Here is a 144,179-nt window from a genome sequence, read left to right on the forward strand (position 1 = left end):
TTGATTATGCAAGGCAACTCTATGAGAAAGAATCTGAGGCGGAGTCCCCCCATAGGATCAACACAAATTCAAAGCTCTTCACATTACAGGAGATGGAGAATGGAATTAAGAAGCTGAAAACAGGAAAGGCAAAGGACTTGGTTGGACTTCAAGCAGAGTATCTAAAATGGGGAATGAATGCTCTTGCACCGCACATCATGAAAATATTCAACAACATCATTCAGCAAGGATTCCCAAGAGATTGGACAACTAACCTAGCAATACCTCTTTTTAAAAGTGGAGACATTAATAATCCATCCAACTATAGAACAATTATGATCAATCATTTGTTTGCAAAGCTTTTCGGCAGCATGGTAGAAGACAGAATTAGCAAGTGGGCAGAAGTAAAAGAAAAGTAGGCAAGAGGACAAGCGGGTTTTAGGCCGAAACATTCTACAGTGGATCATGGCATCACGTTGAGACACATTGTTGAAAAGGTTTGGGAGGACAAAGAAGAAGTATTTTGCTACTTTGTTGACTTCAAGAAAGCATTTGACACAGTCCCTAGGGATAAGTTGTGTCATAGAATGGAAGAACTTGAAATTCCTGTGCATTATAGAGCCGCTGTCCATATACTTTATGAAGAAGTGAAAGTCAGAATTAGAACCTCAGCAAGTATTTCAGAAAGCTTTAGAAGTGACATTGGAGTCAAGCAAGGTTGCTCTCTATCCCCCACTCTTTTTGGTCTATATATTGATAAATTGGAAGAGTGGCTAAATCTGCAAGGTGGAGATGGTGTTCGGTTGGGGGAGTTTGTGATAAAGCTTCTTTTATATGCTGATGATATTGTATTGATTTCTAAATCGGCCCATGGATTTGCAAATGCACTTATATGCCCTTGAGCATTTTTGTAGCGCGGTGGGGATGCAAGTCAATACTGCAAGACCAAAATAATGATTTTTTCTAATAAAAGGAAGTAGAGCCAGCATACTTTCTTCTTTGAAGACAACATTCTTGAGGAAGTAAAGGAGTACAAGTAATTTGGGATTGATTTCAACAACAAACTCAATTGGGAAGACTGCAGAAAGAAGAGAATTTTAGGAGGGTGGAAAGCATTATATGCTCTTCAAAACAGATGTAGAGAGGTAGATTTATGGGATTATAAAATGATTAAAGTGTTTTTTGGACTCCTAGTTTGTCCAATGATGCTATATGGGTGTGAATTGTGGGCTAGCAGCACTCCCATCTCAAAATGGAAACAAATTGAGAAAAACCAAAAACGCTTGATCATGAGCAAGTTCAAAATAAAAAGTTCGGTACCTTATGAGATAATGTTGAGTGAAACAGGAGCAACTTCCATTGAAGCAATTGCTATGGTGCGGCTCATAAGATACCTAAAAAGAATGAAGGGAACAAAGTTCTTTCTAAAAATTAATTACTCCAGAAAACTTGGAATATAATGATATCCATGAGAATACAAATATTATATATTAAATGTGTGAATAAGAATAAGAATGTGAATGAATGATTTACAAATAAGAACGAGAGGCTTGCTTACATATCAGGCAAGTGTCTCTTCATAAAGAGTCATGTCTCATTTAGACATGCCTCTTCAACATAATTACTACTTAACTAATTATTATTTATGATTATTATCATATACATTATATTTATATTATTTATATATTTTATTCATTACATTGCCTCCTTCCTCAAAAATCTTTGTCCTCAAAGCTTGTCGATGAAAAAGGCTTGATTTATTTTTCAGCTTCGAAAGTCTTTCTGTTTCGGAATAGTCATCCTTATCAATACAAGTTGATATGATCTTCTTAGTGACAAACAAAATTGTCGCACTGAGAAGGGATCAGACCATCCCAGATTAATCTTCTGTATAATATTCTGATCACTGGAATTTTGTAACGACTTGTTAGCATAAGACTGGATTGAGGTTACATCACTATTATTTGGAACATCAATTTGTTGTTTCTAGTTTGAATGGTACCGATACGTAGCATGATTGATTGGTCTACTCTCGTGATTCAGATGTCGATATGGAGTTTTTAGATTTTCTTCTAGCGAAGATGTTGTTGAATTGGTTATGGAACATTCACTTGAGATGTCCATTATCTGAACTGCAACATCTAAGTGTGTTGTTTCTTCAATTGACTTGTCTTCTTGAGTTGTCATATTCACTAGATCGATATTCGTTCCCTTATTTTCAACTTGGACTACTACCACTGGAGATTCCAATGCTCCTCCTTGAGTGAATTGTTCCAACTTATCTTTTAATGCTTTCTTATCATCCTTAAGCTTCTTAATTTGAGTGAGTAGAATTTGATTACGGTTTTTCAGTCATAAAAGTTCTTTGATTTCTGATTTATCAACCTTATTTTCAGTGTTTTGAATTTTAAGATTTTCATCTTTTAGATCTTTGATTTGTTCTCATAAATTTTTATTAAGGTTTTTTAAACGCAAAATTTCCTCTTCTTGTTCTGATAAGTGCTTCTTGAGTTCTTTCTTTGTGACCTTAGTCTTCTTCACTTGCGCAAATAATCTTTCGACGTGGTCCTTGAGACGAGAATTTTCTTCGTCATTTTCCATTATTTCTTTGTAATGCATATCCACAAATTCAGCGTATTGTCGCTTAAGTATTGTGATTTCTTGTTTTACCTCTCTTTGGAATTGTTTTTGTTCATTACTTAGAAATTCCATTTTTTTTTATTGATTTAATAATCCTTTTAAGTATATATAAAATTTATATTAAATTAATATATATACTATATACCTCACCTCTTTTGACTTGAATGTGGCACTTCCCGACTTTTGAATTTGGACTTTGTATATTAATTTTTTTTATTTTTTTTTATTATACATTTTTATGATGTCACCACACTTAATATAAACTTTTATGATGTCACCACACTTAATAAATATAAAGGTCACGTCTTTTCATATGACAAGGTCACGATGTTCACCAAACTTTTTAAGTAAAAAGTAAAACTTACTTTTCATGTAAAGAGATTTTGTATTCCTTTCGTTTTCTTTTACTTTTAAAATACCATGGGCAATTACTATGGGTTGTTTCTAAAACCACGGGCTTCTACCAGGTAATTTTAATTTATTTATTTTTAATTTGATTTTTTTATATTCTTTTATTTTTTATTTTTTACTTTTTCTTCTTCTTTTTTTTTAAATCTATTTACTTATATTTTTTTTATGGCCAAAGGTCAACTAGCAAATTGGAGACCCTCATATTTTAAGGATGTTCATATTCTTCCATTCCCATAGCCGAGAATGAGCCTTGTGGGACGGAATGCATTTCACTTTGTGGAGGATGGCAAGGAGTTGTAGGACAGTGCATGGAATTAAACAAAACAAAAAGATCTTATGAGGGGTGCAGAAATGGGTCTCACCGTGGTTCGAACATGGGCCTTTAATGATGGTGGATAGAATGCTCCTCAACAGTTACCTGGAATTTCCAATAAGAGGGTTTTCCAGGCCTTAGATTTTGTTATTATGGAAGCATCCAATTTACAAAACCCTCTTCGCCCTCTCGAATTTGATGACATTTATTATCCATATACATCCCTTGTTATGGAAGAAGTCGAATTGGGTAGCCAAATTCTCAAGTTTGTCAATTGAGTCAACATTCCAACAAAAATCATGCAAAAAGTGACAAGTATCACCATTTTGCTTGGTCAATGCTGCAGCAATGGAACCTCTTGTGAGGACACTACAAGAGAGCGAGTGGTATATATCGGAAGAAGTTACGAATTTTACAGAGGTTCGAAATTACTATCCAACACCGATTGGAGTTAATCCCCTGGCTACAAAATGCCCTTTTTGGAACATAAGTTTACCCCAGCTCTGCGAATCACAGTGAATTCTGGCAAGAATTTTACTTATCTAGGCTAAAGGCCAAGCTGAAAGCCAAATTTTATGAATATGGATAATGGAGATTCATATCCATTTTTATGAATATGGATGATGGAGATTCATATCCATTCTCGGATGCATTGTCATGATTATCATAAAATGTTTTTATTTGATCCTATTGAAGAAATAGTTCACGATATCCCTGTTGTTTAATTTTATCAGAACACAACAAGTGAGAACCCAAGTTTGTTCTAACCAAATAGTGAAAAAGTTTGCTAGGACTTTAGAGCTATATTTTGTTGATAATGTAGAATCCATGCAAAGGGCATAATCTATTGCATGGGCAAGCCTATTATCGACTTCTTGAATACCTTGGGTCATTAGAATCCATTCACTAATCGGTGAAAGTGACGAGAGAGATGTTGAAAAATGTAACTAGTGTCAGTCTTCATAATTGTATTTCTCATAAAAAAAAAAAAAAAAAATTATTGTAAAAGAAAATTGACTTATTAAAACATAGGTTTCATGCTTGGGTCATTGGTCAATAGGTCAAAGCATCCATTGTGTACTCTAGGATTTTTGTATTAAGTCAAATTCAAAGTCATAATACCCTTCATGGGATCCTTATATCAAAGAAGAAAAAATTGGTGTCAAAATAGTCTCCTCTACCAAGTTAGCTCCATCTCCTTCAAGTCGGCCTACCTTTCATCAAGTCAGCTTCGTAAAGGATGTCACAACCACTATAAATTGCAATGTAACTTGGCCTATTGAAGGATGATCATAAAGATTTTGATCTGAAGTTGAAGAAGACAGAAAAGGAGTACGGCATCCCTAGAAAAGAAGAAAAACTCAGAAAAGATGAAGGATACCCTATTCTATCTCTCACGTGTAAAGAAGGACGAAAATTATAATTTGTTGAAGGATCGAAAAAGTTGCAAACCTGTAGTTGAGGGCCGAAAACCAGAAAGAGAAAAGTTTGACATTCATTGAAGAGCTGACTTGGTGGTTGGAAGAAGTCCTATGTTTTGGTCAATGTTCCTGGCAGTCTCAGTTTGAATTGAATCTACTAGTGGAAGAGTTTCACTGGGTTTTCCCCTTCATAGGGGTTTTACCCTGGCTAAGTGCCTCCATCTTGTGTTCTCATGTTGACTTTGTGATCTTCTTGATTGGCATCTATCTTGATAATTGAAAACTAATATAATCACAAGAACTGTCGTATAAGAGAAATCAAGTTAAGGAAAATCAAACTATATTCTGCCCTAGATTTCTCAACAAGATATTGTCCTCTCATACACTTCGCATGAAAATATCAATACATCGGTTGACATAAAGTCATATGGATTACGGGTGTGAGATTTTTGTTGGTGTATTTACAAAATTATTAGAGAAGGTTCATAATCATTCACCATTGTACCAGCCCATTTTATGATGTAAATACTATGATCAATCATCTTTGTCGAAGTAAGGGTAGCCCGATGGGTTAAGACAGGATGTTAACTCCCTCTCCACCCAAGTTCGATTCCCCGAAATGACAAGTTATGCCTGTTGTGATGAGACTAGAGGAATAGGCAGTCCCAAGGAATCACTCTATTCGTAGTCAATACGGGGCGTCTCGGTTCTTACTAAGTCATATATTCCTGGTATATTCGGCTTGCAGGCTGCTGGATATATTCTTCCTGTTATAGTGGCAGCTGGAAGGTTTGATCCTCAGCCTTGCCCAGATTACTCGAGCAAGTTACCGATTCACCACGGTTTAAAAAAAATTCTTCGCTTAAATAGCAGCATGTTGATGGAAATATTTTAACATTAAGTTACGATGGATGCCCATGATAACATTCAAGTGTATATGATCCGGAGGAGAAAAGTATGGTGAAGAGAACAAAAATTCTGACTGAATGTATATTCGCAGCTACTTCATCTCCTGATAAATAATTATTTCCATCCATTCTTTTTAACAATGCAATACTAGCAACTACAGCATAGCAATCATAAACAATACAACAAAAACTACATGAGTAATGAAGAAGGCAATTTACAGTATTCCTATAATCACATCACAATTCAACATTACATAGAAAAACGTGCACTGGAACATTTCTTGAACGGCATTGCTCATGGGTGAGCAAAGCTGCAACATTTTGATAGAAGATGAATGGCCACAACGTCACTGCTTTTGAATGAGTAGCTCAAAAAGAGGAACTAGGCTTGGTTACAGATGACAAGCAGCTCTCCCAGCTAAATTTAGAGAGACCTGGGCCAAAAAATAAGATTGCCCTCCAATTGGGCAAATACATCCAGAATTTTCTTTCCCATCAATTTCACGTATGATCAATCTGACATAAGTAATAACGATGTATTAAAACTGTTGTGGAAGGGTCACACACTTGGTTTCCTCGTTCACTGAATCTCAAGCAATCAAACTCTCTCTGAAACTACGCTTTTCCATATAACAAGATCTGCATTACAGATGGCATACCTGCAGAATAAATGAATAAATAAATGATTAAGACATGTATACTGATATACGGAAGAAAAAAAAGTACTGGATGATAAACTAGTAGTTAGTATTTAGGGATGAACAGTTCACTTCTCAACATAGAGGTGAACCATTCATAGCAATGAAAACATTGGAGCAATTTTTGCCAATCGGTTCACCCAACCTGGAATGGAGTTCCAACTTCCAAATCAGTTTCAAGTAAATGTAGTTACAACCAACCTGGTATGGAGTTCCGAGTCAATTTCAAGCAATTGTTGTTACAGAAGTGATTATAGTTCTTAGCAATAAGGTGTTAAGTTTCTCTGTTGTAATTTCCTGTGAGCTGCTTTAAGAACTCACTAAGCTGAGGAGGACTAAGAATTGTAAAACCAATCATGTGCCCTAAATGCATACTCTGCACCTTGAACTGCACCCAAACGGTTTCAGATCCCTTTCACATCCACTCTACAAAACATGATTTTACCAACAAAGTATCCACACTAGGACACTGTAAATGGACATTAGACCATAATTATCTAGTGTAAGAACAGAATTTGTAGAAATGCACTATTCACAGACATAGTTATCCAGTGTACAAACATAACTTGTATGCTAAATCATTTGACAAGTCTGGTATACCTTTCCGATTTCAAGACCAAATTCTATCCTTTATCAACTGGCCCAACAATCGCGTATGTTTGGACATTTACCAGATTATCAGATTTCTGGTTTGAATACATTTATCAGATCACTGATATGAGGCCAGCACCAGCACCAGCACCTTTGGCTTCTCAATCATGGCGAATCAGGTACCATGGATTATGTGCAGTTGGTAATGTGCTTATTCTTCCATGAGTATTTCAATTTTCAGTTAATACCATTGAGTTGGAAGATAAATGAACAAAAATGAAAAAACCCCAAATCTTTTAATTAAATTCATGCACATGTGGTAATCCAGTGAACATTCCCCATTTAGGTTGCCATATAACCTGGAATGCCTTTAGGTCATTAGATTGTTTGGGTCAAACAGAAGCTCACTTGTAAATGTTGCATGTTCGACTCGAAGTAAGGTCATCAAGAATGTAACCAAGGTAGAACTACACCTAAATTCTAAGAGTGAAGCAGTTATGTGAAGAGATGGTTTGATATCTAGACTTAGAGTCATGATCTTGTAAATTTAGTCTTTCCACGTACTTGCCCAACATAAATACAGATATAATTGAGTTGTGGCATTTGTAACTAATTTTTTATACAATCTTACGAGGACCAAAAGGCTGATCACACAGTTGAAAACTGAGATATTGAAAGTTTTGAATCTGGAAGATCAATGCATATGACAATAACTGCGTTAAGGGATGTGAAAAGTCAAGTTGAATGTTAATTTGCTGCACACTAAAATTCGTTGCAAGCAGTTAATTAGCTATACTCTATGTTTCATATTTTAAATTGTTAGTTTAGTTGTATCTACATAATGGCACCTGGTGTTGATGTTTGTAGCCCGGGCAGGTACTTCTGCACAGGCCTAAGTGTCTAGACGTGCAAAAATCCCCCAAGATCTCCCTAGACACTTACTCTACTGTGAGCAAAGTATTCTTATAACTTAGCTTAAGTTAGAATTAAGAAAAAAACATAAATATTATGTTGGCTTATTGAGCTAAAGTAAACTTAGGAAAAGTAAATTATTTACTTTAGTGATTATGTTTTAATCTCAGCCCTTGATCTCAAGTGAAACAAGATCTAATCTCGACCGTCAATCACTTTGGATATTAGGGTTAGGGATTTAGCTCAATGTAAAGTTATGTTATGTAAAAAATTAGTTAGATTAGGTTATTATTTAATTTTCAGTTAAATTAGATGAAAGGGCACGATCATAAGATCATGCCCTTTCCCCAAAGGGTGTCCATGGCGGTATATAAGCCAGGCATCCGCAATTGTAAGAATCATCATCTGTCTATTCATTTATTAATAAAGTATTTATTTATATATTCTGCGTATCATTAGTTTTTCTGTTTCATCTGGTATCAGAGCAGGTCGATTCTCTGCCTTCAAAACACAGATTCTCATTGACGCCAACAATCATCGACCTCATCTCTCGCTGTTACCATAACCCTGTTGGCCGTCAGCCGAACCCAGACCTCCGCTCTGCTTGTTTCGCAAATCCCACATAGTCATTACCGTTCCGCCACTGCCGCTGCCCGGCGCTGCACAACCATTACCCGACGTGCCTCAGTCCTTCCACTACATGAAACTGTGACTGCACCGTTTTCGAAACCATCCCACCGGAATCTTTACTGCACACCGAAGATCGCACGCTAAGAAGGACCGATACGCTGTGACCAGGCGACGACGTAATAACTGATACCATCAATACGGTGCAACGATTAGTGACACGTCAGGGTTTGTATTAACGAAATTTAATTATTAATAGTATAACCATCAATCAATAAGGGGATACGGTTCAGAAAGCCCTGTATTTTGTTTGAGGTGATAACGTTGAAGTTCCGGCGTCCCTTTTTTTTATCTGCCGTATTATTCTGTGCGGTTATATTCCCGTCCACTGCTATCCGGTCGCTGCAAGTAGTCTGCCACTCGCTTCCGCCTTCCGAAATTGTTACAGCCGCCACTGTCCGCTATTCATCATCGCTCTGTTTCTTTATTACTGCCCACGTCTGTTTCAATTACTGCCCACGTCTGTTTCAAACCGTCGTGTCGCTCCAAGTTAAAGTCGATAGGAGTTTTATTATATATATGCATAATATATATAATTAAATTATATTAAAAATTATATATTATATAATATATATAACTATATTATATTAAAAATTATATATTATATATAATTTTATATACATATAGTTAGTGAACCGTGGTTATATATATTTATAATATATATATAGTTATATTATATATTATACACAATATAAATAATTTAATTAATTAAATTTATTTTAATTAATTAAAAATTATATATATAAAAAAGTTAATTTAATTAATTAAATTTATTTTAATTAATTAAAAGTTATATATATATATATATTAATTTAATTAATTAAATTTATTTAATTAATTAAAAATTTATATGTATAAAAATTATTTTAGCTAATAAAAAAAAAAAGGAAGGAAAAATATTTTAGCTAGCAAATAAATACACGCCTCCTCAAACCCGCTCAATGTCGACAATGACAATGGCGGATTTTCAAAAAAGGTTGTTGGATGCAGAGCAAAAGATAAATAACAACCACGACGAGGTCAGTAAAAGATTAAATGAAGTCGAGAGCAAGCTTGGGGAGCAAGCGGACAAAATCAAAAATCTTGAAGATACGACAAATCGAATAGAGATAAAGATGGAAAGTCAACATGTCCAAACAGGAGTAAACTTCAGAGAAGTCTTATCAATGCTGAAAAGTCTGTGTAAAAGGTCGAATTGTACACCCGAACAACTACTAAAAGAAGGTGAAGAGAATCAAGAACACATCTCGTCAGATTCAACTAAGTCCACAGACTCTCATGACAAAGTTGAATCCCCAAAAAAATCAGCGACACCCCACCAAGAAGCGAGTAACACAGCCTTTACAAACAAACAACTCTGGGATAACTTTACCAATCAACACCCTTTTTTCGCTCAACCAGTAGCAACATAGCAGCGACAGGCAAAAGTCGAGATGCCTAAATTCGATGGAAATGAAAAAAACAATGTTGCATGGATAAATAAAGCAGAAGAATACTTTGAGATATATGACATCACTGACGATGACGAAAAGCTCAGACATGCATCCATGAAAATGGAGGGAGAAGCATATAACTGGTATATGTGGTGGAAAAAGACAACACATGTCATTAGCTGGAGGAAATTTAAAGATGCATTCTTCAAAAGATTCCAAGGTGTAAAGGAAGAAGAGTTCTTTTCAAAACTCATCAAACTACGACAAAAAGGAAGTGTCGATGAATACACTCAAGAATGGGAGACCTTAGTAACACGAGTACCTGGGTTATCAGAATCTCGTCTAATTCAGTCATACATCTCGGGACTCAAAACCCATTTACAAGCAGAACTTGAGATGCATGATATTACATCTATAGAAGAAGCAAGGCGAAAAGCAAAAACAGCTGAAAAGAAATCCAAACCAATATTTTGGTCAACAGCGGAAAAAGCTTATGCAAGACGAAGGATACCCCAGTATGTGGACTCAAATAATACAAGACATGTTCCACCACATCGTCGTGACGATGAAAAATCTAATGTGGAAATGCAAAGGATAAAAGAGGGTAAATGTAAACGCTGTGGTGAGAAGTGGGACCCCAAACATAGATGTGCTAAAGGAAAAGAACCAAAGAACCTATATAATTGTGAAGCAACCAATGACTCAAACAGTGAAGATTATGACATAGAAGACATAGAAGACGCCCCAGAATTCTCACCAGAATTAGATGACGGAAGTATTCTGCAAGTGTCATTATCAGCTATGACAGGTATATCACAACCTCAGACTTTAAAGTTAAAAGGACACATAAAGAAGAACAACGTAGTGGTTCTCATCGACTCTGGAAGCACACACAATTTTTTAGATGCAACCTGTTAGGATATTCCGACACATAGGAAATAGTTAAGTTCAACTTGGTCTAGTATAGAGTTAGGTATAGAGTTAGGTAAAGTGTGTTTCTTTACCGTTGTACATTTTGTAACTTACAATCCGACGGTCACGATATGTAGTGATCCGACGATTCATTCTCTCCTCGGTATTACCGACACTTGATCCGTGGCTTGACACCCGATTGGTCCATGAGTTCTATTTAAAGCGCATGGAGGGTCATTGTTCGGGTAATCCGTGCATGAGAGAAGCTTATGTAAATTTTCATTCTTTGATTAATAAATTCCCTGTAGTACCCACGTTGGGACAGGTCGTGGACTGTTTCCCTCTTTGAGGGTTTTAACCACATCAAAAATACTGGTGTATTGATCTGTGATCTGGTTGTGAGCGGTGTCCTTTTGGTATTCTTTCTGAGGAACTTACCCTGTAAATTCCTACACAACCGTGGCAAAGAGACTCAATATCTTTTCATTTCCCTTACCAAACATGAAAGTGATGATAGCTAATGGTAAGAAGATTGAAAAGGTAGGGAAATGCCATAAGGTCAATTTGCAGATTCAAGACTTTAATCTAGAGTCTCCATTCTTCACGGTACCGTTAGGAGGAGTAGATGTAGTCTTAGGTGTCCAGTGGTTACGAACCTTAGGTACTTATGCCGCTAACCACCAAGTACAATTTATAAAATTCAAATGGGGAGGTCAGAAGTACAAACTACATGGATTCCAAGCACCCGAAATCAAGTTGTATCATCATCTCAAATGATGAAGCTGAGTCGAAGAAGAGCACCTGCTTATGCAGTACAATGTCACCAGTTAGAAATGTTATCTGCAAATATGACCAGAGAAGAGTCACCAGAGATACAAGATTTGATTCGGAAGCATGAAAAAGTATTTGAAGACCTACCTATGAAGATGCTGCCTAATAGGGAAATTGAGCATACAATAGAAGTCAAGGCAGGGTCAGACCCTGTCAACATCAAGTCATACCGATATCCACATCACCAAAAAACAGAACTTGAGAGATTAATCCAAGACCTTTTAAAGTGTGCGACCTTGATCATCTTAGAATATCTGATCAAGTGGAAGTACTTACCCGAAGAAAACGCCTTCTGGGAGAATGAATCATTCTTCAACAACATCTGTCGTTACTTATGCTTTGAGGACAAAGCATTCTTTCAAGAGGAAGGCAATGTTATGTAAAAAATTAGTTAGATTAGGTTATTATTTAATTTTCAGTTAAATTAGATGAAAGGGCACGATCATAAGATCATGCCCTTTCCCCAAAGGGTGTCCATGGCGGTATATAAGCCAGGCATCCGCAATCGTAAGAATCATCATCTGTCTATTCATTTATTAATAAAGTATTTATTTATATATTCTGCGTATCATAAGTTTTTCTGTTTCAAGTTACAAAAGCAAAGCTAGGAAGAGGGAGAAGATAAAATACAACAGCACAAGATTGAGAGAGGCTTCTCAATAAGTGTGTTAGGTTTGAGGAAGGGGCAGCAAGGAGATCTAGATCAGCCAATGAGGATTGATCAGCTGGATCAGATCTATTGTTGTATGTAATTCCTTAGTTGGGCCATTTTCCTAGAAAGGGATCCCAAGTAAGTTCAGAAGCTTAATGAAGTACTCAGATTGGGCAGAATCTGTGTCATTTATACGATTGAGATTGGTACTTTTGCTTTCCGCTGCATTTTTTTTTGTGTTAGAAACCTAGTTGGGCATTTAAATCAGTAGATCAATTTCTCTGCTATAATTTAAGTGTTGGGTGCTAGGTTTGCAGAAACCTAACATGGTATCCGAGCAGAAACTCTGAAGACCAATTTTGAAATCACATGTGCCAAGTTCGTATTGGATCATCGGGGCCAAGTTTGACCGCAATTGTATGAGCGAAATTTTTTTAGGGGGTCGAAGTAAATCAATCAAATGACTCTATACATGAAGTGAAATTTTTTTAGAGCCGAAAATCTTTTTTGGTTGAGTTGGAGAAAGACAAAAAAAAATCATGGGAGGCCAATTTTTTTTGAAGGAATGAATTTATTTAATAAAAAAAAGGAGGCGGTTGGACAAGGAAACAGCCACCTAGCTATCAGAGCAGCTGGAAGCCACCAAGGACTGCAAGTCGGGGCACAGGGACAGCCACCAACCAAGACAATGGCCACATATCGCAGGGGCCAAGCTGATAAGAGCAACACATGGGAGCAGGCAAAGGCAACTGTAAGAAAAGATCAATCGCCAGAGAAAATGCACGATGCCAGTCGAGAGGGTGGCACAGGCTCGACGGTGGCAGAGTCATGTTGACTGTTTGCGTGAGGAGAAGACAATGGTTCGGTGGCATGATAGGTTAGAACGGGGCACGAGGTCAAGCAACCAATGACAATAGGTTGAGGGCCCAACCACAACTAGCAGCAGGCTATAGTTCGAAGTGGTCGAGCAGGAGCTGCCGCTACCAAAAGACAAAATGCGGATAGGGTCGGCGATGTGCAGATGGAGATACCACCGCAGGAGGGGGACAGGTTGCCAAACTGTAGGCCGACAACAAAGGTTGTCAAAGTCCACTAGCGGATCGACCAACACAACAACGTAGTGTAAGCCCACAGAAGGGGGAAGGCTTGCGAGTAAGGAAGCAACACAACCAAACTAGCTACAACCAAAAACTAGTAGAGGTCGTCTGTCATGTAGATAAGTGCAACAAGGGACAATGTGAGGCCCAAGAGTGGCTCCAGCAACAAGAAAAAGTCAGCTGGTGTAGGAGCAAAGAAAGAGTAGCTAGTTGCAAGCCAACAAGGCGCACAAGCTGCCAGGTGTAAGGGGTAGACAAAAAGAATAAAATTTGATTTTTGCAATATGTACAACCAACTCAGACAATAAACCACACTTGTCAGGGTTGAGTAGTCCAGCTGAAGTAGCAGAGAAATAAAGCCATGCCACCAGCGGCCAGAGAAAAGGCAGCAGGGCAAAAAGGCATTGTGATTGGCGAAGGTCAACCCTTAAAGGGAGAGAGGGAGACCGTACCAATCAAGATGTGGTATAAATTTTTCATTGATTTTCTAATGGCATCAATTGATCTAAGGTACGAGGATAGGTTAGATGGGGCCTCTAACTTCAGTCCGTGGAAGGAGAGGATAATGCTAGTTCTCAAGGAGAACAACCTATGGGAGCTTGCAACCACTAAGATTACAACTCCTTCAGATGCTACATCTCTGGTAGCTCACGAGTTGAAAGACATGAAGGCCAAACGTATCATCATGGATGGTGTGAAGGATCACATAATGAAGAAGGATAGTCCCTTTGAGATGTGGACTGCTCTGATGAACTTATATCACAGCGACAACCAAAATAAATAAAAAAAGGTGTTGAGGGAGAAGCTCATGAACATCAAGATAATTGAATCAGACATCGTGGCATCATACCTCACAAGGGTTTAGAAAGTTCAAGATAAGCTTGGAGTTGTTGGGGTAGTCTTGCCAGATGATGAACTTATAAGGACAACCTTGAGTGACTTCTCAAAAATCTTAGGATCCCTTTGTAACAGGCATTCTATCAAGAGAAAATCTACCAGATTGGAATAGACTGTGGGATGACTTCACCCGAAAGAGGCTCTGGGAGAAATCCTTGTTTGAAGGACAGTAAAAGAGTGGAGATGATGGGAACTTTGCTCTTGCTAGTTACGTAATGAGGAGAAAAGATTCGAACAACAAGAGTGAGGAGTCAATCTCACAGCAGAAGAAGAAGGACTTGACCAAGGTAAAGTGTTTCGCTTGTCATAAGACGCAACACTATGCTTCACAGTGTCCATAGAGGAAGAAAGGGGGAAAGGGCACGCAACCAGCTATAGCTGCATTGGCAAAAGCTCAGGAGGAGTTTGGCAAGAAGTTCGAGATGAAATTTGTAATTGTTTCCTACCTTACCTCGAGCACATTACTAGTGAGTGTCTAGCTTTCAGATAACAGAGCCACAAGGCATATGACAAGAACACGGGATAAATTTGACAACTTGACCGAGTGGAGTTTAGTGATGATGCCAAACATGCAGTTAAAGGAGTTGGAACAATGATATTCCAACTCGAGTCAAGCGGTAGGATGGAAGTGAAGGACGTGTTGTGGGTGTTGAAACTTAGGAAGAGTTTGTTCTTAGTCCCCATGATGGAGAAGAAGGGGTTTTGTGCTGCTTCCTGAAATGGAAAGGTATTAATCAAACCCAGAATATCTAGCTCTAATAAGGGACATGTCTTCGGAGTTAGAGAGAGCGACATGTATAGGTTGAAGGGCCAACCTATTCGAGCAAAGGCACGAAGCAAAGTAGTGACAGAAAACAAGGAGCAGGCAACTCCGAAGGTTGAGCAGCTTAGAGGGAATCATCCTTTAGGTTCAGGAGGGGAGGAGCAGTCGACAGCCTCCCCCAAATCCGTTAAGGTCTCTTGGTACAAGATGACCTTACAAGATGTTCAAGAGCAAGAGGCTTCTAGGGACCAGGCCAAGGACAATCAGATTTTGAGGATGTTTTCAGACCAGAGGGTAGGAAAGGCTTCCAGTTCAAAGGGAGTAGCCAAAGCAATGGATGCAGGAGCAAAGTTAGTTTTAGGTGGCAAAAGTACCTCCCTCGCTAAGAGGAAGCGTTGATGTTTGTAGCTCGGGTATGTACTTCTGCACAGGCCCAAGGGTCTAGGCATGTAGAAGTCACCTAATATCTCCCTCGGCACTTGCTCTAGAGTAAGCAAGGTGTTACTTGAAACTTAACCTAAGTTAGACTTACGAAAAACACATAATTATTATGTTGGCTTATTGAGCTAAAGTAAACTTGGGAAAAATAAATTATTTACTTTAGCGATTATGTTTTAATTTCAAGCATCAATCTCAAGTGAGGTGAGATTTAATCTTGGTTGTCAATCACTTTGGAGATTAGGGTTAGGGATTTAGCTCAATGTAAAGTTATAAAAGCAAAGCTAGCAAGAGAGAGAAGACACAACACAACAACACAAGATTAAGAGAGGCTTCTCAATGAGTGTGTTGGGTCATAGGAAGGGGTAGCAAGGAGATCCAAATCAGCCAAGGAGGGTTGATTAGTTGGATCAGATCCAATGTTGTATGTAATTCCTCAGTTGGGCCATTTTCCCCGAAAGGGAGCCCAAGTAAGTTCAAAAGATTAATGAAGAACTCGAATTGAGCATAATTTGTGTCATTTATGCAATTGACATTAGTATTGTTTACATTCCACTGCTTTTTTTGTGTGTTAGGAACCTAGTTGTGCATTTAAATCAGTAGATCAATTTTTCTACTAGGAATTTAAGTGTCGAGTGCTAGGCTTGCAGAAATCTAATGCTTGGATTGTTGCAGGTGCCATTGCTTATGTCCAATTGTAGAGCAATTATTTTCACTAGAATATGCATCACAACATCAATAACCTCTATTGGTATAATTTTCACACTCACCAGTACATTTCCATGCAAGTATAGATAAAATCATCAAACCTATAGGTTACTGGGGAATAATTGAGAGGCTTGGTTTATGATACCTAGTTCTTTTATGTGTGTTCCAATAGATCTCTCACACAAGTTGCCATCAGAAATTCACTTACATCTACCATGGCTAGTACATATTCAACTATGATTTACCTTTCGAATCCTTGTTTCCCTGTTATTTTCCCAATGATCTGATTAAAGATTGTCCATTGATGCAACCTGCTACGCCAAATAAGCCACAGGGTTTCCATAACAACAACGCACATAGTTCACAACTGAAAAATTCTCTATTTAGCTCCAGCCTTAACATGGTCAGCATAGGGATGATGGGTGGACCATGCAATGGGGTTACTGTGATTGACACCTGAAAGCCAGATAAAGTATGGTCTTTGGCTCCAACACCAAACCCACAACCCACATGACAAAGTTTATCTTTCTCCCTATAAACATGGTAGGTCAACAGACTTAAATGATCTTCTCCCACAATGGAACTTGAACATGCAATCCTGCATACACTTTTGTAACTACATGACCTTTTGCAACAACATATGTGTATTTGCAATCTATTCACATTTCATCCATTTCCTCCCCTAACATGGTATTTATGTGGGACTTGTGTTAAGAATTAACATGGGCAAGACGAGACAAGCAAATTGGCAGAAAAGGCCTAAAGTCTTTGTGTTTTCTTCTATTGATCTCAAAATATGAATTTATAATACATCAATGGACCTTCTAGATCTTCTAGATCTAGATCACACTGACAACTCATCAATGGATCATCATGACACCTCATCAAGATAAGAATTAGAATTGTATTTTCGGACTTTGTGATTGTCTAGGGACTCACTCACACATTCCCCCCCAATCACAAGTCTAAATAATTGTACAACACATTCACTAATAAATTTTGTCATCTTCAATCTGAAATTGATGAATTGAGTTTTGATGAAGATATGTCTGAAAACCTGCCAACATCTAAATGTCTGGAAGTGATCAACTACTATGTTTGAACATATCTGTTGAAATGATTGTTGAAGAGACCATTTGCTATGATGAAATTCTCTATTGTTAAATGAATGTTGATTGATTTGACTGATTTGACTTTCAATAGTTGATTCTTGAAAGGATCCAAGCTAGAGTTTTGAACTCTTTAAGTGGTGGTTTTTCTAGTTGACCTTTGAAATATGTCGTGGTTTATGGATGACCACTTATGATACTGCTTTGATTTGAATAATGTGGTGGTTTATGGGTTACCACTAACCATCTTCAATCCATCAATTTACTCCCCCCTAAAAGTGTAGGAGAGTTTTTTTTATCATAGTGTTCCCCACCCTTAAGGTGTGAAGAGTACCATCTTTCTTTGGAATTACTAGTTGAAAACTTTTTTCTTTGTTCATTTCTTCAGGCAACTTTATCCTTACCTCTGCCTTGACCAGAATATAGGACTTATGCAACTTTTTTACTTCTTGATTCCATTTCCAATGGTTTATCCATTTGTAATTCACTGTTTTCTTAACTTTCTTTTGCTTTCGACATCTTTCTGATAGATGACTTGTCTTCCCACAATGAAGATAAGGATCGAAATCGAAACACTAACTCTCCATTGTTGCAGAAAGTGTAACTGGGTTTGGTCTTCATAAATGTAATTTTGATATTTGTATTTATACAAGAAAAGAAATATTATTTTTGTTATATTTATCAATGAGTTTCTTGCTAATTGAAATAGGTCTAGCAAATTTCAAAGTGTTATAGGTAAGTCAAAGAGTCAAAAGAAAATGTTGAGACCCTTAAGGGCATGTTACACCATGTATATATTTGTATAAGAGTCAAAATAATACCTCCAAGCAAAGTCACAAGTCCTCCATGCAACGACATCACCAAAAGAAGCAATTCCGAAGAAGAAAAGTCAAGTCAGCCTACAGTCTCCTAGTCGGCCTCAAGTTGGCCTAAAGGAGGGACAAACCTCTATATATAGAGGTTGTCCACTCCTCCAACGACAAGCAATCATACCTCTGAAATCAGCGAGCAAGAGAAGCCGAGTAAAGGGTGAAGAAAGACAAGTATAAGGAGCCTCTAGTGCAGCGAAGAAGGAGGAGACATAACCGAAGTTTAAAGGACTATTTTTAGGGTGAATTGCAGTCACACGTGCGAGGAAAGGAGGGTTGTTTGCGGTCACTACAGCAGCAACATCACAGTTGCTCATCTCTCATTGTTTGGGCTAGAAACTTAGGCCTATAAGGCCTCCTACTCAAGCGAAGAAGAGGCTCTCTCAAGCGAAGGAGAAAAGAGTCAAATACACAAGGAAACCTCTCACACGTGCGAGAAACTAGGGCTGCAATACTGTCACATCAAGTCTGCAACCTCACATCAAGAAGGAGCTCGGTTGGTCAAGAGAAGGAAGGTATCCTCATTAGTGAAGGACCTCACTAAGGATCAAAGATAAAGTATCTCTTCTAAGAGCTAACATAACAAGGACTATCATCAGTTGCCGAAAGAAGGGAGACGAAGTGTTGGGAAATGAAGTGCAAGAAGAAGGAAGGATTTGACTTGTGCTTGGAGGATATTCTTGTTAAGGGTCTAGGGTTTGGCATTGATCAATAGAAGCTTCAATAAGAGAAATTTACGAAAGGGTTTTCCTCTCTAAGAGAAAGAGCTTTTGCCCTGGGAGAGAGCCAACATCTTGTGTTCTTGTTTCTTGTGTTTTGGTAGCAATTTAATGAAGTAAACACACATACATTAATAAGAAGAGAAGAAGATTAAGCTGACAAGATAAATTGTAAAAGTGCTTCACAAATTGTTATCAAGTCTAGAAGAATCCTACTATATCCAATTGCCTTAGATTCTTGAACATGGTATCAGAGCTAAGGTGACACATCAAGGAAGCACTTCTCAAGAACAACTACAAGGTTGAAGCATCAAGCCAAGAAGTCTCAAACACATCAAGGACAAGAAGGTCTACCATCTACTATTCATCAAGGAAGACTACTAAAGAGAAGCCTTTCATATAAAGGCACCTTCAAGAAGATCAAGTCAAAAAGGGACCTACATCAAGCTACACCATCTTCAAGGGAAGAAGAACTACAAGACAAGTCATCACTCTCCAAGCAAATCTCATCATCAAGCAAGTCTATTTGAAGAAAGAAATTTGAAGAGCATCAAGATCCAAGAAGGCAAGCCATCAAGTCTTCAAGAAGAAAGCAAGTCCACTACATCTCAAACTCTATCAAGTAAGTATATATGTCCCCTCCTAAACATACATCAATGTCTTTTTGCAAGGAAAGCAACAAATTGGTTGGGACCACTAACTTCCTTACATGGAAGAAGAGGACTGATTTACTTCTCAAAGAGAATGAACTTCTAGACCTCATCAAAGGGAATACCACTATCCCTGCTAAGGAACAAACTCAAGCCTTAGCCAAGTACAATAAGGATGATACAAGAGCTCAAAGGATTCTAATAGAACCTATCAAAGACTCTCTCATTCCTTATGTCTCCAAATTTGAAACATCAAAAGAAATCTATGATAAACTAATTGAGCCATTCTCGGTAAGCACGGCTGGAGAAGTGATATCTCTACGAAATGATTTGTACAAGATGAAGATATCAAAGGAAGGAATAGCTCCCTACTTCATGAAGATCTCTGAGATGAGAGATCAACTTCAAGAACTAGGAGAAGTCATGTCTGACAGAGAAATGACAATTGTAGTACTCAATGCTCTACCTGAGGATTGGAGCAACTTGCCAACTTCACATCAAGCATATATGCCAAGAAGGAAGCTACCCCACAAAGTGAACTATGGTCTCTATGCAAGATAGAGGAAACTAGACTCAAAGCCAAGGATGATGTGGGATTAAAGGAGAAAGCATTTGCTACCATGGCCAAGAGAAAGGGAAAAATTGGCAAATTTGGTCCACAAAGAACAAGCAATAGAGATATGTCCAAAGTCCAATGCTTTGGATGTCAAGAATATGGACACTACAAAAGGGATTGTCCCAAACTTAAGAAGGACAACAACAACAAGAGAAAAAGAGAAGAAGCTCACATAACTCAAGAAGTGAAAGAAGAAGACAAGAAGCAGAAGAAGGAAGATCCTCCAGATCTCTACTATGACTAAGTCAACCTCTTTACTTAAGTCTTCTTTCAAAGTTTTGAGTAGCATAGGAGCATATAGAGATAGGATAGAATGCATGGTTAAGTAGCATCTTCTAGAATATAGGAGCATGGTGTAGATATAGCTCAAGATATTCATGTAGAAGGAGCATACCTATTATAGGACCTCATCCACAATGAAAGAATAATTGATCATGATTAAAATCTTAGAAGGCCTCTATCATCAAAAGGAAGAAACATTTGCAGGATAAGGGTCTTCAAGATCCTCTGATAGAATCTTCAAAAGAAGGTTCATAAATAAGAGTAGATGTTTCATTGGGAGTCCCATTCATGGGATTCAAGAAAGAATGATATGCAGGCAAGAAAAGATGAAGCAAGAAAGGCTACACCAATCAAGAAGAACCATCAAATGAAGCCAAGATGATCAAAGCATAATCAAGATGAGGTATGTATGCATCAAAGTTTAAGTCATGTCATCATATATATTATTGGGTCATGGGAATAGTTCTAAAGCATGATCAAGTATAAAAGGATCTCTTTCACCAATGACATGCTCGAAGGCATGTACTACAATGCAATGAAGGTCAACATGAAGAAGTGCTCCCATAAGGAGTATAAGGTGGTTGACTAATCAATCCAAAAAGAAGCAAATGAAGAAAGAGATCAAGCATGTGAAGAACACCATGGTCACAAAGAATCACTATCTAACAAGATCCATTAAAGACATCTCCCGAAAGAAGGCATGACAACTCTGACAAAGAAAGAAAAAGAGCAAAGGACCCTTGACACCTATAAAGGCCTTGGAGATATTAAGGTACAAATAATTGATTCGACTCTACAAAGATGTCATGATGAAGAAGCCATCCAGCAAAAGCATTATTCGATGTTGAAGCAATATCAGGATAAAGTCATGAAGGGCTACTAAATCGAAGTATGGGAACAAGCAAGTACAACTAAGCATCTATGTGATAAATATTTCGAGGCATAGTCAGATGACAAAGGAGTAGCCAAATGACGAAAGACCCTGACATATATCAAGAAGGCCACTTTCCACAAAGGAAGGAATGACATGAAAAAGTCAAGAAGGAAAGTGATCGATGGTCGGTGCCCTACCAAGAAGAAGTTCAAACAAAGACTTCGTGGCATCAAAAGAAAGGAGGTCAAGCAGCGGAAGGACCCACGAAGAAGAAGTTGTTGATGAATGGACAAGTCCCTAGCTAAGAGGGAGTTCTAACAAGTTACTAATTACAAAGGAGCTTGGGCAAGTTCCTTGACAGACGAAACTTGGGCATGTCTTCCTCAATTAAGAGGAAGAGATGGACACAACATTCTTGTCTTCACTTGGGAAGAAAGAATGGAAGGATTGGGTAATCATCTGGCATCCGATACTCTTTGAGGATGTGTAGGGCATCCAAGACAATAATAGGCAAGACGACTGATATTCTTTAATAGTTGGAAACCCAAGACAAGAATAGTCCTAGAAGTTCATACTCAGTGAGCACCCGGGTGGGTATGTACCTTGAGAGACAATCACTAAGGTGTTTATAAGTCATTGGTCTCGCCAACATTGTGCTCTGATCTTATTAGAGATAGAGATGTTAATCAAAGCCTTGCTATGAACAACGTTGGTTGCTATGATTCTATAACATATGGATTGCCAATCCGGTTTCTCTTATGTGAATTCTTCAAGATTGAAAAATAGCCAAACAGCTTGTAATGATCTATGAATACCTCCCTAGTTAAGAGGGAGTGTTGAAGAAAGTGTAACTAGGTATGGTCTTCATAAATGTAATTTTGATATTTGTATTTATACAAGAAAAGAAATATTATTTTTTTATATTTATCAATGAGTTTGCTGCTCATTGAAATAGGTCTAGCACATGTCAAAGTGTTATAGGTAAGTCAAAGAGTCAAAAGAAAATGTTGAAGACCCTTAAGGGCATGTTACACCATGTATATATTTGTATAAGAGTCAAAAGAATACCTCCAAGCAAAGTCACAAGTCCTCCATGCAACGACATCACCAAATGAAGCAATTCCAAAGAAAAAAAGTCAAGTCAGCCTACAGTCTCCTAGTCGGCCTCAAGTCAGCGTAAAGGAGGGACAGACCTCTATATGTAAAGGATGTCCACTCCTCCAACGAAAAGAAATCATACCTCTGAAATCAGGGAGCAAGAGAAGCTGAGTAAAGGGTGAAGAAAGACAAGTATAAGGAGCCTCTAGTGCAGCGAAGAAGGAAGAGACATAATCGAAGTTTTAAGCATTGTTTTTAGGGTGAACTGCAGTCACACGTGCAAGGAAAGGAGGTTTGTCTGCAGTCACTACAACAGCAACATCACAGTTGCGCATCTCTTATTGTTTGGGCTAGAAACTTAGGCCCATAAGGCCTCCTACTCAAGCAAAGAAGAGGCTCTCTCAAGCGAAGGAGAAAAGAGTCAAATACACGAGGAAACCCCTCACACGTGCGAGAAACTAGGGTTGCAATACTATCACATCAAGTTTGCAGCCTCACATCAAGAAGGAGCTCGGTTGGTCAAGAGAAGAAAGGTATCCTCATTAGTGAAGGACCTCACTAAGGATCAAAGATAAATTATCTCTTCTAAGAGCTAACATAACAAGGACTATCATCAGTTGTCGGAAGAAGAACGAAGTGCCAAAAGAAGGGAGACGAAGTGTCGGGAAACAAAGTGCAAGAAGAAGGAAGGATTTGACTTGTGCTTGGAGGATATTCTTGTCAAGGGTCTAGGGTTTGGCATTGATCAATAGAAGCTTCAATAAGAGAAATTTACGAAAGGGTTTTCCTCTCTAAGAGAGAGAGGTTTTGCCCTGGCAGAGAGCCAACATCTTGTGTTCTTGTTTCTTGTGTTTTGGTAGCAGTTTGATGAAGTAAACACACATACATTAATAAGAAGAGAAGAAGATTAAGCTAACAAGATAAATTGTAAAAGTGCTTCACAAATTGTTATCAAGTCTAGAAGAATCCTACTATATCCAATTGCCCTAGATTCTTCAACATCCATGAGACCATTTCTCTGACAATGCTAGTACTTTTTATCAATACTCTTAACTTCATCAAGAAATCATGCACTCAGAAACTAAATTGGTTTAGAGTAATTTGGAATATGAAAAATGTTGTCTTTCGTGTATCCCAATTTGTGCCGACTTTTGTTGAATGGTATTTCTTCCCAAGGTCTAATAACCATCTTGGAAAGACCATATTCTTGTTATTCTTCTTCTTCACAATTTTATTGCTACTCATATTATGTGCTTGATTCATTGATTCCATTAAGTCATTTGTATCACCCTGTGCATCAGTCACTTGTATTAATTCTTGGGTATCATAAGTAACATCAACTTTTTCCATTATTTCACTTGTATCACATGTTGCATCAAACTTTTGGATTTAGTTTTCAGTACATCTTGTTGCATCAATTGTATCTAGTAGCTCCACTGTGTCACAATTTCATCAACCTATTGGAGTTCACCTGTTTCACAAATTGCATTCACTATTTGGATGAGCTTATGTGTTACATATTGCATCTATATTTGGTGTACATATTTCATCAGTCATATCATCAAGTAGATATTGCTTTTGACTCAATTTTATCTGGATTGCATCACTCAATTGTTCTTTCAGATCCATTTCATTTTCAAGATATTTTGTCGCTGCTAATGTCAACAATTTGATTAATTATTGTTTGATTTTGTTGTAGTTTACACTCCGGGATTTTAATTTTATTATGCAATTCATGATTGCACTCTTGCAATTCTTTAATTTCTTGAAATGCATTTTGTAGACGTTTTCTACCCTTAAACATTTTTTAGTTGACACGCTCACTTGCACTCTTTCCCTTGATCACGCTCGCTTGATTTTTATATTACTTTAGGGTGTCAAGTACTATCGATGATGCACCATTACAATCTTGAATTTGATGAGTTACTTGCTCAGTTGACCCCCTTATTCAATTTTAGGCAAGTCTTGTTACAACATCATTGGTCTTGAATCTTAAAAGGATTTGATACTTTACCCCTTGCAATGCTCCAATCAATTTGATTTTGATGTCACAATCACTCATCTAAACTTGTACATAATGACAAATGTCCTTAGACTCCCCTATTCAATGTCTAGACAAGTTTAGGACAAGAACCACCACGAAAAAGACATCTTTCATTTTACTTCCACAAAAAGACATATTTTAGCTTTTTCAAAAAACTTATGCTTCTCCTTTCAACATTTTCAATTTTTTTTTATTTTTTTTCAAGACTTCGTTGACAAAGTCACCAATTAGCCCCAAGGGTTAGCTCAATTCGTCGATTTCTCGTCATTAAAGCACCTTGCTAATGGGAGGTCAAGGGGCCAATTCTCCTCTACACTCTTGGGGTTAGCCTTCACTAATGAGCCAGCGGGATGTGATCCCTACAAGTGGATTTGCCCAAATTATTAAAAAAAAACAATGTCACCAATCCCTTTTTTTAATAATCACAATATCACAATAACCTAACTAATATATGTGTACTTCTCAATTTATAAAGGTGCCTCCTGTTGAATTTTGTAGCTATGGTGGGTCTTCATAATTATTTTAGTTATTGATGTATTTGTCAAGCACGTTCTTCATGCTATGTGTCAAAGTTGTTCGACCTGATTATGGTATTTGTTTGATGCTACCGATGTACCATGTGGCACAATTGTTGGCCCAATTATGGTAACTTATTTTACCAGGTGTCACAATTGTTGACCCAATTATGGTACTTGGATTTGTTATAACCTTTCTTAGAGAAATATGTCAACATGAGAACATCTGGATAATCATTATTAATACCTCCCTAGCTAAGAGGAGTGTTCAATTTTGTAGTTATGGTCAGTCTTCATAATTATTTTAGTTGTTGATGTATTTGTAAAGCATGTTCTTCATGCTATTGTGAAAAGAGAAAAATATTTGACACGCTCTTCATGTCAGTTTTTAAAGGAAGAAAAATTGAAATTTGAAATTGAATTTTTGGCTCCAAAGAAGCCAGGTTGGCCTCCTCCCAGTCAAGTCAGCCTCAACCTAAGAGACACCCATTTGGCCCAGCAAAAGACTATATATATGTGCCATTTGTCCCCCCTCCAAGCAAGCAATTCGGATCTGTCTGAGGCAAGTCAACTTGGTCTATCTAAGGTACATCTTGTTGGAAAATGTAACTAGGTTAGATCCATAGTTTTCAAAACCGGCCTTGCTAACCGGTTACCGGTCTAACCGGCCGGTCAGCAAGCCCACCAGTCGAAACCGGCCAAAAAACCCAGTCAGAGGGGTCACTTCGCCAGATTTTGCAAAAAACTGGTCCTAACCGGCCGGTTTGTATCGAACCGGCCAGTTCCATCCTAAACCGACCGATTAGGAGGCATGCCCACCGTGAACCCAAAAAGCGACTTTTTGACACAGTTTTAGAGGTTTTGGAGGGAAACTAAGGGTGCTTTCCCTCCAAATACACCCTCTCCAAGCCTTTAAGAGGCCCTTCTCCCTCTCATTTGTCTCACACATCTCATTTGGAGTGTTTGTGAATTTGCTTGGGAGCTTGGAGAGTGTTGAGTTTTTGTTGGAGTAGTGGAACAACAGAGTTTAAGCTAAGTAGTAGTCATCATGCCTCCAAAAGCCTGAGATACTGCATGGGCTCATTGTGATATGATTGATGGCAAAATGATCTGCAAATATTGCCAAAAATCCATTGTAGGAGGGGGTATTAACAGGTTCAAGCAACACTTGGCTAGTATAGGAGGCCAATTAAAGCCATGTGGAGCACCAAATGAAATAATAGGGCATATTAGGGCAGAATACGTTCAGAAGTTTGAGACTCAAGTCACTGAACCAATAGAGAAGTTTGTGACTGCAAAGTTTGGGAGTCGAGACTCAACCAACTGAGTTTGATCATGATGACTCATGAGAAGTTTCAAGTGATAATGTTGATCACTATTATCATATATGTAGACTTGAGTCTTGTAGTAGGCCACTGGCCCCATAGTTTGTAGGCTTTGTTTTTGCACTCTAGAGGCCACTTAGAGCCTCATTGCTTATGTATGTTGTCGATGATATGTATTGCACTCGGTGCCATTTTGATATATTCACCTTTACATGGTATATAAATGAGCAATATTTGCATATTTTGTCTCTATTGGCTTGGAATCATGGTTTTAAATCTTAAAAATAGTGTTTTTCATTAAAAAATAATTATTTAATGTATTTTTCTAAAACTGGTTCGTTTAGACCAAACCAGTCTCGGTTAGACCGGTTTCAGTCAGTAAATCGGTTCATTAGGTGGATCGGTCCAGTCACCAGTTCCGGTTTTAAAAACATTGGTTCGATCTTCATAATATTTTATGTACTCATGATTTTATGTATTTGAGAAAGAAAAAAATTATTATTATTTTATTAGCATTGGTTTCATGCTCTAGTTCAATTTATTTTTAGGTCAAAGCACCCATTGTGTGCTTCTAGGTTTTGTCAAAGAGTCAAGAAGTCAAGAAGTCAAAAGAGTCATTATTATATGCAATAAACCCCATTGGGCATCTTATATCAAGTCAAAAGAATTTATTTAGAGTCAAAATGTGTCATAGTACCCCTCCAAGATCAAGTCGGCCTACAGAGAAGAAGTCAACCTCATTAAGGGCAATTCAAGCCTCATGGAAAGGTATATATAAGTGCATTCAACTTCATTTGAAAGAATGCATCCAAGGAAGTTCGATGACAAGAAGGAAGAAGTCTAAAGGCAAGAGCGAAGAACAAAGAGAAGAAGAAAAGAAGCTAGAATAAGAAAAGTCAAAATTTTGGGCCTCCCTCTCACACATGCGAAGTTGAGGCTAGGTTTTCTGCAGTGACAAGATCACATTAATGTTCTCCATCAAGAAGTCAAAATACTATTGTTAAAATATCAAGTCTTAAGGTCAAATATCTATGGAAAGAAGATCAAACAAAGCGAAGGAGCAGGGTTATGTTGGAAATACTGAGAGGGGGGGTGAATCAGTATTTCTTTTTCCCACTATTGTTTTACCAGTTAAAACATATATATTCAGAACACAATATAAACAGCAAGAATAAATGCTTTTATTAATATAACTGTGCAGTAAAATAAATACAATATATAGATGGTCACAATCGGTTGCCAAGCTCCAACTTGGACTTTGGTGAGGCTCCAACCTCCAGAGCACCAACTCTATTTTCCCAAGACACCAATCTTGGACTTAAGAGCACCAACTCCCAAGGACTTCAATCCTTCCTGCTTTTGAGGCACTAACCCCAAGGACTCCAATCCAATCTCACTTCTGAGGCACCAGCCTCAAGGACTCCCATCCTTCTCACTTTTAAGGCTCCAACCCCAAAGGACTCCAATCCTTCTGCTCTCAGAACTCTTCTCTGCTGAGTTCTGTCTATTTACAGCTTCACTGTAGTCTCCAAACTACAGTATCAATGACAACCATGTCTTCTTATGGATGAGTCTTCACAGCTCTGCACACTGCCTACGCATAGTCTCCAATAGCCTTTTCTGCTGTTGTTGCCTCTATAACCTCCGCTGCTTCTGCAGCCTCTGCTGCTTTTACTACCTCACACTCTGGTTCTTCACCCCCACAGCAGCTCCAACAGTGTTCAACAGCCGCAGCAGTGTTCACTAGCAAATTCAAACAATGCTCCACCACCTCTGCTGCTTTTGCTACCTCACATTCTAGTTTGTTTGCAACAACCATCGCACCTCATGTAGTCCTCTGTTTACTGTTTTATGCATACATGTCTTTGTCCATTCGTTTCCTCTTTCTTGCTGGCTCTTCGGCTTCCTTCTCGCCTGCTTCAGCTTCCTCACTTGTTGGCTTGTTTGTCGCTGTAGCTTCCTCTGTCCATTCGTTTTCACAGGACACGTTGAATCAATGAGCAAGGATCGAGTCATCCGTAGAGAACACAAGTTCAAAAACTTGTAACAGCGCTGCTTTGCCAATGATTGTGGGCATACACAGGGATGGCATTTTTTAACGGACAGCCACGTCCTTATCATAATCATAATAGCCATGATTTGGTTTCTCAAGCTATCGGGACTGTTTCTTACAGTATTTTTGCCTCCATACTTAAGAATCGGAGCCACCCTTTTATCATCGCTTTTATGTCTATCGAAAGCTTTCCTTAGGCTATGTGCCTTCTATAAACCTTGGACTTACTTAGAATCACAGCCACCCTTTATCGGTGCTTTATAATCAACCATCGGAAGCCACCAACCGAGCCTTTAATCAACCATCACTGAGCGCTTTAATCAACCCGCCACACTTATAGAATCAGAGCCACCCTTTTATTGCCGCTTTTATATCTATCGGAAGCCACCGCCCAACCGTGTCCACACATACAATCAACACAAGCGTTTCAATATATGTCTTAAGGCTTAAACCCGCAGCCACATATAATATATGGGAAACATTATAAAACCCCTTTATAAAGATTTCGGTCACATATACATTACTACACAGGAACCCATGTAAATCCGCTCAAATGATCATTCGCAGATTTCAAATCTTATCCGCCCGCCTTTATAGTTATCGACGGGTCTGGATTTCGGCGATCACAATAAATCCCTTTACTCCGACCTCCGATGAGGAGCGGACCCGATATGGCTTTAGACTCCCTTTAATATTGTTTCAGGTCCGATGAACATCGGCGTTCGCTGTAAACAATAGAACAGCCTCTTCCGATGCGACGGACCCGACACCCTTTTATGATCCAGCCTATTCAAATTTCGGCTCCGTCAATTCGGCGAGTTCACCTCGGCGACTTTGTAATACAAAGGGTCTGCGGACCCGACACTCCTTTAAGCTCCCTTCTAAAGAGATTTCGGGTCCGGCCTATCGGCAGTTCCCTATCGGCAGATTTGCAATGTAATGGGTCTGCGGACCCGATACTCCTTTAAGCTCCCTTCTAAAGAGATTTCGGGTCCGGCCTATCGGCAGATTTGCAATGTAATGGGTCTGCGGACCCGATGCTCCTTTAGGCTCTGTTTTATAATATTTCGGCTCCGGACAGTCGGAGCTTACACTTAACTATCCCAAAGGCCTTTGCGGACCCGATAGTACTTTATGCTCCCCTTTATAATGGTTCGGCTCCAGTCTGTCGGAGCATACACTTCGGTGATTGCGAAAGGCTCCACTCCTTCGATGCGATATTGATTTCGGACCCGAAATCCTTATCTGTTGTACTTCATAATACTTCGGCTCTGGGATTTCGGAGCATACACTTCGGCAATTCCGAGGCCTCTCCTCTGATGCGATATTTGGTTTCCGGACCCGATATGGGTCTGGACCAAAATTAATATTCTTTCAACTCCGCCACTGTCCCACCTAAGGGGAAATATTTTGAATTCTCTGTGTAAACAGAGATATTCGATATAGCACTTGTAAAATGATTTAAGGAGTCTGTATAAAAAGGAAATGACTCCCAAGGCTTCAATCACATGACTCTGATAGCCCTATTTGTTTGTAGTATATATATGGCTCCTCTTGGCTACTCTTGGCTCCTCTTGCTCCATCTGCTCCTCTCGGTCCATTCTATTTGCTCCTGTAGCTCCGCTAACTCTGTCTGCTCCATTGCTCCTCTTCTTTGGCATATATGTATGGTCTATAAGTATGGCTCCGATAGCTCCTCCGATGGCTCCTCTTGCTCCTGTAGCTCCTCCGATGGCTCCTCTTGCTCCTGTAGCTCCTCCGATGGCTCTGTGTGCACCTCCTCTTTGGCATATACCGATGGCTCTATATATATTGCTACTCTTGGTCCATTTTCTCCATTTGCTCCATATATATTGCTCCATTTTCTCCTCTTCTTTGGCTCCGATATGCCTGTTTTGGCATATATATTACAGGCAGCGTTCCTCTTGCTTTGTCATGGCTCTCTGATAGCTTGGTGGCTCTGTCTGCTCCTCTCGTCTCCATCTACTCCTCTTGGCTTGGCAGTGTCTTTCAAAGACCACCTCCTTGCATATATGTCTGTTTCCGCATATATATATGATATATATATATATATATATATATATATATATATATATATGGCTCGGCTATCCTGATGGCCTTTGCTCCTGTCTTTTCATGAATCTGCTCTGCATCCCCTTGGCTTCATGTCATCCTCTAGTATCCAGAATATTGCCATATTGACATCAATGACAACCTAGTTCAACAGGTTACTTGGGAGCGGGAGCGACATTTTCAAAAGCTCCCGGTTTGGGAGCGAATCCTGAAGCGATATATATATATATATATATATATTGATGCATATATGTCAACAAAAACACGTAGAATGATGAATTAGATATGAAAAACATTAAAAACATAGATTGAACCATATAACAACAATCATCTAGAAGTTATAATCTTCATCAACCACGTCCACAAGTTAGTAACATAGTAACATGCAACATATTGAATCTCATGATTCATCAATCTTGAAGTTTCAAGCTTTCAAAATTCAATATATAACACTTATCATCATTGATCACCAAAGTTGTACTTGTAAGCTAAGTGTAACCATTACAACAAATAATATCTAACATGAAATGAAACAACTTTCAACTTTCATCAAGCATCGTATTCATAATTCATTACTATTGAGTTATAATTGCCAACTTCAAACTTCAAACTTAAATTGTCATATATTGTTTAAAAGAATATCATAATAAATATGAAAGAGTCAATACTTATAAAAACTACTAGAAACTAGAAAAGACAAGTAAATCTATTATCTATTGCTTATGCTTGGGCCTCTTGCCACCACGAGAAATGTCTAATTTTTTAGTCTTGTTGGAAAATCAGGATCTTTGTCATTAATATCACCCTCTAAGTATTAATATCCAGAGGTATCGTTGTCATTAGCTGTGGATCTGTATAGGGATCTTTGTCATTAATATCACCCTCTAAGCATTAACATAAAATAGAAAAAGCATAGCATGTCAAGTCAAGATTTTGTTTGAGTGATGCGTACATTTTTAGGAGGGTCATGATAAAGGAGTTCGAAAACCAATGTCACTAACATCAAGGTACGTAGAGGGATTGGTGCTCTTGATTAAATACAAGTTCCATACCCTAATACATGACAAAATTCAATGGAAACATTGCAATCCCCCAATCCTAAAATCCTGAAAAAACTAATAAGTCTGTTGGATTTTAAATGAGATCTAAAATTCTACTTTCTCCATATGAAATCCAATGAAATCAGAACCACTCTCAAACACCCTGAGTCATTTCATGGTAATGTTAAAAATTTAAGCAAAAGGATGAAAATGAAGATTAAGGAGAATGTCACTTTTACTTTAAGAATTTAACATTACCATGAATCACATATCAATATTAGGGCCATAGGCTTGATCATTAAGTTGCCCCACTCAAAACTTATTTGTTTCTTTGAAAACAAATTGCAAAAAAATCTAAACGCTCCCGAAAAGGCAGGGAGCGTTTTCGGGAGCGCACTCCCGCTCGGAGCGCTAATTGGGAGTAGGAGCGAGAGGGGGGGGGGGGGGTGCACTCCCCCGCAACCCTGCGAAAGAGAGAGACAGCCTAATTTAGCCTCTACTAACCACATGTGCAAAGTTGCAGTTGCTGCTAGAAGGCCGAAAAGTTGTAGACCTTAAGCAGAAGCTGAAATTCTGAAATAGAGACCGAAATTTGAAGTTTGAAGTTGTTTGACTAGTGTTGACTTTGTGGAAAGGAAGCTCATCTAAAAGAGGTTGACTTGGTCTTGGAGGGGTCTCAGGCTTGGGTCTATAAGGTCTTGGAATTCGTCATTTGAAGATTCTATAAGAAGAGAAGAATTTCTTGTGGGTTTTCCTCACTGGGAGAGGTTTTGGCCCTAGCTTGCAGCCTACATTATGTGTCCATTTGTACTATTTGGTCTTCATGTTTTGGTAGTTGATCTATGATAAGAACACAATAATAATCAACAGAAGAAGAAGCTAATCATAAATTCTACAAGTTGAAGTAAAAGAACATCAAAAGCAATTATCAAAGTAAGAGAAATCACCCTAATCTAGCTGCCCTAGATTTCTCAACACATCTGAGGTCAGCGAAAGAGGGCGAGTGAAGGTTTGAGGCAAAGGCATAGGTCTGAGGCAGAGGCACAAGTCTGAGGCAGAGCGAAAGTCTGAAGCAAAGCAAAGTCTGAGGCAAAGCAAAGAGAGTAATCTAAGGCTGGAAAGAAGCTTATTTGAGGCACGATTTTCTATTGAAAAAGGACATATCTCTAGTAATGAAGACAAGTTGTAGGATCAAAGTCTTCAGTACAGATGGATGAGTTATAGGACCGAATTGTTCTGAGGTATGACAAGTTGCAGGACTGAAATTCATGTATGAAGAAGCAAATCGAATTTTTGATTAGGCTTGACTTGACTAGGAGTGAGTTTGTTCCAGGTTTAACCTAGCTATGTTGTTGGCATGTTTGACCTTCTATTTGATTGATGTATCTTTGTTGAGTTTGATGATTTCTCTAAGGAAAAGATTGTTGGGTTTTTCCCCCATGGGAGTTTTCCAAGGGTAAATTCTTGTGTACTTTGTTTGGTTGTCTTTTCATGATTCTACTGTCATACATGTTATGTTGTTGATGTCTTCTGTGTAATTGCTTAAAGATGGAAGAGAATATGGAAAAGGAATTAAATCATTTGAAGTAATTAGCCGTTTAGAAGACCATTTGAAAAATCAATACCTCCCACTTTTTCAATAAAACAATGATCATGTGAAATGTAAAAATTAACAAAAAAAAACACAAAAAGGAAATTATCGACTTCAAACATTCATTTCCAACAATCTATGAACTCGTATGGACCAGCAAGTTGAGGACGTCAATATATGGGACTTGTGAGCAACTACAAATTATTGTGGCAGCGTTGATGATGCTTTGATATAGTAAAGAAACACTATAATCAATGGAGAAATTAGATCAATTTTGATTTCGAGCTACCGCTGAGGAACATAACCCTTTTGTTGAATTCTCTACAATAATGCCCAGTAGAAATTGATCTTTTGATCTGATAATTACTTTCCAATGATTTCCAATCAAGTTATCTTATGTCACATATATCATTAAGCAATTACACACATAAAATCTCAACAGTAATGCAATGAAAACAATAGGATCATAAAGAGACAGCCAAGCACAATAGAGACAGCAAATTTACCCTAGGAAAACCCAACCTTGGGAAAAACCCAATAACTTTTCTTCTAAGGAGAAACTCTTCTTTAGCAATATTTACAATTCCAAGAATATTCTAAAATTTGTGCTAAAATCCAAGTCCAATATTCTAGTCAAACGTATTCAAAATTCCAACTTAGTCAACATTGGTCAAACCCAAAAATAGTTACTTTTGCTCAACTTTCGGCCTGGTCAACCTATCTCAATAGGTCAACTTCGAACTTGCAGTTGTCCCCTGCAGTCAACTCAGACCTACAGTTGACCCCCACGATCAAACCTACGATCAAATTGTCCTTTCCTGCAGTCAAAGTCATCTTATAACTATAGTCAAAGTCAGTTAGAAATCTTGGTCAAGTACAGCAAGTCAACTTAAAACAACAGGTCAATGGTCAACTCTAGTCAAACTTCAGATATGGTCAAACTTGGTCAATTCATCCTCTAATTTGCTCCTCTTTGTGGCTGCTTCAAAAGATATGTTGTGGTTGTGGTGGTTGAAATGAGGTAGACTTTGTGTATTTATATGTCAAATGGGTGAGTTTGGACCGAGTCACACCCATTTATTTGTGGGGCCGACTTGACACTTTGGGGCCTAAATGAAGCCCAAAAATATAATGATTTTCATTTTCATTTTCATAATTTCCTAGACCGACTTGAGAGGCCTTTTGGCATGCCGGGAATACTTTTTGATGCTACATAAAAAATCAACACTCCCTCTTAGCGAGGGAGGTATTCTACTTGGCTACATCAGATTTCTCCTTTGCTGAAATTTCTCCTTAAGAAAAGTTCATGAGCTCGTCATGTTGATGCATGTCTATAAGATAACTCCATCCTGGAGTGGGAAATGTAACTCTGTCATATGTACATAAGCATCCAAGGCTTTTGGCCAAAGTCCTTTATGGCTCCTTAGGCAAATGTATCAATCTCCTCTAGTCATGACCTAGCCAAGTCCTTCTAGCATCCAAATTTTTCTAGCTTCTCAAGAGAGAATTTTCCTTTGGACCATTCATCTTTTCTGGTCAAACTCCTTTATGACCTAGCCAAGTCCTTCTGGCTTCAAAGGTGAATTACATCAATCTCCTTCGGTCGACCTAGCCAAGTCCTTCTGGCTTCAAAGGTGAATTACATCAATCTCCTTCGGTCGACCTAGCCAAGTCCTTCTGACTTCTACGAAGAAGATATATCCAATCCTATAATTTTCCTAGGACATTCAGCTTTGGTCGACCTAGTCAAGTTCTTCTGGCTTCAAAGGTGGATGTATCTTATAATTGCCCCTATAATTTCCTTGGGCCATTCACCTTCTGGTCAAAGTCCTTTATAACCTAGCCAAGTTCTTATCGCTTTAAAAGTGAATGTATACATCTCCTCTTGGTCAAAGTCCTTTATGACCTAGCCAAAGTCATTTATGGCTTCAGGAGATGGTCAACCCAATCCTACAAAGACTTCGGCATTCCCTTTTAATGAGGGAGACATTCAACATCATACTAAGCTCGTTTTTGTCCACAATCTACTCGTCTGTGGATATCTACTGGAGCTCTACTGCTCCTCTTTTTATCATGTCTCGGATGAAGTCACCTCGCCATGTCCTTCTTGCTTTTGAAGCCTCATTGCTTCATGACTTGTGATATTCCTGCAAAGACTCACTTCACCTCATGAGACATATCTCAAACCACATCCAACTGTACAACATAGGTACCACATGCTTTGTTGTTATCCACTGTATATGCCTCGGCTCAACCATAAATTGGTTCAGGATGTTCACTGCAAAGCAAATATATAGCCTAGTGTTAACTAGGTACTTCACAAATCTAATCAACTGCTTGTACATCGTGGGATTCACCAAATTTGAATCTCCAATCCCAAGAAATAGTGTATCTACCAGAATCCTTCATTTCAATCTCTAGGGCCAACTCCCTCTGACACTAAAGCAAGTATACTTGTGGTAGTCGTGGCTGCTCCCCCTGTCACACAAGCAAGTCCTCCTACCACTACTGCTTCCTCTTACATGTGAGCAAGTCCTTCTGCCACTGTTTCTCTCTCTTACTGGGATAACCCTCTTGTCACAAGTCTTACAATGTTCTTCATGATGTACCTGCAAACCTCATTCAAGAGGCCATGGAAGAAACAATTATAACAAAGATAAGAGGCTTACCACGAAAAAATAACAATAATCAATGGAGAAAAATATGAAGTACTTATCCCTTGATTAAGGGGCAAACTGCTGAGTGTTATATGCAATTGTCGATTCCCTCTTGATCCTTGCCTCCTTGTAGAAACCAATGAAGCCCATCTGCAACCTTATCAAGCTTGGATTCCTTGTCTTCTTCTGAGGTGGATGTTCATCCTTGTCCTCCACATCAATTTTTGATGTGTGTTGCTTTCCTTTTTCTGCATAAGAGCTAGGGTTTCTTCATCTTGTGAATTCATCGAGTTATCTGGCCACACCAAAGGCTCCACAGCAAGCTAGAATCAATACCAAGTCATCCTCATGTTATCGACGAGATAAGCCAAGCATGCATCACATCAACTCCACTTGCATCCAACACTCGAGGTCTTGCTCTAAGTTTGTATCTTACAAACCCTAGGACTTTCTCATCCAAGATTCCAATACAAGTCGTAACTTCCAAGTCTTCTAAGGTTTACAAACCCTAAGTCTTCCAACTCTTGTACCACACAACCATAAAGACTACAAAGAAAGGCACATACTTTAATACAAGTGTTATGATAGGTTCTTTTCTTGCTTTATAAAAGTAGGTGAAGGAGCCTTTCTCCTCGGCTCCCTTTGGCTCTAGAATAACTTCCCATTGAACTTCAAGGGCAACCTATAATTTATGATCATGATAATAACTCGTGACTAATATATATGTTCACTTTTAGCATTCTCTACATTCAAGTATGTCATCAAGCAATTATATATTTAATTATGCAAGAAAGTAAAGATCACAGTGCAGAAAAAGACAATAGACACCAGAAGTTAGGTCAAAGGCCAGGGAAAAACGCACAAGGGGAAAACCCAACAATCCTTTCCTTATAGAATCTTTTGTCAACAAGATAAATCCAAATCAAACTAACCAGTAACCCAAGAGCTAAGTCAACCCTCCATCTGTCTATAATACTATTCACAAGACTATTCCACAAATCGGTCCTTAGAATGCCATATATCATTAGAATAGAGTACCTCAGGAACTTCGCTCAACGACAAAGAATATGTTTCAGCAACTTCGTACTTCATCAAATAAATACATGCTTTAGAGCTTAGGTCTGTGCCTCAAGATTTACCATAGGAAGCTTGCATCATCACAAAGAGAAGGTGCCACAAAAGTCTCGCATTAACCAGAAGAATGTGCCTCAGATTTGTATGCCACAGACCTGAATTGCTTTTCATAGAAGAGAGACTCGGATTGGTTGTTGAATGGTGAAGAAATGATGCCAATATATAGTTGTTTCCTCATGAGAAAAAGTGCCTCTAAAGGTTGAGCCAAATTGAGTTCTGGAGGGCCGACTTGGTCAACTTGGGGACAAAAATAAACTTTAAAATTCAATTTTATTTTTCTTTTAAATGTCCAAATGGGGCATGATAAAATAATTTTTCTTTTGACTCTTTTACAAAATCATAATGATAAGACCGAACCTAGTTACAATTTCGACAATCCCTCTTATCTAGGGAGATATTCATAATGACTCATTGGGATATTCTCAAGTCGAAATATTCTTCTAAGAAAGGATCCAGATTGATGAGCATCATTGATGATAATCATCGACATAACCAACATTGTTAAATTACCAAGGCCTTGACAAGTAAGCTTTATCTCTCCACTAGAACAAAGCACAATGTTGGAAGGCATTCTATAGGACACCACACTGCCTCTCCGAGGCACATACTCCACCTATGTTCACCAAAGTACGTCCTCCACAAGATCATTTCCTACTTGTCCCAAGGAAATGTTAGTCAATCGGACCATTCTTTAACCGAGTACATGTACTTGACATATGGTTCTTAGACTTGGCCACAGTACAAGACTCAAGAATCTATGTCCAAGATGCTTACCCAATCCACCATTCTCCCTATCTGTGTCCATGTACTCGACTTATGGTTGTTATTCCTAGCCATAGTACATGACACAAGCAAAACTAGGTATCCAAACTCACTCCCTCTCAACCTGAGAGGAGTAATCCACAAGCCCAAGCTTGTCTTGGAAGTACTCATACTTCCCTTACATCAGCTACCTATTCATCTGTGGAGATTTGTTGTAGCTTCTCGACTCCTATCTACACCATACTCTTGAATCATAAAACACTTTGACCCTCCATGAAAAACCAAGTTCTCTGACAATACTTAGAGTATTACGATTGAATCCAGTGCATTGTCATCAAACATTTTACAGAGCCAAACTACTTCACAGCTAATTGTACAAACTGCCATGTCTCCTGCCTCCACAGTGCAACAAAATCTTGTTGCATGCTCTTCCAAGAAGCCATATCAAATCCCAACCATCAGTAGTATATCTACTCATCATCAGCATTGCCAACCCAATCAATCTATCCTCAAGTCCCAAGTTGTAGTGTAAGATCATTCATGTTAAATTCTGTTTCCAGCTCCTTCTGAAGTCAATATTTCTTCCTTTGACTCCTGAGTCATTCTTTCCCAAATTACAAGGTCTTCTTTAATCATCAGGCTCCTTCAAAATCTGGGGTAACTCTTCTAACTGAGGCAGTGATTTTAACATGATCCTCTCCCTCTTACTGGGAGAACCTTCTTGCTTCCATGTTGTCATTTGGTGCATGCTAGATTTTGACTTCTCTAATGCATACTTCAAACTGCTCTCTTCTTTCTGCATTCACGTTCTTCCATAATTCAGGAAAGTCCTCGTGCTTTACTACGTTTTTCCATTTCTTTCTTCTTGTTGCCAAAGTTTAGGCAGCCCTTGCCATTGACCTGTGATCCTCACTATCCTCACTAGGAGGCCATGAAAGAACAAATACAATTAAGAAAAGTGTGTATAAACAAGAGAATATACAAAGGTAAAGACAACAACAACAATAGCAATCAAAGAGGAGGGTTTATAGAATACTTATCGCTTGAGAAAATTCAGCTCCCTCTTAGTCTACAGACTTCTTGCATACATCTGCAACCTTGTCAGCTCCATCTGGCATCTAGCTTGTAAGACAACTTCATCCACATCATCATGCATAGGCTAGGGTTTCTTCTTCTTTTAGCGGAAGCAATCATTCCTAGGGTACGAACCCTAGACCTTTCTAGTTCAAACCCTAGCTTCAGCACACTGATCGTAGCTTGATAATATTTTTCTCTTAGCCTCTTCTCAATTTGCTAGGGTTTATGTAAACCCTAGATTCTCAATCTGCAAGTGCAAGAACAGATTTCTCCTTGATCCTGTATGAACCATGTCACAATCCAAGAATTTCTTCAAATCATGTCGGCTATCTGTAATGTATATTTCGTCCTTTTATTATGTGTAGAAAGCATTATCATGGTCACATCATAGATCTGTAACCTTCACGAGCTTGTACCACAAAAAATGTTTCCAGAGATTAAGAGGATCAGATGTTTGTCACAACATGACCACTGTCAACACATACTCTCTAACACTTGATTAATGGATTTAAATATGATCTCTGATGAAAACCTCTGCACATGGTGAATAGAATAGTGTATCCTAGAATTGCAATTGTCATGCCCTTTATACTGGAAATGGATCTCATCAAAGTTTCATTCACTGATTATCTTTATCCTTTTGCCAGGAGAGAGGAACACGACCCCTTATACAATACATCTTACAGACCCTTTTATAATACTTCAGATGTCAACAAATGGAGCATAAAATAGTTAACTCACACTTCATGTTATTTGACTATACCTAAGTGTGATTCCTTCATAGCATAGTAGATCTAGTATTCCTTGCATTGTGATTGAAGTAGTCTTCTAACAGCATAGTTCTTGGAAATCATCTCATTCTTTTGCGATAGACTTCAGAATTGAATTCTTTCCTGTATGCAGAATGTGAGTAGTATTTCAACCTTCCTTGACTTTCATTTCTACCTTTGACTAGAATCCCAAATAACAATTTCTTTTGTCTTTATTTGATCTTTGGTTCTCAAACTTAAATCACTTTTGGATACTTCAGAGGATTCTTATGCCATAACTCGAAACATTACAGGCTCAGATTACTTTAGTAATGTAGTTAATTTGGAAGCTCTATCTTTGTTCAGAGAGAAGACTCGGATCATCCACAGAGTTCGGACCACTTCTTCCACAGTTCAGATTTAGATACAGTTCCACAGAGGTGACAAACTCGTACTGTAACCTCACAATGTCTCAGACTTGATCCATTTATGAGTTGAGGAAGTTCGGACCTGTTTAGGACTGAAGATAATTGAGATTTGAACGATACTACAGAGATATATCAATACTCCTTCAATTCAGATGCCAAAAATATGTAACTTGAGTTTGTTAGTATTCCACAAAGATTGCACAGTTTGGATTACTTCAACACAGATGGATCTGATCTTGAGGATCTTCAAACTTTTATCACAGATATAATTTGGACCAAAGAGATAAGTGTGATGCAGAAAACTGACCAACAATATGTGAGTGCTAATTCAATCCTTGGAAAAGCTTCTTCAGGTCTCCATGAGATTTTTTGAGCCACTTGTAACTATATTCCTGAAAATTTCGGTAACTCTTGGATCTGTAACATACTTCGGACCTGAAATAATAAAATAAAAATTCGTATTGGAACTTCAAGAGGCTTGGATCAGCACCAAGTTTAGGCTTGATACCACAATGATAACTCGCTTTTTACTTTAGGATAATGTCACAGGAAATTTGCATTTCTTTATAGATTTGAACTCCTCAGAAATTCGGCTATGGTACAGACATTTGCCACACAGAATTTTGGATGCTTTCCAGCCCTCTGCTTATCCTTTTAATTTATGGATCTTGGTCTACTTCAAAAGGTGATCTCAGTGTTTCATATTCTCTCCAAAAGCTCTTTCAACCATAAGCTCTGATACCATGTTGAAATTCGAGTGCAATCTAGAATTTCTGATCATTATAATTACTTGTGACTGATATATATGTTCACTTTTAGCATTATCTACATTCAATTATGTCGTCAAACAAATATACATTTAATTATGCAAGAAAGTAAAGATCACAGTGCACATAAAGACAATAGACACCAAAAGTTAGGCCAGAGGCCAGGGAAAAACCCACAAGGGGAAAACCCAACAATCCTTTTCTTATAAAACCTTTTGTCAACAAAAGAAATCCAAGTCAAACTAACCAGTAACCCAACTACCAACTCAGCCCTCCATCTGTCCATAATATTGTTCCACAAATCTGTCCTTAAAATGCCATGTTGAATTTCCTTGAAATTCTGCTTGTTGCTTGAATGAACAATCTGAAACTACTTTTCTTTTCACCAAGACACAGAACTTCTCAACTATTAAAGCAACAGAATTAAACACAGAGATAAAGACACAATTACACAAAAGAGACAATAATTTTCTAGGGAACCCAACTGGGAAAACCCTCTTCTTTGCTGTAGTATTCTTTATTGATAGAGACAGAGCAATATGATTTCTTACAAGGCAAACAGTGACCCAAAGAACACACTTGTCCTCTCTATACTAGTTGGACACACCCTGCAAACTATCAACCTCTACTCACCTGCTTCCTTGTGTTGAAGAATCTAGGGCAATTAGTATTAGCAGGATTCTTCTAGGCTTGATAACAATTTGTGAAGTGTTTTTACAATTTATCTTAGCTTGATCTTCTTCTTACTATTAGTGTGTGTGTTGACTTCATCAAACTGCTACCAAAAACAAAGTGAAAAGAATACAAGATGTTTGGCTTTCTGCCAGAGCCAAAACCTCTCCCTCTTGGAGAGGAAAACCCGCACGTAATTCTTCTTATAGAGATTCCAATTGATGAACACCAAGACCTTGACACTTGACCTTCTATGCCACTCCAAGGCCAAGACACCATTCTTCTTCCTTGTCGCTGCTGAGATCATCATTACCGCTGAACTATCGAGATCTTCATTGCTGCAACATCATTGCTGCACTTTCACCGAGGTCTTCACCATACCACTGAGATCTCCATGAGGTCTGCTCCTAGACTCCCTGAGATCATGACTGTCTTACCATAGCTCTGCCTTCACTGAAATCATAGCTGCACTCTACCTTGTCTTCGCCATGACTTTGATAACATATCTTCACCAATGCACCGAGATCTGTATCATGACCTTATCTCCACTGGGATTATAACCGAGATCTTTATTTAGGATCATTATTGATATCATGATTATAGTGTTGACTGTGTCTATGATATAGATACTTCACCGAGATCCTTACTGTGACCCTGTGACTAGGTCAAGACAGCAGAGACATATGCGAGGACTTCACTATATCTATCACCGAGACTGCACCTTACTGTCCTGCACCCATCCGAAATCTCAGAGCCTTGTCCGAGATTTTTCTTGCTGTTTTGCGCAGACCCTAATGGGGTATATATAGTGGTTATGCTTCCATAAATAAGCCAACATGAGTGTGAACTGTTGTGTCATTAATTGAGCCAACATGACTGTCCTTTTAATTTATTTGTAGGCCGACATGACTGATATTTACATTGTTTTGCTGGCAGTCTTCTTCTTTGAAGGATGGCGCTTGTATTGGAGGGCTACTTGACACTAGGTTGATTTAACTTTTTAAGTACATTACATAAATGCTCAAGAGAAGCTCTTTAACATAATTTTGACAGTTTGACTTTCCTAGACCTGAAGAATGAGCAAGAAACTCGTTCATATAAAATAATATTTATTTTTCTTGACAAGTACAAAGATCAAAATTATATTGACAAATACCGAACCTAGTTACACTTTTCTTCAGCACCTTGCACTGAGATAGGCCCAATTTCTTAGCGCACAGGCTGCCTATTTCCTAGCGCAGGAGGCTCCCTATTACTTAGGACTAGACTCCTATTTCCTAGCGTAAAACTGCAGCAATGAAGCTCTCTGCAATATTGCACACCAGCTTCTCTAATGCGCACTCACAAGAAGGAACTCTGCTCACACACAAACCCGTGCAAGACCATAATAAATGAAGGATGTGAATTCGTCCTCCCTTTATGCTATTCGATCATGCTATGATTGGAAAAATTATAATTAGACAATTAAAAATTTGGAACTGCAGTTGTGATTGACTTGGTTATCTGAGTTTGAACTAAACTCTCTCCAATCATGATATGGACTTTAAAACTCGTCCTTGCCTCAACCTAAACTGAAACTCTTAACTCGTCTTATCCAAATTTGAACTGCCACTTTGGAGACCCAGTTAACTGACCCTCCAACTCCATGCATGAATCTGCTAACTCGTTCATCTCCATGAACTTGTCCTTGACAAAAGGAAGACACCTCGTGGTCTTTCTTGACTAAGGCACAAGTCAAGAAGGACCTTCTCTCACTACTATTTTCCACACTCCCTCTTAGCGAGGAAGGTGCTTTTAGAAGAACCTCGTCCACCTGGATCTATCTCCAACACTACCACGTTCTCCGTTGTTGCAGCTGCTCCCTCTAAACTAGAGGACATCCCTACTTTCTTCTGCAAAATCTGATTTGAAGGCCTCCTCTTTCCAAATATGCTTTGTGAGTCCATCACTTCAGTCATAAGTGCCATGTACCTTGTGTACCTTTGCGGTTCCTTACTCTAGCTGAAGGTGATACTGGAGATCCAACTCTCTCCTAATCTCCCTTGAACAAATTTTCTGCCCACTTGGCTCAAACTCTCCCTATACTAGGAGTCACTGCTGAGTGATTGCCTCCACTTGCTCTGGGCTATGGTCCTCATCATCCTGCTAGTCGGCCCAACTGCCAACTTGTTGAGACTCAAACTGAGATACTGGCTGAGGCTCCATCTTGAGAGATCTATCATGCTCTCGCTCAACCATCTCTTTTTTATTTGGAGAATTTCCTTCCTTGTTGCTCAAGACTATGCCTATCTCTACCTTCAACTTGTAGAGATTCTTCATCCTCACACCTATCTGCTTCCTACATCCAAAAGTTAAGTGTTGAAGATAAGCCTTGCCTTTGTTGAATATGACATCATAACCCTTGTCCTGTAGCTACTGAAACAAGATTATGCTTTAATCCTAGAACATAAAAAAACATCTTTGAGATGAAGAGGAATACCTGACTCCCTCTGAAAACTGACAATACCAACTCCTCTAGCTACATACATGCCATCATCTCCTAGCTCAATCTGAAACTGCATATCCTTCTCCATCTGGTGGCTAAAATTCCTCTTGTTCTCAGTCATGTGGAAGGATGCTCCTAAATCAATATACCATACAGTGTTGTCTTTTGAGCTTGCCAAGCAAGCAAGCAATCAATGAAAAATCTTTCTCGAACTGCGCAGAAAATTCATCTACCTCTGTTAATGCAGCTACATGATCCTTCTTGAACTCCTCCTTCCAATTAGGACACTTAATGGCATAGTGTCCAAACTCATGGCAATGGAAGCACTTGATATTGCTTAGATCCTTCTTCTTCTCGACCTTCTGACTGGACTCAAACTCTCCTTGGCCATTCTTGCCATTGGCCTTGCTACCTTTTCCTACCAAGGAAAAGTTTTCCTTGTACATTGTCGTAGTTGATCTACCATCTCTAGTCCCTCTCTAGATTTCCTCTTGAACACAATCAGTCCATAGCCTTTCCCAAGTGGGAAAATTTTCTTTGCCACTTACTGCATCTTGCAAACCATACCAAGATTTTTGAAGTCCTACAAGAGCAAAACTCACAAGGTCATGCTTTGATACAGTCACGCCCACACCACCCAACTCATCTCGTACCTAAGTGAACCTTGAAAAATATGTGACGATGGGCTCTCCAACGCTCATTTGGATACTCCTTAGCTTCTCCTTAAGAGCAAGCTTCCTAGCATCACTAGTACTCTGATATAGATCTAAAATAGTTTTGAACATCTCAAAAGTTGTCTTCTTCTCATGGATATGAGGAACTATATGATCTTTGACCCCTTCTAGAATAATCCTCCTTGCCTTGATATCATTCTTAGTATGTTGGGTCAACTGTTGGGGATCTTGTGGTGGTGGTATAGCATTCTTGACAAACTCTCCCACCCCATTATCCTCCAAAACTATCATGATCCTTCCTTTCCATGAGACGAAGTTAGAGGCTCCCTCTAAACAGTGGTTTGATCTCAACCCTTGGAACGCCATTCTGCTTACCCAGAGAGCTCTCCTTCACAAACTGATCTCTGTCCTTCACAAATCTGATCAGCTATGCTTTTCAAAAAAAAACTGCCCTCTTAACTGTCACAAGCCTGCTCCTTGTTGACAGTACTAGGGCACACACAAGCAACCTTCTAAGCAATGATTTAACTCCACAAACCACCTTGTTTCAGACCTCTACATTGTTCTGAAGTGATACACTTGTCCTGTTCAAAATCTAAGGTCACAAAAGGCCTCCTTTTAGGTCTCAGCCTCTCTAGACTTCTCTGCACAGACCCAGAATTATTGTGGCCTCTCCTGGTAGATGATTCGAGGCCTGTACTAGCCTCTTTCTAGGCTCGGCCTTCTCCCAAAAAAACCTAGAACATAATCTTTATCCCTGCACGGACACTTGAGGCTTTCCGAGCCTCTCCCCTACAAACATACAAGCCACTCAACCTCTTTTCCAGTGAACTAAGGCTTCGGCCCTCCACCTACAACTACAGACTTATGACCCTCTTGGTAGAACAGAGATAAAACTCGACCCTCTTATGAGCCTCTTCTTCCACAGAATTTGTTTGCTTTCAACATGTTGAAAATTGGGGCAGCTATGGGATGAATTTCCCCATAGAAACCCTATGACCCAAAAGAAGTCCATCTCGCCCCAAAGATGAATTCAATTGGATAAAAGAAACTATTATTATTATTTATTGAGGCATAAATTGGGGAAGCTATCATGAAGGAAAATATATTTATCATTATGAGCAAAAACTCGAATATAAATATTTCCCTCCAAAGATTCGAATTGTATATAAAGAGAATTTTTGTGACTCATTTGACATAGATCATCAGATGAAAAAACTCACATCCTTATACTCTATGGTTCGCATGGTTCATATTATTTTGAGGCTCGCTAATAATCTTTGAGGTTCATTCACTCGCTTTTTGTAATGGTGTGTATGGTTTGTTGACTAATCTTTGAGGTTCGTGTATCATTCATTGACTAATCTTTGAGGTTCGTGTATGGTTCGTTGACTAATCTCTGAGCTCGTGGCTCACATACACAATTGCTCGTTTATCACCATGGTTTGCATATATACAAAGTGGCCCGCACAAATGTTCTATGGCTCGAATCTCTAATCACAACTTTGGGGCATCATATTACAGTACAGTGTGATTCACATTGTATGGTATCCTCTATGGATTGGATCATTACACCTGTGGCATTGTTTTCATAGACCTGTGGCTCGATTTGTGAATTGTGCTCTATACAGTGGCTTTGTGGCATTGCTTTGATAGACTTGTGGCTCGATTTGTGAACTGCGCTCTATACAGTGGCTCGGATTTGTAGTCCCTCGCATCTATGGATCGCACTCTATACAGTGGCTTCGTGGCTCGTATCACAATATCACAGTGGCTAACAACATACAAGTGCTCACATCACAATTTTACGATGGCTCACAATTTTGAATAGCAATGATATGACAGTGACCTTGTATGGCTATTACAATGTCTCTTTGACAATGATGTTGTGACAGTGTCTCTTTGACAATGATGTGACAGTGCCTCCTTGACAGTGATATGTGACATTACCTCTATGACAGAGATGTGTGGCTATGACAATGATGTATGTACAGTCATCTCATAAGATTTTGGTATGATACAGGATTGGCCCTTGGAGGCCTAATGTGATATATGATGAAAGACTTATGTCTCATGAAGTTTGTACATTGTATCTCAGCTGAACTTTGATGAATATATAATAGAAGAAGAATCTGGTTGGGTTTTCCCCTTGTGGAGTTTTGCCCTGGTCTCTTACCTAAATCCTGGGGTCTCTATTGTGCATGTTTTTTTTCTGTTGTTCCTTACTGTTCTACTGCATTATTGATGTTTAATGTTCTCTCTACATATTGCTAATGATGATATGATGTTATGGGGTGAATGTGATGTGAAAATATTAAAAAAGGTTAAAAGTGCAATTAACTACAACAAGAACAATGTCGCCCTAAAAATTAACATGGTATCAGAGTTGGGCTAAAGAAAATTCATTGCAAATCATCGTTGTGAAGACACTTATGATGAAGTTCAAAGCAAAGTAAAAGGGATGAAGATGGCGGAGACCTAAAAGAATGTTAGGGTTTGAAGGAAACCTTAGGGAAGTCCTTTGTGCTTGCAAATAGAAGCTAGGGTTTGAGAGAAACCCTAGGAGTGGCCTTGATATGGAAAAGGCCTGGTACGACTTAGAATTGTTCATGATATGATATGATCTGTAAGAAGCCATTCATTTATTCAACTACCTATGACAGATTCAGTGAAACCCTAGATGGACCTGTCTCCTACCCAATAAGAGATGATATGATACAGATCTAGTGATCATTTTGTACACTAATAAGTTGAGTTTGGTTGTTGATGTAAGAGATCAAGGATACAGGTGGTGTTCAAGAGGAAGCATTTGCAAATGACTTCGATATATGGTTGATAATCCGTAGTATAGGATCAAGAGGAAGTTGATAGCTTCGTACAATCCTCATGAAAGATAAGTACTTTCAAGGCTTATGTTATTTCTTTGTGACACTACTCTTATTTAGATTTATCATTTTAGACTATTGTTTATTCTTCTTGCATGAATATTTGAAGGCTAACTTAACTTCTTGGATGAGGATGTGATCAAGGAAAGCAGATCCTGAGGATCATCGGGATACAAAATAGTGCAGGAATAGTAAGCTCCAAGAGGGAGTTGGTGCAGGATGAGTAAGCTCCAAGAGGGAGTTGGTGCAGGATGAGTAAGCTCCAAGAGGGAGTTGGTGCAGGGATAATGAAGAAGCCACTCTCCTATCTAGAAAAAGGATGATAATCATACCTCATCACTAGGTACACTTTCATTATGTTTATTTATTTAGCTATTATTACTCGGATTATCAAGTACTGCGGATAGATGTAACTCGAGATTAAGAAGGATGCAGAGCCATCCCATGATTAGAGTGGCAATGAAAGTTGGACAAGAGCTCAGACCTTGAAGGAAGGATCCTCGCCTCCCAGGTTGATGTTTATGACTAAGGAGGCTTCCTATTCAAAGGGAGCAAACTGTCAGGTTGAATGTAACAAGTATGATGAGATGATGTGAACTATATGCAAAGACCATTTTAAATGACAAGATGCAGCAACGTCAGATGCCTCCGCGATGTTAAATTCATCAATGATAAAGAATATGCTCTCAGAAGGAAAGCACTGTGATGAGATCCTAGCACATGTTGCCTGAGGCATTATTATCAGATGTATGTGAAAATTGGCTTCCCCCGTGATGTAGTGTACTTAGAGCCACATTAGGGTTTTGAGGCACATAAGATGAGACTCATGCTTATAGATTGAAGAAAGTCCCATATAGACTCAAGTTAATCCCTTGGACCTGGAGGCTGGCATGCCTAGATTGATGGACATCTGATGCAAACTCCCCCTCTTCACGATTGAAGGTATGTCTTTGATATTTGGTTTTATAAGATAATAATTTATTTTCTGACAAGATCATATCATCTTTGTGTTCGGTAACAAGGGAGCTGACCTCTGAGCCCAGATGATCAACATCATGAGATGGAAAGTGTAACAGAGAAATGTTGAGGACTTCATTGTTAAGGAAAGTATGTTGTCAGAGACTTGACATGATGGATTACACTAAAGCAGTTGATAGAGACTCCTCTTCAGATACATATTTGATGGCTTGCTTTATAGCATGCACTCTGAGCTAGATAGAGCCTAGATATGTATATTGGGTTGTTGCCAACATATGCTGAGATATCTACATAAAACTATTAATCATGGACTGAGATACACGGTCGAACTTCTTGATACTTTGATACTATTGTTGACTGGAAGAGCACTTTTGGGTGTTATTTTAGCTTGGGGTCTACTATGATTTCCTGGATGAGCCAGGAGCAGAGGTCTGTTTCCTCGAGTATAGCAGAGGCAAAGTAAATTGTTCCTAGCATGACTAGCTCTGAGGCAGTGTGGTTGAGAAAGCTCATTGAGAGAGTTGTTTGAGCAGGTGTGGGACACGATCATTATCTATTGTGATAACTAGAGTAAGATCTCGTGTTCCAGGATAGGTCCAAGCACATTGAGATCAGATATCACTATATCCGGGATATGGTGCAGAGAGGAGCAATAAGGCTCCAACCCTTTTCGAAAGGGAACTTCTTGGTCTTCAGACGGTAGCTTGACACTATGGACAAAGAATCCCTATGCGAAGGGATCTTGGCTGATTTGAACATTGAGCTATGCTCTTCCCCTCTATTTGAGCTCCCATGGAGAGGAATGGATCTAGAGAGCTCCTAGAGTTGACGAAACTCCAGACAATAGATGCGTGTGATCCTTACCACTTATGGTAAGTTGGGTATCTCTCCTATTGTCATTGTAGGGAGTGTGTGATGCTTATCACTTGTGGCAAGTTGGGTATCTCTCCCTACTGGTAGGGTGTGTGTAATCCTTGTCACTTGTGACAAGTTGGGTATCTCCCCCTACTGTCAGGTCTAGGACTTGATGGAGTATACCCCAGTATGCATCCTACGCACAAGTTGGGCTTGTCGGGAGTACCACTCATCTGGCCAATGAGTAGGGGAGAGTCTTACTTTGGAGTAGCTTTACCCATAACAGACATGTCTGGTAAACTGAGCTCCCTAAGTCTAGGATGCCTAGTGTTAAACCACTTGATCACTGAGGATCAAGCTAGGTGACGTAGGGTGAGAGTGTCCCTATGGACCTTCCCTATTGTCAATCAACTAGTTAGAGACAAAGGGTCAGAGTGTCTCAAAGGACCTTCCCTATTGTCAATCAACTAGTTACAGACAAAGGGTCAGAGTGTCTCGAAGGACCTTCCCTGCTGTTAGAGACATGGGGTGAGAGTGTCCCGTAGGACCTTCCCCATTGTCAGAGATATAGGGTGTAGTGTCCTTAAGGACCTCCCCTATGAAGATTCTTCTTCTTTAGATCGAGACATCATTGTTCAACTAATGATCAGAGGAGACGAGATGTGATGAGATGGATAACGCAACTAAGATGAAGGTCATGAAACATGACTGGAGACTAGTTGGGTTTGGAGGATCTCTACCCCTTGTAGTAAATTGACCTTCCCTACTATCGATCGTGGACTATTCTTCTTTTATAAGACAAGATGAGATGATACGAGATGAGACATGACACAATAGACATGTACATCCGAGATGAGACTTATGATGCAGATGGAAATTCCTCCCTAGCTAAGAGGGAGTGTTGAAAATTGGGGCAGCTATGGGATGAATTTCCTCATAAAACCCCTATGACCCAAAAGAAGCCCATCTCGCACCAAAGATAAATTCATTTGGATAAAGGAAAATATTATTATTATTGATTGAGGCATAATTGGGCAAGCTATCATGAAGGAAAATATATTTATTATTATGAGCAAAAAGTTCGAATTTAAGTATTTCACTCCAAAGGTTACATGTTAACTTGAGGCATCCCATTGAATTGTATATAAAGAGAATCTTTGTGACTCATTTGCATAGATCATCGGATGAAAAAGGCTCACATCCTTATACTCTGTGGTTCGCATGGTTCATATGATTCTAAGGCTCGCTAATAATCTATGAGGTTTGTTGGCTCACATTCTATAATGGCTCGTATGGTTCATTGACTAATCTCTGAGGTTTGTGTATGGTTCTTTGACTAATCTCTGAGGTTTGTGTATGGTTCTTTGACTAATCTCTGAGGTTTGTGTAAGGTCTATTGACTAATCTTTGAGCTCGTGGCTCCAATATCACTATGACTTACATATATATACAAAGGCTCATCTATTACCATGGTTTGCATATATACACAGTGGCCAACAAAAATATTTTGTGGCTCGAATCTCTAATCACAATAACATCGCTTAACTTTGGGGCATCATATTACAATACAATGTGATTTGCATTGTATGGTATACTCTGTGGATCAGATCATTACACCTATGGAATTGCTTTGATAGACTTGTGGCTCGATTTGTGAAGTGCGCTCTATACAGTGGCTCGCATCTATGGATCGCACTCTATACAGTGGCTTTGTGGCTCGTATCTTATGCATAAAATACACCAGCTCGTATCACAATATTACAATGGCTTACAACATATAGTGGCTTGCATCACAACTTACAGAGGCTCGCATCACAATTTTATGATGGCTCACAACATATAGTGGTTCGCATTACTTCTCTATGGCTCACACTCTTCTTTGTCGGCTCGTATTCATATTTTGTGCAGCTCATAGTAATTTTTCTATGGGATCGTATTAAATCTTTATGGTTCACATTTCATATTACTCCATGGTTTGCATAATTTTTTGGTTTGTATATTTCCATAGCTCATATATATATATATATATATATATACCCTACAGTTGATGTATGAACAATAACTTGTATGGCAGACAAAATATGATATGCCACAGTAATGTATTTAATGACAATGATACTTGGGATGACACTAACCTTGATGGATAAGACTATGAACTTTGAATGGCAGTAAATGACAGTAAACTTGTATATAGTGGAACCTTGTATGGCAGTGACCTTGAATAGCAATGACATGGCAATAACCTTGAATAGCAGTGATATGGCAATAACCTTGAATAGCAGTGATATGGTAGTGGCCTTGAATGGCAGTGATATGACAATGACCTTGTATGGTTGTTACAATGTCTCTTTGACAATGATGTTGTGTCAGTGCCTCTTTGACAATGATGTGGCAGTGCCTCCTTGACAATGATATGTGACATTACCTCTATGACAGAGCAGTGTGGTTATGACTGTGACGTATGGATAGTCATCTCATAAGATTCTGGTATGATCAAGGATTGGCCCTTGGAGGCCTAATGTGATGTATGATGAAAGACTTATGTCTCATGATATTTGTACATTGTATCTCAATTGAAATTTGATGAATATCTAATAGAAGAAGAATTCGGTTGGGTTTTGCCCTAGTCTTTGACGTAAATCCTGGTGTCTCTATTGTGTATGTTTTTCTTCTATTGTTCCTAATTGTTCCACTACAATGTTAATGTTTATTGTTCTCTCTACATACTTGCTAATGATGATATGATGTTAGGCGTGAATGTAATGTGAAAATATTGAAAAAGGTTAAAAGTGCAACTATCTACAGCAAAGAACAATTTAGCCCTAAAATTAACACAATGTTGGACCAGACCTCGTTTGACTGGCCCTAAATCTCTGCGCACAATCCCCTTTGTCCCTTCTTCGTGTGTTGGCCTTTATGCGGATCTGCGCTTTGATACCATGTTGAATTTCCTTGAAATTTTGATTGTTGCTTGAATGAACAATCTGAAACTACTTTTCTTTTCACCAAGACACAGAACTTCTCAGCAATAAAAGAAATGGAATTAAACACAGAAATAAAGACACAATTACACAAGGGACACAATAATTTTCTAGGGAACCCAACTGGGAAAACCCTCTTCTTTTTTGTAGTATTCTTTATTGATAGAGACTGAGCAATTTGATTTCTTACAAGGCAAACACTAACCCAGAGAACACACTTGTCCTCTCTATGTTGGAAAATCAGAGAGGCGGTAAAGATTTTCTTGATCTTGATAATTACTTGTGATGTTCCTTATTATTACGATTCTTTATATCTTCTTTCTTTACTTCATCAAGCAATTACCAAAAGCAGCAGCTCATAAAACAATGGACACAAGATGTAGGTACATGCTAGGGAAAAACCCCCCTCGAGGGGAAAACCCAGTCAAAGTAATTCTTCCTTTCAATAGTATTCTTTGAGACTCTTCACCCTAGACCAAGACCAGACCTTCCCTCCACACCAAGTCAGCCTCCAGAAGTTTGACCTCTTCCCAGCAACTTCGACTATGCAACAACTAACAGCTTCCGGCAACAGTCCAACTTGGAAGACTTCGATCTCCCAATCCAGAGCACGAAACAGAGAGAGACCACCACCAAAATTTTGATTTTCCTTGTCTCCTTAGACACCCAAACTCGCATTCACTTCGGCTTCCCGACAACAAACTTTCCCAGCAACAAGAGAACTTTGCACTTCTGCCCAACAACAAGATATTTTCGCACTTTTGCCCAATAAAGAGAATTTGAACTTGATGAGAAGTGATGCTCCAAATGAATTCGATGTCCTTCCTTTTATAGGCTTCTTGTGGGGTCGAATAGGGTCTTAGGCCGACTTGATCTTCCCTTAGGCCGACATGGTGTGGAGGTTCCATAATTCATATTTGACTCAATATTAAACCTTTTTACATGATTCAAAAGCCCAAGAAGGGTCTCTTTAAATGTACAATAATTCTATAGACTCAAAATAAATCCTAGAAGTCCTCAATGGGGACTTTGACCTAAAACATGGTGACCCAAGCATGAAACCCATGCTTTAATAAGTCACAATAATAATAAAAATCATTTTCTTTATTTTTTTGACAAGTACATTATTGAAGACCGAACATAGTTACATTTTCCAACACTCTATACTAGTTGGACACACCCTGCAAACTATCAACCTCTACTCACCCGCTTCCTTGCGCTGAAATAGGCCCAATTTCTTTGCGCACAGGTTGCATATTTCCTAGCGCAAGAGGCTCCCTATTACTTAGGACTAGACTCCTATTTCCTAGCGCAAAACTACAGCAAGGAAGCTCTCTACAATACTGCAAACCAACTTCTCTAATGCGCACTCACAACAAGGAACTCTACACACACACAAACTCGTGCAAGATCATAACGAATCAAGGATGTGCCTTCATCCTCCCTTTATGTTATTCGATCATGCTAGAATTGGAAAAATTATAATTAGACAATTACAAATTTGGAACTGCAGTTGTGATTGACTTGGTTAACTGAGTTCGAACTGAACTCTCTCCAATCATGACTTGGAGTTTATAACTTGTCCTTGCCTCAATCTAAACTGAAGCTCTCAACTCGTCTTATCCAAATTCAAACTGCCACTTTGGAGACCCAGTTAACTGACCCTCAAACTCCATGCATGAATCTGCTAACTCGTTCATCTCCATGAACTCATTCTTAACAAAAGGAAGACACCTCGTGGTCTTTCTTGACTAAGGCACAAGTCAAGAAGGACCTTCTCTTTCTATTATTTTCAACATGCCATATATCACTAAAATAAAGTGACTTAGGTAGTTCACTCAAACACAAAGAATATGTTTCAAGAACTTCTTACTTCATCACATAAATACATGCTTCAAAGCTCGGGTTTGTACCTCAGGATCTGCCATAGGAAGCTCGCATCATCACAGAGAGAAGGTGCTACAAAAGACTCACATTAACCAAAACAATGTGCCTTAGATTTGTATGCCACAGACCCGAATTGCTTTTCACATAAGAGAGACCCGAATTGGTTGTCAAATGGTGAAGGAATGATGCCAATATATAGTTGTTTCCTCATGTGAAAAGGTGCCTCTAAAGGCTGAATCGACTTGACTTTTGGAGGGTCGACTTGTTGAAAAATGTAACTAGGTTCGGTCTTCATAAAATGTATTTGTCAAAATAATTTTTATAACGACTTATGAAAGCATGGGCTTCATGCTTTGGTCATCATTTTATTAGTCAAAGTCCCCATTGTGGACTCCTAGGATTAATAAAGAGTCATTAGGGTCATTATATATTTTATGAGACCCTTCTTGGACTTTCGAACGATGTAAAAATAATTATTTTTGAGTCAAAAATGAATTATGTAACCTCCACACCAAGTCGGCCTCAAGGAAGACAATTTGACCTCATTGAAAGTCTATAAATACAAGGCAGTTGAATTCATTTGGAGCATCTCACTCTCTCAAGCATAGTGCGATATTTGAAGTTGGAAGCTGGAAGCTAGGAAAAGTGCGAAGTTGAAGGAAGGGGCTAAAAAGAGTGTGAGTTTGGTCAAGGAGGACGGGAAGAAGAAAATTGAGTGTCTCTCTCTTTCTCTCGTGTGGGCTGGTTTAGGAAATCAAAGTCTCCTTGTCAAGGTCGAAGTTGTTGCTGATGTTGGAAGCTGCCAAGTCGAAGTTACCACTCGAAGCTGCTACTGATGTCGGACGTTGCCAAGTCGAAAGTTGTTGCTGATGCCGGACGCTGCCAAGTCAAAGTTTCTAGGGTCGAAGTCCGAAGTTGTCAAGTCGGAGTTGTCGCTAATGCCGGAAAATGCCAAGTCGAAGTTGTTGGGGTCAAAGTGTTGTTGCTACTAGGTTGAAGGTTGGATCGAAGAAGGAGAGGCTGGCTTGGTGTGGAGGAGGTCTTTGTCTAGGTTGAAGAGTCTCAAGGAAAACTATTAAAGGAAGAGATTTTGACTGGGTTTTGCCCTAGTAGAGTGCCTACATCATGTGTCTTGTGTTGTTTGATCTTCATGCACACATAATTTGGTAATTGCTTGATGTAAGATAATATAACAAATAAGTAAATGAAGCCAACATAATTCACAAGTAATTATCAAGAAAGAGAAATCTAACCCTAATCCTACTAGCATTGATTTCTCAACACGACTTGGTCAACTTGGGAACAAAAATAAACTTTAAAATTCAATTTTCTTGTTCTTTTAAATGTCCAAATGGGACCTGATAAAATAATTTATCTTTTGACTCTTCTACAAAATCATAATGATAAATATTTATGAAGACCGAACCTAGTTACAATTTCAAGACTTCCTTGGTGGACAAATCAGAGATGTGTACTTAGTCAAATTCCAAATTATCAAGTTAGCCATATCTAACGTGGACAATAAACAAGGGTTTGACTTCATGTCAAATGTAGGTTTGTGCTTGTCATCACATCACATGTCATGCTTGAAAAGATGTCATCATCCATATTGTAGAATGTCTAAAGCATAATCTTGAAACTCAGGTCATTCGGCAAAAAAGGATTATCCCCGGACTGGAATTAGACCATTGATCACTTTCAGGTAGCAAGTTGTCCTTAATTATTATAGTATCAATTCAACAAAAGACTCATACCTCAAATTAATTTGTAGGAAGTCTGGTCATGCTTATCAGACTTTCTGCCACCTTATAATACCTCCTTGGCTCTTGAGTTTTGCTCTTGGAGGGGTCATGTAACCAACTTTAATCAACCCTTCAAATGCCCTTAAAATGCATCACAAGAGGTCCTCCTGCTCTCTAAACAAATTTTTAATGACCTCTGTAATCTGGCCTAGACATCCATCAAAATTCAACCTTCCTTCTGTGCCCTAAACAAGCTTCTTGGCTTCTCCTAAACTAGGCCTCTTCAAGATACTTCAATCGATGTTCTTTTACCAAGACTATGATACCATGTTGAATTTTCTACAATAATGCACAGTAGAAATTGATCTTCTAATTTGATAATTATTTTCCAATGATTTCCAATCAAGTTATCTTACGTCACATACATCATTAAGAAATTACACATAGAAAATATCAACAGTAATGCAATGAAAACAATAGGATCATAAAGAGACAACCAAGCACAATAGAGACAGCGAATTTTCCCTGGGAAAACCAAACCTTGGGAAAACCCTAACAACTTTTCTTCTAAGGAGAAATTGTTCTTCAACAATATTTACAATTCCAAGAATATTTAGAAATTTGTTCTAAAATCCAAGTCCCAGATACTAGTCAAACCTAGTCAAAATTCCAGCTTAGTTAACAGTCGTCAAACCCCAAAAATAGTTACTTTTGGTCAACTTTCATCCTAGTCAACCTATCTCCTGCGGTCAACTTCAAACCTACGATTGACTCCTGCATCCAACTCGGACCCGCGATTGGCCCTTGTGGTCAAACCCACAGTCAAACTCAGCCTCTTTCTTGTGGTCAAATTCAACCTGTAATTGTGGTTGAAGTCAGCCATAATTCTAAGTCAAGTACAACTAATCAACTCGATCAAATGACTGGTCACTGGTCAACTCTCGTCAAACTTCAAGTATGGTCAAACTTGGTCAATTCGTCCTCTAACCCACTCCTCTTTGCGGTTGCTTCAGAAGATATGTTGTGGTTTGTTAGAATTGGCAACTAGGGCCAAATTCCACTTTGGACATCTCATTTGATGGAGATGATTATTGCATTGAATTCCTCTTTACGAGAGCACCAAAATTGCCCTAAAGATCATCAAATTTGGACAAGCAGAAATGTGTTTTTGAATTTATGCCCACACATGTGAAAATTGTCAAGGTCGACCACATCTTCATGTAGGCTCATGAAGCCCAAGAGACATGTCACTTCACCCTCAACAATTTGTATATAAATAAAAGAGACCTCCAACCTCATTTGGCACTTCAATCACTGACACAATCATCTCTCTTCTTCTCTAATTGGTTCGTACAGCTTATTGGGCATCTCTTTTCCTCACGTGTAGCAGCGAAAGGACGAATAGCAGGACAAATTACAAGGCCGAAATTTCAAAGACCGTTGCAAGTTTGACTAGCATTGACCACGGGAGGTTTGGCTTCTTTTGACTGCGATTTTTGTGCCAAAACTTTGTTTATTGGCCGCATCTTTTGGCACGGAAATTGAGGCATTTTGTTGACTTTGACCACAAACCAATAGCAGGCTTGACCGCAGAGTTTGACCAAGTTTGATCGTTGTTTTCATGTTTGTTTTGGTTTGTCTTTGACCACCTTTGAAGCCTGAGTTTGACTGGGTATGACCGAGCTGCATTGAGGACAGTTTACTGCTACTTTAACGTGTTATTGACTTTCTGGTTAGGGAAGAATTTGACTGTTGTTGACTGCAAATTTGACAGTATTGTTTTGACTTCAATTTGGCAAGTCAATTTTGACTTTTGTACACTCTCTCTCTACTAAACATTTTGATATAATAATAAGAAGAATTGATCAAAGGGTTTTCCCCATCTTAGGGTTTTTCCCTAGCATTCACCAAATCTGGTGTCCTCTTGTCTTGGCTTGTCTTTTGCATTTATGTTTGATGTTATTTCATCAGTTACTGTCATAAGATAATGATTAATGTGATTGTTAATGGATTAATGGAATTAATAATGGTCTTGTTGGAATTTCTAAGTTTAACCCGTTAGAAATTTTCCTGTACTATCTGGTTTATTTCTTCCTACTTGTTTAATTACTTAACAAGTTATTTACCATGTAAATACTGAAAATAAACACAAGTACAGCATCAACATATACAGATCATCAACTGAAAGAAAAACAAGTACACAAGTGACACCGTTATTTTTGGACCAATGTCCCCGGGAAAACCCAATGCGGGAAAACCAGTGCAGCGATTCATAATACAACTAGGGTGCCAGAAATAGCTCACCCAACAGAGAATGCACTCGACAGTAGTAACTCTCCTCGGAGACAGATATTCCGGTTGATTAATCACCAGATGAACGATCCCACTGCAACAATTGCAGCTTCCACTGCTCTGCGTCACTCTGATAGGGACTGCATCACCCTTCCCGACTCATTAGCACCCAGTCTGTCCCACGAAAGTCCTCCCAGTGCTGCCTCTTGGCCCTACGTCAACTCTGCTAGCCTCTGCGCAGCTACTGAAGCCTCTGCGTCAGCCCTTAGACCCTTTGTGTCACACATGTTGGCCTCTCTTGCCTCTGCGTAGCATCCAGCTACCTCTGCGTCAACCTCTCCAGGCTCTGCACTCTCTCTCTTGTACTAACTCTGCCTCTCTACTATGTATTCACTGCCCCTCCCTGTTGATCACTGATTCAACTTTGCTTAGCAACCCCGCTCTAGCAAAATGAATGACTAATCACTCTCGTGTGTTCTCTAACTGACCCTCAAGCCTCCTCTTATACTTTTCTCGTTGGTCCATCAACGGCCGAGATTAAATCTCTGATCAACGGCTAAGATTAGATTTGGCTTGATCCATGACTTTTGAAACCTTCTCACCCAGTTTTATATTAATACCCATTAATATTTTATTTTTCCTAAGTTTAGACTTAGGAACTCCATTAAAAATATAAATTATTTTAATATCTCCCAAACGGTTATAATCTGCCCAAACCATTTCTGGGTCTTGGAGATCTCATGTGCTTTAGTCTCTCCACCAATTTTCATGGCTAAAGCACATCCGATGCTACCCCAAATCACCACTCCCTCTTAGCGAGGACTGTGCTCTAGTAATACTCCACACTAAGTATTACACTGATTATCCGGCATCGGTCCCTCTGCTAATGCTAGGACTCCCCTCCCAACATCCTCTACACTGCTGCATCCTGTACTACTGCCCATGGGCCTACCACTGCCACTGCTGCATCCGTACGACAGCTCCCTCCGCATCCATGTTGCTACTGGTCCATCCTCCCAACACTGCATCTGCAGTGCATCCCCTCTCATCATGTTGCATCGTGCTACTGCACTGCAACTGAGTTACTAAGAAGTAAGTAACTGGTCCATCCAACATCTGACATCCCTGTCAGGCTAGAAACACTCTCGATGCTGAAGCTCCCTCTGTCGCTAACAAATGCTCCCTCTACTAACCTCTGCGCTGCTGCAACAACTCCCTGTATACCGTTGCACACCTCTCTGTGCCATTGCACTAGTGCAACACTCCCGTGCCTCTCACACTATTGCAGCCTACTAGCCTCGCTCTGTCCAAGGACCCTTGCACTGTAGCACTCTCTGTCGCTTCATCCACATCCGTCTCTACCGACATCCGCCAGTCCTACTACTCCTTTTCGGGGCTCCCATAGCAAGGTATAATCCAAGAGGTTGGGTACCTCAAGGATCCTACCCCTCATCGCCCATAGTCCTAACTACAGCTTGATGTCTCCCCACTTCTTCTCAAGTGGCACATGAGCACTCATGGCACAATCGTCATCCTCCTCAACTTCTTTCTCCACCCTTGTTGGCGCTGCCTTGGTCTCAGAAGCCTCTCCCTTACTCTACTTCCTAGGACACTAGTTTGCAAAATGACCCAGTTCCCCATAATGGAAGCATTTGACCTTGGAGAGGTCCTTCTTCTTCCTCTTTTCCTGCTTTCCCGTAGCCGCATCCTCTTCTTCCTCCTTAATTCTGACCCCTTTGTCGCTATTCCCTGCCTTGGTCACCCGTCTAATCTCTTCTTGACGAAGAGCCACCCACAGTTCCTCCCAATCCGGAAGGCTCGTCCTACCCAGTATGCTCTGGACAAATACCTCCCAATCCTTTGAGACTGCGTTCAATGCGGTCCTCACCATCAATTCATGATCCGGCGTGGCCCCTATGGAAGTTAGCTGGTCACGGATCTCCTTCAATCGACTGAGGAAGACATCTATCTGCTCTCCCTTCTGCATCTGGTATGACCACCGCTGATTTTCAATTAACATCTTCCTCTGCATAGAAGTATGTTGGTACAATTTCTTTAGGGCCTCCCACATCTCATTACCGTAACCTTTTCAGCGATATGCAACACTACATGTTCCTCGACCCCATCAAGGATGATGCACTTCGCCCTGGCCATTGCCTCCTCGTACTTCTCATTTTCAGCGAGGTCAACTAGGATCGCTATTGTTTTCAAGGCGAAGTCCTTGATGCCATATCTGTCTAGAATGGAAAAGATCCTGGCCTTCCAGACCACAAAGTTGGATGCTCCGTCCAACCTATCCTGATCTCTCAGTCCATTCACGGCCATTATGCTGCTCTTCTTTCGACTCCTCCGAGTCTCTCTACTTCCCTCCTGGAAGTCCTCTGTTCGACTCCTGCTGAGTCTCTCAACTTCCCATCTGGAAGTTCTTGGTTCGACTCCCTCTGAGTCTCGATTTCCCTTCTGGAAATCCCTCTACCAACGTCAAGTTGCCCCACTCTGATCATATGTGCAACTGCACCACTGATCCGAATTCCTTATATAGAAATTCACCTTGGCAGCAACTCCCTCCACCTTGGTCTTGCCCTGTTAGGTATTGTTCTTACCATAGTACCCCACCAGCTTCGCTCCACAAATTACCCACAGCCTCTTATACCCCAGCAACTGAAGGATTGGGCCACTTGGCTTTGGGCAATCCCCGCACCGGCAAATTAGCTCCCCTGGCTAACTGCATCAGCCCTCCTGGGCTCTGCGTGAGTCTAATTTTGCCTCCCTTAGCCTCTGCGATGTCTTTCTCTAGCCCAGAATGATGATGCAGTCCCTCTGCGTCACTCCTTCCTCTGTTGCCTTCTGCAAGGATCAGCTCTATCACTCGGAACAAGGGAATTTGATGTAAATGCTCTGCTCGGTCGATGCCTTCAGTTTTCCTCTGATCTACAACCACGTTCTGATACCATGTTGGAATTTCTAAATTTACCCGTTATAAATTCTTCATGTACTATCTGGTTTATTTCTTCCTACTTGTTTAATTACTTAACAAGTTATTTACCATGTAAACACTAAAAATAAACACAAGTACAGTATCAATATCTATAGATCATCAACTGAAAGAAAACAAGTACACAAGTGACACCGTTATTTTTGGACCAATGTCCCCGGAAAAACCCAATGCGGGAAAACCAGTGCAGCTATTCAGAGGGTTTTATTATTATGTAGTTTTCAGAAGACAACTAAGGTGCTAGCAATGGCTCACCCAACAAAAAATGCCCTCAGCAGTATCTCTCCTCAGAGACAGATATTCCGGCTGATTAATCACCAGATGAACGATCCCACAACAACAATTGCAGCTAACACTGCTTTGAGTCACTCTGATAGGGACTGTGTCACCCTTCCCGGCTCATCAGCACCCAATTTGTCCCACGAAAGTACTCCCGGTGCTGCCTCTTGGCCCTGCGTCAACTCTGATGGCCTTTGCGCAGCTACTGAAGCCTCTGTGTTAGCCCTTAGACCCTCTGCGTCACACACGCTGGCCTCTCCTGCCTCTGCGTAGCACCCAGCTGCCTCTGCGTCAACCTCTCCAGGCTCTACGCTGTCTCTCTTGTACTAACTCTGCCTCTCTACTATGTATTCACTGCCCCTCGCTGCTGATCACTGATTCAACTTTGCTTAGCAACACCGCTCTAGCAAAATGAATGATTAATCACTCTGGTGTGTTCTCCAACTAACCCTCAAGCCTCTTCTTATGCTTTTCTTGTTGGTCCATCAACGACCAAGATAAAATCTCTAATCAATAGCTAAGATTAGATTTGGCTTCTAACCCAATTTTATATTAATACCCATTAATATTTTATTTTTCCTAAGTTTAGACTTAGGAACTCCATTAAAAATATTAATTATTTTAATATCTCCCAAATCGGTTAGAATCTGCCCAAACCATTTCTGGGTCTTGGAGATCTCATGTGCTTTAGCCTCTCCACCAATTTTCATGGCTAGAGCACATTCGATGCTACCCCAAATCAACACTCCCTCTTAGGGAGGATTGTGCTCTAGTAATACTCCACACTAAGTATTACACTGATTATCTGGCATCGATGCCTTTGCTGATGCTAGGCCTCCCCACCCAACATCCTCTGCACTGCTGCATCCTGTACTACTGCCCATGGCCCTACCGCTGCCACTGTTGCATCCGTACAGCAACTCCCTCTGCATCCGTGTTGTTGCTAGTCCATCCTCCTAGCACTGCATCTGCACTGCATCCCCTCTCATCATGTTGCATCGTGCTACTGCACTGCAACTCAGTTATTAAGAAGTAAGTAATTTATCCACCCAACATCTGACACCCTTGTCAGGCTAGAAACACTCCCAATGTTGAAGCTCCCTCTGCCGCTAACAAGTTCTCACTCTACTAACCTCTGCGTTGCTGCAACAACTCCTTGCATCTCACACTGTTGCACGCCTCTTTGTGCCATCCTGCACTGGTGCAACACTCTCGTGCCTCTCGCATTGTTGCAGCCTACTAGCCTCGCGTTGTCCTAGGATTCCTGCACTATAGCACTCTCCGTCGCTTCATCCACATCCGTCTCTACCGACATCCACCAATCCTACTACTCTTCGGGGGCTCCCGTAGCAAGGTATAATCCAAGAAGTTGGGTACCTCAAGGATCCTGCCCCTCATCGCCCGTAGTCCTTCTAACTGCAGCTCGATGTCTCCCCACTACTTCTCAAGTGGCACATGAGAAATCATGGCACAATCGTCATCCTCCTCGACTTCTTTCTCCGCCCTTGTTGGCGCTGCCTTGGTCTCAGAAGCCTCTCCCTTACTCTTCTTCCTAGGACACCGGTTCGCAAAATGACCCAGTTCCCACAATGGAAGCATTTGACCTTGGAGAGGTCCTTATTCTTCCTCTTTCGCTGCTTTCTCGCAAATGCTAGAACCGCATCCTCTTCTTCCTCCTTCTTGATTCTGACCCCTTTGCCGCTATTCCCTGCCTTAGTCACTCGTCTGATCTCTTCTTGACGAAGAGCCGCCCACAGTTCCTCCCAATCCGGAAGGCTCATCCTGCCCAGTATGCTCTAGACAAATACATCCCAATCCTCTGAGATTGGGTTCAATGCGGTCCTCACCATCAATTCCTGATCCGGCGTGGCCCCTATGGAAGTTCGCTGGTCACGGATCTCCTTCAATCAACCAAGGAAGACATCTATCTGCTCTCCCTTCTGCATCTAGTATGACCACAATTTATTTTCAAGTAACATCTTCCTCTGCACGGAAGTATGCTGGTACAATTTCTTCAGGGCCTCCCACATCCCATTTGTCGTATCCTTTTCGGCAATATGCGGCACTACATGATCCTTGACCCCATCAAGGATGATGCACTTCGCCCCAGCCATTACCTCCTCGTACTTCTCATTTTCCGTTGGGTCAACTGGGATCGCTATTGTTTTCAAGGCGAAGTCCTTGATGCGGTATCTATCTAGAATGGACAAGATCCTGGCCTTCCAGACCACGAAGTTGGATGCTCCATCCAACCTATCCTGATCTCTCAATCCATTCACGACCATTATGTTGCTCTTCTTTCAACTCCTTTAAGTCTCTATACTTCCCTCCTAGAAGTCCTTTGTTCGACTACTGCTGAGTCTCTCAACTTCCCGTTTGGAAGTTCTTGGTTCGACTCCCTCTGAGTCTCGATTCCCCTTCTGGAAATCCCTCTGCCAACGTCAAGCTGCCCCACTCCAATCATCTATGCAACTGCACCACTCATCTGGATTCCTTGGCTAGAAATCCGCCTCGGCAACAACTCCCTCCACCTTGGTCTTGCCCTATTAGGCACTGTTCTGACCACAGTACCCCACCAACTTCGCTCCGCAAATTACCCACAGCCTCCTATACCCCAGCAACTGAAGGATTGGGCCACTTGGCTCTGTGCAATCCCGACGCCAGCAAATCAACTCCCCTGGTCAACTACGTTAGCCCTCCTAGCCTCTGCGTGGCTCTACATGAGCCTGATTTTGCCTCCATTAGCCTCTGTGTTGTCTTTCTCTGGCCCAGAATGATGACGCAGTCCCTTTGCGTCACTCCTTCCTCTGTCGCCTTCTACAAGGATCAGCTTTGTCACTCGAGACCGCTAAATCTGCTACAAATGCTCTGCTCAGCTGATGCCTTCAGTTTTCCTGTGATCTGCAACCATACTCTGATACCATGTTGGAATTTCTAAATTTAACCCGTTAGAAATTCTTCCTGTACTATCTGGTTTATTTCTTCCTACTTGTTTAATTACTTAACAAGTTATTTACCATGTAAATACTGAAAATAAACACAAGTATTGTATCAACATCTACAGATCATCAATTGAAATAAAACAAGTACACAAGTGACACCGTTATTTTTGGACCAATGTCCCCGGAAAAACCCAATGCATGAAAACCGGTGCAACGATTCAAAAGGTTTTATTATTATGTACTTTTTAGAATACAACTAGGGTGTCAGAAATGGCTCACCCAACAGAGAATGCCCTCAGCAGTAGTACCTCTCCTCGGACACAGATATTCCGGCTGATTAATCACCAGATGAACGATCACACAGCAACAATTGCAGCTTCCACTGCTTTGCTTCACTCTGATAGGGACTGTGTCACCCTTCCCAACTCATCAGCACCCAGTCTGTCCCACAAAAGTCCTCTCAGTGCTGCCTCTTGGCCCTGCGTCAGCTCTGCTAGCCTCTGCGTCAGCCCTTAGACCCTCTGCGTCACACAAGCTGGCCTCTCCTACCTCTGCGTAGCACCCAGCTGCCTCTATGTCAACCTCTCTAGGCTCTGCGCTGTCTCTCTGCTATGTATTCACTGCCCCTCGCTGCTGATCACTGATTCAACTTTGCTTAGCAACCCCACTCTAGCAAAATGAATCACTGATCACTCTGGTGTGTTCTCCAACTGACCCTCAAGCCTCCTCTTATACTTTTCTCGTTGGTCCATCAACGGCCGAGATTAAATCTCTAATCAACGGCTAAGATTAGATTTGGCTTGATCCATGACTTTTGGAACCTTCTAACCCAGTTTTATATTAATACCCATTAATATTTTATTTTTCCTAAGTTTAGACTTAGGAACTCCATTAAAAATATTAATTATTTTAATATCTCCCAAACCAGTTAGAATCTGCTCAAACCATTTCTGGGTCTTGGAGATCCTGTGTGCTTTAACCTCTCCACCAATTTTCATGGCTAGAGCACATCCGATGCTACCCCAAATCAACAGGGCTAATGGATCAATGAAGTAACTGACCTAAGCAAAGAACATGCTAACTCAAAAATTAACATGGTATCAGAGCTAGGTGAGGTCAAGCCCAAGCAAGAGGAGGAATGAAATTACAAGAGATGTTATCAAGTTTCCTGAAGTCAAGATAAACCAATGGATTGCTAATGCATTTGAAGTATCTTGTTACAAGCCCTAGAAAACATGAGAGGTCTTGAAAAATAATGCAAGTCTGGGTATATGCAAGAGTTTGGCTAAATAGCTCATGAAGGCCATCAATCAAATCTGAAGATGTTAAAGTCCTCCTTCAACAGCTAAGCTACCTATCATGATAAGAAGTCTATGAAGAGTTTTTGTTAAGAATGCGTTGATCTGACACACTCTTCTGCAAATTAATTTCTAAGCTATTGCGTCCCTGTGTAGCAGCAAATCTATTGTGGAAGATTGGCATTTTTATCTTGTTTTCTGTTTAGGTCACTCGCTGAAGGAGCAGACTATCCGACGCTACTCGGCCTCGGCCAAGGTCATTTGTGGCACAATTTTTTCATTTTTATTGGGCTTAGGGTTGTGCTGGTTGTGGGATCTGAACCTTTGATTGACCACCAGTGGAGGATTCTCGACCCTATGGTAGTGCAGTAATCTAGGCAGAGGATTCGCACTATTCTATGGTTTATGTCATGCATCAAGGTTGCAATCACTTGAGACTAGTGCAACTCCTTTTGATAAGACTTCGGCCCTCTATGAGACCTGTGGTGATTCAAGGCATATAATGAACTGTGGACTAAACCTACAGTGTTAAGTTTTGTGCCCTGATTGGAGAGGGTTTCACTGTGTTATTCTTCAAAGTGAAAGCATTTGTAATTAAGCCACAACAGCCTTCAAACTGAGTCATTAAGTTCCCCGTCTACGCTGAGGAATTTAATGTGGATCAATTCATGGCATCTTTGTACATTACTTTGAAGGCTTGATTCTAAGTATAAACAAGGTATTTCTACCCTCTATCTAAAGCAATTCTGGAGGAATTCTTTGCACAAGTAGAATTGAAGGGTATTTTGCTTCTGCTGCTCTTGACAGTGCATCCTTGTTATCAATTTGTTATTCTCATTGTTCTGAAGAAAGTTAAATGCCCTAATCTGAAGAAAAAATTGGCAGTTGTGTGGACTTTGATACATTGTGGTCACTGGACTATGAAGCCCTAAAAGGTGACTTCACTTATAGCTAGAAGGGTGGTATCCTATCAGTCTTCCTGAGGACTTGTCCTGGAATTAGAGGCACAACATTATAAAGGAATGTTTTAAGACCCTGCATAATTTAAGGAAGTCGAGATCTTGTATTCATATGTTTGCAAGGTATGAATTGTAGCCTTAAAAAGACAATCAATGGGCATCCTATGTCATCTATATCTGTAAAATCAAAGGGAACCCTATTATGTTCCCTCATAAGAAACCCTTTCTTTTGATTTTTTAGGATTTGTGGATTCTAGGGTATGATTGATGAGGATGTTGTTTTGAATTCCATCCTCCATTAGTGTATGAAAACCCTAGATAATATCTCATGCTTTTATGATTACATATTGTGCTTGGTAGTTCTTGTTTATGACTATTGCAGGTGCCTCGTGAAGAAAGCATTGGAAGAAGGATGTGCATGGCAAATCCTATGTCTTGACAAGCACGATGAGCCAAGGGAACTGTGAGCACCCTGATTTTGGCATCTTGATTGGGTCATCGGGCACTTTGATGCGTTGTGCCAAGATCTTATGAAGGATGGTGTTATGAATATGAATGCCAGGATGCGAAGGACCCCTCCTCATCATGGATTGGGTGATTTAATGTGTTGGTTGTAGTCATCTAGCAATGAAGGATAATGCAGTTGTTTTGGGACAATCTCATGGGAGGATTTCTTCACTCTGGTTGAAGAAGGACCATGATGATTCTTCAAATTTTACTCTCTGATCTGAAGCAAGCGTCTAGAAGTTTGTTGTTGCAGTTGCCTCGTGGAAAGTCTCGTCCCTTGGATGAGAAGCTCATGATTGAAAGCTAGATGATCATGTGAAGCAAGGCTTTAGATGGAGCTATAGGATCCCTTGCAATATGACCTGATGGCTCTTCTTGCCTGATGTTTATTGATGAAGGCAAATCATGGCAGTTGATTATGATTATGATGACTCTGATGATGCCTTGATATATCCATGTTACTTGAGCGGCTGCATGGAATCTCCATGATTATGATTGATGACTTTGGCACATGGACCTAAGGGTCTGTAGCTGGAAAAGGGGTCGGTCACTGATGGCTCGATGATTATGTTTTGGCAAGTTCACTTTCCCTATATTCAGAGGGAGTTATGGACAAGTCATGTTGATTGGATTGTAAAGATGCAGCTATTGATGATGTTTGATTGATGACCCTCTCATTTATCAATGTAAGAGGGAGTTGACTTTTAAATTCGAGATGGAGGCCTAGCCTTGATGCACTACTCCCTGCACTTAAAGGTTTGATGAGATGGGGAAGTTTGTCTGCATAGGTATATCTTCTGGGATCCCTGGTGTTCTTGATAAACACTCGATCAGTCATATGCCTCACTATGAAGACTCTGAGTCAATCTATGGATGAGCCTCATATATTGGATAGCTTCTTATTGAGATATCTCTGTGATTCTATTATCTATAATTTGAGGTACACTGCTAGAATCTAAGATTCCATGAATATTCTGATGTTGGCTCGGTTGGCAGTGTGATGGATGGAAAGAGCACATCTAGTGCTATATCTCTTGATTCGGTTGCTCTGGAAGCACTATTGAGGCTGAATGTATATAGCAACAAGTATGGCTTATTATGAAGCCAGTTGGTTGAGGAAGCTCTTCAGTGAGCCATTTGAGCACGTGCTGGTAACCACCATTGTATATTGCGATATTCTTGAGTGGGATTCATTTTTCAGAGAATCCATGTTCCATGACAACTCCAAGTATTGGGTACCACTTTATCTTGATATGGTACATTGGAGAGCTACCAAGCTCCATCATTGTTGGTTGGATGAGCAGATTACTATCATCCTTACATAGCCTCTTGGTAAGGTCAAGATTATCTTTCTTCAGAGAGAGATTGGGAGTCGTGGATAGACCCTACTAGGAGGATCTCGGTTGAACATTGAGCTCTGGGAGCTCTTGGGGCCTTGGGGTACTTCTTGGAGCTATGTGCGAGCATAGGGTGAGTGGTTCACCTTCCCCTATAGGTACGCTATGTACAAGCTGAGTGGTTCACCTTCCCCTATGATACTCCATGATGATATATGAGAGCATAGGGTGAGTGGTTCGTCTTCCCCTATAGTTGATGATATATGCATAAGATGAGTGGTTCACCTTTTCCTATGACATATGAGCAAGATGAGTGGTTCACCTTCTCCTACAGATACCCTAGTGAGAGATGCATATAGGCCTCTATCGGTTGTCACATGTGGACATGTTAGTGGGACGTGATTCATCCTTTCCCTACTCTCGATGGTTTGCATGCACGTAGGATGTGGTTTATCCTTTCCCTAAGATGGTTGTGACATGTGACTGTAGGATGTGGTTTATCCTTACCCTACGTGTGGTTGTGAGCAAGATGTGATTTATTCTCCCTACTGTTGCCCCAGCATCATCCTACCCATGTAATCTGGGACACATGGGAAGTACCTCTCATCTGGCCAATGAGTTGGGAAAAGTGGTTAGGGACAATAGCAATATCGATGGACACATCGTGTACTGTCGTACTCCCTATGTCTAGTATGCATGGTCTTCAACAACTTGATTTGGGAACAAATCTGATTGGGGTTCTACCCCTAGACTGACTTTTGTTAATGGAGAGTGGCAAGGTCTTATCACTGACTCTCGATCAATTCTTCTTCATTATTACATCATTGTTCAGCAAAGTTGAGATGAGATGCAGAGATGGTTCATGATGACAGGATGGCATGATAATGGATGGATTGGCAGGTGGAATTCTCCCTAGTTGAGAGGGAGTGTTAAAATTGGAAACTAGGGCCAAATTCCACTTTGGACAGCGCATTTGATGGAGATGATTATTCCATTGAATTCCTCTTTTTGAGAGAACCAAAATCGACCTAAAGATCATCAAAGTTGAACAAGCAAAAATGTGTTTTTGAATTTATGCCCACACATGTGCAAATTGCTAAGGTCGACCACATCTTCATGTAGGCTCATGAAGCCCAAGAGACATGTCACTTCACCCTCAACGATTTGTATAAATAAGAGAGACCTCCAACCTCATTTGGCACTTCACTCACTCACACAATCATCTCTCTCCTTCTCTGATTGGTTCGTACAACTTATTGGGCATCTCTTTTCCTCACACGTGTGGCAGCAGAAAGATGAATTACAGGGCCGAAATTTTAGAGATTGTTGTAGGTTTGACCAGCATTGACCAGGGGTGGTTTGACCTATTTTGACTGCGGTTTTTGTGCCAGAATTTCGTTTTTGGCAGGGCGCATCTATTGGAACAAAAACTGAAGCAATTTGTTGAATTTGATCGCAAACCAATCGTAGGGTTGATGACAGACCTGACCGCGGAGTTTGACCAAGTTTGACCGTTGTTTTCATGTTTGTTTTGCGCTGTCTTTGACCACCTTTGAAGGTTGAGTTTGACTGGGTATGACCGAGCTGCATTGAGGACAATTTGCTGCTACTTTAACCTGTTGTTGACTTTCTGGTTAGCGCAGATTTTGACTGTTGTTGATTGTAGATTTGAAAGGGTTGTTTTGACTTCGATTTGGCAAGTCAATTTGGACTTTTGTACTCTCTCTCTATGCTGAACATTTTGATATAATAATAAGAAAAATTGATCGAAGGGTTGTCCCCATCTTGGGGTTTTTCCCTGGCATTCGCCAAATCTATTGTCCTCTTGTTTTTGCTTGTCTTTTGCATTTATGTTTGATGTTCTTTCATCAGTCTTTGTCATATGATAATGTTTAATGTGATTGTTAATGGATTCATGGAATTAATAATGGGCTAATGGATTAATGAAGTAACTGACCTAAGCAAAGAACATGTTAACTCAAAAATTAAAATGTTTGTGTGTAGTTGAAATGAGGTAGTCTCTTTGTGTATTTATATTTTTCAAATGGGAGGTTGTTGACCAAGAGTCACAACCATTTATTTGTGGGGCTGACTTGACACTTTGGGGCCTACATGAAGCCCAAAAAATATAATAATTTCAATTTTAATTCTGTTAATTTTAGTTAACAATGGTATGTTCTATGCTTTGCACAATTACTTCAATGTTCCTTTACCATCCCAATGACAATTCCAATTTAGATTTCCAATTGTAACCACATTAACCATAAATCACATTGACAGTAACTATAGATAGAACATGAATAATAAAATGCAGAAGACAAGCCAAGACAAGAGGACACCAGATTTGGCGAATGCCAGGGAAAAACCCCAAGATGGGGAAAACCCTTTGATCAATTCTTCTTATTATTATATCAAATGTTCAGCAAAGAGAGAGAGTACAAAAGTCAAAATTGACTTGTCAAATTACAGTCAAAACAACCCTGTCAAATTTGCATTCAACAGTAGTCAAATTCTACCCTAACCAGAATGTCAATGTAGGTCAATGCAGCAGCAAATCATCCTCCATGCAGCTCAATCATACCCAGTCAAACTCGAGCTTCTAAGGTGGTCCAAGTCAGCCCAAAATTGTCCTGAAAACAACGGTCAAACTTGGTCAACTTCTACAATCAAGTTTGCAGTCAACCCTGCAATTGGTTTGTGGTCAAAGTCAACATATTGCCTCAGTCCCTGTGCCAATAAATGTGGCCTACCAAAAACGAAATTTTGACCCAAAAATCACAGTCAAATGTGGTCAAAACACTACTGGTCAACACTAGTCAAACCTGCAACAAACTGAAATTTCAGCCCTATAATTCGTCCTTCTGGTGCCACATGTGTGAGGAAAAGAGATGCCCAATGAACCAATCAAATAAGGAGAGAGAAGAATGTGTGTGATGAGATGATGCCAAATGAGGTTTGAGGTCTCTCATATTTATACAAGTCGTTGAGGGTGAAGATACATGTCTCTTAGGCTTCATGAGCCTACATGATGATGTGGCCGACCTTGACAATTTGCACATGTGGGCATAAATTCAAACACACATTTTTTCTTATCCAAATTTAATGATCTTTAAGTTGATTTTGGTCCTCTCGAAAATAGGAATTCAATGCAATAATCATCTCCATCAAATTAGTTGTCCAACGTGGAATTTGGCCCTAGTTGCCAATTTTAACACTCCCTCTCAACTAGGTAGAATTCCACTTGTCAATCCATCCATCATCATGTCATCATGTCATCATGTACCGTCTTTGCATCTCATCTCAACTCTGTTAAACATTGATGTAATAATGAAGAAGAATCAATCGAGAGTGAGTCACAAGACCTTGCCACTCTCCACTGACCGAAGTCAGTCCAGGGGTAGAACCCCAATCAGACTTGATCCCAGATCAAGTTGTTGAACACCATGCATCCTCTACATAAGGAGTACGGCAATACACAATGCATCCATCTGTAGTGCTATGGTCCCTATCCACTTTTCCCAACTCATTGGCCAGATGAGAGGTACTTCCCATGAGTCCCGGACTACATGGGTAGGATGTATGCTAGGGCATCTGCAAGAGAAGGTGAACCACTCATCCTGCTCATATGCCATAGGAGAAGATGAACCACTCATCCTATGCATATATCATCAATCGTAGGGGAAGGTGAACCACTCACCCTACACACGTGTCATCAATCGTAGGGGAAGGTGAACCACTCACCCTACACACATGTCAACCATCATGGGGTATCACAAGGGAAGGTGAAATACTCACCCTATACACAACGCACCTATAGGGGAAGGTGAACCACTCACCCTATGGTCACTCATAGCTCCAAGAAGTACCCCAAGCCCCCAGGATCTCCCAGAGGTCAATGTTCAACTCAAGCGGGACCCTCATAGGAGGGTCCTTCCACGACTCCAAGTCTCTCTTGGAAGGCTAAGAATTTGACCTTCCCCAAGAGCTTTGTGAGAATGTCAGCGATCTACTCATCAATCCTGATGTGTTGGAGCCTTATTGCTCCTCCCTGTTGTACCATATCCCGGATAAAGTGGTAACTAATATCAATGTGCTTGGAGCGGTCTTAGAACACGAGATTCTTTGAAAGGTGAATTCCACTTTGGTTATCGCAATAGATCACGATGGTATCCAGCACGTGGTCAAGTAGCTCACTGAAGAGCTTCCTCGACCATATAGTTTCACAACAGGCCATACTAGCTGCAATGTATTTGGCCTCGGCGGTGCTTAGAGAAATTGATTTTTGCTTTTTGCTCATCCAAGAAATTGAAGCAAAACCAAATGAGAAGCAACATCCAGACGTGCTCTTTCGATCCACCACACTGCCTGCCCTGTCAGCATCAAAATATCCATGAATCCTCAAATTCCTAGCATTGTATCTCAGCCCATAGTTGATTGTGCCATGGAGATATCTCAAGAGATTCTTAGCAGCAATCCAATGTATGTGATTAGGCTCAACCATAAATTGACTCAAAGAATTCACAGCGAAGCATGTGTCCGGACGAGAGTTTACCAAGAACATCATGGCCCCCACAAATTGTCGATACTCTAAAGGGTTTGCCAATTCGGGCCCAACAACTCTTCCACATAGCTTCTTGAAGTTGAGTTCCATCGAAGTAGACAAACTCGCAAACCACCATCCCACATCTTTCTAACAGCTTCACAATGTATTTTCCTTGAGAAAGGAAAATATTGCCTGCCTTTTGCCAGACCTCCAGAACTAGGAAGTAGTGCATCAGCCCTAGGTCTTTCATCTTGAACTCCCTTTTGCATTGATAAATGAGAGGGTTCGCACCTGTCAAAAAGAGATCATCAACATAAAGGACCAAAATGAGAGGCATGTCCTTTTCAACCTTGAAGTATAGGTTTGGATCAGCATACCTCCTTTTGAATCCTAACTTCATAAGATAGCTATCAATTCTCTCATACCAAGCCCTAGGGGCTTGCTTCAACCCATAGAGGGCTTTCTTCAACCTACATACATGTGTCCTTCGATCTTGTACTTTGAACCCTTGAGGTTGTTCCAAGTAGACTTCCTCCTTAAGCGAGCCATGCAAGAAAGTAGTATTGACGTCCATTTGATGTAGGCTCCATCCTTGATTGGCAGCGAGAGCAATAATAGATCAGATAGTGATATATCGAGCAACCAATGCAAATATGTCGTCACAGTCCACTCCTTCCTTTTAAAAGAAGCATCAAGCAACGAACCTAGCCTTATATTTTCAGCACTCCCATCAGCTCCATGTTTAATTTTGTAAAGCCATTTAGAAGTGACCACAAACTTGTCCTTGGGTCTAGGCACCACATCCCAAACATCATTCTTCGTGATTGACTTATAATTCTCATTCATCGCATCTTTCCAAACTTGGTGTTTTACGGCTTCCTTGAATGTGCATGGTTCAGCTTGAATAATAGTACTCATAGCAAGCCAAATAAAATTGATACATGTTTGGCTTCTTACTTTCATGAAATGTCCCTCTTAGAGCAATATGTCTTTCAACATCTTCAAGAGTATCTTGGAGCCATAGTGGACATTTCCTTGAGGTAGAGGTGTCACCAGGAGCTGGAACAATAGGATCCATTGAGCCTTCAATATCGAGCATAGGCTCATTTGTCAGAGGTTCATCCTGTTTTTCGACGGAATCATCATCGTCCTTCCTTGGGATAGGGAGATCTCTAGCTTTCCCAAGGGCAATGTTTTCATCAAAGGTGACATCACGACTTACTTCCACATCTCTTTGACTAGGTACATTAATCCTATATGCTTTTGAATTTTCACTGTAGCCATTGAAAATGCCTTTCTTCCCAGAAGCTTCCAACTTATTTCTTTTCTCTTTAGGCACATGAAAATACACAGGACAACCAAATATTCTAAAATGAGAAACATCAAGTTTCTTACCGGTGAAGACTTCCTCGGGTGTTTTGAAATCCAAGGCTTGATGCAGGCTCCTATTTTGAACATATATGACAGTGTTGACAGCTTCTCCCCATAAGAAATTTGGTAGACCTTGATCATGGAGTATGGCACAGGTGGCTTCCATGATTGTTCGATTCTTCCTTTCAGCAACACCATTTTGCTCAGGAGTGTATGGAACAATTGTCTATGGCTTTGATGATTGTTCGATTCTTCCTTTCAGCAACACCATTTTGCTCAGGAGTGTATGGAACAATTGTCTATGGCTTTGATGATTGTTCGATTCTTCCTTTCAGCAACACCATTTTGCTCAGGAGTGTATGGAACAATTGTCTCCCTCTTAAATGTCAGCCTCTCTGCAAAAGTCATTGAATTTATTTTATTCATATTCGGTTCCATTGTCGATCATCAATATCTTGATCTTCTTCCCTGTTTGATTTTCCACCAATGCTTTGAAAGAACGGAACCATTTGAACACTTCATCTTTCATTTTCAAGGAATAGATCCCTGTTTTGCAAGAGTAGTCATTCACAAAGATTGCATAATATGAGTATCCTCCTAATAATGTTATGAGCAACATACCAAACAGATCAAAATGGACCAATTGAAAAATATCAGTTGTCTTGCTTTCAATAAAAGGGAATGGTCCCTTAGTGTGTTTCCTAGTTGCACAACCTTGACAAACACCTTCATGATTCATGTTGAACTCAAGCATACCTGTGACCATCTTCCTTACCCCAGGTGAGGCTTTGTAATGTAAGTGGGAAAATCTTCGGTGCCATAGCTCAAATTGAAGAGGAGTATTTCTTGCCAAAGCTCCCAAAGGACTTCCTCCAACTGGATAGAGACCATCAACCCTAAATCCAAGAGTAAATGCATCTTTAGGGTTTCTTTGCCAAATACATACCTTTCCATCAACGAATGCTACCTTGAAGCCTTTGTCTTCCATTGCAAAAATAGATACCAAATTCTTCTTCAAATCAGGCTCATACAACACTTCCTGTAGACGAATGGTTTGACCTTGATTCAAGTGAAGAGTGACAATACCTATCCCTTTCACGGGGTAGGTGGCATTATCTCCAAGTATGATCTTCAAATTAGTCTTCTTTTCAACCAAATTTGAGGGCCTCCTTGTACCCAGTGAAGTGCCTTGAGGCTCCACTATCAATCAACCAATTATCCAACATATTCGGAGGAGGGACAGTAGATAAAGCAAAAATAAGATAAAACTCATCTTATTTTTCTACAACATTATTTACATCATACCTGTCATTTCTTGTCCTCTTGGGAGGTTGACTTTTTGCATTTTGAGCAGCGGGAGCATTCCTCTTTCCTTTGTTGTTGAACATGTTGTTCCTTTGATTACCATTGCCTTTAAAAAATTTGTGGTTGTTGTTGTCATCGTCCCTTGGAGAATTCTTCTTGTGAGGACACTCTCTGGCATAGTGGTCGAACTTGTTGCAATCATAGCACCTTCCTTTTCTTCCTTCTTCGAATCCCTTCTTGAATCCTTGACCCTGTCTCCTTAGACTAGCATTATTCTTCCTCTTTGCATGAGCGGAGAAGGCAGTAGGTTCATTTCCATTGGAGGACTTATCTCTCTCCATCATCCTTGTCTCCTCTTCACTACATCTAGCCAATAACTCATCAAAACCAGGTATCTTGTCATTGTGGAGAATAGTGGTGACAAATACATCCCAAGGTCTTGAAATACCTCCAAGTGCAATGAAAGTGAGCTCACTATCAGCAATAAGTTCTCCAATAGATAGTAGGTCATTCATGATTTGAGTTATTTTCGTGAAGTAGGAATGGATAGACTCCCCTTTATCCATCTTGATGTCCTTCAACTTGTTTTTGAGAAAGAGGATTTTATTTGCATTGTTCACTTTGAATATTCCAACTAGTTTATCATACATCTCCTTAGATGCTCCTAAATCAGAAATATAGGCAACCAAATGCTTCTGAATGGAGCCAATGATAATTTTCTTAGCTTTCACCTCATCTTTCTTATACTTCCTCTTAGCAGCAGTTGGTGCATTTGAATGAGCCTCCACCAATTTTCCTTGCACATAGTCCATTCCATCATGCTCTTCCAAAGCCAGGTCCAAAGTCATTTTCCATGCATGATAGTCACATTTGTCATTGAGCTTGTCCTCGGTCTTGAAGTAGGATGCAGAAGCCATGGAGACTTGTCTAATAATCTTGTCCAACAGATCTCTCTTAGTGATTGTTTTTCTCTCTCTTGTTTGGGCTTTGTCTTCACCTGGGCTCTGATACCATGTTAATTTTAGTTAACAATGGTATGTTCTATGCTTTGCACAATTACTTCAATGTTCCTTTAGCAACCCAATAACAATTCCAATTTAGATTTCCAATAGCAATCACATTAACCATAAATCACATTGACAGTAATTGTAGATAGAACGTTAATAATAAAATGTAGAAGACAAGCCACGACAAGAGGACACTAGATTTGGCCAATGCCAGGGAAAAACCCCAAGATAGGGGAAACCCTTTGATCAAATCTTCTTATTATGATATCAAATGTTCAATAGAGAGAGTACAAAAGTCAAAATTGACTTGTCAAATTACAGTCAAAACAGCCCTGTTAAATCTACATTCAACAATAGTCAAATTCTACCCTAACCAGAAAGAAAACGCAGCAGCAAATCATACTCTATGCAGCTCAATCATACCCAGTCAAACTTGGCCTTCTAAGGTGGTCAAAGTCAACCCAAAACAGTGTTGAAAACAACGATCAAACTTGGTCAACTTCTGCAATCAACTCTGTGATTGGTCTGCGGTGAAAGTCAACAAAATGCCTTAGTTATTATGCCAATGAATGCAGCCTGCCAAAAATGAAATTTTGACCCAAAAATCTCAGTGAAATGTGGTCAAGACTCAAAACACCCCTGGTCAACGTTGGTCAAACCTGCAACAAACTGGAATTTTGGCCTGTTATGCCCCCTGCAATTCGTCCTTCTGCTGCCACACGTGTGAGGAAAAGAGATGTCCAATACGTTGTACGAACCAATCAGATAAGGAGAGAGAAGAATGTGTGTGATGAGAAGATGCCAAATGAGGTTTGAGGTCTCTCATATTTATACAAGTCGTTGAGGGTGAAGAGACATGTCTCTTGTGCTTCATGAACCTACATGATGATGTGGCCAACATTGACAATTTGCACATATGTGGGCATAAATTCAAAAACACATTTCTTCTTATCCAAATTTAATGATCTTTAGGTCGATTTTGGTCCGCTCGAAAAGAGGAATTCAATGCAATAATCATCTCCATCAAATGAGTTGTCCACAGTGGCATTTGGCCCTAGTTTGCAATTTTAACAAATTCTCGTGATTTCCTAGGCCGACTTGAGAGGCCTTTTGGCATGCTAGAATATCTCCCGATGCTACACAAAAAATCAACACCTTTTGCATCTGGAACTCCTCAGCATTGACAATATGAACCCAAAGCTTCAAATCGGCCTGCATATAAAATCAATTCTAATACCATGTTAATAATTAACATGAGAGAGACGAGACAAGCAAATTGGCAAAAAAGGCCTAAAGCCTTTGTGTTTTCTTCTATTGATCTCAAAATAAGAATTTATAAGACATCAATGGACCTTCTAGATCTAGATCACACTAACAACTCATCAGTGGATCATCGTGACACCTTTGTCAAGATAAGAATTACAAATGCATTTCTGAACTTTGTGATTGTTTAGGCAGTCACAGCCTAACAACTTGTGTCATCATTGTCAGTTTTATCCTTCCTTAGGACTAGATATAATGTACATGAGGTTCAGTATTATGTCTTGGAATGTTTAGGGTGCCTTGGGGAATACAAGGTGTGCACACATTTGCAATCTAATTTAAGCATTGAGCTTGATTTTTATTCATAGAAGAAGTTGAGATTTTTGGTTTTAGTCTTTCGTCATTGATACACTTGTAGGCAAGGGGAGCTTTGACGCTTTTTCCATAGGAATGGAGTCATGGACAAGAAGGGGTAGTGTATAGCCTTGGCTCTCTGGATGCCCTTTCCTATTCTAGATAATGGCCAGAAATGCTTAATAATGCAGTTGATGAAATTCAAGTGGTGCAGATTTTGTCATTATGGACAAAATTTAGAACCTAGGGACCACAATCCAGCTCTTCTCTTCCAAGATAATGGACGTGGAATGGATCCAGATTGCAAGTAGCAATGTGTAAGAGCGCCATAAATTAGGTGTACGTAATATTCTCGAGAAATTAATTGCCTAAGGGACGAAATAACCTATCAATCCCTGTAGGCTACAGTCCTTATTAAAGGGGAAAATCCCAAAATACCCAATGTTTGGGCAAGTTTTGGAGCAGTTGCGTGAAAAAACCCAAAATTGGGGGGATGGAGTAAAGTTTACTCACTCAATTAAGAAGAAGAGACCCCTCTAGAAAATCTATAAATAAAATAGGGATGAATTCATTTTAGAGCATCAAGTGTGGATCATCTCATCTATTTTTTTTAGCATTGCTCTGAGGGTTTTAAGACCCCTTTTCTCGTCAATTTCAGTGGTGAATGATTCCACCCCAGTTGACATCCTCTTATTTTTCTTCTCTATGTTTTGGCTTAAGGAATCTATCTAAGGCAACGAAATTTTCTATGGTGTTGATCTTGTTCTGGTATAGAAGAGGAAAACATCTTGAAAAACAGCAAAATATCTTTTTGATTGTGTGTTGATGGAGAAGGCTTTAAAGGCAATGAAATTTAGTATTGACTTCGCTCCCTTATTCTGGGCACAGGAGTCGGACTAAAGAAGGCAGCGAGATCATTGTGTCCACTCAAATACTTGTTCTGGGCACAAGAGTTTCGTTTGAGGAGATAGTGAGGTCTTTGTTTATCCTTAATGTTGTCTTGGCCACAGAACATTAGCGGAATCTATAGCCCTAACTATTGAACGGGCCAAACCCTTCTAAAGCAAGCAAATCATGGAGCTCTGAAGATCAACAGTCTGTAATACCTTATCCAATTCTTGAGCAGTCAAAATCTATGGAGGGTAACGTCTGAATCTGCAGTCTGCAGAGGCAAAAATAACCGAAATATGAAGTCCAAGGAACCAATGCCAAGTGGAAAACGACGCCTTATGTGGGATCTAAAACAAGACACAAGCCCTATGTCTCCTCTGTGGCTGATTTCAGGGAGTTGTGTCTTAAGATCAGAGTTTTATGATTGATTTCAGGGATCTATAGTTTGTGGAATAAATTCGGACGTTAGAGTTCAAGTCAGAACACAAAACCTTGATGACAAGTCTCCTGTAGTATTAAAATCGCGCATTTGCGGTTGAAGGAACATCCCAAGGTAGTCTGCGACAACGACAGGCTATGTGGCTCAGTGCTTTGAGTGCAGTCGGATCCTACATCAGCGGCAACAAAGTTGGACTAAAGGTGAAGGAAGGTGTTTACTTAAATGAGATTGTAACAAATAAGTAGAATAGGATCCAGGGACGTATTACATATAGAATTTACTTAAGTTGTGGACTTTGGCAATCAATTTGAATCTAGGATTTGTAGTATTGTTGTGGATTCATTCCTTTAGAACTATGGTTGTAAGAATTGGTTCACGTGTTTATTAACACTGTATTATTGATTTTTCATATTGTGAACAAAATACAGTTTGGACAATCGTATTGTATTATTTTGTAAAGAAGTTGAATTCATGAATGACGTCCCATTTTTTGAATCATTGAGAAAGGAAGAAAGATAGGTTGACAACTCCATTAAATTGACTACTAGATTAGGGAAGGAAGGAAACCCTAGGGCAAAAAATTAACCTTGCACACTACAATGTACATGTGTTGAAAATAGTAGCAAGAAAGGGTTCCTTGATTTGTGCCTTAATTCAAGGAGACACAACGAGTTTCTCCTTAGCATGCTCGAGTTCCCTATAAGTTAGGACAAATTCCTATAATTTAGGATCCATTCCTAAAAGTTAGGACGATTTATGAGGTAGTTAACTAATAGGCTGAAGTGGAAGGCTCAGTTTAGTGTCTTCTAGTGCGAGTTAGCTATGGAAGCCAACATGCATGAGTTCCAAGTCTAAATTTGGGCAGATCGAGTTACATGAGTCAGTTAGACTCACTTAACTCACTCAATCACCAGTTTGACTTTCCAGAAATAACAACTTGCTAACTTTAGCCATTCGAATTGCATTTATAAGGAGGACCGAAGGCACAGATTTGATCGTTGTCTTGTGAGCAAGAGTTGGTGACACAAGACAATAGAGCTCATAGGTTTGTGAGAAGGTTGCACAGATTTATTTATGGAGCTTGTGAGATAAAGGTGTGCCAAGAGAAGCTTGTGCGCATTATTAGAGAGAGGAATTTCCTTGGGAATTGCGCAAGAATTCAGGCACAGCCTATGTGCAAGAAATTAGGAGGAAATCGAAGAGCAGATCATGTTGAAATATGTAACTTGGTTCGGTCTTCATAATGACATGTAATCATGTAATGAGAAAATTAAATTTATTATTGTTATTCTTGAGGCATGGATTTCATGCTCAAAGGAAATTTATTTTTAGGTCAAGCACCCATTGTGTGCTTCTAGGACCTATCATTGAGTCTACAAGTCAAATGAGTCATTGTCATGCATGAAAGACCCTTTTGGGCATGTTACATAAAAGAAAAAATTATTTGACTCAAAATAGAGTCAAAAGACCCTCCAAGACCTTGTCATTAAGTTAGCCTACACAAGTTGACAAGTCGGCCTATAGGAAGCAATTTGTACCCCTCAAAAGCCTATAAATAAGAAGGAACTCGACCTTATTAGCATACTCACTCAAGCAAGTTCAATCTCCTCAAGACAGAGGCTAGAAAACGAAGAAAAAGGAGAAGAAAAGCAAGATCAAAGTTTTGGCTCTCTCTCTCTCTCTCTCTCTCTCTCTCTCTCTTGTGTTAGGGTTTCTACTGTTGCTAGGCAAGTCAAAGTGTTGTTGGGCAAGTCGAAGTATTGTTGGGGAAGTCGAAGTGTTGTTGGGCAAGTCTAACTGTTGTTGGGCAAGTCGAAGTGTTGCTAGGCAAGTATAACCGTTGTTGGGCAAGTCGAAGTGTTGTTGGGGAAGTCGAAGTGTCGCTGGACAAGTCGAAGTATTATTGGGCAAGTCGAAGTTCTAGGAAGAAACTGTTGGGTCGAAATTCCAAATGAATTTGCGGGCAGGTCGAAGTTCCAGAAGAATTTGTTGGGCAAGTCGAAGTTGCAGAAGAATTTGTTAGGCAGGTCGAAGTTGCAGAAGAATCTGCTGGGAGGTCGAAATTGCAGAAGTTGCTAGAAGGAAAGCTCGTTAAGGAAGAAAGGTTTGACTTGGTCTTGGAGGGTCTTGGTCAAGGGTCATAGGTCTTGGAATTCGTCAATTGAAGATTCTATAAGAAGAGAAGAATTCTTGCGGGTTTTCCTCTCAGTTGGAGAGGTTTTGGCCCTAGTTGATCACCTATATCTTGTGTCCTTTGTCTCATTGTTCTTTATGGTTTGGTAGTTGTTTGATGAAGAGAATACTAATAATAATAAAGTGAAAGAAGAAGATAATCAAGTTAAGTAAAAATACATCACAAGCTGCTATCAAAGGAAGAGAAATCACCTAATCTAATTGCCCCTAGACTTTTGGTCGTTACATTGGTATTAGAGCCACGTTGGCAGATCCCAACCTTTGGCCATACTTGTTGTCGCAACTAAAGTGTTTCGCTACATGAGTTGGGGTTTCTCCATTTTTGGTCAGGCCCTTGGCCACTTAAAAAAAGAGTTAAAAAAAAAATTGGAAAAAAAAAATAAAAGAAAAGAGTTCAAAAAAATAAAAAATAAAGAACTTTGGCCATTGACATTTCAATGATTTTAGTTTAAAAAAATAATCCGATGTAAATTTTGAAGAACTTCATATATATAAAAAAGTTCTACAGTATTGATAAAAAGTGCATGATAAAGTCAAAAGGGAATCTTTCCAAATATCTTTAAAATTATACGTAAGAGAAGGAAGAGTAAATAAGATTATCTTGATTCTTCATTAAGTGGCTTACGAGCTTGCGGTTTAAGCAACCCATGGTAATTGTCCATGGTATTTTCAAGGTAAAAGAAGAACAAAAGGAATATAAAATCTCTTTATGTGAATGGTAAGTTTTACTTTTTACGTGGAGAAAATTAACAGAGTCAAACGCACATAAGTGGACATATATTTTATATTATACCCCAAAGAGGTGAATAGCCATGTTTCATTAGGGTTGTAACCTAAGAAATCATATTCATGCCTAGGCCCCCTCGTGTCCCAAATTGGGCGAATCGGACACGATTCAGTGGGACCCGTGTCCTCCGGATCGTGTCCCGATTCTGGGACACGTGTCCTGATTTTAGACTATCGCATGGCCATAAAAAGCGGATTTGGGCCATTCTAACATCACATTTCTCATTTTCTCTTGTTGTGGGTCTGTGGGAACGTAGAGCAAAGGGTGCGGGAGCATTTTGGAGGCGATTCGAGCAAAGGATGCAGGAGCATTTTGGAGGCGATTCAAGCAACAGGTAAGTGCATTTTGTCTCTATTTTTTTGCATTTTTATTACCACAGTTTGCATGTGCATTTTTTTTACAAATTTGTGCATTTTTTCTTTTTTTTTTTTACAGCATTCATAGTTCAATCAAGGGCAGCAAAGAAGGGGCAAAGGAAGGGGAAGAATGTCCCCATTGGAGATGCCCCTCCTATTCCAATTTCATCAGGGTATGCAAGTGATCCCTCTATTGGAAGTGGGACTGCAACGGCAACTTCAAATGTTGAGGGAAGATAGCAGCCTCAAGATAACAAATATCCCTTGTGGAAATATGTCACAAGAGAGCAAGGGCCACGCAACAAGATGAAAGGAGGAGGCAATGATGCTTGGAAATGAAAATATTGCAACAATCATTTCATGAGAACATATTACCGTGTCAAAGCTCATTTGTTGGCTTTACCAAGTTGTGGAATTGCAGCATCTACACATGTGTCTTTAGCTAAGAGGAAAGAAATGGAAAAGTGGGCAATGTTGGTATGGCAAAGGTGGCTGCAACATCTAAAAAAACAAGAATGATGATTCCCTTCCATTCTTGAGGAAAAGTAGCAACAAATTTCCATTTGAGAGTTTTGGTGGGGGACAAGCAGCAAAAAGAAAGGCAATGGCACTTGGTCCAATGGACAAGATTTTTCAGAAAGAGAAACGGGAAGAGCTTGATCTCACCATTGCATTTTTTTCTATAAGAACTTCATATCCTTTAATGTTGCACGCTCACCTTTATTTACTGAGATGTGTTGAGCCCTAACTCAAGGAGCTCCATCAGAGTATGTGCCTCCTGGGTCAAAGAAGCTTAGAACCACATTGTTGACCTCCTGGGTCAGAGAAGCTTAGAACCACATTGTTGACAAAGGCAAAGAAAGAGGTGGACAAAATGCTTGAGCCTATTAAATCAGCATGGCCAACATCTGGGGTTAGCATTCTGATGGATGGACAGATCCAACACGACACCCACTCATCGACTTCGTGGTGTCTTCCTTGAATGGTCTAGTTTTCTTGAAATCAGTGGATGCACTTTTACAATACAAGGATGCACAATATATGGGTGAGTTGTTTATTAAAGTTATTGAAGATGTAGGTGTTGATTCTTGTGTGCAAATCAATACAGATAATGCACCTGTTTGCAAGGCTTTGGCATGATTGTGGATGTTAAATATCCACAAGTATTTTGGACACCTTGCATTGTCCATCTTTTGAATTTAGCACTTAAATCTATTCCTTCTGATGTGCTTTGGATTTGAAGAATTATTGAGGATGCACGACATATCCGCAACTTTCTACAAAATCATATAAATGCCCTCACTGTCTACAAGGAATACACCAATCTATCATTGTTGAAGATTGTGGATACACGGTTTGCCTCTTCATTAATCATGTTGAAGAGGTTGAGGGAGATCAAGACCACTCTTGGGGCCATGGTTATTTCAAAGTTTTGGTCTTTTTGGAGAAAGACAGATCAAGCAGCCTCAAAAAGAGTGAAGAACACAATGTTAGATGATGCTTGGTGGGAGAGGGTGGATCTACTTATTCAAATCATGGATCCTATCATTTCTTTGCTTCAATTTGCAAATATAAACCAACCCATCCTAGGAAAGGTTTATGAGGGATGGGATTCCATGATTGAGTCTATGAGGAGCATTATTTTACAGAGTGAGTGCCCCGAGTATGAGACATCATCAGAAGCCTTCTTTCACCACCATACAGGATACTCTTGTCAGCAGATGGGACAAGAATTGCACACCTTTACATTGTTTGGCTCACTCATTGAACCCAAAATACTACAGCCATGAATGGTTGAATGGTGGTCCTTCCCGCAAATTTCCTCCTCACATGGATGGTGAAATTTAATAGGGGAGGGAAGATGCATTGAGGCGGTTTTTCAGGATAGACATCCCTTGATAAGGTGGAGGATGGCTTTGCAGAGTTTTCCACTGGCATTGGTCGATTTGCAAGATATGATGTGATTAGAGACAGTGGGGCTAAGAAGCCCTATTCTTGGTGGGCAACTCATGGGGCAACAAGCCCTCCTCTACAGTAGTTAGCCATGAGGCTCCTCCCTCAAGCGACTTCATCCTCTTTTTGCGAGAGGAATTGCAGCACATATGTGAATTTATATAGTGTCAAGAAGAGCAGGCTTGAGCAGTCTAGGGCAGAGACAATGGTGTATGTGCACACCAACCTTCGTCTTATTTACAGGCAGAGGGATGAGCAGTTGAAGGGAAAGCCAAATATGTGGGATGTCTTTCCTGATGATATGGTTTTGGACAGCAATGTTGAGTTGGCATTAGCCAACTTGGATCTTAATGAGCCAGTGTCAAAGCCTGTCACTTTTGATGATGGTGATACTATAGAGGGGTCATCCTCCACACCAGCAAATGCAGAGATGACATTGGATACAGAGGAGGACAATGCAGCAGAGGAGAGCAGTGGTGACCATGATGATGAGTACAGTGATGCTGATTTTGATGATGAGGATTGATGACTCATGAGCTACCTACTGCCTTGAGGCTTGTAGTTGTTTTGTATTTGCTATTTCCATTTGCCATCGGGATTGCTACTACCTATGTAACACATTTTGATTTTGATGACTTAACGAGAAAACTAGAGTATCTTGTCTTTCTGATATTGGATCATTGATGAATATGTATTATGTCACAATTGTATTTGTATGCATAATGTTACTTTGTAATTTTGTAAGACTTACATCTAAATGAAGATCTATGTTTGAATCAATGAATTTGTATCATGAATGAGAATTTGTGTAAGAAATATCTAATTTTTAATATATATCTATATATATATATATATACATATAACGTGTCTTGTTCCAAGGGGTCAACGTGTTCGCGTCCGACACTCGAATCCTCGTGTTCTGTGTCCCCGTGTCAAGTGACTTACGTTGTAACTTTTCAAATATATATATGAAGTAAAAAAAATTGATAAAAAAATTATAGAAAAAAGAGTTTATGAAAAAAAAGTTATTGAGAATATATATATATATATATATAAATTAAATTAAATTAAATTACTAAGGAAGGTTATCAAGTCAAGAAAAATTGAGCCTAATTCGAAAATAATGTAGTCAAGATGAGTCTCACACAACAATCACTATTTTGGACTAAATGTCCAAGTTGTCTAGACGAAATTGGATATACATATATTCAAAAAAAGTGCAATTTACGTTGTCCAAGGTGTGGAAGATTATTTAGTACAGAAGAACATCAAGACAATGAGCAAATGCAAATAAAATGATTAAAGGAAGAAATTGCAAAACTTCAACAAAAGAACAAAGCATCAGAGAAGAAATATAAAGATCTCGAAGATCGGTTTCATGAAAAATCAACAGAAAGTAATGAAGAAATTTGGCATCTAAGGGACCACAATGACAAATTAATTTCACAGATAAAAAAATCCAAGGTTAAGAAACAAAGACTAAAACAAGAAAAGGAAAGTTCTGGTAAGGAACTAAAGGAGAATCTATCCAAAGAAAAAATTGCCTAAAAAGCCTTAATCAAAAATTATTAGAGCACAAAAAAAAATTAAAAGATAAAGAGAAAGATACTAAGGACAAAACCAATGATTCAGAAAATGGCGAACTTTCACGTCTAAGGAATCATAACCAAGCCTTACTTGTGCAAATAAAAAAGCTTAAAAGTGACAAGAAATCACTAAATGACAAGTTAGAGCAACTTAAAGAAGTAGTATCGAAGCCTCCAGTGATTTCAGTCTAAGTTGAAGATAAAGAAACAAATACTGATCCAATCAAATCGTAACTCAAGTAGAGGATAAACCTACTGAAGTGAAGACACATGCAGAAGTTGCAATTCAAACGATGGACATTCCAAATGATGATTCAGTAGCCAACTCAACAACAACAGCGCCTAAAGGAAATCAGGAAACAACCACTAACATGATAAGGGAAATTCCAACCAGAAGAACTATTTATCGACATCTGAATCACAAGAGCAGACTTTCCAATCAATCTACATACCAGTATCACTCAGAACATAAACAACAAATTTATGTTCCCAAGAACACTAAAGTTTGCAAAATCCAGTCCTACAATAACTATTCATCACAAATTTCTAGAGATTAGAAGGTTCCACAGAAGATTAATCTAGGATGGTCTGATCCGTTCTCAATACAACAATTTTGTCTATCACTCAAAGCATCATATCATCTTGTATCAACAAAGATGAAAGTTCAGAGACGAGAAGATATTCTCACTAATCTTTGAGGACAAAGCTTTTTGAAGAGAGAGACAATGTTATGAACATAATTCATATGAAAATAATAAATATAAATATAATAATAATAATTAATAATTAATTAACTAATGGGTAGTTAGTTAAATAATGAAGAGGCATGTCTTAGAGACATGACCATTCATGAAAGGGCACCTACTTAGGGTATATAAGCATGCCCTCATTCTCATTTGTAATCATCTCATATCTTACACCAATTCAATATACAATAATCAATATACAACTACATGTCTTACAATGGACATTTATGTCTTTGAAGCATTTTAAAGATTTTCGATGCGTATATAACTTTTGGTCATTACAAAGAGAAATCACCTAATTTAGTTGCCCCTATATTTCTCAACATGTTATCAAGCTAAGGCAACTACATCAAAAAATGCAACTTAAAGAAGGACACTCAAGGGCCAAAGCACAAGAATATCATCTAGGAAGACATCAAGGGTCAAAGCACAAGAAGATCATCTAGGAAGACATCAAGGGCCAAAGCACAAGAAGGGAATCATAAGGGTCGAACAAATTAAGAAGCATTAAGAATATCTACTCAAGGATCACATCATCTAGAAGCAACAATAAGTATAAGACCTCAAAAACCCTAGCTCATCCGAAGAAAGGTTCTACACTTGAAGCATTCTTGGGAAGCTTACAATCTTCAAAGCAAAGAAGACCTCAAGGACTCGTCATCCACTCAATCAAAGAAGACCCTACATTTGAAATATCTTGGGAAGGCCACCACACTCTACAATATCATCCGAGGAAGCAAGAAGAAGCATTATCATCATCATTAAGGAATCTAGGTGATCTCCCTTTATTTGAGCCAAGGATCACTTTTGGAAGAAGACGTCTTCTATTACCAACATCATCATCAAAATCATGAAGGCATCAAGTTGAAGATAGTGTCATCAAGGAGTATCTTCACAAGTAAGTATCTTTATATTTATCACTGAATTTGTAATCAAAATGACTTCATTTTGCAAGGAAAGCAACAAATTGGTTGGGTCATCAAACTTTCTTGCATGGAAGAAGACGACAAATTTGATCCTCATAGAAAATAGAGTCGTTGAACATGTTAAGGGTTCAATCACTAAGCCTCCAAAGGAAGAAGCTCAAGCTCTAGCCAAATATATGCAGGGGAAAATAAGGGCTAAAAGGATTCTTATAGAATCCATCAAGGATCCCCTCATTCCATATGTAGCAAAGTTGGAAACATCAAAAGAAATATATGACAACCTAGTAGAATTGGCCTCCGTAGAATTGGTCTACGTAGGGCATCGACCATCCATCACTTTCCAATAGAGAGAAGGATGACATGACCAATGTGGCTCGTGAAGGAAAGTGATGGATGGTCGATGCCCTACGAAAAGATGAAGGCTCCATAATGTTGAAAATAAACTTCATGACATCAAAAGAAGGAGCCCCACAAGCAGTTGATAGTCCCATGATCTCCACCTAGAGCAGAAATTTGTTGGAAGCAAGTCCCTGGTTAAGAGGGAGCTTGGACAAGTCCCTAGATAAGAGGGAGCTTAGGTACATTTCTTTTATAGGAATGAGTACATTCCTTTATAGGAATGGGTATATCCTGCCTAGTCGAGAGCGAGAGATAGACACATCATTCTTGTCTTCACTTTGGGAAGAAAAGTATGGAGGATTGAGTAAGCATCTGGCATCCAATACTCTTTGAGGATGAGGTAGGGCATCTAAGATAAGAATAGTCGTAGAGGACCGATATTCTTTGAGGACTAGGAATCCAAGATAAGAATAGTACTGGAAGGACATACTCTGTGAACACTCGGGTAGGGTAGGTACCTTGAGAGACAATGATGATGGTGTCTATAAGTCATTGGTCTCACCAGCATTGTGCTATGATCTTGTGAAGAGATAGAGTTGTTAGTTGAGGCCTTGCTATGTCACAATGTTGGATGATATGATGCTAAATAGATGGGTTACCAATCCGACTCTTCTTATGAGAATTCTTCATATTGAGAATGTCCAAGTACCTTGTATGGATTATGAATACCTCCCTAGTTAAGAGGAAGTGTTGAAATATCTAACTAGGTTCGGTCTTCATAATGACATATGTAATCATGATTTTATGTATTTGATATAATGAGAAAAATAAATTTATTATTTTATCCTTTGAGGCATGGGTTTCATGTTGAAGGGAGATTTATTTTTAGGTCAAGCACCCATTGAGTGCTTCTAAGGCTTGTCATTGAGTCTACAAGTCAAGTGAGTCATTGTCATGTATGAAAGACCCTTTTGGGCATGTTACATATTGAAAAGAAAAAATTATTTGAGTCAAAATAGAGTCAAAAGACCCTCCAAGACCTTGTCATCAAGTCGGCCTACACAAGTGGACAAGTCAGCCTAAAGGAAGCAATTCGTACCCCTCAAAAGCCTATAAATAAGAAGGAACTCAACCTCATTAGCATACTCGCTCAAACAAGATCAATCTCCTCAAGACAAAAAAAGTTGGGAAAGGACGAAAAAGGAGAAGAAAAGCAAGATCAAAGTTTTGGGCCTCTCTCTCTATCTCTCTCGTGTTAGATTTTCTACTGTTGTTGGGAAAGACGAAGCGTTATTGGGCAAGTCGAAGTATTGTTGGGAAGTCGAAGTGTTGCTAGGCAAGTCGAAGTGCTAGGAAGAAACTATTGGGTCAAAATTCTTGAAGAATTTGCTGGGCAGGTCGAAGTTCCACAAGAATTTGCTAGGCAGGTCGAAGTTGCAGAAGAATTTGTTGGGAAAGTCGAAGTTGCAGAAGAATTTGTTGGGCAGGTCAAAGTTGCAGAAGAATCTGTTGAAAGGTCAAAATTGCAGAAGTTGCTGGAAGGCAAGCTCATTAAGGAAGAAAGGTTTGACTTGGTCTTTAAAGGGTCTTGGTCAAGGTTCATAGGTCTTGGAATTCGTCAACTGAAGATTCTATAAGAAGAGAAGAATTCTTGCGGGTTTTCCTCTCAGTTAGAGAGGCTTTGGCCCTGGCTGATCGCCTATATCTTGTATCCTTTGTCTCATGATTCTTTAATGGTTTGGTAAATGTTTGATGAAGAGAATACTAAAAATAATCAAGTGAAAGAAGAAGATAATCAAGTTAAGTAAAAGTACATCACAAGAAGCTATCAAAGGAAGAGAAATCACCTAATCTAGCTACCCCTAGATTTCTCAACTTATCAGGGATCTTGCAAGGAGTGTTTCAGCTCAGTGTAAGCAAAGGGAATCAATTTGTATTCTCTATTGAAACAGGTTGTATTTGCAAGAGATCTATAGCTCAAATTTCTTCAATAAAATTATCAAACAAGCAGAGGGTTTTCCCAATTGGGTTCCCTAGAAAATTTTGTGCCTTGCTTATTGTGATGGTGCATTTAATTCTATTTATATTCCGCTGCAAAATTTAGTGGAGAAATTTTGTGCCTATATGAAAAGAAAGTAGTTTTCAGATTGTTCATATTAGTAGTTGCAAAATTTCAAGGAATTTCTACATGGTATCAGAGCTCTTAGAATAGATATAAGATCATCACAAGTGCATCTCGCATAAGCTAAAGGAGGTCTGAGGTAGCCGCAATCCCTTAGGTGTTGATCTAAAGTGAAGGAGGCCAAGTTGGGGTATCCTCTTTTGTGCAACCGAGATTGGGTAGGTGTTGGCTGGGAGTAAGGACAAAAATTGGACGAGTTTTTGTGTTAGTTTGAGGGCTATTTCTCTGTGTTAAATAGGTCGTCGAACCTATACTCTTTAGGCAAGTGATTGAGCTCCTGTAACTCTGTCTTAGGAAGGCTGTAAGGCTACAAGGGGAGCTGGAACAGGGTTTGTATAGTCACCAGAAGGCAGCGCAGGAGGAAGGTTTGTTGGGAAAGGAAGAGCAAAGTTTAGCAAAAATCTTGGGCCAAGTTTGAAGGGTTGTAGCAGCTGCTACAGGTAGCCCAACCAGGGTTAAAGTTGCAGGTCTAAGGTGCAGCACAGATCTAGTAGTATTGAGACAAAAGTTGACATCTTAGGTTGGTAATTCTCCTTCCAAGTTTTGTGTTGATGCTAAGGTGGTAATTGTCCAAGTTTGGGACAATTCTAGGGGCAGTTGAAGTATAAGTGGAGGATTGTCAATAGGCGCCTAATTGTGGCCAAAGAGCAAGTCTTGTGAAGGGCAACAAGAGTGCTAGTAGTGGAAAATATATTGAAGCCCAAGAATTTGCAGACTTTGAAGGACTAAAGGAGCAATGAAGTGGGCAGCCTCCAAGCCCTAAGTACAGCCTCTTGTGAAGGACTACAAGACTGTTAGTGGGCAGGTGTTGGATAGTTCTCTAAGTAGGCAGGATGGCCACAGTAGGGTTGAGAGATCAGGATAGACTTGATGGCGCCTTGAACTTTGGTGTTTGGAAAGTCTGGATGATATTCTTGTTAGACAAGTATGGACTGCAAGAGTTTACTAAGAAAGGTGTTACAGAACCTACAAATCTAAACCAGTTACGGTTGTTCCAAAGGCAGATAGTCAAAGCCAAGAGGATGATCCTAGATGGACTCCGGGATCATATAGTGTCGCATGTTGCTAATAAGGATATGCAAATGAAATGTGGGATGTCATTGTAAAGTTATACGAGGGTTCATTTGAGAATCGTAAAATGATTCTCGACGAGAAGCTGGGGGTCACCAAGATGCAAAAGGGTGAGAACATAACTTCCCATCTCACCTAAGTTCAAAACGTTCATGATGAGCTAGCAGTTGTAGGAGGGAAACCAGATGACAGTGAACTAGTGCAAGTTGCTATAAACAAGTATACCAAAGAGTGGTCTACTTTTGTTCAAGGGATTACAGAACGAGATAAAGTGCCAGAATGGGAACGCCAATGGAGTGATTTCACTCAGGAGGAGCTCATACGCAGTCTTGTCGAGAGCAGCAGTCGCAAGGGGTTTAAGGTTGAGAAGGAAGAGGAGAATCTTACTCTTGTAGGTAAGGCCAATGAGAAAGGCAAGAAGAAGGATCTTTGTAAGATTAAGTGCTTCCATTGCCATGAGTTTGAGCATTATGCTTCTAAGTGTCATAATCCAAAAGGAGTCCAGTAAGGATCATGTTGCTACATCGATGGAGGCAGATGCATTTTCTACCTAGTTCGAGAAAAAATTCTCATTGATTGCTTGCATGCCAAGCTCAGTAGATAGCAGTATATGGTATATTGATTCAGGAGCATCCTGATTCCTTCCACATGACTGAGAACAAGAAGAGTTTCAACCACCTAAAGGAGAAGGACATGCAGTTTCAGATTGAGCTAGGAGATGATGGCTAATATGCAGCTAGAGGAGTTGGTACTGTCAATTTTCACGGGGAGTCAGGTAATCCTCTTCATACCAGAGATGTCCTCTATGTTCCAGGATTGAGGTAGAATCTTGTTTCAGTAGCTACCCTTGAGGACAAGGGACATTATATATCACCTTCAACAAAGATAAGGCGTACCTCCAACACTTAACTTCTGGATGTAAGAAGCAGATAGGTGTGAAAGTGAAGAATCTCTACAAGTTACAGGTAGAGACAGGTGCAGCCTTGAGCAGCAAGGCAGGGAGTTCTCAGAGTGGAGAAGTGGTGGTTGAGCAAGAGCAGGATAGAGCTCTCGAGACAGGGCCTCAACCAGTATCTCAATTTGGATCTAATCTAGTTCGCAATTGGGCTAACCAGCAAGATGATGAGGAGCATAGCCCAGGGCGAGTGGAGGCAACCACTCAGTGAGAGACTTCCAGTATAGGGAGAGTGTAGAAATTTCTGTTTTCCCACCCCGGTTTTCAGTTTCACCTTATTTCTCCCATGTAGTTAAATGCCCTTTCCCATAACCATACATTTCACAAGCTGAAAAAAATAAATATTGCTGAAAACACAAATTCTGGAAATTTTACAGAATGCTGGAAATTGCAGAAATAAAAATCAGCAGTAATAAACAGCCATTAAAACACATTTAAACACTGAGATTTTTGGTCAACTTGACCCTAGAAAAACCCCCTACAACTCTTGGGGAAAACCAGTTTGAGAGCTCTTCTTTATTTCTGAAAATGCCTTTTTCACAATGAGAAATATTGAGCAAAAAAATCAGCAAGCAAATTTACAACTTATCTGTTTTCTCATGCCTCACAGCAAACTGGAAATTATAGCAAACAGGACAGCAATAAATGTTGTACGGCCTCCTCGATTTTCATGCCCACTTTCAGCATTAAATGTTGTTGTACAGCCAACATTAAATGCACTGAATGGACTGCAATAAATGCATTGTACGGCTTGTAATAAATGCGCTATACGGCCCTCGTTTTGCGTGCAGAAAAATCAGCAAACTGCTCCTCGATTTTTGTGCAAACCACTCCTCGAAAATCGTGCCAAAATATGCCTTTCACTGTGTGCTGAACCAGCTGTACAAATCTACTCAACTGTTGTCTTGGAATGTATGCCAAGCTGCTGTCTCCTTCTCCTCCCTGCTCAGAAATCTCTCTTGCTCTCTTGCTCTCCTTCTCCCAATCTTCTCATCAAAGAATGAATGACCTTTTCCTCATTTTCCTCCTTTAATCTAACCCCAAGTGACTTTTGGGTGATCCAAGTGACTTTTGGGTGATCCCTAACTCCAATGGCTGAAATAGATTGAGATCTAAGGCTGAGATTAAATGCTCATTTAAATCTCACTTTTTATTTTTTAATTCACCCCACTTTAATAAAGACCCACTTAGTCATTTATTTCCAAAGTCACTTTTCCTTTCTAATTTTTCATTGACTTTATAAAAGTCACTTTAAAATTAGACTTAGTAACTTTATCACTTAAAGTCACTTTTAAATTAGATTTAACTTTATAAAAAAATTACAAAGTCACTTTAGGAGAAAAATTAAATTCTTTTGGACACTTTTCCCTAGGCCAAAGATCAAAGCCTTAGGGAACCACCTGTCCTCTGGTACCAAATTTCAACACTCCCTCTTACTGAGGAAGGTGTTCCTCACCACACCCATCTTGTCTCTGAAGTAGACATGCTTGCCCCGTGGTAAGGCTTTGGTAAGAATATCTGCAACCTGTTCATCAGTGGAAATATACTCAAGCTTCACAGCGCCCTTCTGAACATAGTCTCTGATGAAATGGTATCTGATCCCAATATGCTTTGACCTGTCATGAAATACTGGATTCTCCGTGAGTTTAATGCAACTCTGATTATCACAGTAAATCATTGAAGGTCTCAACGGCTGACCAAATAAGCCAAACAACATCTTGCGAAGCCAGATAGCCTCACAACTAGCTAGACCGGCTGCCATATACTCTACTTTCGCTGAACTCAGTGCTACTGACTGCTGCTTCCGGCTGAAACATGACACTACTGCTGAACCCAACCGAAAACAACACCCTGAAGTGCTCTTCCTATCAGAAACACAACCTGCCCAATCAGAATCACTGTATCCTGCCAATCTCACTCCATCTCCCTGCATGTAGTCCAGACCATAATCCACTGTCCCCTGCAAGTACCGCAAAATGTGTTTTGCAGCCACCCAGTGAACCTTCCTAGGCTCACACATAAACTGACTCATCGTGTTGACTGCAAAACAGATATCTGGTCTAGTGTTGACCAAATACATCAAGGAACCAATCAGCTGCCTGTACAATGTGGGATCCACCAACTCGGAATCCGAAGCATGAAGCTTCTTCCAGTTGGTGATCATCGGTGTCGACATGGGTCTACAATCCTCCATGTGGAATATGCTAAGGATGTCCACAATATACTTCCCCTGCCCCAGGAAGAAATGCCCCTCCTCCTGCCACACCTCCAAGCCCAAAAAGTAATGCATCAAGCCAATGTCCTTCTTCTCAAACTCCGCCGCAAGATCTCTCTTGCAGTGCTCTATGAGTCTCTCTACACCTGTAATGACCAAGTCATCCACATACAGCACCAGAATGAGAGGCTCCTCACCAATCACAATAAAGTAAAGGTTCGGATCTGCCTCACTCTTTGTGAAACCCATCCCCTGCAAATATGTATCTATCCTGGAGTACCAAGCTCTGGGAGCTTGCTTCAGGCCATAAAGGACCTTCTTCAGTCTGCACACATGGGACTCCTTCCCATGCAGCTCAAAGCCCTGTGGCTGCTCAATGTACACCTCCTGTATGAAGCCATTGAGAAATGCAGTCTTCACATCCATCTGGTGGATCTTCCAACCCATCTCTGCTGCTATCGATATAATGGAGCGGATCGAAGTATATCGAGCCACGGGAGCGAAGGTCTCCTCATAATCAACTCCCTCTACCTAGGAGAACCCTCTAGCCACAAACCTTGCTTTGAATTTCTCAATGCTGCCATCTGCAGCATGCTTTACCTTGTAAAGCCATCTGGAAGTAACCACGGATTTGCCCTCAGGCCTCGGCACCACCTCCCAAACATCATTCTTCATGATAGAAGAATACTCCTCCTGCATGGCCTCTCTCCAGACCTGCTGGCTAGCTACCTCCTCATAGTTAGAAGGCTCAGAGTCAAGGATGCTGGTAACCATCGCCATATAGCTACAAAACCTCTCAGGTGGTCTACTCTCTCTGACCAGCCTCTTCGGCTCAGCAATAGATGTGGCATCTCTCAAGGTGACCTGAAGCCACTTGGGCTTCCTCTTCCCTGAGCGCACTTCTCCCACCGGAGAATGAAACTCCTCCTCATCATCATCATCAAGAGCCTGAACTCCTGACTGTCTGTCTGCTGTCCTCCTGCCTGCACCTGAACCTGTAGAAGCTGAGGTACCGTGTGAACTGTCCATCAGTGGACTCCCTAGTGAACTGCTCTGTGAACTGCTTTGCATGTTGCCCGGAGCACCACCCCTCTGGCTCGGTGAGCCACTGCTCACTGACGGACCTGACATCCTCATAGATGTACCTCCTGATCCTCCTGATCCCTGCCCATTGGATCCCTGCGACTGACTCAACTGCTGCTGAGGGTCTGGCTGATCCAGATACTCTAACTCTCGTGACCTCCTAAAGGCCCTGTCCTCCTCGAACTTCACATCCCGTCTGACAACAACTCTCCTCTGTGCAGGAATGTAAATCCGAAAGGCCTTTGAGGTCTCACTGTAGACCACAAAGATACCCTTCTCTGCAGTGGGCTCTAGTTTGGTCCTCTTCTCCTTGGGTATATAGGAGTATGTAATGCATCCAAAGATATGAAGATGACCAATATCAGGCTTCTTCCCAGAGAAAGCCTCCTCCGAAGTCATGTGCCCCAAGGCACGATGCGGACTCCTGTTCTGCAAGTAAACAGCTGTGTTGCAAGCCTCTGCCCACAAGAACAATGGCAACCCCTGATCATGTAACATGGCTTTGGCAGCCCCTATGATGGATCTGTTCTTCCTCTCCGCAACCCCGTTTTGTTGGGGGTTGTAAGGAACAGTGAATTCCCTCCTAATGCCTGCCTCCGCACAATAGTCAACAAACTCTCCAAGGGTGTACTCTCCTCCATCGTCCGACCTCAGGGACTTGATCTTTCGACCTGTCTGTGTCTCCACAAGAGCTCTGAACTCCTGAAACCGCTTGAAGACCTCACTCTTGGTCTTCAAAAAATAAATCCAGGTCCTCCTGGAGTGATCATCAATGAATAAAACATAGTACACATATCCACTCAAGGAAACATGAGACATCCGACCGCTCACATCAGAATGAATCAAATCAAGTATCCCAGTCGCTCTACTGTCACTGCTGGGAAAAGGGGATTTGGCAAACTTGCCCATCGCACAACCTCTGCAAGTATCAAAGTGATCAGTACTGAAATCTGGCACACCTGTAGTGATTTCCCGCAATGTCCTCAAGGCTCCATGATACATATGTCCCATCCTGCGGTGCCAAATCTCACATAGCTCAGAACTGCTAGCTCTGCTGTTGGTACTACTACTCAATGCCAAAAGGGGCTGGAATGCAAACTTGTACACCTTTGCATGGCGTACACCTATCACTCTAGCTGAATCAGCTGGAGTGCCCCTGGGATACATCAACACCTGTCCTCCCCTGAACAGTACCTCATATCCTCTGTCCTCCAAAGCTGAGACAAATATGAGGTTCTTCCTCATCCCTGGCACATAAAGAACATCTGACACTTTCAAGGGAGGTTTGGACTCCCTTTGAAATGTCAGTGTCCCCACCCCGACTGCTCTAACAACTCTGTCATCACCGAGTACTACCTCTATATCAGTGCCACTTTCTAAAAGCTCTGAGAAGTACTCAAGGACTCATGTCATGTGACGTGAAGCCCCACTGTCCACATACCAGATACCTGAAGATGCTCTGCTAATCGAGGGAAAAGCATGCTCCCTCTGAACCTGTGTGGCAGGTGATCCTGCACTAGAGGACTCACACGTAGTGAACGCAAACTCCCGGTCAAAACGACCTGCAAAGTCCTCAATCTCTGCTGAAGCTGCCACGTCCTAGTTCTTCCCCTTCTTCTTCTTCTTCTTCTCCGGACACACAACTACATAGTGTCTCATCTTTTGACAATTCCAACACTTCACCTTGGAATAGTCCTTCTGTGTGTTCCCCTATTTACCTTTGCCTTTGCCTTTGCCCCCACCACTGCCTGTGGAAGCCTGCTTCTTCCCTTTGCCTTTCTTGCCTCCTGCCACCCGTGCTACATCCTCATCTTGCTCAACTGGCTTGGCTGCCCCAAGCTGACCTTTCCTGATCTTTGTCTAAATGCAATCATCCCAAAACCTCTCCCATGTGGGAAGGGTCTCACGTGCACAAACCCTATCAGCAAAGTTCAACCATGAACGGGGGAGGCCATTCACTGCAATTCGCACCAACTCAGTGGGTGGAATGGCCTCTCTAATCGCTGCCAACTCATCTCTCACATTAGTAATCTTTGTGAGATATCCAGCTGCACTATCATTACCCATCTTAATGTTCTTCAGCTTCTCCTTCAGGACCATCTTCCGGTTCTCATTGGTACTCTGGTAGAGATTGGACAATGCTGTCCACATCTCATGGGCATTGCTCTTTCCTCTCACATGAGGAATGCAATGGTCTTTGATTCCGTCTACAATCAGCCTCTTACCCTTGTTGTTCTTTTTATTATAAGCAGCCAACTGAGTAGCATCAGTAGGCATAACAACAGGGTTTTGTGTAGTATGCACCATGATATCCCAGACTTCTGCCTCCTCAAAGATACTCTGCATTCTCTCCTTCCAAACGCTGTAATTTATATGCCCATCCAGCCTATCCTCCACCCTCAATCCCAATGACATCCTGCTGCCCTAAAACTGAAAAATAGCACAGCTGTAGTAAAGATAAAACTATTGTTTATGAAAAAATCAGCTTGCTGGAATTTTCTGAGTGAAAAATCAGCAGCTGTAATTTTTCCTTTTGCTGTCCCAAACTGTCCTTCAGCACTCAACCTTTGATACCATGTAGAAATTTTTGTTTTCCCACCCCGGTTTTCAGTTTCACCTTATTTCTCCCATGTAGTTAAATGCCCTTTCCCATAACCATACATTTAACAAGCTGAAAAAAAAAAAAATATTACTGAAAACACAAATTCTAGAAATTTCACAGAATGCTGGAAATTGCAGAAATAAAAATCAGCAGTAATAAACAGCCATTAAAAAACATTTAAACACTAGGATTTTTGGTCAACTTAACTCTGGAAAAACCCCCTACAACTCTTGGGGAAACCTAGTTTGAGAGCTCTTCTTTATTTCTGAAAATGTCTTTTTCACAGTGAGAAATATTCAGCAAAAAAATCAGCAAGCAAATTTACAACTTATCTCTTTTCCCATGCCTCACAGCAAACTGGAAATTACAGCAAACAGGACAGCAATAAATGTTGTACGGCCTCCTCGATTTTCGTGCCCACTTTCAGCATTAAATGCTGATGTACAACCAGCATTAAATGCGCTGTACGGACTACAATAAATTCGATGTACGGCCTGCAATAAATGCGTTGTACAGCCCTCGTTTTGCATGCAAAAAATCAGCAAACTGCTCCTCGATTTTTGTGCAAACCACTCCTCGAAAATCGTGCCAAAATATGTCTTTCACTGTGTGCTGAACCCGCTGTACAAATCTGCTCAACTGCTACTTTGGAATGTGTGCCAAGCTGTTGTCTCCTTCTCCTCCCTGCTTAGAAATCTTTCTTGCTCTCTTTCTCCCAATCTGCTCATGAAAAAATGAATGACCTTTTCCTCCTTTTCCTCCTTTAATCTAACGCCAAGTGACTTTTGTGTGATCCCTAAATCCAATGGCTGAAATAGATTGAGATCTAAGGCTGAGATTAAATGTTCATTTAAATCTCATTTTTTATTTTTTAATTCACCCCACTTTAATAAAGACCCACTTAGTCATTTATTTCCAAAGTCACTTTTATTTTCTAATTTTTCATTGACTTTATAAAAGTCACTTTAAAATTAGACTTAGTAACTTTATCACTTAAAGTCATTTTTAAATTAGATTTAACTTTATAAAAAAATTAGAAAGTCAGTTTAGGAGAAAATTAAATTCTTTTGGACACTTTTCCCTAGGCCAAAGATCAACAGAGAGTTTGAACCCCCTGTCCTCTGGTACCAAATTTCAACAGAGAGTTTGAACCAAGTGGGCAAAGGATTTGGTTAAGGGAGATCAGAAGAGAGTTGAGTCTCCCAACACCAAGAAGCAGACACAGAGGTACACAAGGTACATGGCACTTATGACTGAAGTGGTGGACTCGCAAAGCATGGTGAGAAAGAACAGGTCTTCAAAGCAAGTTCCGTAGAATAAAATAGGGAAGCCTTTTAATTCAGAGGAGCAGCTACAGCAGTAGAGAACATCGTAGTGTTGAATATAGATCTAGGTGAACGAGGTTCTTCCAAGAATGCCTTCCTCGCTAAGAGGGAGCGTTGAAAATAGTAGGGAGAAAGGGTTCCTTGATTTGTGCCTTAATTCAAGGAGTCACAATGTGTTTCTCCTTAGCATGCTCGAGTTCCCTATAAGTTAGGACAAATTCCTATAATTTAGGCTTTGTTCCTAAAAGTTAGGAAGTGTTATGAGGCAGTTAACTAATAGGCTAAAGTAGAAGGCTCAGTTTAGTGTCTTCTAGTGCGAGTTAGCTATGGAAGCCAACATCCATGAGTTGCAAGTCTAAATTTTGGGCAGATCGAGATCCATTAGTCAGTTCAACTCACTTAACTCACTCAATCACTAGTTTGACTTTCTAGAAATAACAACTTGCTAACTTTAGCTATTCGAATTACCTTTAAAAGGAGGAAACGAAGGCAAAGATTTGATCATTGTCTTGTGAGCACATGTTGGTGAGACAAGACGTTAATTTTGGTTAACAATGGTATATTCTTAGCACAATTACTTCAATGTTCCTTTAGCAGCCCAATGACAATTTCCAATTTAGATTTCCAAAAGTAATCACATTGACAGTGAAAGTAGATAGAACATAAAACAATATGCAGAAAACAAGCCAAGACAAGAAAACACCCGATTGGCGGATGCCAAGAAAAAACCCCTATGTGGGGAAAACCCTTTGATCAATTCTTATTATTATATCAAAATGTTCAGTAGAGAGGGAGAGTACAAAAGTCAAGACAGCCCTGTCCAAATCTGAAATTTTCTGCAACAGTCAACAGCACTAACAAGAAAGTCAGCATTGGTCAAAGTAGTGATAGAATGTCCTCAAAACAGCTCGGTCTTCCCCAATCAAACTCTGCCTGATTAGGAGGTCAAAGTTAGCCCAAAACAGTGACAAAGTCAATAGTCAAACTTGGTCAAACTGCTGTCCTGAAATCTGCAGTCAACCTGCAATTTTGATCTGCGGTCAAAGTGCTTAGAATATCTCAGTTTTTGTGCCAAAAGATGCGGCCTGCCCAAACAGATAATCTCCCAAAAAATTGAAGTCAAACTCTCCTTGGAAGGTCAAAGTCAACACTGGTCAAACTGCAGAATTTTCTGAGATTTTTGGCCCTGCAATTTAGCTCTGAAATTCATCCTCCTTGTTCCACACCCAATGTTGTACGAACCAATGACAGAAGAAGAGAGAATGTGTGAGTGATGAAGATGCCAAATGAGATGAAAGGTCACTTGTATTTATACAAGTCGTTGAGGGTGAAGTGACACATCCATTGGGCTTCCTGAGCCTACATGATGATGTGGCCGACCTCGACAATTTGCATATGTGTGGGCATAAATTCAAATTCACACTTCTGCTTGTCCAAATGAGATGATCTTTATATCAATTTTCGTCCTCTCGAAAAGAGTAATTTAATACAATCATTGTCTCCATCAAAAGAGCTGTCCCTAGGTGGAATTTGGCCCTAGCTGCCACTTTTTAACACAAGACAATGGAGCTCACGGGTTTGTGAGAAGGTTGCACAGGTTTATGTGTGGAGCTTGTGAGAGAAAGGTGTGCCAAGAGAAGCTTGTGCACATTATTGGAGAGAGGAATTTCCTTGGGAATTGACCAAGAATTTAGGAGCAGCCTATGTGCAAAGAATTAGGACGAAATCGAGGAGCAGATCAGGAGTCTTGCAAGGAGTATTTCAGCTTAGTACAGCAGAGGAATCAGATTGCATTCTCTATTGAAACAAGTTGTATTTGCATGAGATCTATTGCGCAAATTTCTTCAATAAAATTCTGAAACAAGCAGAGCATTTCCCAGTCGGGTTCCCTAGAAAATTTGTGCCTTGATTATTGTGATGGTGTGTTTATTTCTGTTCCTATTCCGCTGCAAAATTTAGTAGAGAAATTCTGTGTCTATATGAAAAGAAAGTAGTTTTCAGATTGTTCATATTAGCAGTTGCAGAATTTCAAGGAATTTCTACAACATGTGATTGTTTTCAGTTGCTCTGCTCGTGGGAGCCTCCTACACAGAGCATTGAGCTCCTTTATTACACATTTTTGAGGCAGATCCAGAAAAATGATCAAAAGGGCGGACTATTGTAGCATTGCTTCATGTTTGTCCTGATGTTCCAAACCAAATCAGAACTGGGCTAAAAATGACCAGAAGTGCAATCCAGATCTGAAATATAATACCTCAGCAAACGGAGATGATTTGGAGATGAATACAGGTTATATATGTGTGTGTATGTCTATTAAGTAGGTGTAAAGACTGAGCCAACCCTTTTATATGATGAGTATATCTTTAAACTCATGATCAATTCAAAGGAAAGGAGTTATGCTTCTGTTGAAGTGTTCAAGTAACTCCCACAAGTAGACAATTGGAATTTCCCATTCTCATGGATTACTACATCTTTGAAAAATAAATCATCCCTAAGACCCATTTAACTCATCTAGGATACCGTAGAGCTGTCATCGGAAGTCTGCAAGGGTTCAGTAAGAGTAATTTCCATGGCTCGTGATTGCAATAAAAATGCAACTGCAAGCTTTATTACTGAAGATGGTGGTAGAGTTGTTTATGTTTAGAAACTGAAGCCATCTGGCAGAGTAATGCTATATTTAAGATCAAGATATCTATTCTAGGTTTTAAGAAGCTTATGATGACAGAGACAAGAAATGTGTTCCATGTGATATTTTCATTGTAATTGTGGAAGGGATAAAAGGCCAGATATGGCCTTATCCAGATTAGCCTATCAACAATATTCAGCTAGGTCTACATCAATTTTAGCCAAGCAGTGTAATATATGATTGCAGAACCTCACTAGTTGTTATTCTTTACGTTGATAAGCATATGGCGAAGGAATCACTGATTTGAATGACCTGACAAAAGCATGAGCCTCAACTGTAAAAGTCGCATAGCATGAAGAGAGTTGGTCTGGTCACACTCGTCATATATTAGTCTGGGCGCTAATTCCAGGCAGACACATTTGAGCTCTCAAGGGTTTAATGTCGCAAACCATATAAACTGCAACATAAATTGGAACTTGCATGTCTTGAAGATACTGATTATTGTTTATATGTTCCCTGTATCTTTGAATCGGAGAAAGATAATCCCAAAGGCTGATGTCCATAACTGCTAAGACCTGGTACTTGTGGGGTTTGCTCATCTTTGTTGAGCTGTTGCACTGGTCTGCAGTGTAAGAAGATGCCTTGCAATCTCTAGGATAAGGTACAGTCTGCCCAAGCTGTTTCCAGGTAGCACTGTATTTTCTTCCACTCTAAAGTCTTTTTATGTCGATCTCATAGGATACTGTTAGCTGAGTAGTCATGCTATAATCCACATACAAAAACAATGAAATCTCATTGTTATTAGATGTTGTGTTTATCTGTCTATTACATTTCTTCGGTGGTCAAAGATAGTTCTAGCTTATTTACCCTTAACTGAGCATTACTTGACTGTCACCAAAAGATTCACAAAATTCCCCCGTTGATACGGAAACTTGTCGGAAACATTAAGAGGGACCTTATAGTGGATGACGGGAGATGATCAGTAACAACTGCAAGGCAATATGTGGCACTTCTGTTTCATTACTTTACTTGTCTATCTCCCTTATAATTTTGTATTAACTGAGAGATACCTTGAACATTCCCTTGAAATACTGTGCATTAGGTCTTTAAATACCTTGAACATTCCCTTGAAACTCTCTGCATTAGGTCTTTAAATACCTTGAACATTCCCTTGAAATACCGTGCATTAGAGCTTTAGCAGTTCCATTGAATGTTTTTTTACCAGTTAAGTAAATTGATAAAAATTATGATTTTCTTTCTAAGGACCGTTCCATAAAGGTGGATTAATTGTGATAATGGCCACAGCGAAAGGGTATATTGATTAATCATAGATATGTTTTACAGTGTAAACAATTTTAAATCTATAACGACTCAAAATGAAATCTTCAAACTCAATACGAAAAAAGGGGCAGGTGTAGGCCAGTACCAACAGAGAGAGATCCACTGCTCCGAGAGTTGACACTGAGGTGAGATACGAGTTTGGCAGATGCAACCACATTGTGTAATGGAATAATTGACTCTACGCATCGCCTTCGAGGCCTTGCACTGTTATATTCGAAGGCAGCTCTGCGAGAAGATACTGGGGATCTCATGGTTGACGATGATGCTCTGAATGGGTTCGACGTAGAATAAAATGCAGACCTCGCAGACCTTGCAAATCCTCCATAACGAGCCGCCATTGTACGAGCTCGATGATGAAAGCGGGCAGAGATAATCTGAGAATGGCTCTGATGGCGATTCAATACTGTATTTCTGTGATTGAGATGGTTTCGTACTAGGGTTTTAAAGGCTTTTGTTGGACTTTCAAAAGCTTGGCATCGTTCAAAACGTATTTCGTTGTGACACTTGTGAACATCTATTTCGTGGTATTTAAGTTGTGATATTTAAGTCCTTTTTTTCCCACCCCATTTGAAACTAGATTTATTATTATTATAATAATAATCTCTATTTTTAAGGTCACGGTTAAGCTAGACACCAAATTTGTGTATGACATCCCTTGTTTACCTTTTAGAATTAGTATAATCATATTAATAAATGTGGCTGAAATATGTCAATAAGTTGACTATTAACTGTATGAATTGTTGATATTTTAACTACTCAATATCTTTGTATTGAAAGTGAATGGATATTTTTACTAAAAGAGTATCCCCATTGTAACCAATGAAGTTGATCACTTCACCACATGCAAGTGTTAAAGCTATTAGATTAGCGTTATTAGTTCATAAACTTCTCATATGCAAACCCTCTTAGGAAAAACAATCTCTACCTTACAATACATCTCCAAGAAAAATAGTATACTATAAAAAATAATTTGTATAGTTTCTAAACTTATATGCAATTCCTCTTTAAGAAAAATAATCTCTACCATAGAAGACATCTCCAAGAAAAACAGTTTACCATACAATACATGCGTACAAACCTTTGATACGTAACTCATGTTTATGGACTTGTTTGCACTCAAAAAAAGTCAATGAGATAAAACATTGCTTGAACAATTTTGTTTGAACAGTTTACTGGTCCATAAAACTAGTAAGAAATTGTTTTGTCTATAATATGATGGCATCCATTGCTATGTCGAAGTGATTCTAATGACTGTAACATTTTATTCACTGAATATGTAATATTTTATGTATTTATATGTTTTATCAAATGTTCTTAAACAAGTTTAAATATATTTACGTCGAACCACAAAGAATGTTCACTATAACGGAGCTTAAATAGGCCAAAATCCAGAGACAACTATTTTTTTTCCATGAAAAAAATAGCATTTTACATTTTAGGAAGTATATAAAATAATTCTTCAAGAAATTAACTTCATAATGAATGTCTTGACTCTATCGAAGTCCCATTACTCTTTTCCAAGAAAAGAATAACATTACATATCACTAAGAGTGGTAAACACTTCTCGAGCAAATTAATTCATAATGAATGTGTGAAAATCCTATCAATAGATTCCTCTAGCCACACAAACCCTGCACATGTTAAAAAAACAAATTAAATCATAATAAATGTCTTGGCTCTGTGACAATCCTATCAAAGGTTTCTCTAACTACAGACACCTTGCACCAATTAAAGACCCAACTATAATAGTGCAGTGCATCAACTTGAGTATTCAGTTCTATACAAGATATGCTCTCAAAAACCTAATAATTTCTAGAAAGCAATGATTCACCAACAAACATTAACTAAATTGCATACAAATACCCAAAGGAAAACCCTAAACCTTTCAAACAATGCTCAATTTTAAACTATTGTCATTGATTAAATTGCATGCAAACGCCTAAAGGAAAACCCTAATCTATTAAAACAACATACTCAATTAAATGAGATTTTGAAAACAAGAATCCCAAAAGAATGGGAAACCAAGTCTGAGAAATTAACCCTAACCCTAGTCGTAAGGACAAAAGTTTCATGGCAAAAATGGCATAAAGTAATGTCATGGAAACTAAATACAAGAAAGTATGAATTGCAAGCACTAGTGAACTTCGTAACGGCCTTGTTACCTTCTAAGACAGCGTGTTTAGAGAGCTCTGCTAGAAGAACGAACCTTATGATCTATTGTTCCCAATTCTTTATTTTTTAGACACCAATGTTACTTGTAGGTAGTATGCAATGAACACAATATTAAACAATGATTCAATAAAATCAATTCTACCATAGAAACCATCTCACAAAGCTACCAACGGAAACCAGGACGACCTTGACCATCCAAACCATTTTAATATAAATTTTATAATCAATTTTTAAAAATAACAAACAAAAGAAATTCAAATCAAATTTAATCTCTTATTGATTTGAGTGAAGACCAAAACAAGGCTTTTATATATATTTTAAAATACTCTAATATCATTTGCAAAATCACAATGGTCTAACTTAAAACATCATATGAACCCACGAATTCATAAAAGTTTCAGTGGGCATCATAAAAATGAAGAACAATTTTGATTTGGCCAGAGTTTCTTTCAAAAATCTACATTGCGTTGTTGATTGTCGTTTGTCGCTCTAAGTGTTATTCTTCCTCTTATTTTTAAGAAAAGTAAAAAGCTCTCGTATGCTAAGAAATGATTAAAAAAAATATTTTGAAACCAAGATTATGCCATTATAAACCTCTCTACCATAGCAGGAAAATAAATGTTATTCACAGTAAAATAATTGTTCATGAGATAAAGTAGTAGTATGTTATACGTTCATGACCTGAAAATGTAAAGAAAAAGAGGAGATAAAATAAATGAAAATGTTTCATCCAGAGGAAGTAACTCCACAAATTAGCTGAGAAAAAATCAAATAATAAAAAAATAAAACAATAGGTGAAAATATATTGCACTACATATATAGATATAGAATTTGACGCCAGTAATTAAGCTTAAAAAAAACCCAATGGCTTTTAGGAATCTTAAGTATAGAGAAACTACGGTTCCCTCCATCCAACTACCATTCCCTCCATCAGACTACTTTCCAAATCAGTTAATGTCCCTGAATGCCATGAAATTGTAAGGCCAAACAAATTGGCCAGGGAGAAGGTGAGTAAAATAGATGTTGATTTTAGTAAATTATTAGTTATTAAATAATAGTGTAACATTCAACCTCTGAGACTTAATTCACTATCATCCATTGATTTTTATATTAGTTGAAGCATATTCCAGCATATTCCTTTAATTTGAAATCTTAGCCATCCATTTTATAAAAAAATAAAAATGCATCCACTCCAATTTCAATATAGACCATGCCTATCAGCATAATTAATCAAAAATCATGATATCTCCATCTTGCTAAAATAGTCCAAACACTAATATAAATATAACATATAGACCATAAAGATTCCTATCATTAATAAGAAACATTGAGCCCATGGTCACATAAAGAAAAATCAACATCTGTGAAGAGCCTTAGCTAATAGGAAACTGCCCTGAATCAACTAAACATCCGACTCCAAATTATTCCACAAAGATTGTGCCCATTTGAATCATCGAGCCTTTTTTTGAAAGGGCATCAACATCCAACTCAATTCCCTGTAGATATGTGAAATGTTAATGGACCTGGAGGATTTGTAGAGTTGACTAACCCTCGGTTTGTGACCAAGAGTGGCTATGTCCAGAGAAAAGCTCTTATTTATTCATTCCACCGCTACTTTGAGATCCCCAAAGACCGATGAAGAGTCCAAACTTAATAATTTAGCATATGATAAGACTCCCCACAAGGTTGATATCTTATCTTTCATAATTCTAGATCTCGAACTACACCCCCATTAAATACTAAAAAAATGTTGTTGCTCCAAATATATCACTCCACCACAATCACATATATTAGAGCTAGCAGCCCCATCAAAGTATGATGAGGGAAAGTGACCCATCAAAATAGGAGTATATAAAATTTTGAGCTTATGAGAACATGTTTTGGGACCCAACTCCAAAAAAAAACTCGTTATCTTAGCACTAATTCTCTTGATGATCGGTTCTTTGTCCTCAAATATTAAGCAGTTCCTTGTTCTCCAAATCCCCCAGGAAATTTAAATAGGGAGTGTTGCATACTCCATATTGGTAAACATCCAATCTTTCAAACAAATCTCCAAATTCTCCCCATTCCAAGAGGAAAAAAAATTAAGTCCTTAAGAACAACTTGCCAGATAGCCAAAGCAAATGGGCATTGTAGAAAAAGATGTGATATGTTCTCCTCCTTCCTCTTGCATAATGCACATCTACCCGGGCCACTAAAGCCTCTTTTACAAAGGTTATCCCATGTAAGTATTTTGTTTCTCAAACATAGCCACCCAAATATCTTCAATTTCAATGGAAGCTTCCACTTCCAAAGTTTCTCATGACACCAGACAAATATAAAACTAGCCAATGTCATAGCAATATGTCTATATGCATCTTTAACAATGATCCTACCCTCCTTCGTGCATCCATTCCAAAGTAGAGTATTGATCCGGATTTAAACAAGAACGCAACAAATTACAGATATAACCATAAATACAAAGATGTAGTGGAAATAACACTTCATTTCATTAATATCAAATACTGAAATATGCTTACAAACATAATGGAAATAAGTCTAGCTCGGGTGATGGTAGCTTATCTCTGAGAAGAGATGTGGCGGCTACATGCCTCTGAACTGTGTTACAATGAGGCTCAAGGGTCTTTTTATTATTGAACAATAAGAGCAAACCCTAAACAACCAAAACCCTAACCTGAGGAGATGTAACACCAAGAGTTTATGGGCCCTATTGGGGTGAGTTAGATAGCCAACTTCCCGGGGTTGCGACTTGGTCATATTATCCCCATTTGACGCGCATGATAAGCCGTTGGAAAGATCTCTCCGAGGACTACGATGTAAAAGAAAATCTTGGATAGAAAATTGCTAGCGGTAGATTGCCAAAAAAATGTCGTTTAGGGCCTCAAAACAATGCCGGAAGTTTGGGACCCGAAAAAACTGCTAAAAATAGTAAATTGTGCTACAATTAAGGAAACTGAAAAACTGAAAGAAAAAATGGTGGGGTCCCAAGTGGAATTGGCGGGTGGCCACCAATATCCACCTGGATCATTCCTCCCCCCTTAGGAATCACTAGTCCCCATTGCATTGAGTTCCTCCATGAGATGAGGAAACTTCTACTAAACTTGGTCCCTGGTGAGCCACTTGCCCTAGTGAAGGAGTTTGCCTACTTTGACAACTTGATACAGCACGAGTGTTCTTGATCTGCGTGTCCATGATTTGATCAGTTGTGGCTTGCTCCATGCAATCTGGATTTAACTCTATAGGTGTGAGTTGTTCTGCAATGTCTGATGTGTCCAATAATGGTGGGAAGTATGGTCGAAGGCAGTCCACATTAAACACTGGGTGCAGGCCAAGGAATGGGGGAATGCTGAGCTCAAATGCATTATCGCCCACAGCCTTAGTAATGGTGTAAGGACCATATCAAAGTGGTCTGATTTTATGATAGGCTCCGGTAAGGCGTTCCTCCTACAAATGCAACCAGACTTTGTCGTCCACCCGAAACTTGTGTGGCACCCGATGTTGATCATGTCGTTGCTTGTAATTGGCATTTGATTTCTCCAGAATTTCATGGACCTGCTGGCGGATATGTTGGATGTGCTCAATGAAGTTGTTTGCCTTATCGGCTTCCGACTGGACATGATCTGAATCTGCCTAAGTAGCTGCAAATGGTATGGCCACATCAATGGGACATAGTGACTAAAATCCCAAGCCCACCTGAAAAGGGCTGAGGCCAGTCGAGCAGTGGAGAGCCCGGTTATAAATGTGCTGGACATAGGGAAGGCTCTCATCCCATGTGCATGGATGTTGTACATGCGCATAATGTGTACGATCATTCTATTGACGACCTCTATCTGGCCATTAGTTTGCGGATGGAAAGCTGTGGACTTAGTGAGCTTGGTGTCCAGCATCAAACAGAGACTGGACCAAAATGTACTGAGGAACCTGTTGTCCCGATCTAAGATGTTAGACTGTGGGATCCCAAAGTGTACCAACACTCGTTCAAAGAAGAGTTTAGTAGTGGCTTCTACTATGATATTCTTCTTGCAGGCCGCCATAATGGCCATCTTCGAGAATCTATCGACGACCACAAAAACATAGTCATTGCCATGCTTAGTAGAAGGAAGGCCCGACATGTAATCCATGGAGATGGATTCCCAAGGTTGACTAGGGGTAGGCAGCAGAGTATAGAGGCCTTGCTTCTTGATGGTCGGTTTGGCAATGGCACAGGCAGTGCAAGATCTGATGTACTTCCCGACATCCTGTCAAAGATTCGGCCAGTAGAAATATTTCTGCAGTACTGCCACTGTTTTCTTGACCCCAAAATGCCCAGCGGCCCGACTATAGTGTGCTTCCCAAATCATCTTGGCTCGCTTGCTTGAAGGAACACAAAGGTGTCCCAGGTGGCATAACAGGGCATCCTGGAGGTGAAAATCTGGAACTTCTTGACCCTCCAAGAGCATCTGTTATGTGTGGTCCAACTCTGGGTCGCTTTTGTAGAGAAGTGGCCAATCAAAATTCTCGTGCCCACAAGAGTTGAGCACGGTGGTTAACGCCATGATCGGTGGTCGGCTGAGCCAGTCTGCAACATTATTGGTGTTACCCTTCTTATACTTGATATTCAAATGGAACTGTTGCAGGTATGTGGACCACTTTTGATGGCGGTCATTCTGCAACTTCCCTTGCGTCTGTATGAACTACAGGGGTCGATGGTCTATGTGGATGATCGTTTCCTTCCCCAAAATGTAATGCTTCCATTGTCAGCAAGCCTGCACAATGGAATACATCTCTTTGTCATAAGTGGGATATTGTCGGAGTGTGTCTGAAAGTGTCTCACTATGATATGTCACTGGATGCCCCTGTTGAGTAAGGACTACCCTGATAGCATAGTCAGAGGCATCTGTCTCAATCTCAAATGGTTGTTGCAAGTCTGGTAAAGTGAGCACTCGTGCAGAGCAGAGGCGATGTTTCAACTCTGTGAATGCCTTATGTTGAGATTCAAACCAAAAGAATTTTTCTTTCGCTCCTTCCTTGGTGACTTGACTCAAGGGCCAAGTGACATGAGAGAATCCCAACATGAACCTGCGCTGGAAATTGGCAAGACCCAGAAAGCTACCGAGCTCTGTAAGAGTGGTTGGGGCTCGCCAATCCCGAATGACTTAGATCTTGGATGGATCCACATGCACCCCTCGTTCATCAATAATGTATCCTAGATACTGAACCTGGGTCATGCCAAAAGTGAATTTTCTCCAAATTGGCACACAACTTGTGTTGCTGCAGTGTTTGGAGAACCTGTCGGATGTGGTGGAGGTGCTCTTCCCAAATCTGGCTGAAGATCAGGATGTCATCCAAGTATACTAATACAAATGAGTTGGTGAATGGCCACAAGATGTCATCCATCAGCCTCATGAAGGTTGCAGGAGCATTCGTCAACCCGAGAGGCATAACCAACCATTCAAAAAGGCCCTCCTTGGCTTTGAAGGCAGTCTTCCACACATCGGAGGGTTTGATATGTACCTGGTGATAGCCGGACTTCAAGTCGATCTTGCTAAAAAAAATTGCCACCTTCAGTTGGTCCATAAGGTCATCAATCCGTGCGATCGGGTACCTATTCCGGACTGTGATCTTGTTTAGCGCCCGATAGTCAATACAGAGTCTCCAAGTCCCATCCTTCTTCTGTACCAACACGATTGAGCTCCCATAAGGCGATGAACTTAGACGGATGTGACCTTTCTGCAGCAGCTCCTAAATTTGCCTCTTGATTTCGGCATTCTCCAGAACAGAGCACTGATAGATTGGTCCATTGGGTAGCGGCACACCTAGGGTTAGATCGATGGAGTGCTTGACCTGACAATGCAAAGGCACCCCTGTGGGGGAGGTGAAGATGTCCTCGCGCTCCTCCACGACCTTGTCCATCTGTTTTTGTCGTGCGGAGGGGCCCTGTCTAGAGGTCATGGCCACCGTCTTCTTCTTTCCCTAAGGGCGTATCATCAGGAAAACAAATTTCCCTGTTTTGGAAATGAGCTTACTACATTGTTTTGCAGTAACCAAAGAGATGGCAATAGGCGATGCTACCTCCGGTATCTTGTACAATTTATTTCCCAAAGTAACAATAACAATACGAGACCTTGACTCATACATAGCATGTCACTTCTAGAAGTATGATTGGCCTAATAATACATCAAAAACATCAAGGGGAGCAACATCACATAATACCTCATCCGTGAAGGGCTTGATGTTGTATGGAAGGCGGCACTGTTGGCTCACGCGAAGATCCCGTCCTTGGTGAAGCCACCTGATGGTGTATGGTTGTGGATGTGTTGTGGTCGGTAAGCCCAATCGCTTCACTAGCTTTGCCGAAATGAGGTTCTTTTGGCTCACACTGTAGACAATGAACTGTAGAAGGGAACCCTTTACCCACATCTTGGAGTGGAAGAGGCGCTCCTCTTCTGGATCATTAGGTTCCTCCTTATGGATCTTCGTGGTGGCAACAGTGGCGTTGGGCTCCGCATCGATAATCTGCTTCCCTTTGTCATTCCCCTTGTCAGGTTTTGACTTAGAGTCGTAACATGCATCTGATTCTGAAGCCTTTAGCTCGGCCACCAGTGACTACTTGGCTCGACACTCACTTGTGTTGTGAGTGGAGCTCTTATGGAACTCACACCACTTTCCTGTGTCCTTCTTCGGCTTCGCGGCATTTTTCTTTGCTTGCGGCTTTGGCGGGTTGTCCTGGGCCACCCCGCCTTGGCTTTGTCCTTTGTTCTGTGGTTTGGGGGCACCTTTCCCTTGCTTCAGATTCACAGATCCAAAGTCTTACTTCTTTTGTTTAAACTTTTGCTCGATCTTGACCGCATATTGGTATGTTGCATTGAGCGAGGAGATATCCAGGAATTCCATCTTATCTTGGATGTACCTATGCAGACAGTCGAGATACTTGAGAACCAAATGCTTCTCAGAATCCTTGATACCCAACTTCGTGCAAAGGGTATGAAAAACATTGGTAAACTCTGGCACATCTTGGTCCCTTCCTTGTCGCAGCATTGTCCACTTTATGTATTTATCCTCATAGATCCTAACAGGGTAGTACTTCTCCTTGATGGCATCTCGGAACGAGTTCCAAGTGGGTGCGGCTGAAAACAGTGAGTTCGTACTTTCATCCTTCTGCTCACAATAGGTTTCCCACCAGTCCTTGATGTGGGGGGATGCTTTGAGAAGTGCAAAGGTGATCTTTTCCCGGCTAGAAAAATCATGAATGGAAAAATATCCTTCTAACAGATTTAACCATTTATCTACAGCGTCTGCATCTATCTAACCCTCAAATATGGGAATGTCAAAGTTAACTTGTACCTTAAAGGGTGTGGCGCTTCCAGAGTAGCTGTCGGAAGTAGATGCGTCACCCCTGGGTAGCCGCTGAAGGATCTGGGCAAAGTTGTCCATCATCACGTTCCTTTGTCGCTTGAGGGCTTCCTCGAGAAAGATTTTGATAGGATCTCCTACCCCCTCATCTTTCTTTTCATCCACCATGGGAGTCCGTCAAGATTTGCGAGGCTGCTCTTGCAAAGGTTTGACTAGTACAAGCCCTAACTTCTTATATCCCGACCTCGTTGGGGACATGCAAAGAAAAATAGAGAAAGAGAAGACCACTTTGATACCACTGATCCATATTTAAACAAGAACACAACAAATTACAGATATAACCATAAATACAAAGACGCAGTAGAAATAACACTTCATTTCATTAATATCAAATACTAAAATATGCTTACAAACAGAATGGAAATAAGACTAACTCGGGAGATGGTAACTTATCTCTGAGAAGAGATGTGGCGGCTACATGCCTCTGAACTATGTTACAATGAGGTTCAACGACATTTTTATTATTGAACAATAAGAGCAAACCCTAAACAACCAAAACCCTAACCCGAGGAGATGTAACACCAAGAGTTTATGGGCCCCATTGGGGTGAGTTGGACAACCAACTTCCTGGGTTCGCGACTTGGTCATATTATCTCCGTTTGATGCTCATGATAACCCGTTGGAAAGATCTCTTAGAGGACTATGAAGAAAAAGATGATTTTGGTTTAAAACTCACCAACGGTAGATTGCCAAAAAATGTCGTTTAGGGCCTCAAAACGGCTCCGGAAGTTTAGGACCCGAAAAAATGCTAAAAATAGTAAATTGTGCTACAATTAAGGAAACTGAAAAAATGAAAGAACCAATGGTGGGGGTCCAAGTGGAATTGGTGGGTGGCCACCAATATCCACCTGGATTAAGTATCTTCATCCTTATTTACATTGACTCCAAATTATTGTTGATCCACAATGTATCTATCACATAGAGTTGCCATATCTCCAAAAAGTCCTAGGTCACTAGCAGACATCCAGACAGTACTTGCATTGTAATTTGTCTCCCATTTCTTTATCTAGTTGATGTAGTAAATTCCTTTGTTGTGTAGATAATTGAGGAATTGTTGAGGCAAATGTAAGATTGTAGATGATCCTACAAATCCCTCTCCAATCCCCACCACAGATCTATCACCAATTTTCCAAAGCACTTTTCCATCCAACCATCACTTGACTAGCAGTAAACTTCGCCAAATCAAATAAGTGTCTCAAGTGGCCCTGAATATGTGCTTTAACCCAATCTTCTGCCTTTATATCTACTATATATTTGTCTCTACAGATGTCCTATCATAAACCATCTTCAAACAAGGCTCTCCAAAGAGTTTTTGTCGCCAAATCCCATCCAAACCAAAGAAGGATTTTTAGCCCCCAACTGCCATCTTTTATGGGTTTCGGTATATCCTCTAGATTAACCAGTTGTGTTTTATGTTGTTTTGTAGCGCCAACCCACATAAAATTAGCTACAATAGATTTGGGCTTCGAAAGAATAGATTTAGGGACCCTTACTATATGCATCCAATACACTGCCATATTTTGTAGAACAACCTTTACAAGGGTGAGCCTACCCTTTATCAATAGCCACTTATTTGTCCAATTCAATAGCTTTTATTCAAGCTTCTAGATCAACCACCATCAATCCTTAACCAAATATTTATTTTGTTTAAGGAAAAAAACCAAGTAAGAAAAACCTTGTGTCAGATGTATCACCCCTGCAATTTCGTGAAGAATCTCTAGGTCCACCTCATATTCTATGAAGATGGATTTGTCATTGCTTAACATCAAACTTGTTGCTTTATGAAAATTGTCAATAATATTAAAGTATTTCCTCTATTCCACTAAGGCACCCATCCTAAATAGAAGTACATCATCAATGAAGAACAAATGTATAACACCCTCCTCCCGCATTTACACAAGCTAACCAGTCCACCAACGTAAACATGTGATGAAGAGTTACTATGATATGATTCAAATCCCATGTATAGTTAAGGAAGTGGAATCGACATGACAAGACCCATATGACCTTCCTCAAAAGCTACAAAACCTTTAGGAGGCCAGCAACCCTTTTAGGTGTCCAACCCCTAAGAGAACTTGCTTTTTCACTACCCTAGAGCCTCATCCACTCCCATGACAAGGCATTAATGCGACTGGGACCCTCCATTCGCTCCCACGGCAAGGCATCCATGTGACTGTGGCATTTTAGGTAGTTCTATGCCAGCGACCTCGAATTTTGTGCCACTTTTTCAGGGCCAAGACTCCGGCCACTACCCAAAACTTCATGAAACATCCAGAAATGACAAATAACATCAAAACAAGGGTACTAATGCAAACACTTGAATAAGGGCTTGATCTCACCCCTACTAACCACAACAGGAAATTCGTCAAGCATATCATAGACATGTAATCTATATAGGTAACAACAACAGATCTAACCATACGTGTCTTGTACTTATCCGAGAATCGTCAAATAAGACTGGTATCTCCTCACAATAGCTACATTGTTATTTATTAGGTAATTCATTCACTAACATATCATATACTAACCAAAACATGATGAGATTCATACATCATAATTGTCATAAAACATACTTATAACCAGTTAATAATCAAAGATATACCAATGAGAAAATAACCATTAAAGCCACACAACATCAAGTAAATTTAATCATGAAAATACCAAGGAAAAGGAGCTCCTATTACCATATGCAAATCCAACCAAGCCAGGGACTTCCATGTACCACCCGACCATAGATTGGGTTGAACCAAATCTCTCTTTCAGTCAATCACCCCTAAACCATATTCCAAGCATGAATGTGGGATCTCATGAAACAATTCAAACAAAACCAAACTAGGGCTTCCAGAGGCCAAACCACCTCAACCCTCAACCAGTGATTCCACCTCACAGTCGTACATCATTAACCATCACCAGGTCGGTCTCTACCTAAGTTGTCCAAGGCTCTAAAGCGTTTGTTCCAACCAAGCTTTCCAGGACTAGGAACTCAACCCACAGTTGTTGCCGAGCTCCAGAGCGTTTGTCCAACCAGGGCTTCCAGGACTAGTAACTTAACACACTAAGAGCTCTAGAGTGTTTTTCCAAGCAAGGCTTCCAGGAATAGTAACTCAACCTAAGTTGCTACATGGCTTCTAGAGCGTTGTCCAACCAAGGCTCCAGGAATTAGTAACTCAACCCACATCCACAAGGAACATGAGAACCAACCAAAAAAAAGACAAAATCCACAACACCATGGTTATCCAGGATATGGAAAGGCTAGGCAAAAACACCATCAATCCAGGCAATCCTACATGCCAATTACAGATCATAACCAAGAAATCACATGCATGCCAAAACTAGCAAGGAAAACATACATGCAACTCGGTACCTGCAAGCAAAACTCGTTGTAGTTGTTGATCCCGATGTCCTCTTGTGTTTTCTTCATCTTCATTTTCCTTCTTGCTCCAAATCTAAAGTATGCCACACTCCTCCAAGATTGCTCCATGAAACTCTAAGTGTCCAAGAGTATGAGTGAGAGAGAATAGAGAGAGTGCTCCAAGCTAAAACTTACCAAAGTATGTCAACTGATCCTCATAAGCCTTTTTATTAATGAGGCCTATAATTTCTTCAATTTTACATTATTTTCCTTCATTTTCCTACTTGTATGCAACCTGTGACCTTTCACCTTCCTTTTCTCCTATTTCCATTATTTTCATAAATAAAATGACAATTAATGCCTCATGCCTTTCCAAAGCCTTTTTCATTGCCTTTGCCCATTTCCATAGCCATTAATTAATCACAAGTGATCCCCATCACTATGTTTTTTGCCCAAAATTCACCTCATAATACGTGTCCCATGACCTTGGTTATTATTTTGCCTTTATTAACATTATTACATGGATTTTTAACCAGGGTTGTCACATAACCCTCCCCCTTGTGGGAACACCGTCCTCAGTGTTCAGTGACACCTTCAACCAATAAGATCGCTGAAAAGCAAAACATACTGCTAATGGAGCTTTATAACTTAGATCATTGTAGTATATATAATGAACAACCTGATAGAAAGCAAACCAATAGGACAAACATATCAACATGACAACCATAACGACATGACACCCATACCGCTTATTGGAGCTTTATAACACAACTCATGGTGGTATTTACATCCCTATACATATATACACATGTACCAAACATATGCCAAAAACATTTGCTCAACCAACGAATAGAGAAGGATGCATATCCCGCATCTGATCAGCCATCTCTCATGTAGCTTCATCGGGCCCAAAGTGCTTCAATTTCACTTTAACTTGCTTCATTGCTCGATTCCGGAGCATGAGCATATTTCTCTACAAAATGCACTAAGGTTCTAACTAGAATTCTCCTTCTGGATCCACCTGCAATACAGACCATTCGATCACATGATCAAGATCTTTAACATACTTTTTAAGCAATGACAATGGAAAACATCATGGACTTTCACTGTTGGAGGCAGTGCAAGTCGATAGGCTACTCGTTCAATCCTCTCGAGAATCTTGATAAATCCACAAAATTGAGGTGCAAGCTTGGCACATGATCCAATCTTTAAGGAGATCTTCTTGGGCTTAATGCGCAAGTACACTTGTTCCCCAACCTGAAACTCCCTAAACATATTGTTCTGATCTGCATAACTTTTCTGCCTATTATGTGTTGCCTTTAGATTCTTTTTATTTACCTACATTTCTTGTTCAATCTCTACCAACATGTTCGGTCCTATCAACACCCTATTCACTGGATCACTCCAACTAATGGGAGTATTACAACTCCGCCCATACAGTGCCTTGAATGGATTCATCCTCAGTGAATCCTAATACCCATTGTTGTAAGCAAACTCAACTAGTGGAAGATACTCTTTCCACCTTCATTGTCGATGCATCACATACATCTTCAACTTGTCCTCTAATATCTTGTTGACACTCTTTGCCTGTCCATCTGTCTGTAGATGATAAGTTGTACTGAAGGCCAACTCTGTACCCAAACCGACGAATAACTCTTTTTTAGAATTTAGAAGTGAACTTGGCATCCCTATTTGACACAATCTTCTTCGGAACACCATGTAACCTCACTACATCTCTGATGAAGACCTATGCTACATCATCAACTGAATATGTAGATTTCACTCAAATGAAGTGTGTTACCTTTGTCAAGTTGTCAACCACAACCATAATAGAATCAAGTTGTTTAGATGTCCTCGACAAACCTATAATGAATTCCATGGAAATGGCCTCCCATTTCCACTCTAGAAACGAAATATGTTGTAGTAGACCACCCGAATGCTTACACTCTGCTTTTTGTTGTTAACAATCCAAGCACCTAGCCAAAAACTCAGCCCCTTCTTTCTTCAAGTTTGTCCAATTGTAGAACTTCTTCATCGTTGTCAATGTCTTCTGATATCCTAGGTGTCCTGAATATGGCTTAGCATGAAATTCCCTCAAGATAAGCTTCTTGAGCTCACTGTTGTCTAGTACATATATCCTATCCCTAAATCTGACTCAACCATTTGTTGCGAGACGTTAGTCCCCATCCTCATCACCTGTACCCTATTGTAACATATGCATAAGCTCCATGTAACTGTCATCCTGTTGTCTTGCCCGTAAGATCTGATCTTATAAATTTGTCACGTATGAACTCATAGATGTTATGTAATTTACATGTACTCTCCTGCTAAGAGCATCTGCAACCCTGTTCTCTTTCCCTTTAATGTACCTGATCTCAAAGTTGAACTCACTGATTGTGGCCAACCATATAGCTTGCATGACATTCAGGTTCCATTTGTCAAATAGATACCTCAATCCATTGTGATCGCACATCAAGATAAAATGACTACCAAGAAGATAATGTCTCCAAATATTCAAAGCATGGATTCAAGATCATGTGTCAGATAATTTTGCTCGTGCTCATTCAATTTCTTTGATTCATGGCATACCACATGTCCTTCGTGCATAAGGACTCCACCAATTCCTCTCTTGCAAGCATTTGTACATACCACAAACTATTTATCTGGATCTGCAATATTTAGAACTAGAGCATTTGTCAACAGTGGCTTCAACTGCTCAAAACTAGCTGCACATTCTTCCGTCCATTCAAATTTCTTACCTTTCCTTTGCAATGATGTAATAGGATAAGCAATGTGAGAGAATTTCATGATGAACCTCTTATAATAACCTGTTAGCCCCATGAATGATCTCACCTCATCCACATTCCTAGGGGTTTCCCACTTCATGATAGTCCTTATCTTTTCTGGATCCACTGTTATGCCTTCCTTGGAAACCATATGTCCCAAGTAATGTATCTTTGTCTGAAAAAAATTGCATTTACTGAGCTTAGCATACAACTAATGCTCTCTCAGCAATCTTAATACTACTGCTAAATGTTCGGCATGATCTTCCTCATTCTTAGAATATATCAAGATGTCATCAATGAATACAATAAAAAACTTGTCCAGATAAGGGCACAACACATTATTCATCAAACACATAAAAGTAGTTGGAGCATTATTCAAACCAAATGGAACTGCAACGAAATCATAATGTCCATACCTGGTCCAGAAAGCAGTCTTGTAGATGTCCTCTTCTTTGATGTGTGCCTGATGATATCATGATCTTAGATCAATCTTAGAGAACACTGCTGCTCCCTTCAATTGATCAAACAAGTCATCAATCCTCGGCAAAAAATACCTGTTCTTGATGGTCACCTTGTTCAACTACCTGTAATCAATGCATAACTTGAGAGTACCAGCCTTCTACTTTAGAAACAACATTGATGTGCCCCAAGGCGATACAATTGGCCTAATGTATCCCTTGTCAAGCATTTCCTTCAATTGCAACTTCAATTCCACTAACTCTAGTGTGCTCATCATGTAAGGTGCCTTTGATGTTGGTGTTTCCCCTGGTACCAACTCAACAGAAAAGTCTACTTCCCTGTGAGGCGAGAACTTCGAAATCTCTTCCGGGAACATATCTAGAAACTATTGTAAGACCAGGTACTTGCTCAAGACATACGCATCCTCGACTTCGTTACCTTTGTCACTGGAAATATGCACTACAAATAACACACACCCTTTCTTATGGTTGCACTTTTCTTGCATAGTTGTTACCATTCTAACTGAGGTTGCCTTATTCTTACTTTGCAATATCCTTCGTTCTCCATTGTCATCCAAACACTCAATAAATTTGTCATAACAATCCACCTTACTCCTGTGAAGATATAGCCAATCCATACTCGAAAGCATACTATATGACCCCAATGGAAGTACATTCAGATGTGTTGATGTAAGAATACCATTCAACTCAAATGCAAAAGCTCTTACCCAATGATGAACTCTCTTCTTTGTACCTATAGCCAATTTCAACAACCAAGATTCTACATCCACTTCTTTATTCAAACCACACTTATCCACTAGGTTAGGATTAACATAACTATAATTAGATCCATGTTCAATCAAAATAGAAACAACTTGATCAAAAAGCTTACTATCCATTTCGAAAATAGGCGCATGGTGATCTACCTGCCTATTATCTAGCATTGCATAAATCCGAAGAATAATTTATCGAATATCATCACTGTCTGTGCTTCCTGATCACTATAGATCTGCATCTACCACCCTGATTTTGTGGTAAATCTCTCCTACGATGCTCTCCACCCCAACACTACAAAGGTTTCATATCATCACCCTTGTTATGCTCCTCACACCAAAATCCCTGCCCTTTGTTAGATGTATTAAACTTCTTAAGTGGTGTTGCATTCTCTTTGTTCCGTGTGTTCTGAGGTATTGTTCGCTTCTTATCCCATTTTCCTTTATTTTTATCATTGCCTTTCCAATCCTGCTTAGTCTCAGATCTGCACTTTGATTTCTCATAACAATGTTTTAGCTTCATGATGGCTTCCCCCAATGATTTAGGTTCATCAAACTCAATCATGTCCTTGAATGCTACCGACAACCCATTGATTAATCTCTAAATCTTCGCTTTCTCCTCCTTCACATAAGGCACATACCTCAATAACTCCAAGAATATGCTAGCGTGATGCTAGTGCACTCCTCATAGTTCATAGATCCCATCTCCAACTCATATAATTCCTTTGCCCTGTCATCGTAGTATCTCTCTGATAGATACTTCTTCCATAATAGTCTCTCGAACTCACTCCAAGTCAACTCCTCTTCATGAATACCTCTGACATTCTTTACATATTTCCACAAGATATTTTCTTTAAATTTAAGACTGAATGTAGTAATTTTGGCCTTCATGTTTGCTGAGTAATCATGCAACCTGAATAACTTATTCATCCCAAGCAACCATGCTCCGACATCTTGTGACTTCTTCATTTCCCCATCAAATATATATGGCTTTGCTTTCTTGAACTCATTCGGAAAATATCCCCTATCACTCCTCCTGTAAGGATGATAATGATGATGACCATGATACCTATCTGAACCAAATCTAGAATAATTCCCATTTCCACTTCCTCATCTATCAGGTGTATCCAAGAATATGCCATCTCTGACCATGCCATCCCTATCCAACCTGTGCCCACCATGTGACCCTCTACCATATGATCCATTAATCTTATCCTCTTGTCCATGACCGATTCTAAGTGGTCCTTGTCTTTGCAAGTCTAACAAGCTGTGAAGAATCACCGCATTGACCTTTGGTTGTTTCTCCTGTGCCCTAGCAAGTATCTTTTGTGATTTAATTTTTCGGTCATTATCTTATTTGTAACTCCTTATTTATGCTATCAAACTTCTCAAACCGTATGCTATGTGAGGGGAGTACTCATCACCATGTTGTTGATATGATCTATAGGGATAATATCGTGAGTTGTAGTCTTCCATCTTGCAAGTCATCTTTGATCTTCTCTTCCTGCAAGGTATATCATGTCAGCTAACCCTAATCATAAACAAACCAACATACCTCAGTTTAGTTCGGGGAGGATATCTCGTCTACAAGCTCAACCAAATTATCACAATACATGTATAATCACAATCATCACAGTATATAGGCATCATTTTAATCGCCATCCAGTTACCATGCATAATGCCATAGTTATAACACCAACTACGTACTATGCATAAAAAAAAACACAATGGATCTACATTCATTGCGACACATCTTAACAACAATATCATCTACTTTTACATGACATCACAAACGAAAACCATGACCACCGACATGCATATGCCACAAGCACAAGGACCTATATGCAACCAACATGTACATATGACAACACATTCATCCAAGAAGAACAGAACCATGTTCTGATACCACTCTATAACACCCTCCTCCCATATTTACCCAAGCTAACTGGTCCACCAGGGTAAACATGTGACAAAGAGTTACTATGATATGATTCAACTCCTCATGTATAGTTAAGGAAGTGGAATTGACATGACAAGACCAATTTGACCTTCCTTAGAAGTTACAGAACCTTCAGGACCCAACCAACCCTTCCAGGTGTCCAACCCTTGAGAGAACTTGCTTTTTTGCTCCCCTAGAGCCTCAGTCGCTCCCATGACAAGGCATGCATGCAACTGGGACCCTCCAGTCACTCCCACAGTAAGGCACCCAAGCGACTATGGCCTTTTTTCAGGTAATTATGTGCTAGCGACCCCAGATTCTGTGCCATTTTTTCAGGTCCAGGAGTCAGGCCACTACCCAAAACTTCATGTAACTTTTGGAAATGACAAATAACGTCAAAACAAGGGCACTAATGTAAACACTTGAACAAGGAATTGATCTAACCCATACTAGCCATGACATGAAATTCATCAAACATATCACAAACATGTAATCTACAAGTCACAATAACATATTTGAGCATAGGGGTCTCATACTTACCTGAGAATCGTCAAAGAGGACTAATATATCCTCACAATAGATGCATTGGTATCTATTAGGTCATTCATTCACTAACATTTCATATACTAATCAAAAGATGATGAGAGCCAAACATCATAATTGTCATAAAACATACTTGTAACCAACAAATAACCAAAGATATATCAATGAGAAAACAACCATTAAAGACACATAATATCAAGCACGTTTACTCATGAAAATACCAATGAAAAGGATCTATTATTAACATATACAAATCTAACCAAGTTAGGGACTTCATGTACCACCCGACCATACATTGGGATGAACCAAATCTCTCTTTCATCCATTCACCCCCTATGTTATATTCCAAGCATGAATGTTGGATCTCATGAAACAAATCAAACAAAACAAAACCAGGGCTTCCAGAGGCCAAACCACCTCAACCCTCAACTAGTGATTCCACCTCACAGTCGTACATCACTAACAGTCACCCGATCGGTCTCTACCCAAGTTGTCCAGGGCTCTAGAGCATTTATTCCAACCAAGGCTTCCAGGACTAGTAACTCAACCCACAGATGTTGTCGGGCTCCAAAGCATTTATCCAACAAAGGCATCCAAGACTAGCAATTCAACCCACCAAGGGCTCTAGAGCATTTTTCCAACCAAGGCTTCCAAGACTAGTAACTCAACCCAAGTTGTTACAAGGCTTCCATAGTGTTTACCCAACCAAAGCTCCATGAACTAGTAACTCAACCCACATAGCTAAGGAACATGAGAACCAACCAAAAAACAAAGACAAGACTCACAACACCATGCCTGTCTAGGAAATGGAAAGGCTAGGTAAAGCCACCATCAATCCAAGCAACCCTCCATGTCAATGACAGATCATAACCAAGAAACCACATGCATGTGCCATGCATGCCAAAACTAGCAAGGAAAACATACATGCAACTCGGTAACTGCAAGAAAAATGCGTTGTCATTGTTGATCCCAATGTCCTCTTGCGCTTTCTTGTTCATCCTTGCCTTCTTGCTCCGAATCCAATGTATGCTACACTCCTCCAAGAGTGCTCCAAGAAAATCCAAGTGTCCAAGAGTATGAGAGAGAGAGAATAGAGAGAGAGCTCCAAGCTAAAACTCACCAAAGTTTGTCCATTGATCCTCATAAGCCTTTTTATTAATGAGGCCTCTAATTTCTTCAATTTTCCATTATTTTTTGTCATTCTCCTCCTCACATGTAACTTGTGACCTTTCACCTTCCTTTTCTCCTATTTCCATTATTTTCATAAATAAAATGCCAATTAATGTCTCATGCCTTTCCAAAGCCTTTGCCATTTCCTTTGTCAATTTCCATAGCCATCAATTAATCACATGTGATCCCATCACTATGTTTTTTGACCAACATTTAGCTTGGAATACATGTCCCATGACCTTGGTTATTATTTTTCATTTGTTAACTTTATTAAATGGATTTTTAACCAGGGTTGATACAGAACCTCTCCCTTGGAGGAACATCATATTCGGTGTTCAATGACACCTACAACCAAAAAGACCACTGAAAAGAAAAACATACTACCCATGGAGATTTATAACTTAGCTTGTTGTAGTATTTACAATGAAAAACCTGTTGGAAATCAAACCAACATGAGAAACATATCAACATGACAACCATAATGACACAACACCCATACCGCTTATTGAAGCTTTATAACTTATGGCGTTATTTAAATCCTTATACATATAGACACGTGTACCAAAACATATGCCAAAAACATTCGCTCAACCAGTGAATAGAGATGGATACATAGCCCACATCTGATCAACCATCTCCCATGTAGCTTCATTGGGCCCAAAATGATTTCATTTCACTTTAATTTGCTTTATTTCTCAATTCCAGAGCATGAGCATCTTTCTCTGCAAAATGCACTAAGGTTCCGGCTAGAATTATACTTCCGGTTCCATCTTCAATACAAACCAGTCAATCACATGATCAAGATCTTTAACATACTTTTTAAGTAATGACAAATGGAAAACATCATAGACTTTCACTATTGGAGGCAGTACAAGTTGTTAGGCTACTAGTCCAATCTTCTTGAGAATCTTGAAAAGTCCACAAAACTGAGGTGCAATCTTGGCACATGAACCAATCTTTAAGGAGCTCTTCTTGGGCTTAATGTGCAAGTACACTTGTTCCCCAACCTGAAACTCCCTAAACATATTGTTCTGGTCTGCATAACTTTTCTACCTATTATGTGTTACCTTCAGATTCTTTTTTATTATCTACATTTCATGTTCAATCTCTGCCAACATGTTCAGTCCTATCAACACCCTATTCACTGGATCACTCCAACTAATGGGAGTATTACAACTTCTCCCATACAATGCCTCGAATGGACTCATCCTCAATGACTCCTGATACCCATTGTTGTAAGAAAACTCAACCAGTGGAAGGTACTCTTCCCACCTCTGCTGCTGATGCATCACATACATCCTTAACATGTCCTCCAATATCTTGTTGACCCTCTCTGTCTGTCCATATGTCTGCGGATGATAAGTTGTACTGAAGGCCAACTCTGTACCCAAATTGGAAAATAACTCTTTCCAGAATCTAGAAGTGAACTTGGCATCCATGTATGACACATTATTCTTCGGAACACCATGCAACCTAACTACATCTTTGATGAAGACCTGTGCTACATCATTAGCTGAAAATGTAGACTTCACTGGATTGAAGTGCGCTACCTTTTTCAACCTGTCAACCACAACCATAATAGAATCATGTTGTTTAGATGTCCTCGACAAACCTGTAAAGAATTCCATGGAAATGACCTCCCATTTCCACTCTGGAATCAGAAACGATTGTGGTAGACCACCTAGATGCTTACACGTTACTTTTACTCATTGAAAATCCAAGTACCTAGCCCAAAACTCTACCACTTCTTTCTGCAAGTTCAGCCAATAGTATAACTTATTTACCATTGTTAATGTCTTCTGATATCCCGGGTGACCTGAATATGGCTTAGCATGAAATTCCCTCAAGATAAGATTCTTGAGCTCACTGTTGTCTAGTACATATATCCTGTCCCTAAATCTGACTAAACCATTTGTTGTGAGATGATAGTCCCCATCCTGATCACCTATACCTTTTTGTAGCTTGTGCATAAGATCTGTGTACCTACCATCCTATTGTAATGCCCATAAGATATGATCTTATAAATCTGTTTGGTATGAACTCATAGCTGCTATGTAATTTACCTATACTCCCTTGCTAAGAGTATCTACAACTGTGTTCTCTTTCCCTTTAATGTACCTAATCTCAAAGTCAAACTCACTAATCGTGGCCAACCATCTATCTTGCATGGAATTCATATTTGGTTGGTCAAATAGATACCTTAATCCAATGTGATCATTCATCAAGATAAATTGTTTACCAAGAAGATAATGCCTCCAGATAATGCCTTAGATAATTCTGCTTGTGCTCATTCAGTTTCCTTGATTCATAGCATACGACCTGTCCTTCCTGCATAAGTACTCCACCAAGTCTTCTCTTGAAAGCACTTGTGCATACCACAAACTCTTTATCTGGATCTGCAATCTTTAGAACTGTAGCATTTGTCAATAGCTGCTTCAACTTCTCAAAACTAGTTGCACATTCTTCTATCCATTCAAATTTCTTACCTTTCCTTTGAAATGATGTAATATGATAAGCAATGCAAGAAAATTTCATGATGAACCTCCTATAATAAATTGCTATCCCAATGAATGATATTACCTCATCCACGTTCCTAGGGGCTTCCCACTGCATGCCAACCCTTATCTTTTCAGGACCCACTGTTATGCCTTCCTTGGAAACCACATGTCCCAAGTAATGTACCTTTGTTTGAAAGAAACTGCATTTATTGAGCTTAGCATACAACTGATGCTCTCTCAGTAATCTTAATACTGTTGCAAAATGTTGGCATGCTCTTCCTCATTCTTAGAATATATGGAGATCTCATCAATGAATACAATAACAAACTTGTCCAAATAAGGATGCAACACATTATTCTTCAAGCACATATAAGTAGTTGGAGCATTAGTCAAACCAAATGGAACTATAACGAACTCATAATGCCTATACCTAGCACGGAAAGCAATTTTGTAGATGTCCTCTTCTTCAATCCTTACCCGATGGTATCCTGATATCATATCATTCTTTGAGAACATTGTTGTTACTTTCAATTGATCAAACAAGTCATTGATCCTCAAAAACAGATACTTGTTCTTCATGGTCACCTTGTTCAAATGCCTGTAATCAATGCATAACCTACGAGTACCATCCTTCTTATTTACGAACAACATTAGTGCACCCCAAGGCGATACACTTGGCCTAATGTATCCCTTATAAAGCATTTCCTTCAACCGTAACTTAAATTCCACTAACTCTAGTGTTATCATCCTGTAAGGTGCGTTTCATGCGGGTGTTTCCCATGGTACCAACTTAATAGAAAATTCCACTTCCCTGTGAGGCGACAACTCTAAAATATTTGCTGGGAACACATCCTGTAACTGTTGTAAAACTGGGTACCAGCTCAAGACATCTGCATCCTCAACTTCCTTACCTTTGTCACTAGAAATATGCATTGCAAATAACACACACCTTTCCTACGGCTGCACTTTGCCTGCATATCTATCACTATTCTAACTGATGTTTCCTTCTTCTTACTCTACAAGATCCTCTGTTCTCCATTATCATCCAAACACTCAATAGCTTTGTCATAATAGTCCACCTTATTCCTATAAAGATATAGCCAATCCATACCCAAAAGCATAATATATGATCCTAATGGAAGTACATTCAAATGTTCTGATGTAGGCATACCATTCAACTCAAATGCACAAACTATTACCCAGTGATAAACTCTCTTCTTTGTACTTATAGCCAACTGCACTAACCAAGATTTTGCATACACTTCTTTATTCAAACCATACTTATCCACTTGGTCAAGATTAACATAACTATAATTAGATCCAGGGTCAATCAAAATAGAAACAATTTGATCACAAAGCTTACCATCCATCTCAATAATAGACGCTTGGTGATCTGCTTGCCTGTTATCTAGCGCTGCATAAATCTGAGGAATACTCTATCCAACATACCCCACTATCTATGCCTTCTGAGCATTGTAGATCTACTGTCTACCACCTTGATACTATGGAAAGTCTCTCCAATGATTTTCTTAGCCACAAGTCCAACACTGTAAAGGTTTCTAATCATCTCCCTTGTCTTGCTCCTCATACTAAAATCCCTTCCCTCTGTCAGATGCATTGAGCTTCTTAGGTCGTGTTGCATTTTGTTTGTTCCATGTGTCCTGAGGTCTTATTTGCTTCTTATCCCATTTTCCTTTATTCTTATAATCTCCTTTCCAGTCATGTTAGTCTTTGATCTGCACTCCGATTGCTCATAATAATAGTTTAGCTTCTTGATGGCTTCCTCCAATTATATAGGCTCATCAAACTCAATCATGTCCTTGAATGCTACCGACAACCCACTGATGAATCTATGAATCTTCGCTTTCTCCTCCTTTAGGTAAGGCACATACCTCAATAACACGAATAATCTACTAGTGTACTCCTCATTGGCCATAGATCCCATCTTCAAATCATAGAACTCCTTTGCCCTGTCATCATAGTATCTCTCTCATAGATACTTCTTCCTGAATAGTCTCTTGAACTCACTCCAAGTCAACTCCTCTTCATGAATACCTCTGACATTCTTTACATCTTCATGTATATTTTTACTTGTAGATTCAACAGCTTATGTGATATGCTAAAACATAAGACAAGAATATACTAGCCTTAAGGGTTAGCTCAATCGATCGAGTCCCTGTTGTTAAGTGCCTCGCCGACTGGGAGGTCACAGGGTCTATTCTCCTCGACACCCTTGGGGTTAGGCTTTGATAGTCTGGCCGACAGGATTTGATTCCCTTCAGGGTTGATCTGCCCAGATTTTCTATGTGAAAAAAAGAGACAAGAATCTACTCTACTCATTAGTGGAAACAAAAATTGATCGATGAAAACACTAAGAAGAAACGAAATAATTTCAATCACACATAACACAATATTTTTTTGGAGAAAGCAACTGCTCAAAACCCCGACTATCTATATTGCATTAACTAGAAGATCTGAGAAGAAAATACAATGCTTGTTCAACCCAAACAATTCTTGCACAAGTACAATCTATCTCTCTACTTCACAAACCAACTCAAGCCAACACTTAGCCAATTCTACTACCTATCAAGCCCCTACTTCCTTGTGCAATTCCTGAGGGAATTATCCCATATTAAATTGGGAAATTCACCATTCATAACTGCACAATCCATCATAGGCCTTCTACTAATTGCACGCACCATCTGTACAACTCAGAAAATTATACAACTAATAGTACGCTATCCCTGAACTCTAATCTCAATTGGGTCTTCCTCTAAACTGACAGGCATGAGTTATTTATGAGTGAATCTTCAATTAACTAGTGGAGCAGTCAAGCTGCACTGAAGTTGATCCCCACTGATCAGGTGCTCAAAGATATGCTCAAAAATTGAAGTGTCATAATTTTGTTAAGATTAGCTTCAGATCGAAGAGCTCGTAATTCTAAATCCAACGGTGCGAACGTCACTCAAATCCAAGCTCGTATGCAGAAGTTAAAGCAAGTCAAAGTTCAAGTTTGACTTGTCTACATAGCAGGATTGGATGACATGACAAATCCCTTCAGTGAATGTGGAGGCGCTAAGTGGAAGTACGCCATTGGCCCCTGCATATCGCAAATCACAAGTCGTAGGTGCGAAGGTGTTTAAAATCGGCCCCAGAAAAGCTAGGGTTGCAATGCGATAAGGCAATCGAGTATCACAATCGCAATCTGCGAAGGGAAGGAATTTCAGTAATCGACCCCTGGCAGGTTCGGGTTGCGATGCGATATCACAGATCGCAATCACACACAAGTCCTGCATATTTATGACCACCGACAAGACTCTATCGATTGCGATGAGCGATGGGATCCCGAATGCGATAAGTTATGCATTCTGGTTAATAATCCCATCGGGTCCGCCGATATCGCAATTGCACAATCGTCGCTTTGTTCACAAGACCATCCGTCGGGTTTTTATGCTGATTGCTATTTGCGATACAATCGATAGGATATGGCCTGCCGTGTGGCGAAATATTTTCCCAGTTATCAGATTTTGGGGCTAATTTGTAGGATCATGCCGGTTTTGAAGCAATTTGTGGAACGAATAGTGGGAAAACTAGGAGAAGTCATAACTTCTTTAGTTTTTCACCAAATTGGATGCAAAAAGAGGCTAGATAGCCATTTTTGAGTATTCTGGACTCATTGGAGTAGGTTTCAGAAACATTTGAGCATTGTAAACACAAATTTTTATACTTTTGAGCATAATAGAGAGGCCTAAGCCATTGGAAGTTGGACCAAGGAGACGCAACCCAGGAGGGGTGAACTCCTTTATCATGTTCTTGTTGTAATGTGTTTTTGATGATGTTCTGTACATGTTTATGATGTTGTTAATTTTCTGGTTTATGTTAAATTTCTCATAAAATTAACATAAAAACTCTCCATATCACTTGCAAAAATTGATGAATCCTTAAGCACAATGAAAGCATTTTGTTTATATTCTGAGGAAGATCTTAGCACTGCAAACTAATATTGTGAATCAGATCAATTTGGTATCAAAGCTATAGGTTTTGATCTGTGAAAGAAGGATTTAATTGTTTGCAATTTTATGTCATGCTTACAAGGTTAAAACTCAAAAGAGGTGAAGAAAAGCTAGTTGGAAGCCCTAAAGTTGGGTCAAGTGGAAGAAGAGTAAGGTTGCCAAAGTCTTCTACACCAGTACATCCTCAAGTTGCAGTTAATTCTTCAGAGACCATATCTCATGAAGGAGAACCTACCATGACAGAAAATGAGTAGACCTTTAGAAAGGCTTTCTTTGATATGACATAGATGTTGAAGGTCCTATATGAAGAGATGAATAAAAGATTGCAAGGAGAAAGTTCCAAACCTCCCAAAGGAGAAGGTTCTTCAGGAGGAGGTAATGGAAAAGGAGGTAATGGGAATGGAGACAAACCTCCACCATCTTCTTCATCTTCTTATTCACAAGCATCTTCACACTCTTCCACTAATACAACCCTTACTCATACTCATCATCATTCTTCAAAAGGAGATGGAAAATCACCTCTACTAAAACTTGATGTTAAATTTGAGTTGCCAATGTATAATGGAGAAGTTAATGCAGAGAAGCTTGATAATTGGATTCGTCAGTTGGAGGTATATTGAAGGATTCAAAACCTTCAAGAGGATGACATAAAGATTCAGTTAGCTTCCTTGAGAATGGAGGGTGCAACACATGTATGGATTAAAGACCCAAGAGGAGATTAAAAAAAATGGTAAGATCTCTATTACTTGGTCTGATTTCATTACTGTTATAAAAAGACAATTCTACCCTTTAGCTCATATTCAAAAAGCTATCATGAATTGGCAAAATTTTAGACAGTTAAAAGGTCAAAATGTGCAAGAGTATACTCAGGAGTTTAGGAGAAGATCTCTTATGCTAGGAGTAGACGTGCAGTCACAAGATACTTTACGGAAATACATAGGAGGTTTGTATAGCTATATTCGACACATCATTATTATGTTTAATCCCATGAATCTTGATGAGGTCTGTGTTCAAGCTACACACCTCGAAGCAAGAGGGAAAAATGTACAAGAAGAAGGTAAGAAGAAGCCATTCCAAAGTGGTGAAAAAGGAAAGAAATCTAAAGGAATGCATAAGAAAAATGCTTATGTTAAGAAAGAATGGGAGAAACCCATATGTAAGAATTGTTCCAAAGAGGGCCATGATGAAGCACATCGCTGGAAGCTTCATCTTGAATTAAGACCAAATAAATTTAACAATAAAGGGAAACAAAAGACAAACGTTGTTGTACAACAAGACTTGGGTTCTGACTCAGGTGATGAATCAAATATTGCAGCCACAGTCACTAAAGGAAAAGTCGTGGCAAAAACAAGCAAAGAGGAAGTTGTGGCAAGCACCAGTGCAACAAATAACTCCAATAATGCTTCAAATGAAGAAAACAAAATTGAGTTGTTCCATATCAGAGTTATTTCCAAACACACCAAGATTGATATGTTGTTTGATAGTGGATCCCAGGCAAATTTAATTTCTACAGAGTTGGTCAAGAAGTTGAATCTGGAAAACATGCCTCATCATAAACCGTATCTGTAGGGTTGGATAACTAAGGATGAAAATATTCAGGTCACAAGGAAATGTGTTTTCAGGTTTTCTATTACTTCCAATTTCATTGATGAAGTCGAATTAGATGTAGTGCCACTAGATATTTATGGAATTGTGTTGGGAAGCCCGTATCTGTATGACAGGAAAGTCGATTTCCATAGATTTGAGAAAAAATATCTTTTGTTCGAAGATGGAGTGGAGTATATTGTGAGAGCCCATTGTACAAAGCTTAATCCGTCTTCAGCAAGTGCTGGGAAAATGAAGCCACTGGTCAATTCCAGCAAGATTCTCATGCTCCTTATGATCAAGCAGAAGAATGACACAGAGCTTGAATCCTTTACAAGTTGTGATGTGAAGCTGAAAGCCAAATTGGTTGATGTGGTTAATCAATATGGAGATGTTTTTCAAGAACCAAAGGAATTGCCATCAGAAAGGGGAATTCAACACGAAATTTATCTGCAGCAAGACTGTCCACTCCCAAATATCGATGTGTATTGAATGTCAATTCTAGAAAGATTTGAAATTAAGAAACAAGTCCAAGAATTGTTAGATAAAGACGTAATTCGTCCCTCTACTTTGCCATGTGGTTCACCAATTGTTTTGGTACCCAAGAAAGATGGAACCTAGCGTAATGTGTAGATTATCAAGTTTTGAATAAAATTGCCATAAAGAATCGATACCCACTGCCCAAAATAGATGATTTGCTAGATCAGTTGAAGAATGCAAAATATTTCACTAAATTAGACTTGAGAAGTGGATATCAAGTTAGAATAACTGAGGAGGATATTTGGAAGACTGCTTTAAAACCAAACAAGGATTGTTTGAGTGGCTGGTTATGCCTTTCGGTATTTGCAATGCTCCAACTACGTTCATGAGAGTTATGAATGATGTTTTAATATCCTTTCTTGTTGAGTTTGTAATTGTCTATTTAGATGATATTTTGATATTCAACAAATCACGAGAAGAACATGCCAAGCATGTGAGGAAAGTGTTGGATGTCTTGAAAAAAGAACAGTTATTTCTGAAGATGTCCAAATGTGAATTCAGGAAAACTTCCTCAATGTATTTGGGCCACAAAGTTGGAGGAGGTGAGCTGAAGATTGACCCCTCTAAAGTTTTGGTCATTGTGAATTGGCCAATACCCAAATCAGTCACAAAAGTAAGGAGTTTTTTGGGACCATCACAGTACTGGAGGGAGTTCATTGCCAATTTCTCTTCCATAGTAGCTCCAATACATGCTTTGACCAGCGTGAAGGTTGTCTTCCAGTGGGGAGGCAAACAACAAAAAGCATTCAATGCTTTAAAGCAAAAGATCAATTCAGCCCCAGTTTTAGCATTGCCGGATTTGAAACAACCATTTGAAATACAAACAAATGCAAGTCACTAAGCCATGGGTGCAATTCTTTTACAACATGGTAAGCCCATTTCATTTCATTTTGAGATTTTTAATGGTGATGTTATTAACTACCCTACATACGATAAAGAGCTTTACGCATTGGTTCAAAGTGTGACAAAATGAAAGCATTACTTAATGGGAAAAGAAACCATTATTCACACTGATCATAAACCTTTGCAATATCTACAATATCAAACAAAATTGCAACAATCAAGGAACTTTCGTTGGATGGGATTCTTACAACAATTCCAATTGACAATCAAGTACAAGAAAGGTATTTATAACAAAGTTGCTAATATGCTTTCTAGACTGGTTGTTAATGCAACCATTTTACTCAAGAATAATTCTGTTTTGCCTTAAAGTTATGTTGAACAATACGCACATGATGCTGACTTTCAAGAGGTATATTCAAACTTGAGTCAAGGCCACCAAGTTGAGGAATTAGACTACCATATACATGATAATCTGTTGTATCATTTGGGAAAAATTTGTGTTCCACAGGGACAGAGAGTAAATGTCACAAGGGAAGTGCACACTTCTCTTATTGTTGGACATTTCGGTGTAAGTAGAATAATGGAAAATGTTTAGAGGTATTTTTACTGGCCTCGTATGCTTGAAAGTGTGTCACGTTTTATCATAGGTTGTTCCTTGTGTGCAGTCAGTAAGCCTAGTAATAGGAAACTAGGATTGTACACACCACTTCCAGTGCCTTCACGTCCATGGGAGAGTGTTTCTATGGATTTGTAGGAGGTCTTCCTTTATCAAGAAAAGGTCATGGTTATTTGTATGTAGTTGTGGATAGGTTCAGAAATATGTGCATATTAATGCATTGTAAAAAACAAATTACAGTTGAAAAAACAGCTCAACTTTTCTTTCAAAATGTATGGATTCATTTTGGATTACCTACTTCTATTGTAAGTGATCGTGATTCCCGATTTGTTGGGAATTTTCGGTCAAATTTATGGAACTTGATGGACACCAAGTTGAAGAAAAGTACAACCTTCCATCCGCAAATAGATGGTCAAACTGAAGTGGTTAACAAGACAATTATTCATTTTCTAAGAGGATATTGCAGCAAACATCCTAAGTTGTGGGATGAACAGTTGCATTATATTCAACGTGCTCACAACTGAGCAAAACATTCTTCTACTCTAACTTCGCCTTTTGAGACATGTCTTGGTTATTTGCCTAAATCACCTTTAGATTTCATCTTTGAGAAAGATGTAGCTGTAGATGGACATATCGACATAAACAGAGCAAAGAAATTCATTGAGCAAATTCACTTGATTCACCAAATAGTTCAAGAACAACTAGAAAAGAGTCAAGGAAAGTATAAGGCAAGACATGAAAAGCATCGTGTGGATCATCAATTTCAAGTAGGTGATGAATTTTGGATTTACATTAGCAAGGAAAGGCTTCAAGGTGAAGGTAAAAAGCTAAAACCAATCCTTTATGGTCCATTTAAAATTCTGGAAAAAATTGGTAATATTGCTTTCAAGCTTGATTTTCCTTCATATATGCAAATGTATTCTGTTGTTAATGTTGAAAATTTGAGATTTTATGAGCCTCCTTTGATTGAAGATCAAGGAGAAAGTGTACAGATTCCATCAATTGAAGATTTTTCTCCATAATTTCTTGATGAGCTTCAACAAGACACCATACTTGACAGAAGAACGAGGTCATCAAAGAGGGGAAATGTTGATTATCTTCGAGTGGGTCTCAAAGGTACAAATCCATCAAAGGTCAAATGGATTGAAGAAGGGAAGGTGAGGGAACAATACCCTCATCTGTTCAATAACTGAATACAATCTTATGGGATCCAAAAGACTTCCAGTGGGGAGGAGTGATCAGGTGCTCAAAGTTATGCTCAAAAATCAAAGTGTCAGAATTTTGTTAAGCTTAGCTTCAAATCAAATATCTCGTCATTTTGAATCCAATGATGCGAACGACACTCAAATTCGAGCTCGTATGCAGAAGTTAGAGAAAGTCAAAGTTCAAGTTTGATTTGTCTACATGGCAGGATTGGATGACATGGCAAAGCCCTTCAGTGAATGAGGAGGCGCCAAGTGGCAGTTTGCCGTTGGCGCCTACATATCGCAAATCGCAAGTCGTGTGTGGGAAGGTGTTTAAAATCAACCCCAAAACAACCAGGGTTGCGATGCGATAAGGAAATCATATATCGCAATCACAATTGGCGAAGGGAAGGCATTTTAGTAATCAACCCCCAACAGGTTCGGGTTGTGATGCAATATCGCAGATCACAATTGCACACAAGTCCCACATATTTATGACTTTTGAAAAGACTCCGCCAATTGCGATGAGCGATGAGATCCCAGATGCGATAAGTTATCTATTTTGGTTAATAATCCTGTCGGGTCAACTGATATCGCAATCGCACAATCACTGCTTTGTTCACAAGATCATCCGTCAGGTTTTTACGTTGATTGCGATTTGTGATATGACTGACAGGTTATGGCCTACTGCGCGATGAAATATTTGCCTAGTTAGTGGATTTTGGGGCTAATTTGTAGGATCATGCCGGTTTTGGAGCAATTTGTGGAACGAATAGTGGGAAAAATAGAAGAAGTCATAACTTCTTTAGTTTTTCACCAATTGGATACAAAAAGAGGCTAGATAGCCATTTTTGAGTATTTTGGACTCATTGGAGCAGGTTTCAGAAGCATTTGAGCATTGTAAACACAATTTTTTACACTTTTGAGCATAATAAAGAGGTCTAAGCCATTGGAAGCTGGACCAAGGAGACGTAGCCCAAGAGGGGTGAACTCCTTTATCATGTGCTTGTTGTAATGTGTTTTTGAAAATGCTCTGTACATGTTTATGTTGTTGTTCAGTTTCTGGTTTATGTTAAATTGCTCATAAAATTAACATAAAAACTCTCCATTTCACTTGCAAAAATTGATGAATCCTTAAGCACAATGAAAGCATTTTGTTTATATCACGAGGAAGATTTTAGCACTGCAAACTAATATTCTGAATTAGACCACCCACTACCAAACCTCCTACTAGTTCCTCCAACTGATTGAACTAGTTTAACTGACTTCAACTCAGTTAGACTGAGTTAATTAATTACAACTTAAAATAACTCAACCTGGACCCCTAAAATTTAGGAATCACTCTACATCTCTAGATAGACTTCCAACTCGAATTTACTGAGCCAACTAAGTAAAATTAACGTAGTTAACTATTACAAGTTCCTATGAGAATAGGATTTTGATTTAATTCCTAATTTAATTCAAGGACAAATTAAATTAGGATTTCTTGTTGCTATTTTTAACACTTCCCACAAGATATTTGCTTTACCTTTAAGACTAAATGTAGCTATTCTAGCCTTCATGTTCGTTGAGTAATCATGCAACCTGAAGAACTTATTCATCCCAAGCAACCATGCTTCGGCATCCTGTGACTTCTTCATTTCCCCGTTAAATGTAGGTGGCTTTACTTTCTTGAACTCACCCGACAAATATCCCCTATCACTCCTCTTGTAAGGATGATAATGATGATGACCATGATATCTGTCTAAACTAGAACTAGAATAATGCCCATTTCCACTACCTCGTCTATCAGGTGTATCCAAGAATCTGCCATCTCTGGTCGTGTCATATCTATCGAACCTGTTCCCACCATGTGACTTGCTACCATATGATCCATTAGTCATATCCTTCTGTTCATGACTGATTCTAAGTGGTCCCTGTCTCTGCAAGTCTAACAAGCTCTGAAGAATCACCACATTGACCTCTGCTTATTTCTCCTGTGCCCCAACAAGTCTCTCTTGCGATTGAATGATTCGATCATTATCTTCTTTGCAACTCCTTATATCTGCCTTTAAACTTCTCAAAGTGTTTGTTATGTGAGGGGAGTACTCATATATATGATGTTCATATGATCTATAGGGAGAATCTCGTGAGTTGTAGTTTACCATCTTGTTGGTCATATTTGATATTCTCTTCCTACAAGGTATTTCATGTCAGCTAACCCAAATCATAAACCAACCAACGCACCTTAGTTTAGTTCGGGGAGGATATCTTGTCTGCAATATCAACCACATTAACACAATACATGTATAATCACAATCATCACAATATATAGACATTATCTTAATCACCATCGAGTTACCATGCATAATGCCACAATTATAACATCGACTAGGTACTATGCATAACAAACATACACAATTGACCTACATTTGTGACGACACATCTTAACAACAACATCATGAACTTCTACATGACATCACAATGAAAACCATCACCAACATCATGCATAGACCACAAGTACAAGGATATATATGCAACAAATATATACATATGACAACACATTCATCCAAGGAGAATGGAACCATGCTCTGATACCACTCTGTAACACCCTCCTCCCACATTTACCCAAGCTAATCTATCCACCGAGGTAAACATGTGATGAAGAGTTACTATGATATGATTCAACTCCCCATGTATAGTTAAGGAAGTGGAATCGACATGACAAGACCAATCCGACCTTCCTCAGAAGTTACATAACCATTAGGAGCCAACCAACCCCTTCAGGTGTCCAACCCCTGAGATAACTTGTTTTTTCAGTATGTTTGATCCTCAGTCGCTCCCATGACAAGGCATGAATGTGACTGGGACCCTCCAGTCACTCCCTCAACAAGGCATCCATGTGACTTTGTCCTTTTTCAGGTAGTTTTGTGCCAGGGACCCCGGATTCTCTGCCACTTTTTAAGGGCCAGGACTCAGGCCATTGCCCATAACTTCATGAAACTTCCAAAAATGAAAAATAACATAAAAACAAGGTAACTAATTCAAACACTTGATCAATGAATTCATCTGACCCATACTATACATGATAGGAAATTTTTTAAACATATCACAAACATGTAATCTACAGGTCACAACAACAGATCTGAGCATAGGGGTCTCATACTTATTTGAGAATTGTCAAAGAGGACAAATATCTCCTCACAATAGTTTCTTTGTTATCTATTAGATCATTCATTCATTAACATTTCATATACTAACCAAAACATGATGAAAGCCATACATCATAACTGTCATAAAATATACTTATAACCAACAAATAACCAACGATATATTAATGAGAAAACAACCGTCAAATCCACATAATATCAAGCACATTTACTCACGAAAATACCAAGGAAAAGGAGCTCATATTAACATATGAAAATCCAACCAAGTCAGGGACTTACACATACCACCCGACCATAGATTAGGCTAAACAAAATCCTTCTTTCAACCAATCACTCCCGTGCCATATTATAAGCATGAACGTGGGATTTCATGAAACAAATAAAGAAAAACCAAACCAGGGCTTCCAGAGGCCAAACCACCTCAAGCCTCAACTAGTGATTCCACCTCATGGTCAGACATCACTAACCATCACCAGATCGGTCTCTACCCAAGTTGTCTAGGGCTCCAAAGCGTTTGTTCCAACCAAGGCTTCTAGGACTAGTAACTTAACCCACAACTGCTGATGGGCTCCAGAGCATTTGTCCAACCAGGGCTCCCAGGACTAATAACTCAACCCACCAAGGGCTCCAAAGATTTTGTCCAGCCAAGGCTTCTAGGACTAGTAACTCAGCCCAAGCTGTTATAGGGCTTCCAGAGCATTTTTGCAACCAAGGCTCCTGGAATTAAGGAACATGAGAACCAACCAAAAAACAAAGACAAAACCCACAACACCATGGTTATCCAGGAAATGGAAAGGCTAGGCAAAAGCACATCAATCCAGGCAATCCTCCATGCCAATGACATATCATAACCAAGAAACCACATGCATGTGCCATGCATACAAAAACTAGCAAGGAAAACATACATGCAACTTTGTACTTGCAAGAAAAACCTGTTGTAGTCATTGATCTCGACGTCCTCTTATGCTTTCTTGCTCTTCCTTTACCTTCTTGCTCCAAATCCAAACTATTCCACACTCCTCCAAGAGTGCTCCAAGAAACTCTAAGTGTCCGAAAGTACGAGAGAGAGAGAATAGACAGAGAGCTCCAACCTAAAACTTACCAAAGTCTGTCAACTGATCCTCATAAGCATTTTTATTAATGAGGCCTCTAATTTCTTCAATTTTCCGTTATTTTCCTTCATTTTCCTCCTCACATTCAACTTGTGATCTTTCATCTTCCTTTTCTCATATTTCCATTCTTTTCATAAATAAAATGCTAATTAATGTCTCATGCCTTTCCAAACCCTTTCCCATTGCCTTTGCCAATTTCCATAGCCATTAATTAATCACAAGTGATCCCCATCACTATGTTTTTTTCCCAACATTCAGCTTGGAATACGTCCCATGACCTTGGTTATTATCTTTCCTTTATTAACTTTATTACATGGAATTTTAACCAGTCTTGTTACAAAATGGGTGATAGATATATTCCCAGAGACCCGAATACCAATGACCTGTCCATTCCAAGTCTCCTCCAGAATAAGGCAACTTAAACTTCAAATAATGATGTTAAAATGAAGTGGAGATAATGAGAAAGCCTAGCGTAACCATATGGACACCTTAAAAAACAAAGATGGAACACCATTGATGAGAACTGCAAACTGAATTGTAGTGACACATGCCATTATCCACTGCACAACACCATATGAGAGCCCAATTTTAATTAAATCCATATGGAGAAATTCCCAGTCAATATAGTCATAGGCTTTAACAAGGTCCAACTTGAGAATTAGTGTACTCATATGTTTTTATTTCGCCGAGTGTAGACACTCTTGAGCTATCACAATGGAATCATGTATTTGCCTCCCTTTGAGAAACCCAAATTGTTGTAGTGAGATGACATTAGATAACATGTCCCTAAGTCTTAAAAAAATAATCTTAGAGATCAATTTGTAAACCAAATTACACAAAGAAATGGGCCTAAAATCCTTGAAGAAGCCAAGCTTGGTGGACTTCGGGATGAGAGCAATAAATGTAGAGTTAAGAGAACCCGAGACCATCCTGAGTTGTCTTGATTCCTCCATTAGTTGAACAAGATCCTCCCCCATGAGATCAAAGAAATGTAAGAAGAGCTCCATGGTCCAACCATCAAGACCTGGGCTCTTGTCTTTAGCAAAAAGCTTCAAGACACATTCCACTTCTGAACTAATAACATGGTTATCAATATAATTTGAGTGTTCTGGAGAGGAAAATGTAGGATATGGATTGATCACTCTCAATTGTGTATCAACTTCAATTTCATCTTGTGCTTTGTATAGCCAACCAAAATATTTGATATCTCCAGACTGTAACTGATCCCAAGTATGTAGCATATATCCATCATCATGACGCAACTCCCAAATTGTTACATTGTATTTTGTCACACTTCCTGTTCCACATCCCGAAATGCCAAAATGTTGATAAATGTGAATTGTCCTCATCATGAAATACATACTAAAACATCCCTAAAGAATGAATGAAAAACTACCCTGAGTCAATTATGGAGAAGGTTGACTGAAACCCTAAATTTCAGGACCAATGCCCTTTGCTCCACCTCTTGCCCATTCTAATGACAGGTTGTAGTTATTTGACCTAGCACTGCCAGCTCGAGTTTTGTTATGAAATCTCGTGCTGAACCTCTTCTAGTAGGTTTTCTCAAAATGGAGGAGAATCTTCGCATGCTAGAAACTTCAAGAACAACGAGCTAGATGTTGTTGGGTAGAGATATGGTCGAGCTCTCCCATTTGGAGCTCTTGATCCTACCTTTAAGGGCCTTCCCCTTGAGATGTGGACCTTCCTCCCTCTTTTGTGGATCCCTAACTCCCTCTTCCTTCCTATAAATCAAATCCCCTCCATCCCCAAATGGTTGGTCATTGATTGCCTACATTCCTATGCTGAGATTATGCCTAAATGTTGCCCATCTAACTTGGAGAAGGAGTGCTTGAAGAGTCTTGGCTTGGACTTGGACATCCACCAAAAGGAGGTCTCCAACATCAAGGCAATGGTTGTATGCTTCCCTTTTTGATTTATTAATATATACATCTGATGTTCACTTTCCATAAATGTATAAATATTTATGCATTTAGCTTGATACTCCTTGATCTATTAAGTAGTTTATGTTTGATATATACTATGTATGCTCTTGTATCTTGTATTGTCCTTTGATCTCTCTTGTAGGTACTCGAATGTAAGGAACAAGCAAGGAGTGAGCTTGGAAGCTAAGGGATCAAAGTCATCATCAAAGGATTGAGCAATTAGCATCAGAGTGAGGTAGGCTTCTCTCTCTTTGCATTTTTAAACATAATCTAGGAAAGTTTGCATTAGTTTGTTCAGTTTGTTGCTAGACCCACTCATTGGGCTAGAGAGATTGCCTCTGTCTGCAGAGGGGATTTATCTTCACAAAAAAATGGCGACTCCATTGGAAATGCTATAGCCTCTTCAATCTCTTTTCTTGGTTTGGTATTTTGATGAGTTCGACTAACCATTGAATTATCAGTTAGCGTGAGTCAGTATAGGTCTACGCATTGAATGATCATTGTTTTAGAGTGTTGGGCATGGAATGTTTGTTGAAATCATTTTTATTTTTCCCAAACTTTCTCGCCCAACACGTTTTTTGCCCTGAACAGTCGCGTTGCCAACGCTCTTTTCCTTAAAACAATCGCGCTAAAACCACTTTCAGCACGGGTCTGGCTTTAACAGCCATGCTGATCTCAGAGATTTGAGAAAAAATAGGGTTTCTGCTTTAGAATCCAGTGTGTCTTGGATTTTAAGGTCTTTTCCTGTCCTATGTGTCTGGGTTTACCAGTGTTTTTGTCTGGTTGTCTTGGTTAATTATAAAATTAGTCTCTTTGGCTTTGAAGTGCTTGAAGTAAGAATTTTTTTGAGTTCTAGGGTTTCTAGGTTAATTAGTCATCACTTGCTTCTTGTTGTATCGCTGAGATACTAGTTTGCTAATTGATTGAGTCTTTCTTTTTGTGGAAATAATTGAAAACATCAATTTGCATTTGTTTTAGCTTGTCTTTCACAAAGTTGTTTTTCAAATTGCTTTAGGTAATTTGCATTTGGAAATCATCTTTGTTTTTAATTGAGCATAGATTACATTGTTTGATTTTCAAGCTAAAGAAGTGCATTGTTTATTTGTTCAAAAAGAAAAAGTGAAAGATATTTTCATTTAGGTGCTTTTGAATTGGATTTGGTGTTGCTTTGGTTGATGCATTAGTTGCATTAGAGAATTTGAATCAAATTTTCATTTTGCTTTAGTTGCATTAGGGCATTCAAACATCATTTATATAAGTGCATCTTAGTAAAAGTGAAAATCATTTTTCTTTCAAAAAGTTGCATTTAGGATAGTGAAAAGTGAAGATCATTTTTACTTTTGAGCATTGCATTTGGAAAGCGAAAGTGAAAGTTAGTGGAAGGCATGCTGTTTGATGCATTATTGATTGAAATTTCTTCCCTTTCTTTAGTATAGCTTTCATCGAAGTGGAAAGTTTTTCTTTTCTCATATAGTTGCATCTTAAGGATTCAGGTGACATCGTTTTGAGCCCAAAATTGAAACATAATTCAAGATAAACATTAAAATTTACTCAATTAACCTAAGGATAATTTGGAACTTAACGCAAACATTTAGAGGTCTAGGCTAGAGATGTGTTCTGACGTCTATAAACCTAGTAGTTGTCGTTATCTTCCAACATTGTATCCCAGGGGTGAAATCCCATTCCACGTACAGAATTATATAGGATCGTTCTCCAATACTCTCGGGTATATTGGAGGCACTCCACGTATGGCTAGTATATGGGAATGCTCTCATCGAATAGTTATGCATAGACAACGCTAACATGGACTTGTGCTTCCTGTACAATCGCATATATATTGGGAGACCCCACTAGGTTGCTATCCTTTAGCCTCACGTAACTGAGTCAGCAGCCTTGTAAACGTGATACATCGAACACAACATTCAAGGAGATTGGTTTTTGTACGTTAAATCCTTGGTTTCGACTAAGTTGTATATAGTAGTTCACGGATACTTGGTAAACCCTCTTGCCTAGATTACCATTTTTTTGTTTTTTTGTTTTTGTTTTTAAGTTTTAGCCCACGATAACATGTCTTACCCATGTAGTTCTCCTTGGCATAATGATGCCTTATTAATGGTAAATTTTAATTAAAGCTCAAATAAATCATGTCCTCTCTTTTTGTT

The 144,179-nt window shown here is 39.6% G+C and overlaps 1 protein-coding gene across 1 annotated transcript; it reads right to left on the reverse strand.

Annotated features, from left to right (window-relative positions):
• Positions 1–5,844: 5,844 nt before the first annotated feature.
• On the reverse strand, positions 5,845–104,453 carry LOC149152513 (uncharacterized). Its single transcript, XM_089439886.1, has 2 exons — positions 104,036–104,453; positions 5,845–6,331 (listed from the first exon to the last, which is right to left on the reverse strand). The coding sequence occupies exons 1-2, from the start codon at positions 104,286–104,288 to the stop codon at positions 6,288–6,290; spliced, it is 297 nt and encodes a 98-aa protein (XP_089296012.1). The 5' UTR covers positions 104,289–104,453; the 3' UTR covers positions 5,845–6,287.
• Positions 104,454–144,179: the final 39,726 nt, after the last annotated feature.

Source organism: Pinus tabuliformis, chromosome 9 (assembly GCF_031772625.1).
Source record: "Pinus tabuliformis cultivar Carrire ecotype Pingquan chromosome 9, CPIR1, whole genome shotgun sequence".
Classification (NCBI taxonomy): Eukaryota; Viridiplantae; Streptophyta; class Pinopsida; order Pinales; family Pinaceae; genus Pinus; species Pinus tabuliformis.

Coding starts and splice junctions, on each gene's coding strand:
- LOC149152513 (XM_089439886.1), bottom strand. CDS start 104,288: ATGGCGGCTCGTTATGGAGGATTTGCAAGGTCTGCGAGGTCTGCATTT. Junction 6,332..104,035: donor CAGTGGATCTCTCTCTGTTG/GTACTGGCCTAC, acceptor TTTATTCTGCAG/GTATGCCATCTGTAATGCAG.